We start from the raw sequence: 144179 nt of genomic DNA, 5'->3' as shown, positions 1-144179 counted from the left end.
TTGTGGGTTCCACTCAATGAGTTTGGGGTGAATAATTGGCATTGCTTCGTTGATCAGGCTAAGTTCATAAGATGTTTCAGTTATGGTAAATACGGAGGAACCAAGGTCATCGTCAGTACTATCCTCTTTGTAACCAGGCTCGGGAGGTGACCTATTTGAAGTGTCCTCATTAACTGGGTCCCAAAAGGCCTTAATAAATGCATCTCCTTTGGCTTTCTTAACCTCAAAAGTGTCCCCATCAGATGATTGTGAAAATTAAGAATCCCACTCGTATTCATGTGAATCTATCTCAGAATCACTCTGTAGAACTCTGTCACTATGTGTTATAGGGATTTTTTTTGATGTGAAAGGTTTGTCGATAGCTGCTGTAATAGTTTTTATCGAATAGGGTTGTTGATGTTGCTTGAGTGTCTGAGGTAGACAAGAGTCCTATCCTAGGACTGGAAGTTTGGCGGGCAATATAACTCCTTTTCTTACTTGCAGTAAATTGAGGAGATCTTTGTAACTTGAAAAATTAAATTTGGGAGTTTGATTGGCAATAGATATTGTCCTCCTTCTAGAAGGGGTGATATTTGAAGTGGTCTTCTTATTTTTGCCTGGAATCCTGAGCTTAGAAAAGCTACCTGAACCAGGGTTGAATCCAAGTCTAGATGTATTCCGAGGTTGTAAAAATGGTTGCAACGGCTCTTGTACACCTTTCTTGTGGAATCCCAATTCACTATGGCCATCATAGCCCATATTTTGCATTAGGGTAAAACCTTTACCATACCTTTCTATCAGGATCTTGACCTGTTGTCTAGTTGTGTCAGAAGGCTCTTTGTAGATCCACTCTACCAAATCTTCATCAAGAGTTTTTTTGTTCCTGGGATGAAGCCATCAAGTGTAGCAGTATGGGATGCAATAAGTGGTTTGAGTGATTGTTGTGGTTTTCCATAAGTCCTAGGTGAGAGGGGTAGTTGGCCAACATAGAAAAGAAGACTAATATTATACTCTCCTAGGCCTTCATCTTGTACTTTCATTTCCAACTTTTCTTGTTTGGGTGTAGGGATCGGTGGATTGGTGAGGTTTGTTGGGTGAATGTAAGATGATGAGGCAGTGGATTCTCTATTGCTAGGAACTGTGATATCAGTTTGATGCCTTATATGGTTGCAAAAAGTGAATGGGTTAGCATCACCAAGGATAGTCATCTCTACTCCATTATATGGGAACTTGATGTGTTGATGGTAAGTAGAGGGTATTGCTTGCATGGCATGAATACATGGTCTACCTAATAGTAGATTGTATGGAAGAGGAAGATCTAGGACTTGACAAACCACATTCTTCACCATGGGTCCTACCCTAACTGGTAGAGTGACACACCCTTTAGAGGATCGTTCTGCATCATCATAGGCCTTGATGGTGATCCTCTTTCTGGCATCTACTACATCTTCTGCATATCCCAAGGCAGTGATCAACTGCAACATGCAAATGTTAAGGCCAGCTCCATTGTCAATCAAGACTCGCTTGATTCTGTGTTTATGTATGAATCCCTCAATGTGGAGAGGGGCGTTATGCATGTTGGCATTGTGTTGTCATTGATGTCAACCGGTATGGGATGACTATCGACATGAGAGATGCATGTGCCACACTGTCAAGAAGGAGTACAGGTTGAGATATATTGGATATCACCTTGTGGTGCAGAACACCGGTAAGGTAAGGAAGATGACCTCGGGAGTCACCGATACAAAAGGTTGTACCTGACTTGTGATGATAAGTTGGGAAAGTAAGCGGTACCGATATAGTACATCACTGGTAAGGAAAGGATGTCAACTAGTGAGTGATGTGTTGACATGAAGAAGTCAGATCAACTAAGTGAATGGTTGTTAACCTGTGTACAAGAAGGATGGGTAAAGTTTTTGAGTGGTTGTTTGTGATGAAGATGCAGAATGTTACCTGAATCACATCAACACTGCAGGAGAAGAATGAACAAGTCACCGGTATGCTGTGAGGTTACAAAATAGCAGGACTTCCACCGGATGAAGATGCAGTCATCATGAGAAGCAATGACTGATAGTGAATGTGTCCACACCGGATCACATGTGCCTGTTTGAAGATATGCTGCATAAACAGGGAAGCCACATGAGTACATTGCAGGATGCAAAAGATAAAGTGTCGCTCTATTGGTAAGTGGAGCTTATCTCCGATTATGCATTGTGTGCATCATAGTTTTGGTGAGATAAGGAAGGAGAGGTAAAGGAAAGTACTTAAAGGCTCACACCGGATCCACCGATGAAACAAAAGGAATGCCTCAAGTACATAAAGTCAGGGCTATGCACTGGATCAACTAAGAAGGCATATTGAGATGTTGATACAGATGAAGAGTGATGATTTTGTCAGCATGAAAAACTAGTTGAGACATGGTCTGAGCTGATTAGGAAGAAGGCATGGTTGAGAAGATGCAGTTAGAGTAGAAAGTGGCCTAACTGAAGATGGTGTCTAGTAAAGGTTGATGACTGAGTGTCATCAAGAAGGTTTATCAGTATGTAAGTCCACTGGTAATTTGAGCAAGGTGCAGATGCAGATGTCTTCTCACCTTGTGGAAATGAGCATGCTCAAGAGAGACATGTCTGACGACCGATCAAGGTGTTCCACAGACAGTTCAGCAGAGAGCAAACATGATGAGTTAATCGGTAGAGTGTGAGATACCGGCAAGGTTTGTATACTAGCAGAGAAGAGTAACTAGTAGAAGTGTTTGGTCGGTGATCTTATCTGGACCAACATGAAGAGCCAAGTTGGAAGGTGGTCGACATGGATGCCACTTGGAGTCAAGGTGGCGAACCCGCATTTGGATAAGGATAGAATGTACACCGATGGGGTGGTTGTTGGGTTGGTCGACATTAATGGAAGGTCCCACAAATCATGAGACATGTTGCAGAAGTATTGCAGGGGTTTGTGGCTTGAGGTCTGGAGGACAACTACAAGCCAGCTAAGAGTGATTGAGGAGATTGAGGCAGATGAAGGAAACAACAGAATCGAATCCTGGTGTTTGACCAAGAGACCAGCCGATAGGATAAAAATTAGATCGCCAGAGATGGAAGGCGTGATCTAGGAGGCACTTAAATGGAAGAGTTGTGTAGGTCGGCAGTCTGGAAGATCAAATCAGACAGGATCAGATTGGATTTGGTTTGCCTTGAGGATGGTGAAGAAACCCTAACCGCCTGAATTTTGAATTATCTTTTATTGGGAAACCGGTCTATAAATATGAAGGCAAAAGACATTTTAGTTGCTACTACTGAAGAGAAGAAATATATTATGCTATTGCGAAGTGACGAAGTGTTACTTTTGCATGTGAGAGCAAATCATTCAAGTGCTCAGAGAGTATCTGAGATAAGAGGGAGAGTGAAGAGCAGAACCAGTAGTTGTTATACTAGTAGAGCAAAAGTGAAGAGTGTCAAAGAGAAGGTAGACAGTGTACCGATAGGGCTTACCGGCAGAGAAGCAGTAGGTATGAGCAGCAAGAGAAGTAAGTCGGTGTTGTAGAGAAGGTATCTCATCGACATAGTAGGGTATATAAAATGGTTGCAAGATTCACTTGTAACAAGATAACTACTTTTATATTTGAAGTTTACTTTAAGAACACTGAGTTGTAGCTCGGTGCAGGGGTTGGTGCTCCTTGGGTAGGTGCCCTAAAACTAGGGGTTGGTGCTCCTTTGGGTTGTAGCCCATAAAGTCAGGGGTTGGTGCTCCTTGGGTTGGTGCCCTAAACCTTGTAACAATTTTCATTGTGAGTCTGGATTGGAGTAGTAGACTCCAGCAGCATTGCTCACCAAGGTTTTTCCTATATTGCATTTTCCTCGTACATGCTAGTGTTATGTGATGCCTCTTGTGTGTGATTGCATATGTGTTGGTCTCCCCACTAACTGGTAAGTCTGCATTGAGTTAGAACCACAAACTGGTATGTTCACATAGGATAGCTAAAGGAAAAAGTTTGAGAAGCACTGATTAACCCCCTCCCCCTCTCAATGGTGCATTGTGTCTAACAATTGGTATCAGAGCTTAGGTTCCTAGCTAGATGAGCCTTCTCCAACTTGGGTAGATTTCAGCCTAAGGACACAATGGTTTGTTTTGTGTCAATCCCTGCTCCAATGTTTGATTGTTCAAACTATGCTATTTGGAGTTGCAGAATGGATATCTTCTTGTCCTCCCTAGGTTATGATGTCTGGATGGCAGTTGTTAATGATCTCCCTAGGTATGTCAGTCCTCCCTTCGGATCTAAAGATGAAAGAAGATGCATATGTAATAAAGAAGCCATGATGGCCATAGTCAGTGGGCTCACTGGTGATGTTCCCTCACAGGTGGATAGATGTAAATCGGAAAAGAGACTATGGGATAAACTGAAGAAACCATATGGAAATGAACCCTGCACCACTGATTCAACTTGTGAGAGTAAGAAGAACTTTACAGCAGATACGTGTGCAGATGACAAAGGCAGTTCAGTTTGTTACAGTTGCAGTGTTGATAAGGAGACTCATATTTTCATGGCCCATGAGACAGACATTGAGAATCACACATCAAAAAGGGATAATGTAGATAGATCCCACTGGTATGATGTGTTTGACAGTAACATTGAAAATGATGAAGAAGAAGAAGAAGATGCAGAAGTAGATCTTGAGTGTGAACTGGTAAGTGCTCTAGAAGAGCTTCAAAATGTTAGAAATGATTTTAAAAACTACAAAAGATCAGTTCATGAGGATTACAGCCAGTTGAGAACCTGCCTTGAAGTATTAAACCAAAAGGTTGGCTTATTGACCACTCAACTAGAAGAGACAAAAATATTGACTGATGATTTGAAATCAGCCTTGGACTCCAAGGGAAGTGAAATGGAGAATCTGAGAAATCAATACAAGTATTTTAAGAATGCTGCAGTTGTTGAGAAAAATCGGTTGATCAGGTGTCTTGAAGAATCTGAGGAATGTATCTCAGAATTAAAGACTCAACAAAAGGATAAAGAGCATCAACAGGTAATAGTGGAAATGGACTTCCTCATGAAAGAACTTGAGAAATGTCAAGATGAGCTCAAGATGAGGATGAAGAATGATGTTGCATGGAGAAACAATGCATTTCTGAAAGGAAAAAGAAAGATGAGGGAAGACAGTGTTACTGGTAGCATGAATAGGGGAAGACCTCCTACCGGTAGAAGATAAAGAAATGTTGTTGCCACCAAGTCAAGACAAACATGGCAAAAGAAGAGATCAGATGGAAGATTTGAAGAGAATGGACAACCCTAGATCCAGTCCCGGAGAAGCAAAAATGTAGATGCCAAACCGGTAAAAACACCTCATGTTTGGCAGAATAGATTTGCAAGTAATAAGCCTCCTCTCTCCTGTTATTGTTTTGGATGCAAAGGTTATGGCCATAGGGCAGGGGAATGTAGAAAGAGATTTAGGAAGGATAATGTAGGATCTCTTAGAAATCAAGCATATGATAAAAATGTATCCAGGAGTAGATACATGTATGTCCCCTCTACCGGTTATGCAAATTTTGTCTATCATAACTGCAATGTTTTTGGCCATAGAGAGTTTGAGTGCAGGAAGAGGAACTTGCAGCCACATGAAGGCCAGTACAACTGCTATGCTCTGTAGAAAGGTGAAAATAGAACATATGGAAGACAAAGACCTACATGGAACCTAAGGATAAAAGTCCCTGCAGAAGAAAGAGGCCCACCAGTTCCGGTTGCTAGTCACAACAACATGACCAGGAGAAGATGGTCAAACCAGTACGTCAAGAGATTCCCCAATCATGAAGTTGGGATGGATGTTGTGTACTACTATAGCACTACTTCTAGATGTGATGGAGAATTGAGAAATGGAAAGACCCATCAGCAGAAGAAGGAAAGACCTGCTCCCAAGCCTGAAAATGGGAAGAAGGATGAGACCAAGCGGGCATGGAGGAAGAAGACCATGGACCAGCACTGTGCACCCATTGCACAAGTAATGTCTCCTAAGGCCTAAAGGAGATGCAGGACCTTAGGGGGAGTAGTACATTGAACTTATCATTCACCCCCTCAGTGTTGGAGGCAACATGGAAGGACGTGTTGTTGTCGGTATGAAAAATGAAAATGAAAAGATAAGTGTGTGTAGAGGCTTCCTTGACTAAACACCTACAGATGAATGTTGGATCACTACTGATGTGTCTGTGCATGACAAGTTAACAATTGGAATTAGATACGTGGTGACACAAGATGTCAGGAGTCACAGGAAGGTGCTCCGGTAGTGATAATGGACCAGTTGAAGAAAACTGATATGTGCAGATTGTTACCGGTATGACTGCTAACAGGTACTTGCAGGTTATGTAAGACAATGAGGTTGGAGATCATTGCAATACCCCCAGTAGCATGGAGTGAATTTATGTCTCAGGTGATGTTTATGAAGACCTGAACAACATGAGTGGGCCCGGTTACTAATCATACAGGCTTGCATATCTTATGGCAAAAATGATGTCATTGTATGGAATTGTGTGAATTCAGGATCATGTCATAAGTTATGGTGGATACAATGGAACTGAAGAATCATCAGATGATCATATATGCACAGCTCAATCGGTATATGGTGAAGATTGTAGTCCCCATATTGGACCTGACTGGTGATGAGAGCCTAACATGTGTAACTCGGGGGGGAGTTCAAGTGCTCATGATGCAGAGTCGGCATGCTTGAACTGATAAGGATGCTGACTGCCTAAACTATAGATGATGAAAATTGCAGTAGGAATACCCAGGAGAATTTCATTATATGGGGTATCTACTTATCCTCTGGTTGGTTGTATTGGTAGTACAATCACATTTGATTCCTAAAGAAATTTGAATCAAACAGGAGGTGATGCAGGTTGACCAGCAGGTGAGTAGTGTTCACTGACACATCCCTCTACAAATTCAGTGTTTTAACAAATGGTATAGATTTTACATGCTCAATTGGTGTCAGTTGATCATTGAATCCTCCATCTCAAGTGTTGTGACTTGAGAAAATGTAACAGAATGTAACAATTAGTATCAAAGGAAGAGGAACAACCGGTAAAGAAAGAGGGGAAGAAAGATTTCTGTCAGCAACCAGTAAATACAAGGAGGAATGATCTCCTGACAGTGCCCTTTGTCATTGTTGTCAAAGGGGGAGAAGAATGACTGTAGTATACTGCAAGTGTGAGAATCCATGGATCACAGTAAGGGGGAGAAGGATTATGTAGTATGTCGGATACTACAAGAGTTGACATCAATGCCAAAGGGGGGGATTGTTGCCATTGTGTTGTTATTGATGTCAAATGGTATGGGATGACTATCGGCATGAGAGATGCATGTGCCACACTGTCAAGAAGGAGTACAGGTTGAGATATCTTGGATATCACCTTGTGCTGCGGAACACCGGTAAGGTAAGGAAGATGATCTCGGGAGTCACCGGTACACAAGGTTGTACCTGACTTGTGATGATAGGTTGGGAAAGTGATAGGTATCGGTAGAGTACATCACTGGTAAGGAAAGGATTTCAACTGGTGCAAAGTGTTTGAGTGGTTGTTTGTGATGAAGAGGCAGAATGTTACCTGAATCACATCAACACTAGAGGAGAAGAATGAATAGGTCACTGGTATGCTGTGAGGTTGCAGAACAGCAAGACTTCCACCGGATGAAGATGCAGTCATCATGAGAAGCAATGACTGGCAGTGAATGTGTCCACACCGGATCACATGTGCATGTTTGAAGATATGCTGCATAAACAGGGAAGCCACATGAGTACATTGCAGGATGCAAAAGATAAGGTGTCGCTCCACCAGTAAGTGGAGCTTATCTCCTATTATGCATTGTGTGCATCATAGTTTTGGTGAGATAAGGAAGGAGAGGTAAAGGCAAGTACTTAAAGGCTCACACCGGATCCACGGATGAAACAAAAGGAATGCCTCAAGTGCATAAAGTCAGGGCTATGCATTGGATCGACTGAGAAGGCATATTGAGATGTCAGTATAGATGAAGGGTGATGAGTTTGTCAGCATGACAAACCAGTTGACACATGGTTCGAGGTGATTAGGAGAAGGCATGGCTGAGAAGATGCAGTTAGAGTAGAAAGTGGCCTGACTGAAGATGGTGTATGGTGAAGGTTGATGAAAGAGTGTCATCAAGACGGTTTATCGGTATGTAAGTCCATTGGTAATATGAGCAAGGTGCAGATGCAGATGTCTTCCCACCTTGTGGAAATGAGCATGCTCAAGAGAGACATGTCTGACAAATAGTCAAGGTTTTCCACGGACAGTTCAGCAAAGAGTAGACATGATGAGTTAATCGGTAGAGTGTGAGATACCGACAGGGTTTGTATATCGGCAGAGAAGAGTACCCGATGTAAGTGTTTGGTCGGTGATCCTATCTGGACAACATGAAAAGCCAAGCTGACAAATGTTCGACATGGATGCCACTTGGAGTCAAGGTGACGAATCCGCACTTGGATAAGGATGGAATGCACACCGATGGGGTAGTTGTTGGGTTGGTCGACATTAATGGAAGGTCCCACAAATCACGGGACATGTTGCAGAAGTATTGCAGGGGTTTGTGGCTCAAGGTCTGGAGGACAACTATGAGCTAGCTAAGAGCGATTGAGGAGATCAAGGCAGATGAAGGAAACAACAGAATCAAATCCTGGTGTTTGACCAAGAGACCAACTGATAGGATAAAAAGCAGATCGCCAAAGATGGAAGGCGTGATCTAGGAGGCGCGTAAATGGCAGAGTTGTGTAGGCTGGCAGTCTGGAAAATCAGATCAGAAAGGATCTGATTGGATTTGGTTTGCCTCGAGGATGGTAAGAAACCCTAACTGCCTGAATTTTGAATTGTCTTTTGGTGGGAAACCAGTCTATAAATATGAAGGCAAAAGACATTGTTAGTTGTTGCTACTGAAGAGAATAAATATATTGTGCTATTGCGAAGTGACGAAGTGTCACTTCTGCATGTGAGAGAAAATCATCCAAGTTCTCAAAGAGTATCTGAGACAAGAGGGAAAGTGAAGAGTAGAACTGATAGTGGTTATACCGGCAGATAAAAAGCAAAGAGTGCCGAAGAGAAGGTAGACAGTGTACCATTAGGGCTTATCGGCAAAGAAGCAGCAAGTGTGAGAAGTAAGAGAAGTAAGTCGGTGTTGCAGAGAAGGTATCTCACCGATTGAGTTAGGTATATGAAATGGTTGCAAGATTCACTTGTAACAAGATAACTACTTTTATATTTGAATTTTACTTTAAGAACACTGAGTTGTAGCTCGGTGTAGTGGTTGGTGCTCCTTGGGTAGGTGCCCTAAAATCAGGGGTTGGTGCTCCTTTGGGTTGTAGCCCATAAAATCAGGGGTTGGTGCTCCTTGGTTTGGTGCCCTAAACTTTGTAACAATTTTCATTGTGAGGCTGGATCGGAGCAGTAGACTCTAGCAACATTGCTCACCGAGGTTTTTCCTATATTGGGTTTTCCTCGTACATGCTATTGTCATGTGATGCCTCTTGTGTGTGATTGCATCTGTGTTGGTCTCCCCACTAACTGGTAAGTCTGCATTGAGTTAGAATCCCAAACTAGTGTGCTCACATAGGATAGATAAAGGGAAAAGTTTGAGAACCACTGATTCACCCCCTCCCCCTCTCAGTGGTGCATTGTGTCTAACAATGTGGTTGTTGAAAGGATGCATCATCATTTTCCGCAAAAGTGAGACATGTTGATGATTTGAGATTCCCAACCATGGCTTGAAATTGATCTGTATTGAGGTCGAGTGGAACTGACGCTTCTTGGAGAGCTTGATCTAAGATGGTTTTATATTAGGGGGATATACGCAAAAGCTCTAGTATGGAGATAAGTGTTGGTGTCTTATCTAATTGGTCCATAAGGTTATAACATTTGGGCACATATGCCTCTTTTTATGGTGCACCTGGTAAGACAAGCTTGCTACGACGGGTAACAACATTGCATGTGGGATCCTTGCCTTGGATGGTAAGGGTAGCAACTTGTTCATTGGCATCATAAAGATTATTGACAATATAGGTATAGGCTGCGTGTGTATAATCTATCATTTTATCTTGATTCTTACCTTGATGGGAGGGATCTCCTTTCTCATATAATGGGAGTGGATTTTTCAACATAGTATGATCGATATTGGAAGTTTTTGCATTGTGACCATCCACTTCTATGTCACATCGATCAATGAGGTCTTGAACGGTATCCTTTAATCAGTGACAGTTGTTTGTTTTGTGCCCTCTTCCTTTATGAAATTCACAATAATCATTATCTCTCCACCATGAAGGTTTGACTTGTGGTTCATAGTGTGATGTTTTAGGTAATGTGATAAGATCAGAAGAGATGAGCTGGCGTAAAATCTTTTCCAGAGATTCCCCCAAGGGTGTGTAGGTGCAATTGGATTTGTAAGTTGGGTATTTGTTTTTAGGTTCCTCTTGCTGTGTGTTTGAAGGTTGATTTCCTGGATTGGTTTTAGGATTACCTTGATTGGTAGTGGGGTTGTTGCGATTATTTGCAACCCCTGTAATTTTGACTATGCGTTGAGCGATTTTGATAGTTTGTGTGTCTACAACACCATCGATAACAATGTTTTTGTTTTTAGCCTGAAACTTTGGTTTGTCACTATTGTAGGCTAGTCTTGGACCCTCCTTGTTGTCATTGTATATTTTGACAAGTCCCTTTTTGATAAGGGATTTCTCTATTTTAAGTCCTTGAGCTATGATGTCTTTGAAATTGTCAAAACATTTTATGTCTAAGTAAAATTCCATTTCCTCATTTAAGTTTGAAATAAAAATTTCAACTAATTGCTCTTCGGGAATGGGAAAGGAATGTCTACTAGAAAGGTGTCTCCATCTTTGTAAGAATTTTGAGAATAACTCACCATTATTTAGTTTGGTATTACATAGATCAGCCATGGAGACATCTCGTTCTATGTTATGTGCATGATGGGTGATAAATTTTTGAAAGAGGTCCTCAAAGGTCTTGATCCCACTAGGTAGGCGTGAGAACCATTGCAAGGACGAGCCTCCCAAAATTTGAGGAAAGAGGCGCATTAAATGTGTCCTCGTATGCAACCTCTAAGCAAGCGGAGAAAAATTCTCGCACATGATCTCTAGGGTCTCCCTTTCCCTTGTATTTATCAAAATTTGGAGTTTCGAAGGTGCGTGGGAAAGGAGGCATGTATATGTTTCTATCAAACAGATATGGGCAGATATCTTTGAGATTATATTGCTTGTGTGTCTTTCCTGAATGCACTTTTTGGGAGAGATCATGTATCTGTTGTCTTAACATATCCATTTCTGTAAGAGGAGGGGGTATGTTGTCGTGTTGGTAGTTATCATCATAGTTACGTATATTCCTTGCCTCCCTTTCACCACGATTTGGTTCTTGTTGATGTCTATGTTGAGCTTGTTCTAGTATATCTTGAAGTTGTGATACGTCAAAGTCAGTGGGAAGTTTGGCTCCTTCTTGAGAAAGTTTGAAAAAATGGGCATCAGCACTTCCTTTTGAGAATTTCTTCAAAAAGTCTATTAAATCTGGGATTGCTAAGTGCGTCTTCTATTTGTGCTTGTGTAGGGGTCTTTGGGTCTCCTCTTCTGGAAAAGGAGTTAATGTTCACTCCTTCTTCTTCCCATATTTCATCTTGATTTTGTTGACAACTCTGAGACCTAGTCCGATCCATGTTTGAAGTACGTCTTTGTGGGTGAAAAAAGTGTGTGGTTGAGAATGAGATGAATGGAAAAGTGTATGTATGATCCTTTCTTATAATTCCAAGATTTTTAAGATGATGATAATGAGCTGAAGTGTTTGTGGATGTTTGATCTCCTACACTAAAGGTTGGGTATCAACAAAGTCCTCTTTAGAATTGCTTGTTTTGATGTCTTAATATTTGTGAGATGAGGTGTAGCAAGGTTTGTGTTGTTACAAACGTAAGCTACCTAGTAATGAGAGGATGCACTCATGGACTAGTTTTAACCTATCTATATGTTTAGTAATGCCCCTTTTAGGATGTTTGATCCTAGATGTAGAGACACACTAGAAAGTAATTTTGTTGGTATGATAAGCAATATCTGAAAGGACTAAGGACAAGACCTCTTTGTGTTGAGAGTTGAGTGATTTTTTTATGTGTTTTGGAATGAGTGTGAACTTTGGAATTTTCTACTAAGGGACTGTGAATTTGTTTGGAAATGATTTTGAAGTGAGAAAGATGAAAGAAAATGTAGAAGGATTATGTGAATTTAGGAATCTCTAGTAAGTGATTGCGGGTTGCGAAATGTACGATGGAGGAAAGCGCTGACCATGTTTGTGATGATATGATAGAGCCCTTCTTTGAAATAAAGCTTGTGATGCAAGTGGTTCTAATTCAAAGTTGTCGGTAAAACCGTGACTAAAATCGGGATATCGATGGATGAAAGTGTGATGTTTTAACAACTACTTATGGTTTTTTGTATAAGAAACTTATCCTTTTGGGGGTTTTCTTTTCACTTTGCTTCTTTTTGGTTTTTCTATAAATTGACTTTTTGACGTATTTTAGAGATTTCCAAACACGAAGCATGGGTATCTTTTTGCAAAAAAGGTGTGAACTTGTTTTGTTGAGATTGTTGTTGGAGTGTAACTTGTTTCAATGGTTTGAATCTTTTGACAAGAAAATGTGTCAAGCACACAAGCACATATTCTTGACCTTTTCAATAATGGCACAAAAGGTGTGGGTCTAAATCAACCCAATCATGAACTTTTTGACCCTCATAAATGTATGTATGTTCATAGGCCTAAAGTTGGCCCAAATTTTCATTGGTATGAAAGAAGACAAAGACAACTCAAACACTTTTTATCCCTAAGGTAATGGCCAGTATTTTCAGCCCACAACTTGATATTTCTTCGACTTTGGTACTACATACCTTATGTATCCCACCATAGTAGGTAAGGATGTGATATACTAAGTCTTGCATGAGCATAACATATAGGTGATCCCTATGATGGGGGAGTCAACACTTTCATCAAGCTACAAGTAGCCTTTCAAAAAGCTTTGTTTCTACTCAAGGAAATATGTATGGTGAGTATCTTGGGAGCAAAACCATCTATGCTCTTGCACTGAACTTTTCACAAATATCCTCAATCAATAGAACCTGTGGGCTTCTAAAATAAGAGGTGTCTAGAAATATTCAATGTCTTTGGACATAAGTTCATTTTACAGTGACTCACATAAGAGCCTTGTAGCTCACGATGGGGCCCATATGTCCTTTCGACAAGTAACACTGTAGGAACAGCTACAACTTTGTTATCACATGATTTCTATAGAGGCTCAAAGGATTTAAGGCGCAAGGTCATCCCAAGAGTGATGTGTCTCTTGGCAGGCCTCTCATAAAAATAAAAAAATTTAGAGTGTTACTAACACTTTTCTTTTGCACCTAGGACCACGAGAGCCAAGGGAGAGGACAGTGTGTGTTAGAACTGGGACCACTCTACAAATTTGCACAAGCATGCCAAACACAAAAGACACTTGTTCTTTTAAACTCTTTTATTTCAATGTGATCTATTTTCTATTTGGAGATGTTGCTCCAACAGATATGGTGTTCTTTTTAACCAAGATAAAAATTGTTTTGACGCTTGACAAACTTTTGGAAAGCAAAAACCTGGTCAACAAAAATAAAATTGTGTAGACTTTGTAGCAAAAAAGGTAGATGTGGGGTTCTTTTTATGCACCAAACTGAAAATGAAGTGGATTTTAAGTGCACCAAAAGATAATGAAGTTTATTTTAATCCTTTTGCTTGAAAACAAGAAAGATTAAGTTTGTTTTAAGCACCAAAGTGAAAGTGAAATTTATTTTAGCTGCACCAAAAGATCATGAGGTTCATTTTAATCCCTTTGTTTAAAAAACAAGAAAGATTAAGTTTGCTTTAAGCACCAAAGTAAAAGTGAAATTTATTTTAGTTGCACCAAAAAACTATGAGGTTTACTTTAATCCTTTTGTTTGAAAAACATGAAAGATTAATTTTAAACTCAGACTAAAAAGTGTTTCTAATTTAACTCCTCCAAACTTGCAAAAAATTGTTAGACCTGCAAAAAAAACCACTCAAAAGGTTAGGCAAGATGGTGGGCTTGACAAGCCTAAAATTTCATTTTTTTTACAAATATCAGTTTTCTGCCTGATACAAAAGCACTAATAGAACTCAAAAGCGCTATAACTAACAATATAAGCGCCATATCACACTAAATGTGCTATAACAGAGAACATAAGCGCTAATATACTCAAAAGTACTATAATAAACACTGAAAGCGCTAATATAAAACAAAAGCGCTACAACTCAGAGAAACCAGAGGCGTTAATTTGGGACGAAAGCGCTACTACGCGCAACGAAAGCACTAAAACACTATCCTATGCATGAAAATCCTGCAATTTCAAAAAAGTTTAGAAACAAAAATTAGAAGCTTGCATGTTCGATTCACGTCGTGTTCACCAAATGATGCCATGAAAATGGGATTAGTGGAAAATAAAGAAATCATGTTAGTAAACTTTCAACCATAAACATAACATGAAAATGAATCCATTTCAAAAGCATATCAAGAAAGATTAGTAACAAAGCAAATAGGAAAATAAAGAACTAGACAACTCTAATACTTCCCCCCTATGCTGGATGATGTTGGCTCTTCCTTGTTCCTCTCCTCTCCAAATCCCAAATGAATGTAGCTCTCAGCTTTTAGCACTATCCATGGATGCCATATGAAGATTCAAGATGGTTGTAAATGAAAACAAATGCTTATGCAAGTGTAAAAGGTTTGCTATCAAAAAGCTCCTAATTAATGTCTATGTCAATTTCACTATAATAACAATGCTCTAATGCTCTCTTCTTCTTCTTTTTTTTCTTGGGGAATGAGGTCCTTTTATAGGGAAAAATGTTGATTGAATGGCTAAGATTGAATGGGCTTGTGAAGGGTCAATATTGATGGGTTTAAGATCCATGTGATGGTTTTAAACCCAATCCCATGATGACAAGTGTCACTATGAGAGGCCTTGAGAGGAGAGGGAAGAATAATTTAATGCCTGAGGAGACATGAGGGTTACCCAAGGAGGGTTTGGTTAGGCTTGAGTTAGTGGATAAAGCTTTTATCCAATGGATAATGTTTTTATCCAATGAATAAACTCATGTGCAAGAGTTAATGGAGATAACCATGGTCAAAGCAATGAATGCTTGAAGAGACCCATGAGTTAAATGAGGGTTGAGTTAGAGAGAAAATCTCTAACCATGTGGGGAGGTTGAGTTAACCATTAATGGTTATGTAAGAGCCATAAAGGCTTTGAAAGACTTTGGGGGTTAACTTGTTGAAAAATTAAAGCCTTTAATGCATTTCAAAGACTTTGAGGCATTTTTGAGAAGTGACCTTTGTTTAGGAATGTGCAAATGATTAGAGAGGGGGATTAGGCTAATTAGAAGGAGTTAGAAGAGTCTATAAGGGGTTTAGAAGAGTCTAGAAGGGGTTAGAAGAGAAAATGGGTGAGGATAAAAGGGGATTTTAATTAAAATAAAATTCATTTATTTCAACTAAAATTGTGCAACTTGCATTTGTAGGAGAATGCAAGTGGGAGAGTTTTTAGAGATTTAAATAAATATTTATTTATTTAAATGTGAGAGAGATTAATTAAATAAATATGCTTTATTCATTTAATTAATTATTAGAACATGGTTAAATGAATTGAATTAAATAAATTGAATAATTTATTTAATTAATAGGAGAAGAGGTTTAAGATGAATTAATTAAATATTAATTTAACTAATTGTTGATCGATGGTTAAATAATCAAATAAATACTAAGTATTCATTTAATTAAGTGGACATATTTGGGTGTCTACAGTAGTGTTGAAAACATTTGGCATGGAGGATTGTAAACCGGTTGGTACTCCGATGGTGACAGGTTGTAAATTGTCTAAACTGGATGATTCCCCCTCTATTGATGAAAAAAAATACAGGTCCATGATTGGTAAGTTGCATTATGTTGTTCACAATAGGCCTGATATTACACATGTTGTTGGTTTGGTTGCTAGATTTCAGAAGGATCCCAAGGAGACTCACTTGGTAGCGGTGAAAAGGATATTTTGGTACTTGAAAGGCACAATAGATTATGGCCTATGGTATCCTTATAAAAATGATTTTTCTTTGGAAGTGTTTACTGATGCAGATTGGGCAAGCAATGTTGATGACCGGAAAAGCACTACTGGTGGAGCTTTTCTTCTTGGAGGTAGATTGGTTGTTTGGACAAGTAAGAAGCAAAGTTATGTTTCACAGTCAACAACAGAAGCAAAGTATGTTGTGGCATCAATGAATTGCATGCAGGCAATTTGGATGAGACATGTGTTAGAAGGTTTTAAACTTGATATGTCTGAACCAATAACTATTTATTGTGCCAATACAAGTGCATTAATTAATCTTTAAAAAAATCTTGTATTACATGCAACGACAAAGCACATAGAATTGAAATATCACTTTCTAAGGGAGAGAGTACAAGAAAGACAAGTCAGAATGGAGTATGTGACAAGCAAAGAGCACCTAGCAGACATTTTCACAAAACCATTGCCAAAGACTACCTTTGAGTACCTCAGAGGTAAATTAGGGTTCAGACCCCTACATAAGAAAAACTAGGATGTAGGAGATGCATCAATCCAGTATGTTTATGGAAAACTTTTCACTATGGATTGATGAAATGATGGCTACTTCGCAGGGGGAGCAGCTTAGATGAGATTTACAGAGATGTTGAAGATAGCAGCAGGAGATTTGATGACTAGTGATGCATACGCACCTTTGGCATTGTTGTCAAAGGGGGAGAAGAAATATATTATGAAAAAATGTGTAACAAAAAGGGGGAGAAGAAAAGAAGATTTAGTTCCAGGTGGAGAAGAGAAGAATCAACAGAAGAGTGAAGTGCAGCAGAGAAGTGTGAACAACTGAGCTGCATGATTTTAGTTTAATTTGTTGGTGTTGGTGTTGCCATCAATGCTAAAGGGGGAGAATGTTGGCATGATTGGCATAACTAATGCGGATGAAGAATGATGACTGAACTGGTAAAGGACTGTTTGTGATGACATTGTGATGAAGAGATTGAGATTGCATGATTGGATGACTTCGATCAGTTATTTGTGTTGTCATTGATGACAACTGATGTTTACTATGTTGTATTTTGTCATCTTAGTCTTTTTGGTCTACCGAAAAGAACTTACTGGTAAAGAAACAAGAAACTGGGAATTAGGACTTTAATCGGTAAACGAGGAAATGTTTTGATTAGATCTGGTGATTGGTGATGATTTAAGTGTTGCGGTTAGGAATGTGAGTTTGTATCATTGTAATATGTATCTGACTGAAACCACATCATGTTATGGTTATTGAAAATCATGTTTATGATTTCTGTTGTATTTTTGCTAGGGTTTAAGAAGGGTTTAAGGACCAGTAAAGAATTCTCTTAACCGGTAATGATTTTTGGTTTGCTAGTGATCTACATCAAGTTCAAATGTTGAAGGTGACGTGACACAAACCACATGAAGTGTTTGAATGATGTTTTGGTGGGTTTGAAGAGCGAATTTCTTGGGAATATGCGAAGTGCTTAGCGGAGTGTTCTAAGGGTTTGACTTTGTATTAGATCGAGATGCGATGATCATTCAACGGTTGTAATTGATTTGTAATTAATTGTAATGATCAATGATGATCTGTAATGAGTTGTAAAGATCTGTGATGATCTATATTGTAAGTATTAGGGTTTTGTAACCGACTAAGTTGAAAAGGTTATTTAGGTCGGTACAGTTGATGTTTGTTGTGTCGGTGGTTTTGAGAAGAGTGTGAAGTCGAACCTGAGTATGAGATCTGCCAGAGTGTAGCAAATTTGGAGCAAAATTGGATTTGATCGAGCAAGCAATTAAGTGCTATACCCAGATCATTCACTGTTGTTATCCTAATAGTTACAACAACAAAATCCCTTAACCGGGTAGGTCCTAACATGACTTTCATTGTAAATCCCTTAATTGGGTAGCTCAACTTATGAGTGTTAAACCCTCTTGCGAGGTTGATCCTAACAAGTGAAAGATCCTAATAGGGCTCATCATCTAAATACCTTAACCGGGTGACTCCTAATAGGGTATGCTCCTAACAGGGCATCTTTGTAAGCTTCTAACCGAGCTAGGCTCCTAACAGGGTGCATTCTGAAAGAGTGCACAATTTTTGTGGGTACCAATTCCCATCGTGGTTTTTCCCTATTTGGGTTTCCACGTGAAAAACATAGTGTTCATATGGTGAATGTTTTTATGTGTCGTTATGTTTTACTTTCAGTTTATGCATGTTGATGAATACTTAATGAGTAGTTCTGATAAACCGGTTTAATAGTTGGTTATCAGTGATTATCGGTAATGGTAAAGAGTTTCTTACTAGTTTATGATTAATTTGGTGAAGTTTTATTCATCCCCCCCAGTATTAACCAGATCCTCTAAGAATAACATAGGATACATGGGGTAGATGCCCCACATTCGATCACATATGACCATGCTTACAACATTGATCGAGCAATGGAGGAGCGAGATGACGACATCCCACCTACTGACAGGAGAGATCACGATGATGGTAGGGGACATGAATCGGATCTATAGACTGTCGATACAAGGAGCTCAGGGCATTGCCAGGAGAGTTGATCAGGTAGAGGTTGTGAGACTATTGGTAGGCGCAGATGTTCCTCTACACCATGGATAGTTATCATTGGAGTAGGCACTAGCGCAGGCACCACCTACTAGGCGGATTTATTTCTTTGTATGCACCTTGGTTAGCAGATATATATATTACCCAATCATAGAGGTAGATCAATTGTAATTGGAATGATCTCGATCGTGATAGAGGTGGTTGACGACAGACTGCCTATGGCGTGGGGTACCTTGGTACTGGCAGAGCTGTATAGAGAGCTCCATGACATAGTCTACCATCCTGGTTGCAACTTTGGATTTGTGACGCTATTACAAGTATGGGCATGGGAACACATTGATGTCACATGGCTAGTTGACCGACAGGATAGGGATCCAACACAGCCCACAATATTTAGTTGGGGTGGAGGTCTTATATATGAGGTCACATATGACATTGATCACTAGAGAGTGACCTTTGACAGGTTGACAACAGAGGAGATCACCTGGAGACCATATATGGTGATCGCAACATGGCTTGAGGATTTGAAGCACATCCTGTATATGACCACCACGAGATATATCATTGGCCGATGGGAGTATGTGATTGAGATGTATCAGTTAGACAGGGTGCATAGATAGTTTGGTCGGGTACAGGGAGTACTCGAGGCACCACACAAATTCTGATGGGTGACTCGTGAGAGGGTAGCAGAGTTCAGACCCTCACTACAAGACAGGGCAAGCATCATTGATGGGTTGACCCGGTTAGCTCTAGCACAGTGGGATCCATGAGGTGGACCTGCAGACACAAGGGTGACAACAACTTATGAGGCTTGGTGGGCAGAAGTCAGACCTCAACCAGTTGGTAGGGAAAAATTGGCACCTCTTAGTGTCAGGAGGGTACAGATCTGAGCTAGAGGAGGAAGGTTTGGACAGTATAAACCAACCCGACTATCAACATAGAGGGTGGCAGAGGTAGTTACTCAGATGAGGTCTTGATCTGCGATAGGGAGACAGGGATAGAGGAGAGGGGAGGGAGGAGAGGATAGAGAGGAGGTCGAAGATGGTGCAGAGGGAGGGGATGGAGGAGAGGCCATAGAGCTAGACCCACTAGTACAGGGGTCTACTCTAAGACAAGAGGAGACACAGAGCCGAGGTAGGACAACATTAAGGTTGATACCCACCAAGAGGGCCAGGAGAGAGGAGAGGGATCAGCAATGCCTCCAAATCTAGCAACACAGATCCAATCTCTTAAGGAGGTAGTGGCCAAAGCAAAGCGCAGGTTACAAGAGGTCACTGCAGAGAGAGATAGCCTATGCAGGGAGAGAGATGCAGTAGAGGCGCCAGGGCACAACTGCAGGCAAAGAGGGACAGGCTCCTATAGGAGAGGGATGCAGCACTAGCATCCAAGGATGTCGTGGAGCATGCATGATGAAGGATAGAGGAGACAGTGACCAGATACCAACGTGAAAGGGATGAGGCTAGGAGTAAGGAAGGGAGCAACAGAGGAGGATCAAAGATATTGTTTGGGATGCTAGAGAAATAGATGGTATAAATAGAGGCCTTATCTCATCAGAAAGGGTGGTACAGGGCTCAGTATGAGCATGCAGTACCAGCAGACTAGAGGGAGTAGTACGTTGCACCTTTGAGGGCCAGTGCAACTAGTTCCTCATGCAGTGGAGGGTTTAGTGGGGGGACACGGATAGGGAGATCCAGACGCAATACAGGTGTATCAAGTAGGAGGACCCACATAGAGGGTAGCACAGGGTCAACATCGGGGTCGACAAAGGTATCCTAGGGACAGGATCCAGCCCAGTCGTCCTAGAACATTTTGAGAGGCTCGATGCAAATGAGGCAGAGATTTATTCTTTTTTATGTACCATATACCAAACAGAGATGTATATTAGATTCATTATATTCATTGTTGGCACCCCATGCAGTTTTATGAGCATGTGAGGTGATCATCATTCATTTGTATATTATATGTACTATATTCTTTGATCAAATACATCAGATGATGTACATATGTAGATAGTTGCACATTTATTTTTGACATACCTTTGAGACCTTGATGATATATGATACACACTCTATTTGGATCCGTATATATGGTACTTTCATGTGATTTATGATGTATGGATGATTTATGACTTATGGATGCATGATATGAGCCTAACATGTTTGTGATGCAGGATGTGATGATTGATATATGTATGATTTATGCCATGTATGATAATATACGATGTGATGTGATATGCTATATGTGATGTATGACTTGATATGTTATGCGGGATGTGATTGTGTATGCAAACATGACTTCAAATTATGATATGTGTGTTGGCTTGATGATGATTGTAATTGATGACTTCATGTATTGTCATTGATGGCACATGTATACAGACACATATATTCACATTGTCTTAGTCATCTTAGTTAAGACAAACCGATATTACTCCTAAGTCTTTGTATTGCAAAACCGGTATTATATGTATAGAGAAGTCCAATCGGTTTTGAGGGTGTCTAACCAGTATATATAGACAACCGGTATATGCAGGAATGGCATGACACTAACTCAGAGATACTGTGGAGATCATCAAAGAGGTAATTGGAGGACAATCGATCTATGTGTTAGAAGAGGTTAACTCTTAACCAGTATCGGTGTTCCAACTGGTTTCACTAATTGTGTGATGAGTTATCACCGGTCCTGATGAGTTATTCCTAACCAACAGATTTGGCGGCAATTTGTGATGTGTTATGTTAGATTGTCCAGATACACTGTACCTAGGAAATTATGATGTGATTCCTGAGCTGACATGAAATCTAATGTCTATATAATGACATTATGATGAACTATTTTCATGATGCGAGATAGAAGTGTTAAGTTGTTGTGATTTATTGAAGGTGTTGCAGAGTATGTCAGTGATGCAGTTTTGAGTGAGTAGAAGAGGATCTATTCGAGCAAGATGTGCTACTTCTGGATCACACCACCTATTGTCTTCTAATCACTACAACAATCAAATCCCCTAATCGTGTAAGCTCTAACAAGCTTCATTGTACAAATCCTCTAACCGAGTGATCGATTAGTTTGGGTTTGAAATCCTCTATCGAGGTTACTCCTAACAGGGTACTACCTTTAACAAGGTATAGCTCCTAACAGGGCTTTGCGATCTTTAATAGGATTTGTTCCTAACAGAGCACTTTGTAGACCTTAACTGGTTAGCTACCTATTACTGCAGATAGTTAACTTGTGAGTCCCATCTCAACGTGGTTTTTCCCAGTTGGGTTTTCCACGTATAAACACTTGTGTTATGGTGGATGTTTTACTTATTGTGGATGATTTAATATCTTTTTGGATTGCATGCATAGTATTAAGTAAACTGGTTAACTGTCTTTACCGGTCTGTGTTTAAAGTGGTATTGTTTTTGTTGTCACCGATTCAACCCCCCCCCCCTCCTCAGCACTTTATAAGTCTATCAATTGGTATCAGAGCCAAACTTACTTAAGGCTTAATCGCTTGGAAGGAAACCCTAAAGCCACCATGGGGGATATGAGTTATTTAGAAATGGCTAGAGTGCTTGATGCAACCAAGGAAGAGCTTGAAACCCTAAGGGTTAGATTTAAAGCTTCACAAGTTTAAAAGAGAGAGATGACTGAGCAACTATTGGAGATATCTGATAATAGTTCTTCAAATGAGGCTAACATTGATGCATTGGTTGAAGAAGTTGAAAAACTGAACGGTGAAAAGCTAAATCTAAGGAGAGAGCTTGAAGCCCTAACAATTTGTATGAGCCAAGAGCTTGAAGCAAGAAGGGCAGTTGAAGACCTAATCAAAGAAAGAGATCATGAGATTGCTAAGATCAAACAAGAGAATGCAACTTTGCATGAACATTGGCATGAGGAGAAGGAAGAGAATGAAGCTTTGCAACTAGACCTTGAAATGGCAACACCTCTAAGAGAGACTCTGACAAAACACAATGAAGATCTTATCAGAGAGTTCACTGAGGCTAATGGAAAGCTAGAAAAGTTCAATAAGAGTTCTTATATGCTGGATGAGCAGATCCAATCTCAAAGGATGAAAGGTGACACATCTAGACTTGGTTTCAATTCATCTGAGAAAGGAGAATCTTCTTGTACCAAGAGCAACTTGCACAAAGATAAAACTGCTCCTAAGGCTAACAAGCCTATTGGTAAGAAAGCTTTCAAAACTATTTTCTTTATCTGTCACAAATCTGGACATACTGCTAATATGTGTAGAAGCAGACCTAATGAGAACAAAGGCTATAATGCAAATGCTAGGTATGTAAGATGTGAAGGTCATTGTTTTACATGCAACATGTATGGACATAGATCAATTGAATATAGATATCAATCAAACAATCTGGTACCTCACATGAATCCAAGACCTAATGGTGACTGGAGAAGAACCTATGACAACCAAGGAAGCATGAACAAGCAGAAACCTTACGTCAACCGATTTAGTCCATTTAAAATGGAAAAGGTAACAAATGTGATTTGCACCTTTTGCAATAATTATGGTCATGTGGCTATGAACTGTAGAAGGAGAATTGGAAGAGGTAATGCAGGACCTTGGAGATCATCTAGGATGGCTTGCTATCATTGTCACAAACTGGCACACAAGGAAAATTTTTGTAGAACCAGGAAGAACAAACCGGTTAACCACTCTGAAGATCAGAAAGGTAAGAAGAAGGTCGATGTTGAGGAAACTAGAGAGGAGATGAATAGAATCTAGAAGAAGAAGAGTGAGGACAAGCCTACAAAAGAATCTAACCCTTCACCTAGTGTGGAGAATCCTGCATCGGTGAATTAAGCCTTTCAACAGGCCTAAGGGGAGCATAGTGGTAAATCGACTTCCGGACCCCTTGAAGAATGCGTGGTAAAAGAGTTTTGCATTTTGAGTTGTTTTGTGAGAATTCTTGATATCATTGTCTATCAGTTTTCAAAAAGATTATCAACCGGTCATATACCTATCGGTATAAGAGAGTTTTGTTAAGCGGTATATTAGGGTTTGTTACCCTATCAGTTGAGAAATTAATGCAATGGGTAAGTTTATAAAAGTGAGTTTTACTATATTATTTTTACCCTAATTGCATTTGAAGAAGAGTTATTGAGCACTTGCAAAGCAAAAAAAAAGAATTGCTAGCTGATTGTGAACGGATTTGTGTTGCAGATCGAAAGATTGAATCGGATTCAAAGATTAGTAAAGGAGAAATGGGTGTACATTCGAGAGATCAACTGGAAAACTTGCCAGCGCGAAGGAATTAAGGTATTATTTTGTTAATCTCTCTCAAATCAAGTTTATCCAAAATGGCATCATCATCTAAGCAAGTATAGAGACTTATGATTACTGTTGAACCTATTGAGTCTATGGAATCAGACAAAATAGTATCATACAATGCATTGTCTCAAGTTCCTGATGGTGTTATGATCAAAGATGATTTATCCAGTTATATTGACTGTAAAATTGAGGATTTAGGATCACTATCAATTTATTCTCAACTAAAATCCTTGTGTGATAAAAGCGGAAAAATCAAACCTGAGTTCATTAGGGTTTATGAAAAGGGTTTTCATAATGTGGCATATTTCCTTGAATATTTTGAAGAAGAGCATGTTAGGATAATTCTTAGTCATGTGCATGGAGAGAATATGTATCTTGACAGGTCGCATACAATCACGAAGGAAGCAATTCATGCAGTGACTGGTTTTTGACAAACCGGTGAAGTTCCAAAGTTGAGGAAAATTTCAAAAGAGACTGTGATTGCACTAACTCAGACCACCTCTGATGGTCATGCATTTTCCGTCAACAACATTAAAGACCTAACAGTTATACTTGCAAGTATGGTCATTGGTTATAGGATATTTTATTCCAATGGGATGAACAATGTGTCATCTGTTGTTGTACATGCAGCTTACAAGATAATTGCTGAAAATGCAGATTATGACTTATGCGAGACTATAAGGAGCCAATTGATGTTGAACCTACAATCAATTAAGAAAGACAATAATCAAAATTTCAAATCTGGTCAACTGTTGATTGGTCTATTCTTCTATTTTTCAGGATTTCCTATCGGGAATTGGTGACATTTAATGGTCGAAGGACATACCGGTAACAACTCAAATCAAGAACAACATTAAGGTTGTAAAGAACACATTTCTTGTTGCTATGAATAGATATTTTAATGAGTTCCAAAAGAATATCAACATGAGGTTAAGGCTACCTGAAGATGTGGTGAAACACTTTGCAAAAGACATTTGTTTCATAGTCACCACAAACTTTTGTCTTATGGAGGCCGTAGAACCCAGGGAAGATGAGATGGAAGAAATGAGTTATGAAGTCAACTATGACTTATTAATCGGATATGCCAACAACCTTTTGGCATCTCCCAAGGATAAGAAGAAGAAAATATTGGGAACTTACCCAGAAATAAATGCACCTACTGAACCCAGTAGTGCCAAAGAGAAGAAGAAGAAAGTTGAGCAAGCACCTTCAGTGACCACCGGTACAAGGGTGACAAGAAGTGTTCAAGTTAAATAGGAATCAACACCCAAAGTATATGCTAAGAAGCAGACTGCAATGAAGAAGAGAGGTAGGCAACTTATTCTTCAAGCAGAATCTAAGGATACCGACACTGAAAAGGAACCAAAGAAGATGAAAGCAACTGGTAAGAAAGCTAAACCAGTAGGAGACACTCCAAAGCAAAGTATTCCTATTAATGCTTTATCTTACAAGCCTATGACTGATTTTGAGAGAACAGTAAAAACATTAGGGAGGAATAGGTTTGATAATGTGAAAGAGTGTTTTGATTCATTTGATGATGATCAGAAGCAACAAATTGTTCAAGAGGTAATCAACCACTTGTGTCAATACAATCGGTTACCTCAGGATATTGAAAATGATATTTCTGATTCTTTGTATTCTATTCTTGTAAATAAGTGGAAAATGGTTGTAGAACAAGATCAAGAAATTATTCATAGAATTTTCATTCAATGTTTTCCTGAGTTACCTAGAGATGAATTATTAGCATTGCTTGATAATTTCAAAGGACAATTTCATTCTAAGGCAAGAAGATTGAAGCTATTGAGTGGAAAGGTTCAATCTGTTGAAGTTGAAACTCATCAGATAGCTAGAAATATTCAAAGGATGCATGAGCAAATGAATTCTCATAATGATTACCAAACAAAGACTGGAGATCAACCGGAGCTAGATGAAGAAGAGATTGTTACATCGGATATTGTCTATCCTATTAAGCATATGGATGACACTACTTCTCTACTGGTTATCTTTGTAGATGATACTGATGAAATCCAGGACACTGTTGATACAACTGGTAATATCATTGAACTAGTTATGGAACCTTTACAGCAACCGAACATTACTGTTACACAGGAAGCAGCTAAAGCACCAATCATTGAACCTAGTGTGGATATTCAACTGCCACCAGAAAAAGAACACCAAGTGGAAAATCAACTACCACCGGTTACAATAAATTCATAGGAGAAACAAACAAAGGCATAAATAGAGAAAGAGAAACTTGAGAAAGAGGTTGAAGTGAAGGAAACTGAACAGAAAAAGGATGAAGAGAAAGAGAAAATAGAGGAGAAGATAGCAGAGATAGCAGATGAAAAGGAAAAAGCAAAGGTAAAGAAACAAATTGATGATGAGGATGACTCAATAGGAATCAAAGGGACTATACAATGATGCAATCTAGAGCTCAAAAGAAAAGATTGAAAGAGTAGAGGAAAGAAGCAGAAACAATTCAAATGGCTATTGAGATTCTATCAAGTCTCCTACTAGAGACTGACACTGGGAATTTGTCAACTCCTATCGGCAAGCTTGGTCAATTGGTTGCTGATGCTTTTGATCAACTGAAGTCCCTTGAAGAAGCTGCTCAGACTTTAGCTGAGAAGAATTACATAAGGAAAATAGGAGAGAAAATAATGAAAGATATTGATACAAGGAACATTGCTTTATCTCTGAATAAAGCTCTTTTGAAGACTGCTATTGAAATTGGAGGAAGGATACTGGCCTATACATCTAACATTTCATTTTTCTATCCCGATTTGAAGAAGAAGCGAGAAGAGATAGAACAAGAACTGGAGAGGATATGTACTACCTACATACCTTTATAGGATTCAGCCTTAGCATTTGGAAAATCAGTTGATGACTTGCAACATTTGTTAGATATTTATGATTGTGAACAGGATAAGAGACTCTGATCCTTGAAAGAACTAATGAACCAGTTGAGACCTAAAGTGGACATCTGACAACGGGCATACAAGGATGCAGAAGCAGTTTTGGCGACTCCAGAACCATCGAGATCACTGAAACGTTATTGGAAACATGGGATAATGATTTTACTCAGACAAAGATCATTTTCAGTGACATTTTCTTGAAAGTTGCAATGAACACTCCTTGAAAAAAATCCTATATTTTTGTATATGTAGTTTTTGATGCAAATTTTGATATAATATATATGTATTTTACTTTTCAATTTGGTATTGTTCTCAAAGGGGGAGTAGAAATATGTATGTGTTGTAAAAAAATTGTATGTACTGTTAAGGGGGAGTAGAAATGTGTTTGTACAATTTTTGTAAGCACACTTAGTTGTAAAGTTGTAAAATTTTCTAAGTGTTGCCAACAATGCCAAAGGGGGAGATTGTTGGCTTGATGATGATTGTAATTGATGACTTCATGTGTTATCATTGATGGCACATGTATACACACACATATGTTCACATTGTCTTAGTCATCTTAGTTAAGAGAAACCAATATTCCTCAGTCTTTGTATTGCAAAACCGGTATTATATGCATAGAGAAGTCCAACCAGTTTTGAGGGTGTCTAATTGGTATATGTAGACAACTGATATATGCAGGAATGGCATGACACCAGCTTGGAGATACGGTGGAGATCATCAAAGAGGCAATTGGAGGACAATCGGTCTATGTATTGGAAGAGGTTAACTCTTAACCAGTATCGGTGTTCCAACTGTTTTCACTAATCGTGTGATGTGTTATCACCGGTTGTGATGAGTTATCCCTAACAGACAAATTTGGCGGCAATCTGTGATGTGTTATGTTAGATTGTCCAGATACACTGCACCTAGGAAATTGTGATGTGATTCCTGAGCCGACATGAAATCTAATGCCTATATAATGACATTGTGATGAACTATTGTGCTACTTCTAGATCACACCACTTGTTGTCTTCTAATCACTACAATAGTCAAATCCCTTAATCGGGTAAACTCTAACATGCTTCAATGTACAAATCCTCTAACCAGGTGATCCATTAGTTTGGGTTTGAAATCCTCTATCCCTATCGAGGTTACTCCTAACAGGGTATAGCTCCTAACAGGGCTTTGGGATCTTTAACAAGATTCGCTCCTAGCATAGCACTTTGTAGACCTTAACCGGTTAGCTACCGATTATTGCAAATAGTTAACTTTTGAGTCCCATCTCACCGTGGTTTTTCCTAGTTGGGTTTTGCACGTATAAACACTTGTGTTATGGTGGATGTTTTACTTATTGTGGATGCTTTAATATTTTTTTGGATTGCATGTATAGTATTAAGTAAACTGGTTAATTGTCTTTATCGGTCTGTGTTTAAAGTGGTATTGTTATGTGCTAACCCATATGTGATGCAGGATGAGATGGATAATGCTACAAGAGGACTAGGCAAAGATGGCTAGAAGAAGAGTCAGGGCAGGGGACACATGTGGACATTCTAGAGAGGACAGGCGAAAGAAGTGACAAAGGGACGAATGAAATGTAATGGAGATGAAGATCATGGAGCACGAGCATCCATTTGAAACATGATGCCATGTAGTGAGCACTTATTTTGATTTAGTGGCGTCTATGAGTCACCAAGGTATAAAGAACCAGGGTGGAATTTCACATCCAATGCATGGAATGACACATAAACAGACACGCAGGTCGAGCCAACATCACACAGGGTTAAAGAGAATCTGCAGGAACTGATGCTAGAACAACCACAAGAAGAAGACACTCCCCATTGTAACTTGAGATAACAGAGACCTCATGAGGGTACAACAAGGGACATGTCAAAAAGACACGCCAGATAGAAACAAAAAGCAACAAGATCACATCCCGAGCCTTGTCACTCCTAATGCACCATGATATAAAAGATCGTGATGACCAAGAGGAAACGAGACCCAAGGAGTTTTGAAAGATAAACAAAGATCTAAAAGAATCCAAAACCAACACAGGTGTCACATATGTCTTTTGTCAAAAGGACGGTGAATTGATTATGAGTGATGATGTTGTCTGACTAGAGGAAGGATACATCCTACGCAGACGAATGGTAGATTATTGCTAGGGTGAGAACAATATATCTCGAAGCAAAAACCAGATGATGAAGTGGACGATGCAAGGACTGACAAAAGGACCTAGGAATCACATGAGGATTAGAATACTAAAAGATATGTTGAAGGACCAGCTGAAAGGATACGATCTTGACAGGCAGAACACATACAAACCTATGTACACAACAAACACCTATACAAGGCAACCTATGGCACAACGAACTCTATGCTCAAAGAACCAAGCACGAGAGAGTATTCACAAGGAATACGTTCAAGCAAAGTGAAATTTGAATGGAGGTGAGAGAATGAGGGTACCATGGGATACTGCATTGAAAAGAGATGAATGCGATGGAAATGTAGACAGGGGTGGGTAACAACGGATACCGTGCCATGGAAAGGTGGATGCACGAATTGAAGGATAATGGAATTTCCCTTTACATATGACGCATGTTGCCAGGTTTTCACCAGATGTACATGTCTAAGGCGCCACAAGAAGTGGTTTTCACTAGAGGACAAATTTATTTTTATTTACTATTTATTATTATTATTATTATTTATTTTTAATTTTTTTTAATTTTTTTTAATTTTGGAACACGAGGTACACTACCACAGACTAGGCATAGAATCTTTTCAGGTGCAGGATATTGAGGGGATCATTGAGAGGTTCCCCTTCTAGAGTGGATAACTGATATGCCCTTGAACCATATTTCGTTGTGACCATAAATGGACCGATCCAATTAGCTTCAAACTTTCCTTTCTTTTCTCAATCTTGCTAATTTCTGGGATTTTCTCTGAGGACTAAATCTCCTACTTCAAACTCACGAGGGTAGAGCCTCTTCTGATATTGCCTCTTAAGGCAGATCTGATACACTTATAGATGATCATAGGCTTTCTGACGCTATTCGTCAAGATGATCTAGTTGGATCAACCTTGTCACTCTGTAGTCTTCATAAAAAAAAACTCTTTCAAGGATATGCGTAATGATGGCAATTCAACCTCGATTGGTAAAACTGCTTATGCACCATATACAAGGGAATAGGGAGTAGCTCCAGTAGGAGTTCAAATGAGCCCATAAGGAAGGATTAAGATGCAGGTGTCAGTCACGACCAATTTCATTGACAACTTTCTTAAGGATACGAAGTGCAGTGTTTTATTAGTTGCCTCGACTTGATCGTTCCCTTGGGGGGTAATACGGTGTTGACCAATGATGTTGGATATGGAATGTGGAGCACAAATCACACATATGTTGTTTTTTAAATGGAGTTACATTTTTTGTGATGATGGTAAGGGTACTCCATAATGGCAAATGATGTGGTATAGGATAAACTTGGATGCTTGGGCACCAGTAGTGAGGGTGAGAGGAATGGATTCCACCCACTTGGTGAAATACTCGATAGAAGAAATGATAAACTTGTGTCCATCTGAGGAAGGAGGATGTATCTTACCAACAAGGTCGAGGTCCCATGTAGAAAATGGCCATGGTGTTGTGATGGGTTGCAAATCTTGAGCTAGAACATGGATCAGATATTCGTGCCACTGACAAGGCACACATTTCTTCACAAAATCAGAACAATCGTGTTCCATGGTGGGCCAGGAATATCCCACTCTTAAGATCTATTTGGCAAGAACATATCCGCTCGTGTGAGAGCCACAAGTACCAGCATGCACTTCATTCATCACAAGATCAGCTTTGTTTGAATCTAAACATCTAGAAAGGATGCCATGATAGCCCCGATGATATAGATTGTCTCCTATGAGGGTGAATCGGGCACAACGATGAATAAGATTTAGACGGTCATTGCAAGAAATGTTTTGGGGAAGGGTACCATCTTTAAGATAAGCATGGATACCATGGTACCAAGGTGATTACGAGCTAACATTGTTACACACCATTTTCGTATGTGATGTCTCAAAAGTTGGTTGCAGGAGTTGTTCAACTAAAAATTCATACCTAGGACTATCTGAACCAATATCTAGGAGGGATCCAATGGTGGCCATTGCATCTGCTGATTTATTCTAAGCTCGAGGAATTTGATCAAATATGACACTTTGGAAATTCTGCTTGAGGTCATCAACCATAATTTTGTAAGGCATGAGCTTGTCATATTTAGTTTGGTATTTGTCATTGATTTGATGAATGACAAGCTGTGAATCTCCATAAACCAAGAGATCTATTATGTTCCACTAAATGGTTGTCTTCAAACCAATGATTAACCCTTCATACTTAGCTATATTTTGGTGCATGGGAAAGCCAATTTAAATGATTTGGGTATAAGGTCACCTTGAGGGGTGACAAATAGGAATCCTACCCCCGCTCCTTTTTGTGTATGAGAACCATCAAAATAAAGTTTCCATGGGGATAGTTGAGCAACTGAACATACATACTCATCAGGAAACTTCGTGACTAACAGATTAACATCAAGCAATGATGTCTCTAGTAACTGATTAGCAATAATTTGCCCTTTGATGGCCTTTTTATCGATATACTGGATGTCAAACTCATTGAGCAACATAACCTGCTTGTCCATGCGTCCTGTTAGAGTATTTTTGGAAAGCGAGTATTTGACAGGGTTGATTTTACAAATGAGCTTCGTTGTATGATTGAGCATGTAGTGTCGCAGTTTTTTAGAACAAAAGATGGCAGCTAAGCATGCTTTTTCCATTAGAGAGTAATTAAGCTTGTAGCCGACTAGAGTCTGATTGATGTAATATACCACTCTTTCCTTACCTTGATCATCATGCTAGGAAAGGAGTGCCCCAACAGCCATTGAAGTAACTAAAATGTATAATAGCAGTGGACGACCCGATATGGGTTGCATTAACACTGGGGGATGAGCCAAATATTCTTTAATCTTGTCAAATGCTTGTTGACACTTAGCATCCCATCTGAATTCGACACCCTTTCTAAGCAAATGTGTGAAAGGTTGACACTTATCTGCTAGTTGTGCAATGAATCTCCAAACAGACTATACTTTTCCTTGTAGACTACACAAATTACTCAATATCCTTGGGGGAGGCATCTCCATGATTGCTTTGACCTTTTTCGAATTGACCTCAATACCTTGTTTGGAAACTATAAAGCGTAGGAGTTTCCTTGATGTAACCCCAAAGACACACTTTTGGGGATTAAGTCGCAATTTATATTTGGCTAGACGCTCAAAAACCAACTCTAGAATAGCTGGATGTTCTACTCTTGTCTTTGACTTTACCACGATGTCATCTATGTAATCTTTTATCATTTTGTGCATGAGGTCATGAAATATTACCGTCATGGTGTGCTGGTATGTGGCGCCTGCATTCTTGAGACCAAAGGGCATGACCTAAAAATAGAATGTTCCCCATGGTGTGGTAAAATTTGTTTTATCCTAATCTTCTTTGGCTATTTGAATCTTATTATAACCTTAAAATCCATCCATGAGGGATAGTATTTCATGTCCTGTTGTAAGATAAAAAAGGATTTCAATGTTGGAAAGTGGAAAATCATCTTTGCATACTCTGATTGACCCAAATGGCTTGGACACCGATACCATATTGGAGACCCATTCAGAATAATCAATCAGGTGAATGAATTTTACTTCTAGGAGCTTCTCCAATTCTGCCTTGACCAACAATGTAATTCTGGGATGCATTTTTTGTAGGTTATGTTTAACTAGTTTGGCATTGGGATCAATGGAGAGATGATGCACTACTAATTCTGGATCCAAGCCAGACATGTCTGTATAAGACCATTCAAAGTTAATGGGTCATTTATGGAGAATGTTGGAGAACATTTTGAGTTCATCCGAAGATAGAGAAGCAACCACATGAGTGATGTGTGGATTTTCTATCGTGCCCAAATTTATCTCATTGGTCTGATCTATGAGAACGAGTGACCTTTCAAGAACATAATCATTGGCGAGGGGAAGAAGAGAATCCTCATCTTCTGGCGCATCAAGGAGGTTTTCACCAGAAGATACACCCTTTATTTTTACTATTTTTGAGTCAAGAGGCACCTCACAAAGGTTTTTACCATAGGACTTGATTTTTTATTTCTTTTTCACTTTTGCGATTAAGGATTCCTTCTTCCCCAAAGTAACCTTGAGGATCTATCTTGTAGACTGTATTCTGCTTAGGATGATGATATGGTGCAGCCTCAGTTGCCCCCAAAAATTGTAAGAGTGTTGTATCATCTTTTAATGTGTCTAGGTGTGCAACAGTTTGACCCCAATCAATGAGTTCAGGATGGAAAAGGGGAAGGTCAATGAGAAGGACAGATGTGTCAAATAGGTTAGATGTGCCAAAGGTTGAGGAACTATCTATATCATCGTACACTTGTTTGACAACCTCCCCAGGTATGTCATCGATATCGACCAAAATATTTTCATTGCTTCCGGTAGTGCCAACCGCACTTGAGGCTTCACGAGAGGGACGTCCAAAACCACACCCTTGGTGATTCATATTAGGGGTGGGATCAACGGGTCTTCTGATGCCTTGTTCTTCTTGGCCTAAACCACCACCTTGGTAGTTCCATTTTTGTGTAGCCCACTTGTGAGCAACATGATATTTTTCCTTAAGTTGCCTAAGGCAAGTGTCATTATCTACAAGGGCATCCTTGTAGAGCCATTGATTGATGTCACCTTCTATGACCTCATGGTTAAGCTCTCCTTGAGCTTGGAATGTGGTAGAGCCACACTGTCAAACCATAGGTTCTTTCCTTTTATTTTCACTACTAGGTTTTCCATGAGTGTGAGGATCTAGAGGCAAAGCACCTAGTGTGGATATGACTTGAAGGTCATATTCGCCACAACCAACATCTTTGATCTTGAGTTGGGAAAAGGAAGAAGAGGGAATTTTTTTCTTTTGCAACGACTAATATGGTATCAGGGTCAACATATGAGGATGATGGAGTAGCAGATGTGGTTCCACTATTGATTCCTGGGCAATGGTTGGAATATGGAGATGAAGCCTCAAGTGTGCGACAATACTCAAAGAGTTGAGCATCACCACACATAGTGATCTCGCATCCTTGAAATGGAAATTTGAGGCAGTAGTGATATGTGAAAGGGATGGCTTGCATGGCATGAATCCATGGGCGACTGAGGGGGATGTTAAATGACAACTCAAGGTCTATGACATGGCACAATGTGCTTTATGTTACCGGGCCTACCTAGATTGGGAGATTGATCATCTCTACTAAAATTCTCTCAGCATTATCATAAGCCTTGATGGTGATGGATTGATTATGCATATCTGCGACAGTGTACCCCACTTGCATAACAAATTTCAATGTGCAAAGGTTTAGGACAAAACCATTATCAATCAGAACTCGCTTCACTTTATGTAGTTTCACGATAGCTTCGATGTTTAAGGGGCGGATATGATCAAGCTATGGGACCATAGCATCAAACTATGTGAAACTAAGGTGATACGTGGATGAAAAATGGGCTACCATATCTTGGATCTGTGTGGGATCAATGTTACTAGGAACACAAGCTTCTTGTAATGTACGCATGAGAATCTCTTGATGGATAGGCGAGTTTTTTAGCAAATCCAGGATGGAAATCTGTGCAGGATTTTTCCCTAAATACTCGACTTCCTTAACATGAATCATGTAGACATGATCATCGACTTCAGAAATGCATCCTATGGTAGGACCATAATCAAATGACATATTGTTATAGTTGATATTATTGGTCGTACAACTCTTATTCATGTTAGACGTACTTGCTTTCCCCTGATGCTTAGGAAGAGCATCCTTGTACATGCCTAGATTGGCATTGGGTGACTTTCCCGTGGTAAGGTCAACAACAATTTTACCCTCCATGAGGTCCTAAACCAGGTGTTTTAATTTCATGCATTTGTTCGTATTGTGACCGTTGATACGATGGTAAGCACAATACTCATCTGCCTTGTACCAATTAGGTTTAGGCTTGGATTCATCAAATGGTTGTGTTTGAGGATATACAATCATATTACGTTGCTCCATACATTTAAAGATGACGTGTAACGGTTCAACCATGGGTGTGGACTGGTGTTGAGGACCATTGCCACTTGTTTGGCATGGAGGAGCCTAAGATATTGTGATCGTATTAGTCATATTTGATGTTTGCGCTATTGGAGGATTGACGTATGCCTACGGCGATGGGTTATTGTACACTGGTGAGGGTGGTGGCTTTGTGGCCACGATCATTTGCATTGTCTTGGAATCAGTGACCCCATCGCTAACATCATTTGTGTTCTTGTTCCAATAATGCTATATATCATTACCATGCTTTTTGGGATACTCTTTATAGAGCTTGATAATTCCCTCGTCAATTAGAGCTTGCTCAACAGATGGTCCTTTGGACACGATATCCTTAAATGTACTTGCGCAATTTAGGCGAATATGATATGCAAGCTCTGGGTGGAGATTGCTAATGAAAATTGAGACCAATTGAGTGTCTGACAGGGTACATGGGAGATGATGGGCAAGTTCTCTCCATCTTTGGACATAATTGAGCAATCTTTTGCCACCTTTCTTCTTATCCTGACATAGGTCGAGCATAGAGACGTCATTCTGTATGTTATAATGATATTGGGCTATGAAACGCTCAGATAAGTCGACAAAAGTTGTGATGACACCGAATGGCAATTTGGAGAACCATTCCAATGCAAAACCGATGAGACTCTTGGGGAGAAAATGTGGAGATAATTGTCACACCACGATACCTCTTGACAAGCCATAAAAAAATCTTTAACATGATGATGCGGATCTCCTTTCCCTTTATATTTTTCAAATTTTGGCATTTCAAAGTGTTTTGGGAAAGGTGCAGCTGTGATAGACTTGTTAAACAAGTAAGGACAAAGTTCTTCAAATTTGAAGACTCGTTCAAAGCTACTCTCTTGTAATGTTTTAAGAATGGATTTCATTTCTTCCCACTCAGTATTGACTGGGAAGGAACTAGGAGATGCTGTAGCTAATTGATATCGTGGTACTTGATATGACATTTGTTGAGAATGCAGATAACCCTGTTGATACGGTGGGTTCTGATAATTTGGTATATTCTGATATCCAAGAATTTGTTGTTGACCAAATGATTGTTGGAATTGGGGTATATGCGAGTAAGTCATTGAGTTTTGTTGTGGGGCGTTGAGTGGTTGTTGATATTGTAGATTCTAAAATTGTTGAATATGTGGTACACTACCTTGTGGATAACTACCCCTTGTGTAATTAGGATACACATTAGATTGGATGTTACTTGCTGGGGGATTTTGACCTGTGCCATTATGTACTTGATGAACATTTGTGACTACGTATGATGTAGGTGGCACTTGCAAGTAACTGAATCATGATTGTGACACAATAGGTTGGGATGCCACTTGGGGTTGATATTGGGGAGCACTGACAACTTGTGGTGTTGATTGAACAAGTGGGGGCACAAAAGGAAATGGCATTTATTGGACTGGTGGGGATATCGATGATAACAACATTGTTGAAGAACACAAATGGACACTGAGAGGGGGGGTAAATCAGTGTATTTCAAAACTTTAAGTTTAGTGTGCAGATTTTAAGGATGTAATGCAAATATAAACACACACACACACACAAGAGAACATCACATAACACCAAATGTACGAGGAAAACCCAATGTGGGAAAAACCTTGGTGAGAATAGTTGTTGGAGTCTATTGCTCCAATCCAACCTTACAATAAATAACAGTTTACAATGTTTAGGGAACCAACCCAAGGAGCACCAACCCCTGATTTTATGAGCACCTACCCCTGGTCTGAGCACCCACTCAAAGATTTACAATGATTGTTCAAGTTTACAATGCAATGTTAAAGCCTTGTTACAAACGAGTTTTGTAACACTTACAAATTTCTCATATCATGAGAATGAATTTCTCTGCCTGCTAAAGTTTTTCTCTGTTTCTCCTCCTTCCTATGTCTGGCTATCTCCTTCTCTTTGCTAGATCATTACTCTCTATTATGCTTTGTTCTTTCTCTGTGTTGACACTTTCTACTTCTATAAATTTGCTCTGTTTTCTCTTGGCAGCTACACACTCCAACTCTCTCTCTCAACAACAACACTCTCTATTCTTCACCACAACAACACACCTCTCTTCAGCACACTATATATTCTCTCTGCACACACCACCAGTCAACTTGTTGAGATATCATTATTTTCCACCAACCAATGTCGAATCATATTTATAGCTATTGCTGGATTAGATCGACTCTGTAAACATCAGATTTTTCTTCTACTACAATCTTGAATATTTTATTCAAGTTGGTTGTCTTGGAAGTTTGCAACTCAAGAGATTTTATTCTCTGTCGTAAATAAGATCTCAGATCAGCTGCCTGAATTAAACGCATCATGTCTATCTTTAGATCATTCTCTATAGTTGGATTACTAAGTTTAGTATTCTTCCTCTGCCCAAAATGATATGCAATCCTTCATCGAGCCACACAACCTGCCTACAACTCAATCACCATTAATGTGTCTTTCACCCTCTCCTAAAAGTTCAACAACTACCACATTAGAATCCTTCGTCACCGACTTCTGCGTATCAGATATCTTCTTCGACCAGCAAAGGAGCCATATGTCTCCATTTCCTTTGACCATATCATTCAATCAAGGTCGGTTGGCCACCATGTAGATCATTTTGCCTATCAGCATGCAGACACCTTCTTATAGTGTCCAAGTCACTTGGTCAATCCTGGTCAATCGTCTACGTGGACCTTTGAGTCTATCGGCTTGCAGACATAGCCGCAAAGTCGGTCACAATCTTCAATTTTGTCGACAAAATACCCTTTCATCTTTCTGACAAGTGTCCTCTCATTTGCTCCGTACATGCCATGTCATCGGGTCAAACTTGGTCAACGCCCATGTGGACTATCGGGCTGCTCAAATCCATTGAACTTCATACTGTGGCTAACCTTCGTGTTATGTATGTTCTACTCATGCGGGATAAGCTTCTGTCATTCTCAATAAGCCTTCCTCTTTCCTTGTTATCCCACACCACATTAGCATAATCTCTTAACCTACACGGGATAAGATTTCTCCCTTTTTAACATTTTCTTATCCCGCGACCTTTTTCTTATCACCACGGGGACGTGCGGGATAAGGAAACCTTTCTTTTTCCTTTATACTCTTATCCCACAATAATTTTCTTATTGTTGTGAACCCTCGTGGGATAAGGATTTCCTTATTATCCTTCACTTTACTTTTGTTATCCCACGCGAACCTTGTGCAGTCTCTTACTTCGTGCAAGATAAGGTTTTCTTCATGGTATGCATTCATTTGTTAGCCCGCACAACACTTTGTGTGCCTCTTAACCCATGTGGGATAAGGTTTTCCTCTTTTGTCATTGCTTTTCCTAATCCCATGAGTCTCTTCTCATCCCTACTTTGTCACACAGGATAAGAAGACCCTTCAATGCCTACTTCACTTTTCCTTATCCCGCGGGCTTCTTCACATCCCATCTTGTTCACGCGGCATAAGCAGGCCCTTCACTTCCTTTTTTTTTCTTATCTCGTGAGACCACTGACATCATCCTCATCTCGTGTGGGATAAGCATCTTCAAGCAATCTCCCTTTGATTTCAAGTATCCCGTGAAACCAATCTCTCTTCAAGTTTGCACGACGTGGGATAACGAGGTGTCTTATTTGCCCTTGTTAATTGTTATCCCGCATGACATTTTGTGAGCATCTTATCATGTGCGAGATAAGGGAATCTGCAATCTTCCCTTTAGTTTCTTATCCCGCATGACTTTTGTTGGTCACTTTTGACATTGCGGGATAAGAGGGAACATCTCTTTGCTTTGACCTCCTTTGACTATCTCGTCCCGGACAATCATCATTGATCACTTTTGACAATGTGGGATAAGAGGGACCACTTTGTTCAACAAGTCACATTTTGACAACGTGGGATAAGATATAACACTGTTCTCTCCACTTAAGTGTTGTCCTATAGGGTATTTAACACTCATCCAACATACCGCAAGATAAGAAGAAACATCATGTGCACCTCACAAGTGTTATCCCACGAGGTCAAAACTCTCTCTTAGGAACCTTGAGGGATAAGAGGATAGCCTGATTGATCTGTCAAACATGTTATCCCGTAGGGTCTCTTCCTTGCATTTGAGCACACCACGGAACGCTCAGATGCACATGAACCAAACAACTACTGCCACGTGGAAATCATGACATACCAACCATAACACGTGACTTGGTGACTCTTGCCAACATGACCGACGTGTGAAGACGATGAATCTGGTCGAAACCCCTGCAACATAACATGACGTGCGACTGCTGCCTGCATCACTGCAACCTTCCTTGACATCCTTATGCGCGACTGTTTTTTGCATCACTGCAACCTCCCTTGACATCCTTTTGACATCAATGACAATAATGCCAACAATTGTGTAGGTCATTCCCCCAACTATAGCTTGCATGTTAGATGATGGTGGATAACTGGGCATTCTGGTAGTCCAAGTTTGTGCTTGTATAGAAAACATGTTGACAGGTCGAGATATTATATTAGTGAAAGGTGTGACTTGCATCACATTGGATGTCACGGGCATCTGGATTGTCAGTGGTAGTAAGGTGGGGCGTTGTGTGGATAACACATTAACAGGCACATTAACCACCTCCTAAAGATGAGGGACCTTCCCACTTGTCATAAAATGGCTGATAATGTCGCATGAGGGCATCCATAGGTACTTTCCTAAATAATGTGGACATGTCAATTTGTGAGGATGTTAGCATGGGTAATTGGGTTTGTTGTTGAGTTAATTATTGTTGACTTGCAGTTACAGATGCATCAAGTGATGCGATAGTCATGCCACTGCCAACCATGTTGGCAAAAATGAGATTTTTGAGAGCTTCAATGATTTCATCAACCATTTGGGCATTATCCAAGTTAGCTAAGAATTGGTCAACCAGGTTGATTTGAGCATCTGTGTCATCTAGTTGATTGACCATGATGTCATCAGAGATGATAGGAGGAAAAGTATTGTAAGTACTAGGAACATTTCCGATCATGATGGCATTAACACCGAATTCAAGGTTTTATTGTGGATCTAAAAACCCTAATCCTAACTGAGATGATTGTTTCATAGCCTATCTAGATCTGGAGCAAGTAGTGACATGCATGAACTATACAAGACAAGAAGATTTCCAATGACAAGAGCGAGAAACTGGATTAACCGGTTGATTTGATTGGGAGGAGAAGGAATGACAACCTAGAAAATGACCGAATATTGTCTGATGAGGATCAAATGCAACACTGGGACAATTTAGGAGGATACACCAAAATAAAAGACCTAGTAAGGTAAAGCACTATGGATCAAACCTCTGGCTCGAGGTGATAAGATCACAACGAATTATGAGATGACAACCTTGGGACATGATATAGTCCAAGGAAAGATGATAACTATCACGAAAAGGATGCAGACTATCTAATCAAGACCAAGACCGATGAAAACCCCAAGGGGATGGAAATACCTAGATCAATGAATGGAAGATGAATGAGACATAATAGTGATATGATGCAAGATCAGCTCAAACAAGACAACTAACAACTCACCAACATAAGTCAACCAACAAAAAGAATCAAACGTACCAACAGGAGGACTATCCTGATAATTGAACAATCCTATGATAAGCCAGGTAGATTTCCAGCAGCGTGACAACACTTGGGAAACCAAACTCACTGCAACAAGTATGGAATGCTAAAAGGTCTAACAAAATATGACGTGATGTTGACAAAATTTTGGTAGTGTGACAACACTCGAAAACTAAAATGTTAGTAGGACTAGTAAACAATGTTGGAGATCTAAGAGTTATAATGTGATGCAGACAAAATTTCAATAGTGTGACAACACTCGAGAGACCAAATTATCAATAGCCAAAGTTGAAGATCTAAGAGTTCTAACATGATGCGACAAAGTTTCGACAATGTGACAACACTCGAGAGACCAAAATATCAATAGCCAAAGCTGAAGATCTAAGAGTTCTTAACGTGATGCAGACAAAATTTCGGTAGCGTGACAACACTCGAGAGACCAAAATATCAATAGCCAAAGGCACCCAACACAAAAGATCAAGAAATGCAATGAGGTGCAACACAATTTTGACAACGTATCTAAACTAAAAGAACAAACTCGCCATAGGACAAAGTGAACCCACCATACTTGACCACGAACTCGCTATAACAAACTAGAATATTAACTTGATTAAAGACTTGGACAACATAACCGTAGTAAAAAACAAACCCATTGAAATAGGCAAAAAACCCGTTATAGTAGACAACGAACCCGCCATAATAAATGACAAACTTGCTAAAAATTGGACTGCAAAGATGGGACCAAAACTGATAGTGCAAACCCACCACAATAGAGAGAAAATTCACGAATCTGAGATGCAAACCTGCGATACTGTAGAATGACAGTGACTGCGCTAAGTATGTCGCTCCTAGCTCAAATTTGGCAGCATTCCTGCTATAATAGACTACAAACCCGCTATACTAGACTGCAAACCCGCTAGACTGACGTTTTGACAAAAGACTTTTGACACCAAACACAAAAAGCATGTACAAATGACTCAAAATGTAATAAACAGTCAAGTATTTCCTAAGATAGTCAAATGATAGTATCTATTGAATCTCCTAGCTCAGAACACCACATTCAACCGGATAGATAGAAGCTTAGTAGCACTGGATCCACCTTCGACACACAACTCTCACGCATACCAAGCTTTGAATTCCAAGGGTAATGACCTTTTAAGGAATCTCTATCTCAAGTTGAGGAGTACATGAGGGGTGTCTTCGACATGCACTTATCACAATGCTTGAGTCAACAAATAGAAGGATTTGGGCTGCCAAAACAATTTCGTTCGTAGTGGGAGAACTTTTGGGGTATTCAAGTGGTTATACATGCGGTGGCTAGCTCATTTAAGAGATATCCCAGCTCATAGAAGATAGGTTTTTATGCATCTGTCACACAAGCACTAGGGGATTTTGACTTTCGTCAAGATCACAAAGGTATTTGCATGGTGATACTGAGGGAAACCATCGGTATAACACTATGTCACCAGTTTATTTATAGCTTTCGCTAAAAGCACGACTATTTATATAACGAACTGAAAGAAAGTACCTCTTGGGTCATTCTCCCCTCACCCGACCTTAAAGGCTACTCAAGGGGACATACCCTCTCACCTATAAAAGAAAATCGAGCATCGCTAACACTTTTCTCTTGAACCTAGGACCACGAGAGCCAAGGGAGAGGATAGTGTGTGTTAGTAGTAGGACAACTCTACACATGCAGAAACAAGTCGATCACAAAAGATATGGGGTTCATTTCCTTTACGAAATTGAAGTGTGCCTAATTAACATAAGACAACATTTCCTTTCCTTTATGAAATTGAAGTGTGCCTAATTAACCATAAGACACACATATGCAAATATAAAAACAATAAAGGAAAGCAATTTTGTTTCAATGAAACCCATCTTTGGTGATCGTGCAAAGAAAGTGTTAATTGTTTACAAATTTTGGGGTCTTCTACCTGCTTGATTGGCTGCACAAATGTTAGCGAAATCACATCAAAATGCAAAATGTTAGCAAGTTAATCCAAATTAGATTAAATAACATTATGGAAATTGACAGTAGATTTTTCAGACCACAAACCCACTAATACACTGTACAAACCCACTAGAACATGATTATAAAATACGAACCAACCATTTTAAACATCAAATCCGCTACTTCAGACATCGAACCCGCTATTTTATGACTATTGAAATGTAGATTTTAAAATGCTCTATGCTATGACAACAAACCTGCTACTTCACAATACAAACCCGCTAGACTAGAAATATACAAAATTTTGACAATAAGAAACAAAACAACTAAAAAACTCTGCAAATGTATCGGTTCATTCCCGCCATTTTAAAAATCAATCTTGCCATTTTAGGCAACAATCCTGCTATACTAGTTGAAAATTTTCAAAAATCATTTACAACAATCCCGAAAGTAAATTATGGGAATTTCACCTTTCGTGCTATGTGATAAAAGGCGAACCCGCTATTTTTGGGAGCAAACTTGCCATTTCTTAAAATGTCAAGATTGATGAAAAAGAACCCCACCAAGGCGAAAATCCACGTGTATTCCCATGTTTTTGCCTATAAGTACTCAACATCTATGAAAAAGACACTCAAACAACAAAAACGTAGAAATGACCCGTGAAGTGGGTCCCACTGGGTGTGCCAAAATATGTGCGATGAAAAATGTGCATGAAATGCAAAGGGATTAAAAGCTAGCTAATTAATCAAAATACACAAAATATCATACACCTCAAGATTAGAATGATAAAATAGAAACATAACTAAAATAACAATGCAACGCAAACCATAATGACCACTTTGATTTGATTATTCCTTGATTTTATGTATGCTCGATGACGTCTTCAGATGCTTGATATTGCTCCATGATTATAGTTGCAAATGATAATGGATGACGATGAGATGGGAGTGAGTAGTGATTTCTATAGAGTAATGGTGCAATTGGATGAAGGTGGATTAAATGCATAGGAAAAGGGGGGGTTAAATAGGAGATTGAGAGGAGAGGAAGAGGATGGGAGAAGGCAACACCTGTCCTCAAGGAGGACAAGTGGCACTCCAAAGAGAGCCATGTGGGAGAAGCACTTGTCCTCAAGCTCAATGGGAAGAGACAAGTGTCCCAAGGGCCATGTCTTGGGAAGAGATGACATGTGTCCTCAAGGACACGTGTCTTTTTGGGGAATAACCACCCAAATAGGATACGAGGAATGTGCACACATGGAGGTTAGGAGGGAGGGTTGGTTTGGAAGGATAGGGTTGGTTAGGAACCCAAGGGTAAGGATAGGGGGTAGGTTAGATGGGGGTTAGGCTAGGTTGGGTTAGGTGGTTAAGAGTTAGGAGCCATGTGCCCTAGATAGGAATATTTGAATTTTAATTAATTCAAATAAGGGGATGGAAAAAGGGGGGAATTAATGAATTGAATTAATTAATTTATGGGAATAAGAGGCGATTAATTAATTAAGAATTAATTGATGGGAGAGGATAAAAGGCTAATGAATTAAATAAAATAAAGTAAATTTATTTTATTTAATAGAAGAAGGGCTAAAGGGGACTTAATTAATTAAATGGTCTTAGATTATCCATTAATTAATCAAATAAGGCCATAGCATAATTAATATAATTAATTGACTAGAAGGGGAAGAATGCTAATCATTTAATTTAAAAGCATTTAGGATAATAAAATTTAATTAATTAGATTAATCAAATTTTAGGTGTCTACAGTTCCTAGAGAGGACGCTTAGGGTCTAAACCTGTCATGGAACCACATGAAGAGTTTATTTTTAACTGCAAGTGATAACCATAATAATTGATTAGTGGGTTTGGGTAAATAGGAATTCACTTAATCAAGATAATGAATAGTTTTGGGCCCCAACGCTTAGTCCTAGGGAGGATGTTTTAGGATAAGCTTGGGAAGACTGTTGGAGTGGTAAGCCAAACTCCCTTGATTGCTCATAGGTTGAGATGGCTCCACATGTCTATCAAGGTGTGGTGTGGCCCCTTCTTTGTGAAGATAGCGTGTGATGACACTCTTCCCTTATCCATTATCCTTATGCCTTCGTTGTTGATTATGCCTCTGGGATTTTATTGATTTATGATTAGCCTTGTGATGTGTTTTGAATCATTGTTCTTGGTTGTTACCTTGTGGTTGTCATGTTGAATCCCTTGGTTGTTACCTTGTGGTTGTCATGTTGAATCCCTTGGTTGTTAGGTGTCAGCCTAGGTCTTGAGTGTGAGTTGGAACCCCATGCCATCTCCTAGCATGGGGAGTGGTTCCTATTTGGTTCCACATGATCAGGTTTTGATGCCTTCTTCCATTGAGATGCTCATCATTGGATGGTAGCGTGTGTGGCTATGGATTCTATGATTTTTCATAATGCGAATGGTTGTGTAGCTAATTTCTATGTATTGAAATAGTATAATGTTCCATGATGACATTGTAAACGTAAAAGAGACTATGTACTTATACCATGTATTCTTATGTAATGGGACATGATGATGTAGTAGTTGTGATTATGATCTTGTAATGGAATAAGATGTTGTATTCATTGTATGGTTCATGATGTAAGAGTGTTCATTAGGTAGAAAGAGACTGCGATCTATATTGGAATCATGTATATTGTATCATAAGAAAGATGTAATTGTAAAGATGATTATGTAGCTTGTACCTTGTGAACACATGCATAAGAACTTGTAGTAGGTTGAGCTCACGATGAGGTGTGAGGAATTATGTTTGTTATAGCTAGATATTCATTATGCATGTAATTCTGGATTGGAAAGGAAAGTAAATGAATGAGTATTGTTATTAGATTATCCTATGTGCATCTATGATTGTGGTGAAAGTGTTAAATGAATATGTTGGTATTAGGAAGTGTGTTCATGATGGTTATCTTTATAATGTGGATATGAATGAGTAGTTTGTAGGTTATATGGTTGCTCTTAATGGAAATGAACTAGATGTGCTTTAGGTAATATTGATGTGAAAATAAGATGATAAATGGTTTAAAGGGATTAGGAACATTTGATTGGTGCTTTTAAATGAACTTAAGTAGTTAATGGGAATATGTTAGGTTATGCATTGATAGTTAATGATTCTCATGAGAAAGATAGTGATTAATTCGAAAATAAATGTTAATAGTATCATGGTATAAGGATGTGTTTATGTGTAATGTTAGTTAAGTAAGTGGTGACGTTAAGATACCCTAGGGAAATAATGAATGAATATATGTTTATGATTAGGATGTTAATTCCGCTTGCGTTAAATGTTGTAATTAGCTGTGGTTATGTTCATGATGTTTTATGCATTCTTGTGAAGTTAATCTATGATTTGAAGTTATGATGGTTCTATGTTGCATTAGTAAATGATTTAAAAATAAATATATATCTCTATTTGCTGGTTAGATTAGCTATTTTCTCTAGGGTATTTTGGCGGGCATTACATCTAATATTAGGTCTTCCTTACCTATATACGAAGACCTTAGCATAGGGTTTTGGTATCATTTTTGGATGGTATTATAGGAATTGGAGTTTCTAGTGTTGGGTTCATTATTGCCATGTTATTATAGTTTTGACATATAGGTTATGACATTCCCAGAGTTTCTTGCATTGTATTGCAAGCACTGATTGAAATAATATATTGAGATAAGCGAATGGTGGTCGATGTTTTTATCTAAAAGGGTTTTACCATGTATATATTATGTTATGTGCTCTTCTTTGTATTGTCTATCTTGTTCAATATTATGTTTTAATTTTCATTAAAGCATTCTTTGATTTTAGATTGAAAAAATTCAATCCTTGTTATTTCTACTAAATAACACAAACATAGTAAAATCAACACTTTCATCGTTCCTCTTCTTTCTAATACTTATTTGATTATCACTTTCCAAATTTAGTATCATTTGAGCATCTTAATTATCACTACAATCTTACAAAGGGATCCACAACTTTCTAAATCATTATTGCCTTCATTGCCTCTACACACTTTGAAACTCTATTTGCATGCTAGGTCTTTTGAATTAAATTTTGCATCACAATCCAAATTCCAATTATCACATTCCTACCTTAAATTCAACATCATCTCTTATTTAGGACAATTCTTACATTCATCACATGTTGTCTAACACTATTTCTATCAAGTCACTGACTTGATATCCTAGGGGCTTGTCACAAGGAGAATGCCCCTCACTAGCAAGCTCCTTAAAGATGTTTATCCACAACTCATTTTTATTATAAATTCAAACATCTAGACACATCTCTAACTACACATACACTAGTTGCAAATTGACATATCATTCGTGTATCGAAGTTCAAATCTATGATCCTAAATCAAATCTATAATTCACACATATCACTTACATAATTACAAAAATGACCCAAAATAACAAATAATAATCTTAAAATAGTAAAATATTTTTTGAACTGATCTTAATTTAAACAAATTACAATAGCCATCAATCAATTAGGTTGTCCTTATTAGGTTCATTATTCACTACTAGGTGTTGGTCCCCATACCACCTTTATATTGATTATTAATATGTTGAATAAAATTACGAATATCAAGACATCTTACAACATATGACATCATGAAGGAATATTCTTTCTGCTGGCTTCAAGACAACAAAATTGGACATCTATTAGCTAATGAGAATATCGAGAGTGCCTAGGGACATGCATAATAATAATTAGTATAATATAATGGATTTAGTGTAAATTTGTATTATTGTGTCTTTTAGTTACAGTCTGAGATCCTTTAATGTTAATGAAATCTTAGAATGATAAGAGCACCTCCGATAATTTGTTAGCAATTTTTTATCTTTTTTAAGAGATCAAAAACATGACATCTAAATATTTAAATTATTATTAATCATAGATTCAAATGTTTAGATAATTTAAATTGTTAAGAAAGGTGTCTATAAAAGAATAAGGTCAAAGTTAAATGTTTATCTAATGCACATTTTTGAATGAAAATTTCTTTCTTTAATTGTTTTTTTTGAATGAAAATGACACAATAGACAACAATAATGATTTGATTTGATTCGATTCTTTTTTACTGCAACCAAAAAATAACAATATTTATTTATCCTAAGCGTGCCCATAAACCTATCCATCATGATAGAAAACTATTATACAAAGTTTAAAACCCACGTATAGGATGCTTACTATACTTAAGATATTTTTGACATCAAACATATTAAATTCATTCTTCTAAAGTTCTGACCTAACAATTATTGTCGTATTGAATGTTTTACATTTCAAAAACTATTATTATTAACATTTTTATGAACCGAGAGGAATATTTGTCACCTGTCCTCATGTTTATAGGGAATCATTCACTGTAAAGTTGACATTATTCCATGAATCCTAGTCCCTAGCCCATGTAATTTAAAATTGACATTGAATGGACAACATGACCATGGGAGTAGTTTCTCACATATACTAATTCCTTAATGCTTTAAAAAGATGTCACAAGCACAGGTACACATCTTGACACATAATTGGTTAACATAAAAGCTTGAAAGTGAAAAGGCCAAAAACTTTGATGTACACATCTTGACACATAATTGGTTAACATAAAAGCTTGAAGGTGAAAAGGCCAAAAACTTTGATATCAGTGGGCCTTCACAAGAAGATACATCATTCTCACTGATTAATCCAATACAATGCTCTTTACTTTGCCAAATTGTTGACCAATCCACACTAACCAATGTCTAATTTATGTTATCTAGAAAAGCAAACATAAGCAAATATGTCTCATGTTTGCTCTTTTCCACTTCCCCATGTTGTCTTGTCTTTGAGATAAGCCTAAAAGACAACAAATCATTTTCCAAAGTCCACACATAAGGAAATCAAACGTAAGCCATTTGCTCTAGTCTTGGAAGTTAACACACACTGGGAACTCTCCTACCTATCATGCATGCACCCCCAAAAAGAGCAATTCTTTTCTTACTAAATGCCTTGGGGAGATTCCAAAGAGTGTTATAAGTCACTTTCATGGAGAGAACAATAAGAATAGAATCAATAAATAATCATCATATTGAGGCATGTGTTAGGACAATGTCCTTTACCCATTTTATTTGGGTTTGTTTTCACTTTAAAAAATATAATATTTGGTTCTTTGATATTTATAATTTAAATGAATAATTTATTAGATTGAAGGAATGGACTTAGATTGAAGGAATGGATGTCATTATTTTGGATAATGTGGAGTTAGGTTGGTAAATGGATAATGAATATAATATTGAAATGAAAGGAATTAGGTATTTAGTTTGAAGATACAAATTTATATTGTTTTAGATACTTTGTTGTTTCAATCTATGTGCAAATTGAGAAAAATAGATGATGTGATTTTGAACATGACAAGTTTGAATACAATTGTCATGTAAGTTTGTTTGATATATTATATGAAGATTTTCAAATAAGATTTAATTTTTGATAGTGGATGGATTGTAAGGATTACTAGTATTTATGAACACTTTTGAGAATTTGTCGAGTTGTTAAGGTCAAGTTTTTTTAGGTCAAATGTCTGGATGGGTCAACATTATAGCTTTGTGTAGATATTTGAAGACAACATCCGTAAACGTGCATGTGGTTTATTTGTGGATGATGTTTATTCTAGCTCTTTGTCCCTTGGAAATTTGAAATGTTATTTAACCATTTTTTCTTGAAAAATCATGTGAATTAATTACACAAGTGAATGTCTTTATGTACAAAAACATAGTAATAATTTGTAAAAATGTGTGCTAAGTTGGCTCTAATAATTAACGTGAAAGGACAGGAGTTTTGTAAAGGATTTTAAATTTTACATTTTAGGTTCAATCTGAGTGGTGTGGAAGTGATGCAGGAGCATCCTAGAGTGTAAGAGCAATCTTGCATCACCCAAAAATATTTTATTTTACTTGTTTATTTGTTTGAAAGTTTTCATTCATACTAAATAGTAATCAAAGATTTTGTCGCAGTTCATCGTATTTATTTATTTCACCTCATAATAGAAAATATATATTGATCCTAGATCTCGCAATAACATATGAATCTTAGGAGATTTCAATTATAAAAATTGATGTGTTATTTTTGTATTCTTTACCAAGCATAATAAAATAATAGATTGACATTTAGTTTCATTGTTTTAGGTTTGCACTAACTTCTCAAAGCTCGTGATAATTAAGAAACTCATTATAGATACATTAAACCTAGGAGACCTTGTGGCATGGATTGCACCAAGAACTATTAACCCATCATCATTTCATTAATACTAGATGATTGCTCTACATGTTTCATAAGGCATTGCACTTTGCTCCATCTTATGGCCAACTAAGATCACTAGTATGACTAGAAGATGATATACAAACACTTTTGAATATAATTAGAGAGTAGCAAATGATGTAGGAACACAGTGGTGTGTAGTTTGTGATAAGTTTGTATTGTAATATTTTTCAGATTTTATAATTTATTATAACCAAATGGTTGAAGCCTATCATTTGGAAGCCCATCACGATAAGTTGTAATTTTATTGTGATCATAATAAATGGAGGAAATAATGTTTTATTTTCCCATTGAATCATTGTGAGTTTATTTATTTGGTTGCACAGATGGATATTCCTTTATTGGATCCTCTGATTTTGACCACTTTCAGATGATTAAAAGTATGGGGTCAACATGTTAAGAAGTAATGCCAAAGTCTCAGGGATTAACCTTATACTTACTTGCAACAAAGGGGGTAATTTTTTAAGATCGTTGCCTTTTCTTTTATTATTTTTAGATGTTGGAGATGTCAAATATATTTTATATACTATAGGCTCATATTAAGACCAGGTTATGATTCCATCTTTTCAAATATAAACAAAGTGACATTTAGACTAGGCTATGATTCCATCACTAAGCTAGGGTGTTTTTATTACCTCAGCAGTGTAGGATTTGCAAAATAAGCGAGATGCTCTTGGTTTTCTACCCAATAAGCACTCATAATGGGAGGTTTCAAAGAGTGTTGATCCCCCTCCACCATGTCTTAATGTTGTTACTCGTACTTAAAATTTGTTATTTGTACTCTAGATCTTTGAATCGTTATATTGAATATATTCGACATCTTAATCTTACATATCGACATACCATCTTTCTATTTTAAACCTTTTAAATACACTTATTTTTTTTTATTGGTAATCGCTTTTTGACTGGAACTTTGAACCAATGGGGCCACAATGGGGGAGCCAATCCCTGAGTACATCATATCTGATTTCTAAGCATTAACATCTCTTTGTCCTCATTCTATGCTCTTTTCTTTTTCCTTTTCGACACCCTCTTTGTCCTTTTATATCCTCCTCTACCTTCTTTGACCTCCTTTCTATCCTCCACTCTACGTCCTCTCTACTCCTTCCCCACATTCTCTCATCCTTATATCTCCTTCCTCCTCCTTACCTCCTCATTATCTCTATCCTCTCTACTCCTTCTCCCCTTCTCTCCTCGTTATCTCTTCTTCCTCCTTATCTCTCCTTACCTCCTCCTTATCTCTCTCCTCTCTTATGATTATCTTTCCTCCACCCACCTCTTCTCCTCCTCCTCTCCGTCTCTATTCCTGCTTCCTGCCTCCTTTTGACACCCCTTCCTCTCCTTCCATCTATCACCTGCCTATATCTCCTTTGCCTTCCTTCTTCTTCAAATCCACACCTTTGTTGTGGGTCACCTCCCTCCAAACATCTTCTTCTCTTTTCGTGCATCGTGTCACGATTACTTCCATCGTGGCATCTTGTATGGCATCATTGTTCTACCTCACCATCCAACCTTTGCCTCCTTCCTTTGTCTCCTATCAACATACTTCTCTCCTCCTGTCACCGTCAAGTCTTCTTACTTCCATCCTTCTGTCAGCTGCCAAAGATCTCTGTCAAACATCGATGTGGGTGAGAGTCAAACATGGACGCAACATTGATGCTATGCTTGTAACTATTGTTGCACTACAAGGTCAACCCCTTAAAATTTTATAGATAATATAATATATTAGATTTAAAAAAAACTTATTTAAATAAAATAAAGTAATATATTTAAAATTGAGTAACCTATTTGAAGAAGAAAAGATAATAAGAATACCAGATTTCTTGATCAAGGTACAAAGAAGAAGATCCAAGATAGAAAAGAAAAAAGAGATTTAAATGTAATATTTTGAACGATGCATGCTTTTCTTTTGATGACTATCCGTGGATCTCATAAACTGATTGACCTCTAGACATAATTAAAAACATACATACATTCATTCATCCCAAATCCATTTTAATGAAAAAAGATTTCCCTAACAATTATGAGAAAATTCTTTGCAAGCAGGCATGCTAAATTTAGCGTGCCACTATAATACAAAATGCCACGTTAAAAAACGCCTAACATAGAATTTGGTGGTGTTATAAATAATATGAATGTTTTATTTGTGAAGTACGTCATTAACATTCCCTTGTTACCTGTGAATGGAGTCAGAGCATATTATCTTAGCCAAGGTCGAATCTCAAGTCAATTGGTTGGTTGTTTTTATGTGCATGTAAATGCTGGGGATTCCATCCTTGTTTTTTGGATTTATTTTCCTCCTCTGCGGTGGAATGGCGAGAGGAGTGGGAGAAAGAAAGAAACCTGGCATTTGGGCAAGCAAGGATTCCTTTTTTTCCTTCACATTTCTTGTATTTTCCACCGCAACAACATTCACTCTCATTATTGCCATCCCAAATATGGACTTCAAACCTTCCATTTTTAGCTAGAATCTCCGTTTCTCTTGTTGTTCTGTAATTCTTCATTTCTTTCCATATCTTTTTTTCAACAATGATATTGATTCACTCGTTGGGAAAGGAAAAGACGAGAAAATTGTAGGATAATGGCGACAGTACAGAATTTGCAGCATTCTAGTATGAGCACCGCAAGCAGTTTTCATTCCGACGGTCACAATCCCGGCGGTCTGGGCGAAACGAGAGGTTTTATGGAAAAGGGCGGTATTAATTCGGAAAGCGGTATTACCAACCAATTTCCTGCAGGGTTGCGAGTTTTAGTGGTTGACGATGATCCAACTTGCCTAAAAATTATTGACAAAATGCTCCGCAGGTGTCTCTATGAAGGTACCTTACACAAAATAACAATCTGTTTCAGAAACTTTCTTTGTTTTGTTTTTTTAAATGGTATATTAAAATCTTTATCTTTAAGTCTTCAAATATGCTTTTCGATTCATATTGTTTTCTACCCAATTTCTTACGAAACCTGTTTTTATTAAAAAATCAAGAAAAAACTTCGATTCATCTTATGTTCTGCTCAATTTCTCTATCGAAACTTGTTTTTATTAAAATGTTCAAAGAACACGCCTAGATTCAATTTCTGTCCCGAAACTCGTTTTTATAAATTAGCTCTTGCATGGCAACCTGGAAACTAGGAAGTTGGTTCAGTATTGCAGATTTAGCTTTGAAAAATAAAAAATTAGCATTTTACATGGATTTATTTTGAAGCTGCAAGTTCTAGCAATAAAAGGGCAAAACCAGGAGTGGTTTTTTCAGATATTATAAACGATTCAACTAAATGATGCTCCGTACATTTCACCTGGTCACACTTCCAACTTAACATAAATAGGACTCTTAGATCACTTATTTCTTTTAGCTTCGTAAATCTTTGCTAAGGTTAGATGCAATACATGATAAGCTTTAATCGCATTGTGAGGTCCTAAATTGTAATTAAATTATTAACGTATGTAAAATTTTTCTGGCCAATATGTTACGCCCAAAAGCTAGGGTGAATGGAAATTAGTTTAAAAGCGTGTCGTAATAGTTTCGGTTTTCAGTACAAATGCCAGGGGTTTGATCTTTGGTCTAGTAGTTAATAAAATTGCTTGTTTGAATCTATTTTGTATCCTGATTGAAGGTATCAGTGCATGTGTATATGTAATAAGATTAGTACTTCCAAGTTGTCATATTTGATCCATCATTAGTAGTGAAAAAGGTTTCGGAGTACATGGGTCAAGTCGGTTTAAATGCTCACACTCCCCGGAATTATCAAGTTCTGTGGGATTGATTCACTACCTTGGTTCAATGAAATTCAGGTCGAGCTATGGCTCCACCAGCATGCTTACTGAAGCAAGAACCTATCTATTCTGTATGTAATATGGCCGATTCCATTAATCCCCAGCTGGTGCCAATGCTTCAACTAATGACTATCTCTGAGTTGGACAATCAATAGATTTAATGAGCAGGATAAGAGGGCTTGATTAGTACAGTACTAAGCAATAGGTTGGTTTCTTTTATATACTCGCTACAGCATTAACTCTGAATCAGGGACATAGAAAAATAAGTTAATCTGTGTTTTTTGCACCCAGAGAATTGCATTTATCTGTCCAGGTGGGCCATGGTCTAGTGGTAAGGCAGGAATAATTTCCATGATGCTACCTGAGCTGATTAGGCATTTGACCACAAGGACTAGGCCAGGTGCAAATCGTGCGTGAATTTTTTCTTAGAATAAAGGTTTCCCGAGTTTGACAGTGGGATATGCATGCATTATTGTTTCTTGTTTGCCTGACAATAAAAGAAGCAGCAAAGTTTGCATTGGGCCAAACTGTAGCATATATCATGAGCACAAGAATCAGGGCCTACCATTAATTTATGCAAAATAGTGGTTACAAGGGTTGCCTCTTTCTTTGCTACTTCCTTATTCATACAGCATGATCGTTGCTTAAATGGATTGCTAAGCTGCTAAGAAAATGGATTATACTTAAAACAACAATGAAATCTTTATAATTTCTGTTGAAGCATTTGGGAAAGCTGCTACACATTTTATGAGTTATTTTCCTCTTTCAGATCCATCAAATTGAATCTTGTCAATGAAAGTATGGAGGACTTTTGTGGTGCTAATGTAGCCTAGCAGGGTTTTATGTTTGTAAGTTCCTTGCATTTCAGTTGCCAAATCTGCTGGTACCAGCTAGAAACAAGGCATATTTTGTTATAGGTCACAAACATTGGAGTAGAAGGAAAATCAACAACCTATACAGCTTAATTCCAGATTTTAAACTATGTTCTTAAATTTTAGAGTATGAATTTTAGAGTTTATACTTCATTCTCCTGTTTTCTAATTGTAAAATAAAGACTTGGCTATTAGTAAGCATTTTTATGTACCAAAATCTTGCCAATCTGGAAACAAGTTTCAGGATGCAAGTCTTGAATCTTTTTGGTCTACCAACCTTCTACAGTTTTAATATTGCCTCTTTTGTGGCACTAAGATGCCTTAGTGGTGCCATTTCTGCAATCTCCCTTTTTTGATTGCCAACACGAAATGGGTGTTGACCAGGCCCATTGTCGGTAGTTAAGTTTGGCAGTTTGAGTGGGCACAGTCAACTAGCGTCTCAGTATCTATAAATAAGGATGGTGCTGCAATTATACCCACCTTTTTAACTGTCTGCTCCTTCAGTTACGTGCAGTTTAATTAGTTGTATGTTCCTTAAGTTACATGCTGTTTAATTAGGAATTTGCAGTTGGTTATCTCCCAAATTCTAGGGAAATGATTGATTATTAACAAACAATAAACATAGGATTAATTCACATGATTGGTGGATCGCCCAGGCTGAGGGTATTGTAAAGCAGGACTGGGGAAAATAGATGGGCATCTCTTTTGTGAAATAAAAAATGACTCTTTTACATTAGTTTTCAGCTACAGAGTTTCGTAGTGCCTGGGATGAAATTCCAAAGGTACAGTCAGCAGTCTGGTGATGAAACCCTCCAGCAGCCACCAGCATTTTGGACATACAGCAACAGCAGTAAATCAGGATGCAGGAAGAAAATTACAGGTGCTGTTTACAAGATATCAGGGAAAATAAACCTACGCCAGCAGCCATTATCATCAGGAGGACAGCAGGGTTGAATCTGGGTACATAGGCTTCAGTCAGCATCCTTGTTCCATTCTGGAATTCATTTGTATGCTAAAAATGTGCAGTGAGTTATATTCAATGATGCTACTATTGACTGTCATAAGTTGTCAAAAATAATAAATGAGTCATCTGTAATAATGTAATTAGATTTTTTCTGCATCATTTTCTGTATGTTTTAGTTGGAATATATCGGTGGTATCAGAGCTGTGATTCTGCCAGCCTGTAGAAAACCATAAAAATAAAAATCAGAAATCAACACAGAAAAAAACAAAACCAGATACACCCAAACTTTCACCAAATCTATCGCATGTCAGAAAGTGGCAGGGAAATGAGGTATTAGCACAGAGAACAGAGAAAACAAAAGATGTTAAGTGGGGATAAAAAGGATGAATTTTTTGAGGTGATGAGATCTTTGAAGGACATTACTGTGGCTCTAATAGATTGCCAGCAACAGCTCATTGAGCTGCTCATTCAGTGCTAGTGTGGTAAGGAGTGTTGTTTGTAATTAGGGATGGCGGATTCCAATTGCCTTGGGCAACATTGGAATCCGCCTAAGGGGGCCAGCCCCTTCTCCAACGTGTAGGGCTTGGCCCTATACCTCTCGGCTTCTCCTAAAAGGTCTCCACGCTACACTCAAACCCAACACGCCATCTTGATAGGGCCAACCCTATCCATTTCGGATTAAATAAATTAATTAAATTAAAAGGTTCAATCTACAAGGCAGGCCGACATGTTAGAGGTATTGCTCCTCATATTAATAAGCACATACCTCTCATAACAATTCAATCATTTTTTAGTTTTCAAAGGCATGCGAAATATATACATTGAGGTAGCGATTGCTTCTATCATCTTCATGTTCAGCAAAATACACATAGAAGGCAACAGATCATCATTAGGAGATAGCGCACTCCATTGAAGGCTCAACAAACCTCATAGAAGAATTGCGAACCAGTTGAAGGTGCTGCGAACCCTTGTTCATACACAGCAAATCAGTTTGGAAGGACTGCAAATCATGATCTCTGTCAGTGAGCTAATCTTGTAGACTGCTATGCCATCATTCTTGTGACAGCAACATCTATACTCCAGATAAGTGTGTAATCATCATATGAATCTAAACCATAATCAGATCTGAGGATCTTTTCTGGCTGGGTTTTTCCTCCTAGGAGGTTTTCCCAGGGTAACTGTGTCTTGTCTTTATTTCATTCTCTTTCTTTACTATGCTTAAATCTGAAAACTATAAATCTCTAATCTAATTAATCTAATCAGTAAACAAATTCTGATTTTCTGAGTTTTAGTTAATCTGAAAGTGTTAAAATCAACAAGGAGACCTATCAGGCTACTACACCTCTGGGGAATGGTACACAAAGAGCGTCTTCTGCAGAAATAAAATATAACATTCCAACAAATTCAGTCATAGGTGTAGGTCAACCTAGGGTCACATTCTTGCATAAAAAAGTCCCGATGCAAGATAAAGACATTGACAATGAGCATGAAGAAGATTCGGATGCCCTTCATGCAGAATATGGGGCAAAGAGTGCAAAATTCAGGGAAGATATTTCTTTCATGAATTTTTGTACCCTAAAGTCAAAAACCAGAATATGAAATGCCAGTAAAACCCCTTTGAGTAGGCCTCATAAAGACTTGCAAAACAGATTGGGAAATCTTACTATCCCTTTGTCTCATGGATCTCAAATCCATAAATTGAACACATACTTTTCATTGAGTCCGATGTACAAGGAGGCGGCAATGAAATTCACAATCCTTCACCTGGAAGGAATTGCATGTGGATGGTGGTAACATGACCTAGTTACACAAGGGCATAGCCATATCTTTACCTATGAAGAGTTTTGTGTAATGTCCCTTCCAACTTAAGTTGGCTTCTAGCACCCACATTAAATCAAGATGTTTTTTAACACCACATATGTATATATTTATTTAATAATTAATTAATATAAAATATATTAATTTAAAATTAACTTTCAAATTTGAATTTTGGTGCCAGCTTTGGGCCCATGAGACCTAAAATATGAACAAGTATTTGTACTGGTTATCTTGTCATTTTGGGCACTGCCATAATCATTTGTTATTTGTTATTGCATGCTGGTATTTCCAACTGACCTGTAGAGAGGACAAAACCCTTCATTTGCAGACCTGCAGTAAGGCTTGAAATCAACAATTAGGTTAGGACTCTAAGTGGCTCATACATCTGAAGGAGTGGGCAATTATCCAGGGAATAAGGTTGCTGTCATTGACAAAGTTGCAATTGCAAAAGACCACCTTAGATTTGGGCGGGCGAACTTACAATTAATCCATAGTAGACTATCTCAAAGGCGAGTAAGCTTCAGACCTATTGTTCATAGCCAAGGTTGTGGATATCCAAGGAATTAGATTGCTGTCATTGTAATTACCATCACAATTGTGGCAGAGTGAAGGAACCAGCTAAGGCAAGTTTGAACGGTGAAGAACCCAGATCTAGGTCACCAAAAGAGTGAACAGGTCTCCCCAATCTGGTATTAGGCAGTGTTGATTAAGACTTTCCCACACATTTTTCAGAGATCGTGGGCTACTGAGAGGATCAGGTTTTTAACATGCATCACTAGAGGATTAACAATCAGCTAACTGCAGGATTAGAGGGTTTTTTGCCTCAAATCTGACGGCGAACACTAACAGAAAGGTATTTACAAAAATTTGAAGGCGCCAACTCTCTGCCTAAACTTCCAGTCGATTCATAGACATCCATGACAAATAGATCACATAACAAGAGTTTTTCAGAGGCTGCTAGTCAACCAGGTCACTACTGGTCCATATCTAGATATCTATAATCTCCTCACAAGCAACAAATTTCCTTCTCGCCTTATGCCAGGTTCATAAATGCTGTATTGTCCTAGATTTGAATTAATCAATATCTGTAATTTCTATCAGTTGTATAATTTTATGATTGAAATTCCAATTTGGTGAACTATGTAAATTGTAGTGAAGAGAAAATCGTTTGGTTATGTCACTGCAGTTTATAATGTGATGATATAACCTGCTAATGTCCATTTAAGACTAGTTAGGTAAAAGTATGAAAATCCTATGGCACCACATTGAGCTAAGCGACCACTGTGCCTAAAGCTTGGACTATTAATGAATGGCGCCCATTGGTGTTAAGGGTGAGGTTTTCCTCCCACCAAAGCACCACAGTAGGTGAACCCCATGTGGACACATGGCTGCTGACCCCACCATTTGGTTTGGATACGCCCCTCTAGAATGACAAAGGTTTAGCCAGGGGCATCATAGGCCCGCCACGCTTTGTAGGACTCGATCTTGAGATCTCAGCTCTGATACCAAGCTAAGTGACCACTATGCCAAAAATCAGGATTGTTAGTGAATGGCATCCATCAACATTAAGGGTGAGGTTTTTGTCACACGAAAGCGCCACCACAGCTGAACTGTCTTGTGGACATTTGGCTTCTGGCCTCACGATTTGGTTCAAGTACACACCCACCGACACAATGGAGAAACATTTGTCGAGGTTTAGTTAGGGGCATCACATTTTGCAGGAGGTTGATAGATAGATTTTAGAGGCAAGAGACTGAGGAGTATTCTAAAGAGCTTGAAAAATTATGCCACTATGACTCAATGGAGACTTATGTGGCGGATTTTAAAACAAGCAATAATGGTTGTTGAAATATTGGATAAGCACCTAGTATTTCCTTTCATGAAAGGGCTGAAAGAACCCCTTTGAGGGCTAGTTAAGGCTGTAGAAGCTAACTTGTTGCAAGCTGCCATAAAAAGCTGTCTAAATTTGGAGTCAACCACATTATTAAACCTTTCTAAGTGCCAATCTTAAGAGGAGTATTACAGCAGCAACAACCACCAAGCAACAAGAAGCTCAATGTAAACCTTTCTTGCAAAAACTAGAGGTTGCACTCTCTCAATTCAATTAATTTGGAGGGATAGGGCATACTTTTAAATATTGGCAAACAAGAGATATGGCATACAATGAATGATGAAGGAAACAACTATGCTTTAATTGTAAAAAACTTGGAATTTGACACATAGATGCTTGGGAGGAGGATATGTTCATTTGATTGAGGTGTTTTTAGATGACAAGGGGAGAGCCTTAATCATGTGCAAAGGCACTGGGGTGGAGGATGAGGCCCCACCAACAAGTATAGTAACTAAAGGTATCACTTGAAGAGTGATTGTGGCCAGCTACTATTGCTTCTTTGTTAGGTGCATCGAGGTACCATTCTTTTTGAGTTAACAAAAGGATTGGAGAAAATCACACAATGAGACTCATTGATGGAGTAACCCATAATTTCATTGATCAGAGTGTGATAGCATGTTTTAGATTGAAAGTTGAAGAGTTCGCAAGTTTAAAGTAGTAGTGATGGTTACTTATTGGCTTGCAAGCATGTGATTTGATAGTTACAAGTAGTGTGAATGGGCACAACATAATGCATGCCTTATATCTCATTCCGCTTGGAGGAGCTCATATGGTATTGGGTGTCTAGTGGTTATAGTAATTTTGTGAGTTCACACAAAACTACCAAGTGATGACACTTAGCTTTGTGGAGCAAGTATGAAAGGTCATCAAGGGGGGTGATAGATGCTTGAATACAATAGGTATAATTAATTGAATAGAGCAGCTTTTGAGATGGGATCAAGTCAGTTGGATGGCAACTATCTCCGCCATTAAGGGGTTACCTCTAGGTAACAAGGACTAAGGGGTGGATGAACATCCTCCAAATATTTGAGTTTTGTTGGATACATATGCTTCCATGTTTAAGGATACGCTTCTAGGACTTCCACTAGATAGGGGATTCTAACATACTATTTAGCAAAGTACAATGGTGAGCATATTATTATTTTTTAATGTATTTGTAGAATTTAGCTGGGCAGGAGTATTAAATGTTGTAGTTGTTTTTCTATCTTTATATGTCTATTTGCTCGTTAACTTTTTTTTACAGCTCTATTTGGTGGGTGGGATTATAGTACAATTATGGTACACCTATAATACAATTATAGAAATATATGTACTTAGTAATGTCATCCTATAGGTTCATAGTAAAATGTTTTGTCAATACCCGTTTTGGTGTCTTTAGGGGTTAGGTTAGGCCGAGGAAATAGACTTTCAAACTTGGACCTAACTGTCATCATCGTCTTCTTTTGGAAGTAATAACATAAATTAAGAGTTTGTGGGGTTCTCCACGGTCATATTTGTTTTGTCTATCCATATGTTGTCAAGTTAGTTTTGTCAAGTGTGGTCTAACAAGTTTTTGCTAACTTCTACACTGTAGGAGTGCATGGATAGCTTGTATAATGGTGATCTATTTGCTTTGTGCTCCTGGATCCTTAATTAAGCTAGATGTTTTAAAGGTTCCAGCTGTTTAAGTGCAAGGTTCCTTTCTGCGGTATTATGCGGCGTGTTTTTAGTTTGTTTTTTGTATCACCAAAGCTCTTTAGAACCCGTATACTTTTTGGGATGTTAACTCCTATTTCTCCTACATCCATGCACTAAGTGCCTTATTTGTCTTAGGCAATTTAGAAAGTGAATATATTAATCTTGATCTGTCTTCTTTTCTTTTCCTCTTGAGCAATATCTTCTACATATGAATTATCTTCATCATCTCCTAGGGGAATTTGGATAACCTTGCTAATATGGATTTTAGTAGGGAATCAACCAAAGACAAAACAACAACAAAATCCTACTGCAAACCATTGCAAAGAGGTTGCAGAGCTCCTAGCTAAAGAGACACCCTCTAGATAGTAGTGAAATGTTAGGGACACATCCCATCAACTAGATATTTTTATAACAATGTAACAAAAGTAACCTAAACATTTCACTACTATATTTTTAATGGTGATACAGCAAGATACAATGTAACAAAAGTACCAACAGAGGAATACTAGAATATATATAGAAGAAGTAATCTTGGGAGCAATAGTAAAAGGGATAAATCTTGTAGCATATGTACATAATATCTGCCATTTGGAGTTATATTTGACGTGCATTATGATATATGGAAAATTGGTTTTTTGTTTATGTTTCATTTTGTTCACTAGTCTACTTACAGTTTGTGTTAACTTCTTATATCTCTTGTACTATTTGGTTTGTGATATAAATACAACACAGAGAAATTATTGAGGGTTCAATACTCCAGTTTGTGTTCCCCCATTTTCTTGCTGATGACATAAAATAATCTTAGCACAATAGTAATTTGGATGTAATGCAAAGGCAAGAAGATGTAGTAGGGTGGTCATTGTGTTCCATCTAAACTCAATAATTGTGTGCACTTGTTTGAAGAAAGTTTCTTTATGGTCTCGCTTTTTCATATTTATGATGGTTTTTTTTCTATCAATCATTGAGTCGATGCCATCGTTTATCTCTCCCAGGCAAGTCTTGTTCATGCTAGTATAATGAATCATAGTCAAAATGAGCTTGGGGAAACTAAGGAGATACTCTACAAGATCCCACCAAGAGACATCTAGGATTGTTTGTTTAATATTTGTTGTCCTTTTAGTGTTGCTCTTCCTCCATATGGACTAGGGTTGGTTAATGACCACGTTGGAAAGTGTCTCCCGAATATTTACAATTCGATTCAAGATGATTGTATTAGAGGCAAAATGGGTCTCAACAACCTATACAAAAATGAAAAAGAAAATATTTTAAAACAGATTTTCAAGAAGAATTAGAAAAAACAATCAAATTATGACTCGATTAACTAAGTTTAAAAAAACAAATTTTCAAGTAAAGTGAAACTAAATTAGAGCTATCAGATTTCCACAATCCATATTAACATTCAATAAAAATTGGCTTACACAATCGAATCCAGAAGCAATTATTGAATGAAACTAAATTATTAAATTTTATACTATTTCAATTTCCTCCAATAGCCCTAACTTTAAAAATGATCTAAATGTCTTGCAGCATGTGGTGGTTGGTGACAAACATTTGGATCTCCTTAGCCTCTACATACAACTCTTCCATCCAATCAATTTTATTTCCAATCATTTGCAACATAAGATTGAGAGAGTGGACCACATAAGGTGTCCAAAAGTTGTTTGAATAGTGTTCCTCAACCAACAACCCAATAGCTCTATAAATCTTTGCATACTCTATTATGACTTGAACAATGTTACGAGGTCCCACTTCCTCAAAAGATAACAATGATAATATTAGCAATAAATTGGCCATCTTTCACTTGCCCTCATAATCCACAACTTTCAAAAACATTGCCCCTTTAGGGGACATTCCTATAACATTGATCAAAGGCTGATTTTTAGCATTTTTACACCCATCAGAAACAAACAATATCCCTATTTTGGTCCAATAATCCTTCATGGATTTCAATGGATCTTGGACAAGTTTGACTACTTTGTCCAATAAGGTGCCAAACTTTATCAAAACATGAGCACTTGTACCCCTTTGGTGTCTCTTCTTACCATTTCTTTTCAATATGGACAGTGAACAACATTGAAAGCCAACACATTTGCATAAATAAATCTTGCTATGTGTTGATCGACATTGTCTCAATTCTTATTTCTGAAATGTAGTGTCCAAAGGTTCCTTTGGTATTTTATTTGTTGTGGGTCCTTCACTTTTAAAAGTGGCAGAAAATGGATGGCTTTCTATGACAACTTTGGTATTGGATGGGGATTTAAGGGGCTCCATTCCCTTTGATCTTCTTTTTGTGTAAGGATGACTTGCTTTATGGCCTACTAGTCCATTTGCTTTCTCTTGCTCCATAACATATGCTACCATAGGTACACCATTCTTTCCAAGGCAAGCTTTCATGCCTAGTCCAAGTATTCCACACAAATGTGGTTTCACCCAACTATAGGAACTTTCATATCTAATATCACACACCTAGCAAATCCAAATATTCCTCCCACCACTTGGTACTGGTTGTATCATATCAACATACTCACATAGAGGTGAACACAGATTTGTTTTGGATTTAGGTTGGCCTGTGGAGTTAGAACTAGTTCCCATTGTAATTCCCATGGCAAGAAATTTAATAACCAACACATTCAAAGCAAATAAAATTTTTAAAACAAAAAATAGATTTATAAAACCAAAGTCTTTCAATATTTTAAGCATAGTGATACATTTATAATAAATTGAAAGAAAAACAAAGCAAAGAGTTTGTTTCATGTTTGTAAAACAAAAATGGAGGGGAAAAAAATAAAAAAAGCGTAACTCCTTGCAAAATATTCTTCTATGATCTTGGTAGCTAATGGACACTTGCAAAACATTTAGAAATGGCATTGCAACCATTGTCGTCCTTCACAAATCAATTTTCAACTTGATTGTTAAATGACAACCAAAAATAAAAGTTGAACCTTTTGGAATGGTTTTTTTATTTTGCAACAGAAATGAGCTGAAATAAACTTGTTTTGGTGTTTGAAATGCTTTAGAAGTGACTTTTAGGGTTTGAAATCCATTTTGGTTGCTCAAGTCACTTTCAAAATCAAAGCAAGGAAAAAAGAACCCATACAGGAATTGACAGATTTGTCTTGGATTCAGCGAGGTCCCCTTATTCTCCTTGTACAAATCCAACTCCCTTTTGCTATGTCACCCATATTTGCAACCAGATTGCACTAGATCACGGATCCGGTTTAAACCAAACCCAGATCCATATAGTCCACAAGCAGATATGGTAACATAGTTTCAAACTATTAGCATCATCCTCTTTTACAGTCTTGTCTTCTTCTGATGTCTAAATTTAATTTTCTCTTGATGTTCAAGGTTTCTTTAGGCATCTCTTTGTCCTTGCGCAATCTATATTTTCTGGTCCAACTTTGCCCTTGGCTCTATCTGTATCTCTTCAAATAGCTTTCACACCATTTGTTTCTTCAACCTTGGTCATGACTTGTATGGCTTCATGTACCTTCACATTCTCAAATATTTAAGGGTTCTAGACTTTGCAGTTTTTGTCTCTTGATTCTTTTGCTATCCTTTTTATTCTTTTTCCAAAGATCTTTGTTCTCAAGATAAATTCTATAATTTGCAATAATTTTATTTCATATCCATTAGCTTCTTTATTTCCATTTTGAAAGATTCCTCATTTTTTGTCTTTTGAGGTGGTGGGATAAAGTGTTTTACCATGAACAATATATGCACAAAGGCCATTGTTTTGCTAGGTGGGTCTTTACTATTTTGATTTTGATGTGACCACTTTTGGCATGTACATTGATTTTTTTAACTAATTACCTTTTTTGATGTTGGCTAAGTAGTATTAAAGAGATTTAATTTCTGATTCAGATATCCTTCCTCAATTTTCTCTTTCTAGTTTTTTGTATTGATGTTTACTTTCTTTTATCAAGAGGCACTCATAGGTTTGGTTGAAGATATTGTTCATTCCAATTGAGTTTTCTTTCTTTCTTCAAGGCAATATCTCTTTGTGGGTCTCTCTTTAGATGAATTAATTTTGTGATCTTATATGTTTCTTGCTTGTCTTGTTATTATTGATTACTCTAAGGATTCTTCTTGTTCTTTGTACTATGGCATTGTTGACGTGTTTTTTATGACTACGTCGAGCACAGAATAAAGTTGCCTAACAGTCACTTCACTCTCTCTTGATCAAAGTACGATTGCATGCTAAGATTGCAAGAAGTTCAAACAATCGACTCCAAGGTTCCTTCAATGCGTGGACGTGACTCAGTTGGCTGATGTGATTGCTGGTAATCCAAGGGGCCCTTACGTGTGCATCGTTCTTTCACTTCTTTGCTGTGGCTGGAACTCCATCAGCGGATATGGCAATTTTGCGATGCTATTGCTTCGAATGGACTAAAATGAACTGAAAGAAAAGGGAAAGGGTTCAAAAGGATCTAAATCTACTTCCTAAGGGCAGTGAATCCAGTGATAACAATGAATAGTGCTTTGGTGGACAAACTCCAAATAAACCAAGCTTTGCTTCGCCAAGATCAACTACAACTCCGCAAGAACTGGTGCAATCTTCTGGGGATGCTAGTGGATTTTCAGATCGGGAAAGTACATTTTAATACCCAAAAACGGCGCAATCCAAACGACCATCCACAATCGAACTTAGCACAAATTTGGGGGTTCAGGCTAACTTTACACTGCAACTTACAATTAGCAAGATGCAAAAAGCATGAACCATGGAAATTCATCAAACACCATTACATTCTCCATTGGAATCAAAGCACTAAACTAATTCTAATCTAAGTGAGGAAGGTGAAACCATGCAAGCTTTAAAAAAATAACTTAAGTGGACACCATCAAAGAACAATGTTTCACTGTTATTATCTCAAAGCTTATCGCAACAATTTCATACAAAGCTCCCTCCCCTTTACAAATGAGGGGGTCACCCCTTTATATAGGCCTCGGGCCATGATTACACGAAAACCCTAATTAGGGTTTTCCCTAAAAGATTCTCCACACATGATGCAACAAGGTGGGAATCTCCAATTAATAACCCATCATGCCCATATACAATTAATTCAAAAGTACCCAAAATAGCATCCATTGCGCATTAAATGCACCACCTCCTTCAAACTCACCCAACATGCGTTGAATATTCATCCATGCAAAAATCACCCCATTATGTCATAAATGATCCACCATTTCCACATGCGGCAGCTGCATGCAAAAGGAATCTACCATAAATTCAACATGCAATGACCGGGTCGCCATTTGGTCAAATATTCCGGTAATGAATGCGCCACTCTACTGCCACGTGTTCAATAGATCCTCGCCATGCAAGTGGACCCCGCCGTCGTATATCCGCTCCTGCACATCTGGAATTGTTGGAGAGGGAAAATTCGATTCAGGAAGAATTTTCTTGAAGTCTCCTCAACTTTCCTTGCTTGAAGAAGGTTTTTTTATCAATTCTGCACATTTCCTATTTTTTAGGAAAATTTCCAAATCAGGGCTCCATGGTCCAGGAGAGAGAAAATTCTCCTACGAATCCAAATCTGTAAAACTTTTGAAATTTGGATGTGATTTGATGCTCGAGAATGGATTTTTCAAATTTTTCCCTGGAGGGGAAATTTCTTGTTCAGTTCATCCTTGATTCCTTCCTTGCCTTAGAAATTTTGTGTTCAATTCATCCTTGGGTGTATTTCTTCCTTGCCTGGAATTTTTTCCTGAAGGTAAGAATTTCCAATACTTAGCCAAATTTTCATCTTTCCTGGAATTCTGTCCTGAAGGAAGGAATTTCCAACACAGCCAAATTTTCGCATTTCCAAGAATTCCGTCGTGAAGGAAGGAATTTCCAACACTTAGCCAAATTTTCACCTTTTTCAGGAACTCTATCATGAAGAAAGGTAAGCCAAATTTTCACCTTTTTCAGGAACTCTATCATGAAGAAAGGAATTTCCAACACTTAGTCAATTTTTCACCTTTCCTGGAATTATGTCCTGAAGGAAGGAATTTCCATTACTTTGTGAATTGTCCATGTCTCCTTTTCAACATCCCTATTTTTAGGGATCCTCCTAAAATTTAGGAGCCAGGTTCATTGGATGAAGAATTTCACCCTGATTCTGAATCTATAAAATTTTCCACATTTGGTCGAGATTTGGTGTCTAAAAATAGGATAATCGAAAATTCGCTTGAGGGGAATTTTGCTTTTTATTCCTCCTTGACTCCTTGGATTCCGTGCCTTAAGGCAAAATTTCAATTTTTAGCTTGGGTGAAATTTTCACCATGCCAAGGATTCATGGATTTCCCTCTTGTGAATGCCTTCTTGAATTCAGTGCCCCAGCCCAGACCTGGGCGCATTTTGGAGATGTCCATGGAGAGGTGGAATTTTCCACTTGTGAATGCATTTCTCATTTTGGCGCCCCAACCCTGACCTGGGTGCATTTTGGAGATGTCCATGGAGAGGTGGAATTTTCCACTTGTGAATGCATTTCTCATTTTGGCGCCCCAACCCTGACCTGGGCGCATTTTGGAGATGTCCATGGAGAGGTGGAATTTTCCACTTGTGAATGCATTTCTCATTTTGGCGCCCCAGCCTTGACCTGGGCGCATTTTGGCCATGTCCATGGACACATGGAATTTTCCATCATTTCAGGCTCTTCGTCAGGATATATATATGAAATATAACATCTTTTTCCTTTCTTATACTTTAAGTTATATTTCATATATATTGTCAGGATGTTTGAGAGTGGTTTCAGGTCCATAGGAATCATAATGCAAATTCTGGATTTTGGAAGATCTTCCAAATTTCCAGACTTAGTTAGATTTCAAGCCATTTTCGGATCAGGATGACATTGGTGATTGATGTGAATTTCTGGACTTGGATGATTTTGCATGCTTTCCTCTTCTGGAATAGGAGTTCCAAACTTAACCATTTTTTTTGACCCAAATTGTCTGCCTTCTGACTCTTCCGGATTTAGAAATGGTCTTCAGGAACGTTCAGTCTTCAGAGATATTCAGCTTTCAGTGTTTTCCTGTGAAGAACCTGCCAAAAATAGATTTTTCCAAATAGTAAGTGTTTCAAAATGTCAAGGTTTGGGCAAAATAGGTCAGAAAAGCACTTACTAAAAATAGAAACTTACTAAAAATAGAACTTACTAAAAATAGTAAGTTTGATTTTTGGCAAAATTAGACCAATCCGGGACTCAGTAAAATCCCTAAAAATAGAAAGTTGCTCCGTTTTGGCTCAAATTTTACTGGGAGGTTCCTTGAAGGGTCCTAATTTCAGTTGTATGTTCAGTTTTTCCAAAACCCTAACAGAAACCCCCTAAAATCTAGGACAAAAGGCAAAAACCTTAAAATTCACAAAACGAGTCCTAGACTTAGTCGAATTCGCTCAAAGAAAAAGCAGATTTAATCAATATGACCCCCAAACACTTGCAAAGCAGAGAGATTGACGAAACTGCTGCGAAAAGACCACAAAAACGCAAGCCAAAAGACCGAGAGGGCCTAAAAAGAAGGGGGTCCCCATTTGCAATGGGGCGATGTGTGAAAATGTCACAACATGCATCTCTTTTCAAATCTATTCATTGATTTAACTCTCAATTGTTATTTTACTTTTTCTAGATTAGGTGCGTTAGTCCAATTGTTTTTTTCCATTACAATTAATTGGATTTTACTTTGGGGTTATATGCTTCTTTGACATGCTTGAGTTTTGTTGTAGCCTACAAATGATAGTGGCTAACTATATCTATAAAGAGATACAAGTATTAATGTTTATAGCCATGTGTAAGAGAACTTGCGGAGTGGATTAGGCTTTTGCTCCACATTCAAAGTATTCTCTTTATGACTAAAGAGAATTCTCACTGCAATAGTAAGAATTCCTTTTTGACTTTTTGTATCTTGTTGATTCTTGCTCACAATAGCATTTTTTTGTTTTTAGCTTGTTGCTAAAACCTTTGGAGGATTAGAGTAATGTGCATTGTCCAATTTGTTGCATCATCTCTGGGCTAACAGCACATGGAGATTGCATCTTGATGCAGGGAAGTTCTCAAGGCAAAGTCCCGACGTTTAGGCCACATAAGCAGTAGTGGGTTCTGCAAGTATTTCATGTATTTGTAATTTAGGAGTAACACTGAAAATGGGTGATAGAGATTTCTTATTGCCAACAACAAAATGGCTAAGGACCTTGCGTAGAACTTTACCTAATGTGTTTAACCCTTGATTGTTTATTATTTGTTGATCTTTGGCTGCAATTTCTTTATTTCATAACTTTGCACTGAAAGGTCTTAATTAGTAGCAAGGCCCACACACTATTGTGGGATTTTTTTCCAAAGTTAGAAAGAATGCTATTTTCCCCGTGGAATTAAAAAGGAGATAAAAGTTATTGTTATTTGGCCCTTTGGTTAAAAGGTAGAGAAAAATAAAAGTCATATGTAATAAACAGAATTGGAAGAAATAAACAGAATGTAGTAAGTACATGAACACCAGTAACAGGAATCATTTACAGAATAGTTCACAGAACATTTAAGGTAGAAAGATATAGCTTTATTTCCTCATGTAATGAACAATACAACAACAATAACAATAATAACTTCTTCTCAGTACCATCTCCAGTACGTATACCCTCAGCGGTTGGTTAAGATGCCAACCGCCAGACAACTACCTATCCCTACGGGAACCAACGGTTCATTACATTGCCATATAACAAAACATAACAACTATAATCTATTTAAGTGTAGCATAATTGCCGTCTACATCAGCCCCTTAGAAAAGAAGTCGTCTTCCAGACGACAAAACAAAAACGGAGCTGGTCAACTATAAACTATTGAGAAGAGGGAAGATGAGAGGACATCCCTGGAGTGGCTGAAGAAGTCAATGCAGGGGTGCTCTGATATACAGAAAGCTGCTCACGAAGGTGTTGCACCTGGTCAGCTCGAATCCGAAGGTCTCTCTCTGCAACTTGCTGACGTTCTCGAGCCACCTTCACTAGTTGAACTACCTCCATAAGATCCTTCTGAGTGGTCTCTAGTTCTCCAGTCAAAGCTGCCATGTGACCCTCAGCCTCACGCAACTGTGTATCCCTCTCTGTCATGACTACCTTCTGCTGTTCCAATTCGGCTTCGAGGGCCATTCTCCTTTCCCACTCACTCGTGGTGAGACGCGCTTGGTGAATCAATTTCTCCATGGTGGCCAATCTACCAGCCTCTGACTCATTCATCGAGTGGTTTTCTTTTTGCAACTGATAGAAATTAGCCTAGAATGAGCTCTCCATTCTCCGTAGGGTTCCCATTACCCTACCCGATCCTTCCCCCATCTACGGCTGGTGCCACAACTCTACCATCTGGTGTCTCAATGTCTGGCCAGTCTGTAGCTCTAAAGTGTCGTTGGAATGCCTCCCCACAACCACTCCTCATGAATGCTAGGAGTGAGTTTGCTTCTGTTGGTACTATGCCGATATCTACTTGCTTTGCCAGTTCAACCACTTCCCGAGTAACAGTAGCAATGCCCTCCATCTCCATAAGGTACCTTTAAATGGTACCAAGGGTGTCCTTCGGGGTCAGGTTTGGAAACCCGAACATGTCCCTTTTGTGGTGGCTGTCCATTGGATGCCTCGGCTCGTGCTTCTATACCCTTTCCTGGTGCATTTTCCTCACCTCCATGGTGTATGCTCTCTTCTTCACTGATTATCACATCAGGATGTGTTGCTTTTCCTGTCGATTACCTTGCTCTGGTGTTCTCTGGGGCTCCTTCTCACCTAGTGTCAGACTGGATGATGGCGGGGGCGTATACGTACTTGTGTGAAAGCGGCTAAGAAAGCTATCAGTTCTGGCATTTGCTTTTCTTGCAATATCCCCTTCGACCGTAGTACCCCTCGCGGTAGGACCCTTCATCACCCCTTTGGCAGGTATCACGATTTGGGCAGCTGGTGTAGGGGTGCCGCTGATGGGCTGCACCAAGATAGCAACGGGTCTCACCTCACCCAACGGTGTAGTGATTTGGACTTGGCTAGCGGGCACCCTTACTTGGTTACTTGGCACCAATTGTGCCACAGGTGATAGCCGAGAGGGTGCAAATGTTACCCTTGTTGTGAGCTTCTCAACGGCTGGTGAACTTGGCGGTACACCCCCTTCGGCGACAGTTTCCTCCATGGCCGAGTGTTCCTCCAATCCTCTAGACCTGTCTGCATCGTCCTCTCGGTCACTTGTTTGCTGAACCATCCTGAAGTTGTCATCTCCACCAAAGATGAAAAATTCTTAATCGGCAATAAATCTTTTGGCCAAATTTTAAAAAAAAATCGAGAATCGGCGGCAAATTTATTGAACATTTGAAAATATATAATTTCTTAAAATATTCTAAAAAAAACACACACATACACTAAATTTATAGAACACAATAACATATTATTGGTTTCCATCATATATAAATCATAGTTTGAGTCAAATACATACCATATACCGAAAAACAAGTTCAAGTTCTAAATAAATTTGAGTCAAATACATATCGTAGAGTCTAGACCACAAAACAAATACAATCTCTGAAGTTTGAATACATATTAAGTTCAAGCTTTCGTATCAATGAAAACTAGAAATCATAGATTGCGTCTACAACTAAAGCTCAAAAAACTCTATTGCCGCTAAGTGGGTGTTGAAGTAGATGGTGCTGCTGCTGCAATATCCTCAACAGGTGAGGCAACTACCTCTTCTGGATCAGCAAACTCATCTCCTACCTCCTCACGTTCTGCCACTTTTGTTGCCCATTCAACGACGTCCCTCTCCAACTCAGCTAAGTGATCATCAGTAAAAAATGGGTCCATATCAACATCACTAGTAGCACCATCAGGTTCAACAATCCAATTCGTTGAATATGGATCAATCTCATCTAGGTCAAGTGCATCATATGAATTGTTCCCTTGTATCCTCTTTTCATGCAATCGAAGGTTGTACCACATATATACAAGGTCATTCAAGCGCTTTTGAGTCAACCTATTGCGCTTTTTTTTGTGAATGGCCTCAAAGACACTCCAATTGCGCTCACAACCAAAAGCACCACAAGGCTAAGATAATATGCAGATTGCAAGCCTTTGAAGATTAGGTGTTGTGGTACCATAATCTTCCCACGACAGATCTGAAAGGATACAAATTGGCATTTATAACTTGGGAAAGATTTTTATAGACTTAAAGATTGAAATAAATGGTAAAATAAATTTAAGAGCACATTATTTTTTTACTTGGCAGCAGGGTGTCTCTTTTACGAGGCCCATCTTCCTTCTTGTAACTCTGCGACTCATCTCGAATGAGGTCTTGATATTATCATCAACAACTTACCTCTGAATACATGTGTCGAGGTCAATTTGAACCTCTGCATCTGCTTTGAAAGTACGGGAGAAAAAGAACTTGGGGTTCAAATAGTAGGCAGCAGCATGGATATGTTGGTGGAGTTGTCGGTTCCACCTTTGATCAATTATGCGCCATATGGGTTCATATTTGGTCCTGTCTGACAACTAGACATGAAAGATTTAACAAAAATCAGCAAAGTGTAAATATTAGAAAATTAAAAAATAAATCATCAATCGAAGTTTGAAAACTTACATTGATGATCTCCTCAATGACTTTGGCAAATCTATCATTAAAAATGGCCTTCACGACCTTCTCTGCTTCAGGCTTCCTAGAATAAGGACTCTCCAACCATCTTTCACTCACAAACATTTGCTTCAGGTTGGGCAATGCACATAATATGCTTTGTAAGTTGAGGAAATTAGTGGCAAAACGTGTGACTCCTGAACGCACAAGATCCTTACCATCAATGTGTTGTCTCATAAGCTCTAGGATCCATGTGTGGTTGTAGATGTATTTTGTGATTTCCCTTCCATCTTCAACCACATTCTTCACCCAACTTAGTTTCCCTATGTCCTCAAGGAGCAAATCAAGGCAATGAGCAGCAAAAGGGTTCCAAAATAATGTCGGATGCCTAGCCTATAGAATTTTACCAGCTGCCACATATGCAGCTGCATTACCAGTCACAACCTAAACAACATTTTGCACTCGCACTTCCTTCATCACCTCATCCAACATGTTGCACAAAGTTTCTACATTCTTTACTTCATTTGAGGCATCAATTGATTTTAAAAATACCACCTGTCCCCCTGAAGCAACTAGAAAGTTGATGAGTGTCCTATTCCTGCCATCCATCCACCCATCAGATAGAATGGTGCAGCCATTCCTTTCCCAAATCCTCCTTTGTTGTTCCACTAGCTAATGTGTATTTTGGACCTCATTCTGCAACAATGGTCCACTCAACTCATAACGACTTGGGGACTTGAACCCCTTACCTAAGATGGTCAATGCACTGACCAATTGCTTCCAATATGGACTATCAACAAGACTAAACGGAATATTGTTGTAATACCAAAATCTAGCCAATGCCACCTTTGTCTGCTGATGCACTTTCTTATTCCATGAAGTACCTAACAATCCAGGTTGTGCAATAGGAGTGTTACGAGGAATGAAAAAACCAAACATATTGCTGCCCACTCCAATATTTTCCGACCCTGTAGAACTAAGATCTCTCATTGGGGATGCCATTGCCTCAGCTGTCCTCTTTTTTTCAGCCTTCTTTTGCTCATATTCTGAAAGCCTTGCTTTTGCCTCCCTCTGAACCTCTTCAAGACAATTATCACATATCATAATATTCTGACCAGTGATCCGTGCAAGGTGATATTTGAGTTTGTGTATGCCACCGGTCATAGTTTTCATGCAATGGTTACAAATAACCTCTCCTGCCACTGCACCTAGTGTGCTATGTTTCCATACAGGATCCCTCTTTCTACCACCACCTCTAGATGAAGAAGCCATTGTCTTTTATAAATATTCAAAAGAAACCTAGCAAAAGAGACCAAACATGGATTCAATAAATATAAATTGAAGATGAACACAAACTAGAATTTGAACACAAAATGGTCATAGCCAAAGCACTGAATCAAAAAAGGTAATGATAAATTGATAATAATGCAAGTTTCGTAGCTGGAGAGATGTGTTGTTATATAGCTTCTGATTGAGAAGAAAACAGGGCATATATATGAGTTGTAAGATAATTTTAATGCTCGGTTCCATTCATTGCTATGTATCAGAAGGAGATGTGCCTTAATTTACTTAAGGATCAAGAGGATAACTATACGGAATCTGTAGATAATGACTCAAGGGGTAAATTAAGAATGTACAATGTAATGCATATTGAATGCAGGTAGGCTGTATATAGGAAATGTAGATAGATATTAATCAGCAAATGCTTTATAAAACTAATTCCTGTTGTTGTAAATTTGTAATCTCTTGAACACGTAAGGAAGAGCAGAGAGACGCAGGTTTGGGGAGTTACCTAGTTTTTATGTTCTAGATGCCGCATTTGTCAGTTATTAGATACGCAACTTATTTTTGTTTGTTATTTTACAGGATTTTGGAGAATCTGAGGATTCATTGTCTGTCAGGTTTCTGTTTTCATGTCAATCTGAATCAAACAGATACTGGTTGATTTTTTAAAGTTATTATACTTGTATTTTTACAATAAAAAGGACTTCATTGATTAAGTTTTATATATGCATACATACGAATTGTCTATTACAATCTTTTATGGTACAAGGGCACTGTATTTAACATATTGGACAAAAATACATGGGCATTGTATCCAAAATAATTCAACAAATAGACAATAAAAAGGACTTCATTGATTAAGTTTTATATATGCATACATACGAATTGTCTATTACAATCTCTTATGGTACAAGGGCACTGTATTTAACATATTGGACAAAAATACATCGGCATTGTATCCAAAATAATTCAACAAATAGATATTTGTAGAAATCTAAAATTTCAATTTCTCATCATCGCAGATTTCTGCAGATAATCTTTTTGTTGATTGTCATGGACTCACCATATGATGCAACTTTTGACAAAAAATTTGACACAAAGACCCTTTTTTTCTGTAGGAGGTTAAATATTGGATTCAAGAAAAAGGGTTACAAGAATCAGTCTTGTGAAGGACTAAAAACAGGAAGACTACCAATTTATCCAGAGGTTACAACATTATCATTTAAGGGAGATAAAGATTTTAACTTCTTTAGATCATCCTCAAAACCCACACTTATTACCACCTAGAAAATATTTGCTGGCATATTAGACACTCTATTACTGTATTACAAACTTGGAACTAGTTGAATGTCGTTGGGCGTCAGTCGTCGAGGAAGCCGTCGCGCGTTTGGTCAAACCCAGACGAAATTGCGCCTTTTATTTTTGCGCGACCTTTTAACACTATTTTTACTTTTTGCCGAAATTGGATTTAGGGTTGCGATGTTTTTGTTTTTTTTGTTGCATTTTTTAAACGCGATTTTTAACATTTTAGTTGCGATTTTTACCATCTGAAAATTGCAAATTTTCTAGAAAAATCGCGCATGATTTAAACGATGATTAAATCATCTGCAATATTGATGTGCGATTAATTGTGATTTAGGCGATTTTTTGATGTTTTTTTCATCTATGATCTCCACTAACACTCTCCGTGTCGTCTGAGTCTTCTTCCTCTTCCTTCGAAGTGTCTTTCACTTCCGCCTCCACCTTCCCACTCAAGCCATTGTCTTGCCTTCATCTCTTCCTGAAGGGTGGCTAGATGTGGACATCTGTGAGTGTCCAAGTGCGTCCAATAGAACATGGGCGACTTTGCTTTAAGGGTGAAATCTCCCTCTGTCGTTTGGATCAACTTGCAACTAGAGAGCCTCAAGAAACAATGCAATGGCGTGATGGCACATATAAAATGTTCTGTGTTGGAGGGTAAAAAAAACATGTATCCGTTTTGCAAGTAGGTGCGCCTAGTTATATACCCTCCCATTTTTGATGTCGTTCATGAGGGAGATCATCTGGACTGCAATGTCGGAGGCCCGTCTAGCTCTCGTGAGTCTACTTTTCACCAAGTCCATTAGACATCGCCATTCGTAATTAGCGATGAAGGTCTTCTTCACCCCCCTGTTACTACTGCTAGTCCATAATCTTCCCACTGCTGTGGAGTCAAATCACTCTTGCATACCAATTTCAGAAGAAATTCTTGTCTCCCTAGTCATCTTCTTTGTTTCCTTCACCACCTTGTCGCCTTTGTTGGGAATGTCGAACACCTATTGGAATGTTAAGGGCCTCAAAGATACTGTAATAGTGCATCCCTAGAACTCGATGACAGATTGGCGGGCATGGCGGTCGTACCCTACTACCGGGGTTTTTAGAATTGGCTCAAATTCTTGAATATTGAAAACTGGCATTTGAATGGCTTTGGCCACTTCGTCTTTGTAGAGAGAATCCTTCAGGGGATGGTTGTCTAGAGTTGTATCTCACCAGTTACAGCATTCCACACTAGTGACGCTCTCAAAGGTGAGGTTCTCGATGGTGATTCCCTCATCAGATTGCACTCGTGACCTAACTTTCGTGCCACTGCTACTGGCTCCATTCGTCATGGTTTAGCTTGCTTGTAAGGAATGACCTTTGTCTTTTTCACTGGCTTTATCTATATAACTGTCATAACAGTCATGCCTGTTTTTGCTAGGGTGGTTGTTCTTGATTCTTGCCATCTGTCTTGTAAACTGCCACGTGGATGAAAATGGTTTCAACTGGTTGAGAGTTCTTCTACACCCCTGGCCGTGGGTCTCTGTGTACCTTTGGCTGAGTTAACACCTTCCTTTGTGGTACTCCCTTATGGCGTATGACTCCCTTCTTTGATGTTTTGATTGATCGTACAATAGTCTCTTTCCCTGTGAACTTCCAGTTTGCACATCATAGGGCGTATGGTGGACTCCTCTTCGTACAAATACCCTCTTACTTCGTCGTACGATGGACTCCTCCCCGTACGAAACTGTAGACTCCTTCGACTCCTCCCCATACAGATTTTTAGACTCCTTTGTGTGGCCGTACGAGATTTCCTCCTTCTGTGTAGCCTTCCGAAATTTTTCCCTTCTCCTGTGTGTGATCGTACGGGAATTTTCCCTCCTGTGTGTGGCTGTACGAAATAATTTGGTTCTGTTTCTAGCTATCACCTCGATCCCCTCCTACCATTTGTACGACTTCTAGTTTCTTGGATCCTATCCACATGTGCTCTAAGTATATTTGTATGGATTGTTTCCAGGGTGCAAAATTTTCCTTCCATTGTATGGATGAAGCTTCGTATGGATATCTCTTTGTTCGTGGTTGCCTTTGCCTTTCCTATGTGGTCATACAATGTAATTTTGCCTTCTCTCGGCCCTTGGTGGTGGATTTCGTACAAGGTGGGAGTGTCCTTCGTACGGGTTTTTGTTGCCTTCACCGTGCCTTGTATTTTGTATGTTGTACGGATCATCTCCTATCTGCAACTACCGTAGGGTAGTGAGTTCGTACGCTGCTCCCCTTTCGTACCAAGTCCGTTTTGATGCCTTTCTTCAATTTTCCTAACTGCCTGAATGACTTTGACGACTTTGAATGGCAGGGTGAACAAACTTATAACAACCTTTTGCTTCTAGGGTTAGGGTTGTGCACATCAAATTTACTATTTTTTTAATAAAATGCTTTTCTTTTTACCATCACTTCCTGCCCGTACATGAGTTGGAAGGCTGTGTGGCCTGTTGTCACCTTGTAGGTTCTACGGTAGGCCCATAGTATGGCTAGAAGCTGCTCCTCCCAATCTTCTCGCTCCACTCCACAAGACTTATAGATAATTGACACCAACACCTTGTCGGTAGATTCAACTTGACCATTCACTCGGGGGTAGTATGGACTTGACAAATTATGAAATATCTTGAACTTGGTCATCATAGTCTTGATGACTTGGTTCACGAAGTGTACCTCGTGGTTGCTGGTAATTTGGATTGGGATGCGGAATCTTGTGACAATTTGCTCATACAAGAACCTTGTCGTACTAATGGTGGTCTTGTCTGGGAGGACCCTTGCCTCCGCCCACTTCGTGAGGTACTCAGTGGCCACTATGATATGCCGACACCTATGCATGCTGCTCATCTTCAGGGGTCCGACAAAATCAAGGCCCCACCTCTCAAACAGCTCCTGTGGCTGAGACGGAAACAGAGGCATGGAATCCCTCCTTAGTGGCTTGCCCGCTCTTTGACATGTGTCACACCCCACGACCCATTCCCAAGAGTCCGTGTGTAGGGTTGGCCACCATAGCCCCATCAGGAGAACCTTCCATGTGGTGGCGTCGGGTCCCATGTGGCATTTGGCTAGCCGTTCGTGTGCTTCCTTGAGTATGCTTGGAATCTCCTCTTGCATTACATATCTTTGTAGGACTTGGTTGGGTCCCATTTTATACAGTAGGCCATTAACCAACTGGAATGTTTTACTTTTGAGTGCCAGCTTCTGTCGCTCACTCGACAACATATCCCTCGGGAACGTTGAGGTAGATAGATATTCACTAATGCTTTCGTACCATGGGGGCAACGTTGCTATCTGGAACAAGTGAGTGTCTGGGAAGTCTTTATTTAATCCCTCCGGAGGTTCTCCAAACTTGATTCTAGAGAGTTGGTTTGCAATAATATGACTCCTCCCAGGTTGTACGATGATAGTGAAGGTGAACTCCTTCAAGAGGAGTAGCCACTTGCTCACCCTACCCTGGATGATTGGCTTATTGACAAGGTACATGAGTGCTTGATGGTCCACATAGAATGTGCACAATGTTGCCAGGAGGTAGTGTCGAAACTTTTGCACGAAGTACACCATGCTGAGTGCCTTCCTCTCCGTTGTATTGTAGTTTCGTTTGGCCTTGGAGAGTAACTAACTAGCAAAGAAAATGGGATGGTCTAGCCCTTGTATGCCTACTTGTGCCAATGTAGCACCGATGGCAAAGTTGGAAGTGCTACATGTACATGTAACTCCTTGTCCCAGTTGAGGTATGCGAGAATCGGTGCACTCACCAATCGGGACTTGAGCTCTCTGAAAGCCTCTTGATGAATGGTTCACCTTTCCTTGTCAGTTCGTCAAGTGGATAGGAAATTTGAGCAAATCCTTTGATGAACTGCCAGTAGTAGCCTACATGCCCGAGAAAGGACTTCACTCCCGTCACATCCGCTGGACTCTCCATGAAAACAATCACCCCTACCTTGTGGGGGTCCATCTTCAATCCCTCTTTGCAGACTATGTGGCCCAACAGCTTGCCCTTTGGCACCATAAATCAACATTTCTTTGGGTTGAGAGCCAGTCGGGCTCGTCAACACCTTTCCATGCACTCTTTTAGCGCCTTTAGATGGGTTCCCAATTCACTGTAAATGGACTAGTTGTCTAAGAAAGCTTTGAAATTACCCATCAACATCTTATCAAAGATATGTAATATTATCTGCTGGAAGGTGGCCGGAGTGTTGCATAGGCTGAAGGGCATCTGGTTGTAGGCATACACTCCATCTTCCACTATGAAGGTGGTCTTCAGCTTGTCCTCTTCGACAATGCTGATGTGATTATATCTCAAGAACCCGTCCGTGAATGAATATATTTTGTGGCCTACCACCTCCTCTAGGATGCTACTAGTGAATGGGATTGGGAAAGGATCTTTTATTGTCATCGCATTTAGGCACCGAAAGTCTACACAAATTCGGATTTGGTTTGCCTCTAGGGAAATGATAATAGGTGAAACCCATTCACTTGTTTCCACCTTGAAGATAATGCCCGCTTTGAGCATCTTTTCAATCTCCTCATTCACTTTGACCGCATAGTTTTTGTTCATCCTATACGGCCTCTTTCGTACAAGTTGGACACTAGGTATAAGAGGTATTCTATGTATGCACAACTTCGGACGTATACCCTCTAGGTCTTTGTATGTCCACGCAAAGATGCCTTTGTACTCTAAAAATATTTTGAATGTTGCAGCTTTTAGTACGGGATTCCAGTCATCCCCTACAAGGATCACCTTCGGGTTGTGTCATCTTCCAGATTCACTTTCTTTATATTTGGTTCCTCATAATTAATAGCCTCGTCCCTCTCGAACTGATGAGCGGGTGTTCTTCCCTTCCTCTACCCTTCGCTCTCGATGGAGTGTGTTCTTCCAATTATGATTAGCCTTGGCCGCAACTGGCCAACCCCTTCCAAGGAGGGCGTCATATGCCTTCTTTTCAAGTGGGATGACCATGAAGTCTAGGAGGAAGGATTGAGTGCCAATAATGACCTTTTGTGCCATGAGTGTGCCAAGATGTTTGATGTCGTGCTAGTCGGCACCAACCAGTTGGAAGGTTGGCAACCAGAGTGTTTGCTTGCCAAGGCCCTTCCAGGTTTCTTCCAACAATACATTCACTCCAGAGCCCCCGTCGACAATGGTGTTTGTCAACCTCCGTCCCATGATTTCCATTTCCACCATTGCTAGTTTCCTTCCAATCCCTACTATGAGTAGCATGGGATTAGTAGCCAGGTTGCCGGTTGATTTTGCCGTTGGTTTATTTTGTGCCTAGCTGACTGGTTCAACCTCAACTACATTGCTGAGGGCTGCTTTCAATTGTGGCATTGTTTGTAGAAGGTCTGCCACTCGTATGAGTATGGTGGCTTGCAACATCTCTGCCGCATTATGTTTTTTTTGGACTCCGCTCGTAGTGGAGTGCTGTCGGTTTCATGTGAGACTTTTATTTCTTCCGCCATCGCTCGTTCAACATCCGCCTTTGCCTCTCGGAGCCTCTCCTCCATATGCGGGTCAGGATACAATGCTTTCTTTGTTTGGAGCCTAGTGATTGCTAGTACGTCCTCGCCTGACTCTTTGATACCCAACATGTTGACTTCTTTTTGCTTCGGGCATTCCGCATCCTCGTGATTTCCCGGTCCACACCACTAATACAACAAACTCCCATTATTGTTACCGTTCTGGCATTCACAAGTGAAGTGATCCCACTTGTTGCACTTCTGGCACTGGATCATGGGTCTCTCATTTGCATCGTACTGAATTTTGTTTCTTGGCGTGTTGTTAGAATGATTGTTCCCTCGCCGATTGTTACGGTACCCTCCTGGTGAGGCATTCGAGTTTGTTGGTGGTTTGGGTGGTGTGGTTGGCAGGGTAGCCTGTTCCCCTTGGGCGTAGAGCACTTGTGTGCTCCTTGTTTTCAAGTTGTACGGGCATTCCTTGGTGGAATGGCCCAATTTTTAACGGATGTCACATAATGATTTCTTCAGGCAAGTGCCCTTGGTATGAGCTTCTACCTTGCAGTCGATACACCATACTTCCATGCTCTCCTTGGTACTCTCCCTCCCTACTGTCAACTCCATCATCCGCAACATATCCCTTCGTAGGGCTTGTATGGTCTTTGACTCTTTGTCACTACTTCCATCCGTACTGTCATCGTCACTCGCCCTTTTCTTCCCTTTGGATGTTTTTCTCTCTCTCTCTCAATGTCCATTGCTCAGTTATAGGCTTCATCGTATGATGGTAGAGGGACCACTTTCATTTTTCTTTTGAGGGACGGAACAAGTCCCTCCACGAACCACCTTTTCTTCAAGCCATCAGCCGGATGGTGTTCCATTTTGTTCAACAATTCTTTCAGCCTACGATTGTAAGCCTGAACACTTTCACTTTTTCCTTGCTTGGTATTGTAGATTTCAGCCACAATCTCGTTGTCATCCCTCAGAAGTTTGACTTCCTCCTCGAACGCCTTCTTTAGATTAGTCCATCCTGCCTTGTGCTGGGCGTCGAGGTCTTTGTACTAGTCAATGGCAATCCCCTAAAGGGTGGCAAGGAACGTCTTCAGGTAGTAGTCCTCGTCATCTTGGCCATTCGCCTCCCATATCGTTATACATGTTTTACGATGTCATATAGGGTCCTTTGATTCATTGCGTGTGAACCTTGGAAGTTTTTGCCTCTCTGGGTTAATCTGATTTTGGAACATTGTCCTTGCTTGGAAGGTACTGTGTGTTTGACCAAATTGGACCGTCCTGCTCTTCACGTTTTGATGCTTGTCTTGCACTCTCAGCCACGCGCAAGCCCTCTATGCATCCACCTTTTGCGTCTTCTGCACCTTGGTCACCTTCGTTTTTGTAGTCTCGTTTTCTCGGAGTCTTCGGCTTAGACCCTTCTATGCTCGATTGCTTCAGCAAGGACAAATTCCTGATTCAGTATAGGTTTGTTTCAAAAATATCGGTAACCTTGGCTTCAAGGTTTCGTACTTCCTCTTCGTCACGTCGAAGTGTTCAAACGTGCTGTTCTCAGACTCGTTTCCGGACTCTTCACTTGACGTCGAGTGTGCGGCCTGGTTGGCAAGATCTTCCTCTGCTATGTGTGGAAGTGGTAGGTTTTTGGCAACCTATACCAACATGTTCCACGTACAAGGTTTTTGCCTCTGCCAACTATGGCTTCGACTCACTCTCCGACACTTGATTTTCCTTTTCGGACTCTTCGAGCATTCAACAATTTCCCGTAACCGTTGTTACTCGTATCCCTCTCCTCCTCCTTCCTTCGGTTCCGTTCTTCGTATCGTTGCAGTATCTGCTGCCGACGACATTCACGGTTGCTTTCCTCCCTTAGGTCTTGTAGTTCAATGAGTTTTCGCACCAACAACCTCGGAAGACTTCCGAGAAGTTCGAAGACAACAGTGTTGGCCGTGAGTTCGCCACACATCGTGCCTTCAAGGACAACTCTCTCCCGAGCTTCCCTCTGCATGTATTGGGTGACCGAAACCTCCCATAGGTCTACCAAGTCTGCTGTCAATTGATCCTCCTGTACTTTCGCCTACATCTCTTCCTCGTGTATCACTTTCAGTTATTATCAATTGTCGTTCGAATGGTCAGCCCATTATACGTACCTACCGCCATATTGATCTCTGAATTCGTATTGGCAACAGTGCCAAAATGTTTACTCCCTACAGTGTGAGTTCTTTAATTGCCTGCAATAAACAGAATGTAGTAAGTACATGAACACTAGTAACAGGTATCATTCACAGAATAGTTCATAGAACATTTAAGGCAGAAAGATATAGCTTTATTTCCTGATGTAATGGACAATACAACAACAACAACAATAATAATCTGTTCCCGGTACCATCTCCAGTACATATACCCTTGGTAGTTGGTTAAGATGCCAACTGCCAGACAACTACCTATCCCTACAGGAACCAACGGTTCATTACATTGCCATATAACAAAACATAACAACTACAATTTATTTAAGTGCGGCATAATTGCCGTCTACATAATCCTGAAGTTTTAAAATATCATATTTTGTGGAGCAATCAAATTAATGAAATTCATTATGATATGGGTTTATATACATGTGATGGCGGTGAACAGCACTCACAGTTTTAACAAACGATAACAAATATCCCGAATTGTTCTAATAAACATACACACATTTATCAACAAACTCTAACAAATGAAACAAACAATCCTATGGTAGAAATGATGGAATATCCAACATAAAAGGGATAAAATATAAATTATGTATTTTTTATGTAATTACATTTGGAAAAGGTTTTAGAAACAACCAATTATTAGGAAAGATTAGTCCCAAGAAATAAACAAGGGTATAATTTATTAAATTCATTGAGATTTGAAAGGGTAGGGTGGTTTGAAAACAACTCTTTGAAATATTATATAAATCATTTATGAGAGTCTCGGAAGGAATGAAGATCAGTCAAGGAAGAAGGTGGTTTAGTAGGCTATTGGCATTAGAGAAGGGGCATATAGGGAGCTTCCAACTTAGGTTACAAGGTACACTTGCTAGGGTTTGATATTTGAGCATTTTCTCTATTGAGCATGTTTTACATGTTGTGTTCTAAATAAAACTATTCCTCTTAGAGCGTGCCATAGCTAAGAGGGCCAAAACTACTGAGATCTTTTTGCAGTGTGAGTAGCCATTCTAGAGAGTTGTCTCAAAAATGTATTTGCACCTTAGTAAATGGATATTTATATTGTCCACATGAGAATTATTGATTTGTCATTGGTTCTGAATAAATTAATATCAATTCTATTTTTTTTCATATTAATCATATATTTATGGTTGGGAAATCCAGAAATTCTTAATTTGTTAAAAGTACCTTAAACTATATAAAATAACTAAGGAAATTAAGCCAATCACACATACATTTTGATAACAATTATCAGCCATGAGGACTTTGACGGTGTGGTGCATGTCATTCTTTTGGGGATTCAAATGGAAAGAGTGGGGGATTTTCATAGAAAGGTAGTGGGGAGCATCAGGTTTAGCATGCTAGCTCATATCTAATGGCTTGTGATGGATAAAGCAAATATGAAATATCTTAATTGTTCTCAAGTGTGATAGAGCATGCTAGTTGATTTTTGAACATGAAGCTTTCTAACGATGATTTAGAGGCATTTGTGATGAACCTTAGTGCTCTATACTGACCATATGCAAGTTTCAGGGGATCAAATAAAGTCGGATTTCACGCTCTCTTTCATTTGTTGTGATGACTCTTTCTTGTCACCAACACAGGCTTTGTGCCTTAGCTTCTCTAACTACCGAGTCTTGTGCTTGAATATGACCCATATCTATCTTTCTAAGCATGAGCTTCAAGAGCCTTGTACATTTTTTAACTTCTCAATTTCTTTGTTTTTAAGCTCTTTGTATGTGTTCAGAAATTTCTGGCTTTTCATTTTGTGTAATCATTCAACACATTACCTATTATCCTATTTCTGAAATTTGTTTATGGATAAACTATCTCTTACATTTTCATGATCATGCTCTAAATTAGTTTTTGTAGACTAATATTCAGTTTGTTAGAAAGCTCTGTGAGTAATTAAAGTAGAGATCTATTTTTTGCATTTCCCCACTTTTCCCTTCGTCAAATTAGGCTGAAGCTAAAATAGATAAGAAAGTAGCCTTGTAATCTTGGAGATTGTCTTATAGATTCTCTATATTTGTACAATTTTTTAAATGCTTGGTGCTTTGAACGGCACAGGTTGTTGAAAGATAATCTAGGCATCAAGGAATACAGCTAAATGTTATAAGGGACCTAGACATGACTGCAATGGTTCTATTCCAACTTCAATCTACCTGATTAGGCTCCTCGAGGCTGTCCTAACAAAAGTTGATTGGGTTTCTAGGCTAACTAATAAATACAAGAGGGGATGAGCTAAATCAATTTACTTGTGGAACATTGACATATTTATGTTCCCGTTTCAAGGATGAGAGGCTTTGTTTCCTTGTAAGATAGGTGCAAATATGTGTGGTTAAATGTTGAGAATTGTGTAGGAACAATGGATAACTTTCCCTAAATAAGAATATTTGCAATTATTATAATCAAGAAAGAGAATGAAAGGGGTTTCCACAATCCATAATATCAAAATATAGCTGTTTCTGGATTCAATTGTGTTCAAGATTTTTGTATCAACGTTTCAGATCGCACTCCGTGATCTATCATCAGGATGAAGAGAGCCAAAGGAATCATCCCGATGATGGATCATGGAGTGTGATCCAAAATGTTGATGCAAGAATCTTGAACACAATTGAATCCAGAAACAGCTATATCTTGAGAATGAAAGGATTTAGGCTAAAATTTGACTTTTAAGTCTTTAACACAATTTTAACATTTCCTATATATCTAACCAATAATACCTTAATATATAGTGCAACTATCTATATGGAGAATGTAATCTCACCTTTTTATAAGTTTTGTGATTTTCTGTCTTTTTAATATTTTTCTGATTTTTCTAGAACACACCACTGCAACAGCAACTAAAACTTGTCATACAAATGCTGATTGCAACTACCAAGTTGGAAACTTCGCAAAAAAAATTAATTAGCTTCAAATCACACTAACATCTGATTAGAATTCAATATGACAGCAGCAACAATATTGATTTTATTTAATTGCAAGATGGAAATATTGATGACAATGCTGATAAACTTGGAAAATGAATTTTCAGAATCTTTCCTAAATCTACTCTTAAGTGAACAACGATGGATGTTGTGCAATATGATTACTGATAAAGCACTCCAAATGATTTTCTAATGGTTTCAAAGCCAGGTAAAGTACTATTAATGTCTGATACAACCTTTTGTTAATTGGGACTGCACCTTATATGACTGATGCAACCTTCTAGAATGCTGGAAGAGCACCTTATATGACTGGTATAACCTTCTGATGACTGGTACAACATCTTATATGACTGATGTTAACCTTACAAAATGCTGGAACAGCACCTTATATGAATGATGTAATGCTGAGAATGATTGTTGGTGGCTGGAAATAATGTAAACTAGTAGCTGTATAACTGTTTTAAGGGCTGGAATTGACTGATTTTACTCCTTTAAAGGTAATGCTTGGCTAGGGTTGACTGGAAATGTCATTAACTATGTTCCACCAAGTTTCCAGGACGTGGGGATGGGGGGATGCATTTCGGGGACGGATTTTCTTGAGGCTATTTTTGGTAGGGGATGGAAAAGGAGACAACTATATAAAAATATATATACATATAGAATCATTGACTATATATCAGATTTGAATATAGGATCTTTTAAATCTTATTAATGCAATTTCCACTTCTTATATCAATATAAGGATTCCTTTGTATATCAATTAATTTAACATGAACTGCCGTACAATGATCAATTAAAATTGATATTAATTTATTGCAATTTTAGATGAAAATAGAATCAATTAATATATTAAATTTCCAACAGCAAATGGCCTGCAATATTCTGGGAGGCAGTCGATGTTGTTTCTGCACTGTAATTATTCTGTACGTCCACAATACAATTGTCTCCCTCCTTATATAAGGAGAGAGACATGCCTTTGTAGAGGCATGCCTCTACGTGGATCGTGTCCACGTAGAGACATGTCTCTCGGCCGTGTAAGAACATGCCGATACGTAATGTAATGCAGTTGATAATTATTGGTAACCAATTTGCATTTGTTACATTGTTAATATGATTTGCTAAACGCATATAATCTGATCGATAGTAAATATCGATAAGCATATGATTAAATGTTTTGATATAATCAAATTAATTATGTGTATATTTAATAATGTATAGTTATACATTATTAAATATATACATATGATTAATTCATAATCATATTTCAAGATTAATATTTAAGCAAGAATCTTATTAAATACATAATGCAAATAATGGATTAATACTTGTAGAGGATAGATATCAAATGCTTAAGGCCGATAGGCCAATTAAGCATTTGATTTCATCGATTAGAATTATCTGACCGAAGCTACAAAACATTAACACTCCCTCTTAGCTAGGGAGGATTAATTCTATCCAGAACATAGTAGATCCAATAATATCACCTCACCGTGATATCTGAGAGATATGGCATGTACACAAATATCAAGTCACATGATATTTGCCAGGATTCTCATAAATATATATATATATATATATATATATATATATATATATATATATCCATAGACTATGATATGTGCACTGGCATCACGTCACATGATACCTATCATAGGGATATAAATCATGGCATATCCATGAATATTGCGTCACATAATATCCACCATGATTATCTCAACTATTATGGTTATCCATTGATATCTCTCATGATACCCACCATAATATATACAGAGATGCTAACTATCATGATATGTTCATAGATATCAAGTCTCATGATATCCAACATGATAGTGATGTTAAATATTGCAAAGTCGTCACTTTACAATATCAACCATATACAAGTGTTCATTTTGAAAAATCGTCATTTTTCTAAAATGTTCACAGGGCTCAAGCAGTCATGGAGTCTCACACATAACAAAGAGTTTACACATTAAACACCTTTTAGTACAACATTTTTTAAATAATTTAGATTTTATTCTCAAATTAACTTATATTTCCAACCATACCAAGTATATCCCGGAAGTGCTCAACCTTTGTCTTGGATAGAGGTTTGGTGAGAATGTTTGCAGTCTGTTCGTTTGTACTAACATACTTCAGCTGAATCACATTCCTTTCAACCATGTCTCTAACATAGTGATAAGGAATCTCAATGTATTTAGACCTGTCGTGAAACACTGGATTTACTGAAAGGTTTATACAACTTTGGTTGTCGCAATGGATGATAGTAGGATTCAAAGGTTGTCCAAACCAAAGAAGCAAAAGTCGGCATTGAGTCGCAATTAATCGTGAATAATCGCGAATCAGCAGAAATGTCGATTTTTTCCCCAAAGTCGGACCAAAAAATCGTTGACTATCAGTCAACGACTTTGGCCGATTAATTGCGGGTAGAACTCTGCAAAATCGTGTTTAAAAATTGCGAAATATCTGCTTGGCTAAAAAAATGACATAAACCCTAAAAATCACCTATGAAAATAGACCGATTCTGGGTATAGTTTGCATGGAATCAGTTAGGGTTCAAAATTTTTGTCCTTAATTTTTTGCTGGACGTTTTGACCTCTGCAAAATCTTAATGACTTTCTATATCGCTGAAAATTGAAACCTTAAATATTTTTGTTTGCATTTTGAATAAGAGCCTCACCTTGTCTCGCTGTTTCACCTGGGAATTATAAATAAAAAATCGGAAATAACATTTCTGCAACTGATAAAGCTTGAGAAATATGAGAATAAGCTTTCCGTCGTTTCCTTATTTTTGGTAACTTTATATTATTGAGAACTTTAAATTAAAATCTGAACTCTAAATTAAAAACTATGACATCTAATTTGGGGGATTATAAATTTTATATAGGTATTTATAAAAAAAATTATAAGCGACAGTCCTTACATTCATTTATATTATTGTTTACTATATGTTTAATATATAATTAAAAATAATTTAATAATTAACATTATAAAATAATTTGTAAATTAAAATTATTATACATTATATTAGTGTCATTTATTAAAATATATAGAATAATTATATAATTTAATAAAATCGTAAATTAGAATAAATATAATTTAAAAATTATAAATTAAAAATTCGTATCTTTATAGACCATTAATAAATGTAAATATAATAATATTTATTTTTAATTTGTAATATATATTATTTAATTTTTAATATATAATTAATATATATAAAATAATTTATAAATTAAAATTATTATATATTATATTAGTGTGTAATTTATTAAACTATATAGAATAATTATATAATTTAATAAAATTGTAAATTAGAAATATAAATAATTTAAAAATTATAAATGAAAACTTCGCATCTTTATAGACCATTAATAAATGTAAATATAATAATATTTATTTTTAATTTATAATGTATATTATTTAATTTTTAATATATAATTAATATATATAAAATAATTTTAAATTAAAATTATTATATATTATATTAGTGTGTCATTTATTAAACTATAGAGAATAATTATATAATTTAATAAAATTGTAAATTAGAAATATAAATAATTTAAAAATTAAAAATTAAAAATTTATATCTTTATAGACCATTAATAAATGTAAATATAATAATATTTATTTTAAATTTATAATGTATATTATATCATATTTAATATATATTTAATTTATACTATATTTAATTTTAAAAATATATTTATTTTTTATACTATTCCGATTTTTTGCCGATTATTTCCTGTTTTTTTCAAAAAATCTTATACTTTTGTTTTGCCGATTAATTCCCCAAACGATTAATGCTTCTTTGGTCCAAACAACCCCACAAGGAGTTTCCTTAGCCATATTGATTCCCTTGCTCCCATGGAAGTTGCAATGTACTCGAGTTCTGTAGAACTCTGTGTTACTGAGGATTGTTTCCTACTAATCCAGGAAATCATAGCTGATCCTAGTTTAAAACAGCACCCTAATGTGCTCTTCCTGTCTACCACACTTCCAGCCCAATCTAAATCAGTGCAACCATGAAGATCTAGATCAACATTAGTATATGTAAGACCATACCCAATAGTACCACATAGGTATCTCAAAATATGCTTCACTGCAACCATATGTATCTCCTTTGGTTCACACATAAATTGACTAATTGCATTAACTGAATAACAAATGTCAGGCCTGGTGTTAATCAAATACATTAGGGACCCAATAATTTGCCTGTATAAGGTAGGATATGCAAATTCTGATTCTGCTGCTGCTTCCTTTAATTTGTGCAAGTTTGTTTCCATAGGAGTAGACATAGGTTTACATTCCATCATTCCAAATCTTTTCAGAATGTCAATAGTGTATTTTCCTTGATTTAGGATGATGCTATCTGCTTGTTGCCAAACTTCTAAACCAAGGAAATAATGTAAAAGACCCAAGTCCATGTCAAACTCTGAAGCAAGGTCTTGCTTACATTTGGCAATTAGGTGATCTTCTCCTGTAATTAATAAGTCATCAACATATAAAATGAGAATCAACATTTCACCATTTATTACCTTGAAGTACAAATTCGGATCTGCATCATTCTTGAAGAAGTTTAAGCCCATAAGATATTTATCTATTCTTTCATACCAGGCTCGAGGGGCCTGTTTGAGCCCATATAAGGCTTTCTTCAACTTGCATACATATGCATCATTTCCATGTATGACAAACCCTTCAGGCTGCTCTAAGTATACTTCTTCTTCTATCATCCCATTCAGAAAAGTTGTCTTCACATCCATCTAATGAATCTTCCATCCTTTAGATGCAGCAATGGCAATGACAACTCTAACAGAAGTATATCTGGCAACTGGGGCAAAAGTCTCTTCATAGTCAATCCCTTCCTTCTGAGAGAAACCTCTGGCTACAAATCATGCTTTGTATTTCTCAATGCTGCCATTTGCCACATGTTTGATTTTGAAAAGCCATTTTGAGGATACTACTGATTTGTCTTTAGGTCGGGGCACAATGTCCCAAACATCATTCTCAATGATGGACTAATACTCTTCTGTCATAGCATCCTTCTATACTTGATTTTCAATGGTCTCCTTGACACTGGAAGGCTCTGATTTGATGATCTCACTCATCAAGGCAACATAGTTGGAAAACCTGTGAGGTCTTTTGCTTTCCCTGAAGGTCCCTTGTGGTGCTGCATAGTCTTTAGCTTCATGAATCATTTTTCTTGCCCAAAGTAGCCTTTTTCGATTCATATGAGTACCTTTGGTTTCATTTGCAGGATCCATGAGTTCATTTTGTCCTTCATTTTCTATTACTTCTTGAGTCTCCCTCTGAATCTGAGGAGCAAGATCCTCTTCCATGTTTAGAGGAGATTCTAGGTCTTCTAACTCTTGAGTACTTTTAGATTTTTTGAAAGCAATATCTTCCTCAAATATAACATCTCTACTTAATTCAATTTGTCTTTGTCCAGGTATATAGATTCTATAGGCTTTAGATATTTCACTATAACCTACAAATATGCTCTTTTTGCTTGAGGGTTCTAATTTGGATCTTTTCTCTTTATGTAAATGAATATAGACCGGACATCCAAAGATTCTTAGGTGACTTATGTCAGGTTTAACTCTAGTGAAGGTTTCTTCAGGGGTTTTGTCATCTAGGAGAGAGTGAGGACTTCTATTTTGTACATTACATCAGTACTAGAGGCTTCAGCCCAAAAAGAAGTTTTTAAGTTTTGATCATACATCATAGCTCTAGCAGCTTCTACAATAGTTCTATTCTTCCTCTCTGCCACTTCATTCTGTTGAGGATTATAAGGAACTGTATACTCCCTCTTAATCCCATGTAATGTCCCCTATTTAGTTACACTTTAATTTAACCTAAATTTGCCCAAATCTAAAAGATAGGTAATTAAGTTTTATGGACATACCTTTGTATACTGGTTTCTTGCAGCAAAGATTAGAGAACACATTAAATAATACTTGTAAAACTGAAACATATACCAATGAAATTGTATTAAATGATATCAATTCTGCTATATTAGTTACTGTTTAGAATTACAATTTGTTGGGTATAATCAGTTTATCATATAAAGTTAGATTGAAAGTCAGTTACCAAATCAATGTCCTTAGCCCATTAGGGTAGGCTAGTTGGATAGGGTGTCCAAGAAACCATTCCTCCTAGGCCCAAGGGAAGATACCATACCCCCCTTGGCTCCATATGGCAGGTGTTAGGCATCCATCATGGAGTGGCGTACCCAGCGAGGTGTTCTATCGCCGTTCCCCCTCATCACAACCACCTTCTCTCTTAAGCCCAAGAGCAGATGCTTCATCCCTCTTGGCGTACTTAAAAGAGAGTCCCTCTTTACAATGAACCATTTATTATATTTATTCAATCCATCACATTATGATAATCAATTTCATCTGACATAATTATCATTTTATATTACATTTCAACAGTGCTGTTTATTGGATTATCATCAAAGTTTCCTGTTAGTGTTACTTTGTATCAACATAAACCACTTATTGTCATTATTTCATTATAATCAGTTTGTTGTTCCTTATATTATAAGAATTTACAGTATTACCATATTACCATAATTCACGTAACCTGAATCTGATTGTATTATGTATTCCTGAGATTAGGTGCAGATATATATTTATATGTTATGCCTGGCAATACTGTTATTTTAATGCTGTTTGAATAAATAGATAAAATTTACCTTCTTAACTTAATATGATATTAACTGTCACTGAATTGATTAAGAACATCTTAATTTATATTCATTGATGCACAGATCTGAATTTAAATATGTATATCATACTGGCTCATATATACTCTAATGCTAACTCAGAAAATTCATGCTTATACGTACCTGACACTGAACTTACCCATCTTTATCCCTGCTGGCAGACTGACTTTCTTGTTCCCCTCGTATATTCCCCTTATTCCCATTTGCACAGGGGGTATTTATCCTACCTCCCCATGTGGTGAAGAGCCACGATGGTCTCCTAATAGGCAGCATCCCCCTTTTTGAAGAGTTGCTGTACCTCTATTTCTGACGGCTCTTTTCAAGAAGAGCATCGCTTCATATAAAACCCGATTTGGAACTATTCACACCACCCTTTAAAGAACGGTTATCGGGCCTTGGTAAATATAGGGGTTAATTGGTTAACAGAAATAATATAAGTTTTAATACAAAGCACCATTATAATATAATGTGTTTTGTTAATATAATAAAATCATTCAATAAAAAATGTAAATTGATAATATAATATTATTTATTGTTAATATAATAACATCATTCAATATAAGATGTAAATTGATAATATATAATATTATTTTAATGTTAATGTGATATAATATAATTTTGATATGTTTTTAACATATTATTTTATATGGCAAAAACTATATTAATTATTTCTACTATAAATGTGGGGACATGACATCCCAACATTTATACAAAAGTTTTCAAAGTTATCTGAAATATATTCTCCCCCATTATCTGTTCTTAGTATTTTAATTCTCTTACCAGATATATTTTCTAGTAGAGCCTTGAATTCCTTAAATCTCATAAGGATTTCTTCCGACTCTTTACATTTTAAAAAATATATCCATGTCTTCCTAGAGAAATCATCTACAAAGATAACATAATACAAAAATCCTCCTAAAGAGGTTACAGAAATGGGTCCACATAAATCAGAATGAATAATTTCTAATACATTTTTAGATTTGCTATCACTGGTGTGAAACGTACCTTTTGTGTTTTTCCCTAGAGCACATCCTTTGCATGTTTCTTCATGATTTTGCTTTAGTTTAGGTAGACCTATCACCATTTTTTCAATTGAAGGGAGAGCTCAGAAATGAAGATGTCCTAACCTCCTGTGCCAAATTTCACTTGTGCTTGTTGACTCGTGCATTAAAGCTCGAGAGGAGGAAATACAAAGTTTGTAGAGGCACCCATGTCTTACTCCAATAGTATAGGCCTTCTTGATGGTTGAGTTCGTTGGCCATGCCAAGACCTTTCCTTCCATAAAGGTGATTCTATATCCTTTGTCTTCAAGTGCTGAAATGGAGACTAAATTTCTCTTTATCCTTGGGACATATCATATATCTGTGAGTTGAAGGGAGATGCTTGAATTTAGGTTTATAGTACAGGTCCCAATTCCTTTTACAGGATAGCTTGAATCATCCCCAATAGTTACTTCCTCATCAAAATTTTCTATTAGGCTATCAAGGTGTTCTTTGAATCCTGTAATGTGACGTGATGCTCCACTATTAATTACCCAGGTATTAGGGTTAGTTGATACTTGACTTGAAAGAGCTGAGTAGAACACAAGTTTCTCTGAATCATTCTCTATCCTTGACTTACTAACTTTTGCAACAATGGCTTGAGGTCTTGGTCTGTCCGGACACTTTATGGCAGAGTGCCCATATTGGTCACATCTGAAGCATTGTACTTTGGTCATATCCCTCTTCCTCTTGGATGAGTATTTTCCTCTTGAATCTTTGTCCTTTTCTTCCTTTTGACGTTCTTTTTCTTTCCCTTTTTGTGTGAAGAGGAGTTCAGCACATGAATGTCTTCATTGATAGGGCTTTGACCATCCCCCCTTGCAATTAGCATGGATTCTTCTTGATTGCAATCTGTTTTTAATCAATCAAATTTTGGAAGTTTTGAGCGAGCACTAATTCCTTGTATGAATCCTTCCCATGAAGCAGGTAATACATTTAATGCTAACATAGTTAGCTCCTTGCTATCTATAAGGTGACCAATGGTGGAGAGTTGGTCCTTTAATTCTGTGATCCTCATGAAATACGATGTAATGGATTCTCCTTTGTTCATCTTCATATGGTGAAGTTTCTGTTTTAGTGATAGAGCCTTGCTAGTATTGTTTATTTCATACACGCTTTCTAATGTTGAGGAGATTTTGAATGCTGTATCTAACTTGGAGATTATAGGTACTATGTGATCCTTGACTGCGTCTACTAACAGCTTCATGGTCTTATTGTTGTTCTTTATCCATTGTCTCTTCTCATCTTCTTCATCCGGTATAGTTGTTTCCTTTTCTACAAAGGCTTCTAACTCTTGCTCTCTTAATGTGATCATAATTCTGAATTTCCACAAGACAAAGTTAGAGGCGCCTTCAAGACGATCCTCGAATCTAACACCGTTGGCCATTAGGAGAAGAGTATGTGTTTTGAATAAATTCAAATGATAAATTTCTGACTGCCTTTAGACTCAAATCTGATTGGATCTTCCTTAGACTAGCTCTAATACCATGTTAATGTTTATATCAGATTTGAATATAGGATCTTTTAAATCTTATTAATGCAATTTCCACTTCTTATATCAATATAAGGATTCCTTTGTATATCAATTAATTTAACATGAACTGCTGTACAATGATCAATTAAAACTGATATTAATCTTGTTGCAATTTTACATGAAAATAGAATCAATTAATATATTAAATTTCCAACAGCAAATGGCCTGCAATATTCTGGGAGGCAGTCGATATTCTTTCTGCATTGTAATTATTCTGTACGTCCACAATACGATTGTCTCCCTCCTTATTCTGTACATCCACAATATCGATAAGCATATGATTAAATGTTATTTGATATAATCAAATTAATTATATGTGTATATTTAATAATGTATAGTTATACATTATTAAATATATACATATGATTAATTCATAATCATATTTCAAGATCAATATTTAAGCAAGAATCTTATTAAATACATAATGCAAATAATGGACTAATACTTGTAGAGGATAGATATCAAATGCTTAAGGCCGATAGGCCAATTAAGCATTTGATTTCATTGATTAGAATTATTTGACCGAAGCTACAAAACATTAATAATTTAACTATTAGATACTTCCAGCAACACATACACAAATTGTAGAGAATTTCTTTTGATCTACATAACTCACTGCTTTCTTGAAGACAACCACTGCTTTCAAATCCTCTTATGTTCTTCCTTTTTAATTGTTGGCTGTTCTGTGTATCAAGGTGATATGGTTTGCCTAGTATTTTTTTTACCTGATATATATAAGGGGGATGGTTTTTAATTAGCTGTTGTCATTTTTCATGAATCTAATATTTAGTTATTGAGATAAGTTTCTTTGTTATTTGCTTTTTTACACTAAACCAACTGCTACAATCAACACTAAAAGTGCCTTATTTGCAAAAAGAAATAGTAATTTTCAAATTACGATAGTCAATGGAAAATTTGTCCATTTGAGACAACCTCATAAAGCTGTTCCAAGTTTGAAAATTTGATCTTACCTTTGTTCTCAGAATGTAAGCAACATTTTCCTTATTAACCAAACTGACTTCATGATTTTCATTTTTTATACTTTTTGTGGCCTGTACTTAATGATTGGTGGGCTATTCTCTGCAGTTACGACATGTTCTCGGGCAACTGTTGCATTATCAATGCTCCGAGAGAGGAAGGGTAGCTTTGACCTGGTCATTAGTGATGTATATATGCCTGACATGGATGGCTTCAAACTCCTTGAACATGTTGGATTGGAGATGGATCTTCCTGTCATCAGTAAAAATTTGATGCCAAAATTTTTCATTTATAGATCAAAATTTATATTAGCACTATCGTGTTAAGTATTAATGTATTTGAATCTTCGTCATCTTAGTTTTTTCTTTGTGGTGTCTGGTTTGTAGTGATGTCAGCAGATGGAAAAACAAGTGTAGTGATGAAAGGAATCAAACATGGTGCATGTGACTACCTACTAAAGCCTGTACGCATTGAGGAGCTCAAAAATATATGGCAACATATAGTCAGGAAGAAGAAAAATGGGATAAAGGAATTGGAGAACTCTGGAAGTGTTGAGAACAGTGAAAAGCTTAAAAAGGGTTCAGATGATGCTGAGTATGCATCCTCAGTGAATGAAGGTACAGAGTGTAATTCAAAAACATCTAAAAGAAGGAAGGAACCCAGGGAGGAGGAGGATGATTTTGATCAGGACAATGATGATCCTACATCCCTGAAAAAACCGAGGGTAGTCTGGTCTGTGGAGCTCCATCAACAATTTGTTAGTGCTGTAAATCAGCTTGGAATTGACAGTAAGAAAGCTAATCTTAAATATTTGATTCACACTCTCTACAATCATTTGAACAGAAAAAGATCTCACAGCTATTAGTGACTTGTTTTAGTTTTACAGAATTCTTTTTTCCGTGTTATTGTTTATTCTAATCATTTGCTGAATTCTTGGATGAAAGCATCTATATAGAATTTTTTTATGCATATGCAAAAACATTTTATCGTTGCTTGATGATATATTGGTACTAACGGATGAACTTTCTTTAAAGTTCTAACATATTTGGAGGAATGTACAATGTTTAGAACTTTAGCAGATGGTTTTATTGAGAACACAATAATTGTAATGGATGCAGAGGCTGTTCCAAAGAGGATTCTTGAGATGATGAATGTTCAGGGACTTACAAGGGAGAATGTTGCAAGCCACCTTCAGGTAACAGTTTTAGATGGATTTTATGGTTTTCCCCATATTGATTTAATCCAGTGTATTTAACCTGCCTTCTCCCATAGATGTGATGCACTTTAGGATGGAGGTCCAAATTAAGGGATGTCCAAACCCATAGCCCTAATAATCAACTACACTCACAATGGAAAATATCATTAACACATATCAATCAACACCCTACACCGGCACTATGATGCTCAGAAATGATTTTTTTACCGATCAACAAAAAATTGCATGAAGTCACTAGGTAGTATGTTCAGGCCTGGAAGCAATCACAATACAATGAGGCCTTTAAACCTTACAATAATCTCAAAACTCAGGGCTTGAAGCCTGACAACATTCTCAGATTCTCTGACTATGTACGAGCTTCCACGTGAACCTTCTTCAATTCATGCACTTGCTTGAACTGAAGATCTTCAATGAGCAGTGCCCTTTTGGTTTCACTCTACTGGAATTTAAAGATGATTGTTTAATATTTTCATTACACCCTCCCGATGAAGAGGGATGACCTTGTCTGTACAAATTACAACTCATAGCTACCTTTTCATAATTTTGATGCTAATTAGGTCCCACTCTTGGTTGGTACCATACTATATTTTTCCATAAGGGCTAATGGTGGCCCCCATTGTCCAAAACATGTAATTCTGTTCTTTTGACGATGCTTTCCAGTTGGCCAAACCTTCAGTTGCTAAGGAGAGATTAGAAGGCTCCAAAACAAATAATCCAATTTTTGAAATCTTGCTCCATTCTAGAATATCGAGTATGAACTTGAGAATTCACTTTGATGACTCATGATCTTCGGGTGAATATTTCAATCTCTGGTGATATTGCATAGGTTCAGACTGTGCTTTGGTCTCTGTAGTTCGGGTAGAAACAAAGACTCAACAAAAAGTCTGTGTCACTGCGGGATCTTAATTAGACTTGATATACTGTTAGAACTGCAAAACTTAAAAACTAGAACTTCGAATTCTGAAAAACATACAGAAAATCCTCCAAAAATAGAAACTATATTTTTGGATGATGCAAGATTGTTTGATCCCTGAGATGCCTATGCATTGGACACCCTAGGTAAATCATTTGTCAACTTAATGCTCACAAATAAGAGCTGAGTTGTAGAAACACTATTTTGATTAGTGATCCTTATCCAATGTACCTTTAACGCTTGTACAGGTTCTATGGAAGAAGGTTACAGTCCTGTCTTTGCCTCCTCTAGCTTCTTCTCCAAGGCTCAGAGCTAGGGCACGTTCCAACCTTTGCCAAATTTTGGGCACCTCTTCCACTGCTCATGTGGATCTCTACATACTGTAATGCAACCACCTCCTCCAAGTGCTTCTCCATCACTTCCTCTCATGACATAATTCCTTCAATCTTTATGTAATCATTTTTCTCCAGTGCTTCATTGTTACTTGTCTTGAGGCAATTTGTAGGATAAATCCCAATAAATCTTCTACTGGTGCCTCCTTATTGTTGATGTGTATTTTGTACACGACCAAACACAGAATAAAATACCTAAAGGTACCTTATCCTCTCTTGAATAAAGCTCCCGAATGCTGAAGATATCGCAGAAGGATCAATCGGAGAAGCTTCAAGGTTCTTGTTATGTAGGATCTCTACTCGTGGATAAGCTCTTTGTGGTATGATGTGATTTTGTTGGAATCACATGGGGACTTACACTCGATGACCTGAATGTCTGATTTGCTGGAATCACAAGATTTCACTGGCCTATATTTTGAAAAAAAAAGAAAAAGGATGAGGGCAAGGAAAGGATCTAATTCTGACACTAAGAATGTAGGAGCAATGAATAACCTTTGGTGAAATTCTAACTAAGTCTTGTTTTGACATCCCAACACCATCTCCACAAGGTTAGTGCGATCTTCGGAGGAAAGCTTTATGATGTTCAGATCATCGCTATAAGCATAGACACCATCAGGTTGATGCATATCAGTGAAGAAGCGACCATTGAAGTTAGACTTAAGCTGAATGATTCCAGTTGACCACACAAGGCAAGTCTGCAATCAACAAACTGCTAGTAGTATGGATATACAAATTTCACCATCAATCAAACACATTTCTTCCACTCATCTAATAACATGAAATCAAATCTGAGAAGTATAAAGACCATGCAAATTGTTGAATCGACCCATAGATTTCACCATTTCTTCAATGAAGTTTTACAAGTCTTTTACAACATCTTGGCAACAATCTTTGCCTTCTCTTGCTATTCTACTCTAATTGCTATTCTATCAACTGACTATTCACTATTAGCTAACTATTCACCTACTATCAACTATTGACTAACTATTAGCCTTTACAAATGAGGAGCCAGGGCTTATATAGTGCCCTCAATACAATTTGATGGCTCAGATCAACTTGAGATCAATGGCCGAGATTTTACAATGAAAACCCTAATTAGGGTTTGTTACAACAAACTCAATTTTGGCCAATGAAATAATTGGATTATTTGGACACATGTCTTCTCTGGAATATTCGACCAATGGATAGCCGGGGTAGGTACATTGAAGTTTGTGTCATCTTTGATGAGTTAGGTACATTGAACCTGGACATGCTGAGGTGGATCAACCCAACATGGAGGAGTGATGACTAGGACGCCACCTTACCTGACACTCGAAACTTGGCTGATGTTCAATTTGATGATGTTGCAAAGCTAGCTTTAATTAACTCTTCTAAAACTATCTGCTTCTTCAACGAACCCTTGCTTTATCTTCCTTTGTCTTTGATGTGCAGGATGGATGATGTACCTTGGACTGGAAGATGTCATCCTTGATGATGCTAGACTGAAAAAGGTCGTCCCTGTTGATGCTGGACTGGAGAAGGTCGTCCTTGATGATTCTGGACTGGAGAAGGTCGTCCTTGTTATGGTCTTCTTTCCTCTGCAAAACAAACCCAAAAGATGATTAAGGACACATAATAAATTCATTTCGACATAGCATTTTATACCTTAAATCATCAACAAGAAGACATCAAAATGAAGTTTGCTCAAGATTCTTTCCAGGGACAGGGTTCATAAGAATTTCGCCCTGGACCCTCTGGAAGGTTCAGGAGCGAAATTTGCATTCTTGGCTCATTTAGACCTCTTTTCAACATTACCTCACAACCAACTCTTCGCCTTGATCTTTATCATGAGCAATCTGAGTGAAATTGGGAATTTCGCTCTGGACCCTTTGGAAGGGTCAGGAGCGAAATTCACCTTTTAGGTCACAACTCTTCATTTTCTTCACTTCAATTCATCTTGTAGGGCAAAGTAACATCAATTTAACCTCAACTTCGCCTTAGGACTCCAAGTCTTGACTTGACACAAGGAGGAAATAGGTAGATGAAGAATTTCGCTCTGGACCCTTTGGAAGGGTCAGGAGCAAAATTCACCTTTTAGCTCAAAATTCACACTTTTGAAGGTCAAACATCTTTCCAAGGCATTCCAAATAGCTTCTCTCACCCTAGTCTAGGCCTGACTTAGCACAAAATTTGGAGGATAAGATGGTTTTTAGGATTTTCGCTCAGGACCCTTTGGAAGGGTCAGGAGCGAAAATCACTTTTTAGGACAAATTCTACCATTCAACTCACCTCCAAGGTCAAGGAAACTTTGCTCCATCCTTCCCTAAGCCATAAAAACCAAAAGCTTGACTTGATTTGCAAGGAAGATAAGTGATTTTAGGAATTTTGCTCCTGACCCTTTGGAAGGGTCAGGAGTGAAATTCACCATTTGGCTCAATTCCTTCACATTTGATAATCATTGATAAGTCAAAGTTATTTCTAAGGACCTCTTCCATCAAAACTCACCTTAGTCAGCACTAGGCTTGGCACAGAATTGGGAAAAAAGGTGGTTTTTGAGAAAATTCGCTTTGGACCCTTTGGAAGGGTCAGGAGCGAATTTCTTGTGTTGAGCTCATTTCTTCATATTTGATGACTCTTGACAATTCAAGGACATGCCTAAGGACACCTCTAATCTTGACCCACACTAGACTTGGCATAAATTTGAGGGAAAAGATAGGTTTTGCACAATTTCGCCTTGGACCCTTTGGAAGGGTCAGGAGCGAATTTCATGATTTGCTTGTTTATCCTCATTCAATTCCATTCTTTTCACTTTGTTTACTTGGACTCTTATCCTTGGATCCCTCTCCCATGCTTGCAACATTTCACTTGACCTCAAAGTGACTAGAAAAGAGAATTTCGCTAGAAATCATGGCCAGGGACAGGACCTATAATGAATTTCGCCCTGGACCCTCTGGAAGGGTCAGGAGCGAAATTCTTCCTCTAGCCCAAAATCATCATTTTTTGAGACAAAATCCATTCAAGGGCAATCTTAAGGGTTTCTATCATCCTTGTCTAGGCCTGACTTGGCACAAATGTGAAAGGAATAGGTGGATTTAGGATTTTCGCTCTGGACCCTTTGGAAGGGTTAGGAGCGAAAATCTCATTCTTGACTTGATCCTTCATCTTTTCACCTCCAATCTTCTCTAGAAGGTAACTAAACATCATTCTCATGCAAGGAACAAAGTCTTAAGCCCAAGCAAGGTCAAAAAGGTAGGCTTGTAAGGAATTTCGCTCTGGACCCTTTGGAAGGGTCAGGAGCGAAATTCACCTTCTTGGCTAGAATCCTTCATTTTTTCAAGGCTTTCAAACATTTCCAAAGTCCAAACATGTCCACACTTCCCTTCAAGATGCCTTGCAACTCAAAATTTGGTCAAACTAGGGAGGAGATGATCTTTAGGAGGATTTTCGCTCTGGACCCTTTGGAAGGGTCAGGAGCGAAATTCACCATTTGGGCTTGATTGTTCATTTTTTAAACTTCAATTTTCTCTTGGAGGCAAATATAGATCGTTTTCCATCAAAGGAGCAAGGTTTCAAGCCAAAACAAGGGAGCAAAAAAGGTTTATGATGAATTTCGCTCTGGACCCTTTGGAAGGGTCAGGAGCGAAATATCTTCATCTTTCAAAGTGTCCAACTCCCTCCCAAGACAAGAACATACCAATTTATCCTACATCACGCCAACACCTAGCCAAAACAAAGAAGGAAATAAGAGCTACAAGGATTTTTGCTCTGGACCCTTTGGAAGGGTCAGGAGCGAAAATCATGATTTGACCTTGATTCTTGCTTTTTTCAACTCTAATTTTCTTTGGGAGGCAAACATAGACTACTCTCCTTTCATCTCTCCATCTTGGTCTTGACTTCAGCAAAGGGGAAAATGAGTGTTTTCAAGAATTTCGCTCTGGACCCTTTGGAAGGGTCAGGAGCGAAATTTCTATTCTAGGCTCAATTCATCTTCAAACTGACTTGACTTTATCTTAGACTCGATCCTAGATCCATTTCCTTCCATATCCTTGCAAACTTGCTCGACCACTCTTTGACTTAGGTGAGATCTTGAGTCTTTGGTGAATTTTCGCTTTGGACCCTTTGGAAGGGTCAGGAGCGAATTTTGACATTTTAGCCTCTTCGTCAAGATTATTTTATGGAATATAACATTTAAGTATAACTTTAAGTTATATTCCATATATACTTCCAGGATGTTTGAGAGTGGTTTCGGACCTCCAAGAGTTATATTGCAAAATCTAGTTTTTGGAGGATTCTTCAGTTTTTTAGACTTAATCAAATTTCAGGATCAGGACATTCCAGACTTAGCCAAATTTCAGGACATTTAAAGATCAGGATGACATTCCAGACTTTATCACTCACCAACTTGACCTAGCACGGACCTTCAAGAATGATACTCACTCACCAAGCAAGACACAATTAGTAACAAGAGCAAAACCAGGCCCTAAGGAAGACTCTTAAAGAAACCCTAATTCTGGGGCCCTGTGGACTCACCCTGGCTCAAGCAAAGCCTGCAATCCAACGATCCCCTCGACAGCACTCATCCTGCAAAGGCAAAACCCTAAAAGACCTAGAAAACAAACCCTAGAAAGCAAAAAGCAGGGGTCCCCATTTGCAATGGGCCGATGTGTGAATACGTCACAACACTTACTCCGCTGCCCTTGTTCATCTTCAACTTTCTGCTTCGTGGACCCTACTTTGTCATCTTCAACCAGCTCAGGTCCCACGCCTGTAACTTTTTTCACAATCTGTGAAGGAACTATGGATTCCTTTTTAACATTTCCCTTCCTTTATACTTCTTATAACACTAATCACTAACATCCAACATCCTCACATTCTTCCTTTTTATACTCCTCTTCAATTTCCCTTCCTTTATACTCCTTATAACACTAATCTTTAAGCACTTCTGTAACTGTTCCTTCCCATGTGATTTCTCAGAATAATCTCTATTACTGCCTTTGCTCCCATAGCAACATACTCTGTAGCACAATTCCATTACATGCTTATCAAGGGATCCTCATCCACTATCCTTTTCACCTATGGGACTTCTCTGATCACTTGAACATATTGGACTTCAACTTGCACATCCTTAATATGACAAGTGATGGCTGCAAGTCCAACCACCCCTCTTTGGCCTTTACTTCTTCCTTGTTCAATCTTTTGGTGGACTTGCACATCCTTAATATGACAAGCGATGGCTGCAAGTCCAACCAACCCTCTTTGGCCTTTACTTCTTCCTTGTTCAATCTTTTGGTGGGTCTCAATCCACCATGCACCATTCATCTCCACTTGTAACTTCGTCTCTTGCGTTCTCTCTTTTCTGCAACTATGTGCAGTCGTTCAATCTTTTGGTGGGTCTCAATCCAACATGCACCATTCATGTCCACTTGTAACTTAGTCTCTTCCGTTCTCTCTTTTCTGCAACTATGTGCAGTCCTTTTTAACCACTTTCCAGTCTTATTACACCCATTGGCACTGTTGTAAATTGAAGCCATGCCTTCCCACTCGGATCTTCAGGTTCACTATTTTCTTCTCTAATTTCTTCTCTCCTCCTTCAAGTAGTTGCTTCTGTTTCTACTACTTTGCTCCTCACACTTGGTACCATCCCAAAATATCCTTCTAGTGTACCCATCTGTACAGCATTCTCCTCCACCATACTCTTCTTGCCTTCTAAAGGACATGTTGATCTTCCTTCAACTACATTGGTTTCCCCCTCCAAGGATCACTTCAGTCATGTGTAGTCCTTTTTAACTGCTTTCCAGTCTTATTACACCCATTGACACTGTTGTAAATTGAATCCATGCCTTCCCACTTGGATCTTCAGGTTCACTATTTTCTTCCCTAATTTCTTCTCTCCCCCTTCAACTAGTTGCTTCTGTTTCTACTACTTTGCTCCTCACACTTGGTGCCATTCCAAAGTATTCTTCTAGTGTACCCGTCTGTGCAGCATTCTCCTCCACCATACTCTTCATGCCTTCTTAAGGACATGTTGATCTTCCTTCAACTACATTGGTTTCCCCCTCCAAGGATCACTTCAGTCATGGGCTGTTTCCATTGTTTTTCTTCCTGAGCCAACATGGCCCCAATTTAACTCACCTCCAAGTGTTTTTGCACTGCCTCACCATTTTTCATAGGTTGTCCAAACATTTTTGCTTCTGTCTGCTCCTCCAAACAAAACCAAGTCACTTGCTCGTTAATATTGTGCACAATGCCTCTCATGGCACTATTGCTTTCAAATGCATAATTCTACACCCTTTTCCATTCCTCTTCATGTCCTTCTGAGGACAAATCTCTGTTATCTCTTCTAGATCAACCACTTGCACTGACTTATCATCCTTTATGAGGATTCCTTCTTCATTGAAGGGTTGTACACAACCCTCCTTTCTCACAGCTGAAGTTAATGGGGCCTCAGTCCTCCCTTTTCAATGAAAAGATATCCTCTCCAACTTCTGTTGTTGAGTTTTGAACATTGTTTCTACTCTCTCATCTTGCACTATCACCAGTGCATCCAACTTCCACTTTCTTTTTTTTGATTCACTATCTATCTTCTTCCTTGGCCTGAACTCTATCAATTAGTAGTACCTCAAATCCTCCCTTAATCATTCCGCTATCCTTTAACACATCACCTAACTCCTATAAAATGAATTCTCCCTTAACCATTTTTCTCAAGTTTTTTTTCTGTCACTAATGTTCCGTTAATGGAAGCATCTTGAAGACGATACTTCTCCAACACCTCTCCTCCTTCAGCCATCTCTAGGCCTATCTCCATTTCTTCATCCCCGTCTATGAGGACTCTTCCTATAGTTGCCCAGAATCTATCACATTAACTTCATTTCCCTAAACAATCACTTGTTGCCCATAGGGAAATTCATCTTCAGCGTTTGATAGTGGTTGTCTTACTGTGCATCTATTAGAATAGTCTGCACTCTGCAGTACCGCTCTTTGCAACCCTTTCCATAACATCACTTGCCTCACCCTTCATGATGTCTCCATTCTCTTGGTCCTCACTAATCATTCATGGAATCTTTATCTAGGTTTGGTTTACGATTCTCATCAAGTGCCCTCGCCACAATCTTCCTTGCTATCTGCTCAGCCTTATTTTCTTCCTCAGGGATCTTTGTGTGGGATATCTAATCTCGATATCAGTCCTCTCAGCATATTCTCAACCTCTTCCATTTGTGTGTTTAGGATTCTCTTCCAATTCACATTGGCAACTCCAACTTTGCCCCTACCAGCTAGCCTTCTAGTTGGCATATTGACCAGGTCACACCAGAGTAGCTGAATACACCCATGCCCCTCCCCGGGCTTGCATTCCACCATATCCAATACAAGTATGGCTCGGATACACGTTGAAAACTGTAATTCACATGTGCCCAAAAAACACTAATTTTCCAGCCATGCCGGATACTGTGTGATTTGAGTTTTTAAAAGTTTGACATGAACCTTTCTAAATTTAAAAACTTTGTTCATGCAATTTTTATTTTATTTTTCTCTGTTTTTTGTGAAATTTTATTTTTTATGCTTAGATTATTATTGTTTATCTAGTTCTTTATATGTAAATTTTCAATTTTTAATATATTTAGATATTTTCTTGTTTAATTAATATTTAATTTTCACTTTATTTTATCTTAATTTACATTTGAATGACATTATTGTATAATTTAATTCTAGGTCTTGGTTTGTATATTGTAAATTGTTAAATCAACTTATAGTTTATATGTAGCAATTATGTGTCTGTTGCTTTTAAGTAATGAAAATATGCTCTAATAACTTAAATTTTTTTCTTAAATATGTTAATAATTCAATTTCTGAAACTAAATTTTATTAGTATGCAATAAGCAGGTACAATGCAATAAATAGAATTGAATGCACTGAATGAAGCTTGATATGTTTTTAATGCAATGTGAGTAAATCTGCTATCAGTCTGAGTTTGCTATATTTAATAGTCTGGAATTCTGGCTTCTTTTTTTATTCTTGAAAATGTTTTATATATATGAAGTTTGAATATCGAAATAAATTGCCACGAGATTTGTCTCTTCTGTTGATATGTGCTTCCTTTTATTTTTATTTTGAAATAGTCATTTCTTTCAGATTTATCAGTTAGGAGAACATGCTTCTTTGCTTTAACAATGTTGCGTACTGCAAAGAGCGACATCTTTTGAACAGTAGGAAGTGTCTTGTTTTGTTGAACCTGTGTAGAGCACCTGAAATTCCAAAACAATTATGCATGAATCCAAAGGTCAGCACACATTTCCCATTCTGTAGAAATTAATGGAAAGAAAGCACATTCCACCATCTAATATTCAATGGGTTTGTTATTCTTACTGCTTGAGGTATTGCTTAAATAACTCATTTAGTGTTTGTTTATTAATAATGCTGTAAGTATTCTCCACTCAAGTGCCCTTATTAAATATGATTGGTTAGCAGTCAAATGTGAAGATTTGAAGCTGTTTAAGATTGCACCCATTTGAGGAGTTTGGTAAATTGATTCCGTTTGGTGTTAAGCTGCCAGCTGGCTGCTCTTCACTGTAGCATGTTAGTTACAAACTAAGCTTTGTGATGAATATATTTTTGGATCATGAAAGATTGAACCTTTTTTTTATGTTGCGAATACAGATAGAGGCATATCAAGTTTGGAAATCACTGTTATATTTTGTTCATATCATACTGTTAACATGTATTTTTATAAACCCTGCTCTTTACATGTGAATCAAAAAGGGCATTTGTGTTTTGGAGCATAACTGGAACTCTAAAATTAATTAATATATTATACCACCTTTACCATTTCTGCTCTCTGTTTTTGTTCAAGTTCGAAGTTGAACTGCATAACAGACATGAAGTGTGATTTTGTGAATGAAATTTGAAGAATCTTCTACTCCTAAAGAAAGGTTAATGTAGCGTATCCTCTTAAAAATGGTACATTATATGTCAAGGCAACACTCTTGAGCAGAGAAGATAAACATATGATTTTATTTTTCTTTTGTATCCTCTGCAGCTTCGCAAAGGAGATAATATAGCTGAAGGCAATATCTCATTGTTTGACTGCATTCTTTAAGTTTGCTACAGAGTTTCTTTTAGGAGCTGACTTAAGTTAGGATAGATTTAATTAATTGCATGTTTGAAGAATGGTTGTGAGTCATTACGTTCTCAGACAGCATTCAAAGACCTTGCCTGAGCTAAAGAAGCCATGCCAATCATTAATAATTTAATTGCTTGGAATGGAGCTGCTCTTCCACATAAAGGTGAAAAAGAGGTTCCAGAAGGGTCTAAAATTACTTGCAGGATTTGACTTCATGATAAAGCAAGATCTGCAGTGTTGAAGAGTTGCATGGCCAGAATTTGGTCAAGTGAAATTGGAAACCCGCAAGGATCTAATGATGGAATAGCTTTCATTTTAAACTTTTGGAATTCAACCACGAAAATGAGAGGACCGAGCTGGGTGACAAAGGGGTAAAAATTACTGAAGAAACTAGTTTGAAGAATGGGTAGAAGCTTGCTGAAGGTACACATGATGTCAGGAAAACTTCAAATTAGGAAAAATTAAACCATTTCAATTCTTCACTTAAAGGATATCGGAAAGAAGTTGATAATCTTACAATGTGAGCAAAGTTTGGAGAAAATGCCTTTTTGAATATTTACTTGAAACTATATGAAGCTCTTGACCTTACTTCAAAAGTTGCTGAGTTGCAATCTGAGAATTGTCAGACGAAACATGAGTTTGAGGAGTTTATAGCTGAAGTTGCTCATGTTAAAACCTAGTAGGCCACTGTTTGGAGGTTTGAAGAGCATAATGGCCAATTGGAACAACAAATGAAAGATAATGTGAAAGAAATTGTTGATATCAAGCAACGAACTTTATGTGAATAGAACTAGAAAACTCTTCAGGTGTTGAGAGAAAGAAGATGCTACTAGAAGAGTAGTTGTGAGTAATCAAGGAAAGTGTTTTGTAAATGTAGACATTACATGAACTCCCAAGTACCCCAAGGATCACCTGCGATCAAAAACACTATCACAAGATAAAAGCAATTGATTTGCAATGAAAACTGAGAATTCATTAGATGCAAAATGATAAATATTGATATTATTATGATATACAATGAGAAACCCTTGTTATAAAGAAAAGGTTGAAACCTTAGGATTAAATAGATCATGACATGTGTCTTAATCCTATGACTTGAGACAAAAAACACATGATCCAAGTAAACTTAAGTATAGTAGTGTGAATTGGAACTAATAAGAACTAATTAGGTGATTTATCTTTTTACAATCACATCCCATCTTAAGTGCAACTTAGGGAGTATGATGAAATGCAAAGATGCAGTAATGATAAATGATGAATATGTCTTGACTACAAGGCTTAATGAGGTAAACCATGTACAAACAAATAAATCTCTCATAACCAGGGAAAACCTCATGGGAAAAAATTCTTCGAAAGAGAAAAAATAATATAATCATTTACATGTGATGGAATAGAGGACTCAACATGACCCCCCAAGTACTCACAAATGCACAATGTATATCACCCCCATAAAAGAGAAAAGATGAGACTATGAATTTTCCCACAAAGAAGTAGCTCATGTGCTAACGATGAGAGCCTAAAGACCGATAATGATCCACTACTTGCAAACAACTTATCTCCCCTAGAGAAGAAACAGATCCACTAGTGATTGTAGAAGCCATTCCCATAATCTAGATGATTAGGGAATTCAAATCCAAATGTATGCCTGAGAATGCAACTCTAGTGTCCTCATGTTGGATAAAGAGGTCTCCTCCAAACCAGAAATTGAATGCCCAATCAAATAAATGAAACTAGGAGAGAAATATTTAAATTTCCTGTTAAAATATTGAATATGTGATGACATCATTGGTATGAAACAGGCAACGCAAATTCTATAATGTTTCCTCAAGATGTGCAATGTGAGATTTCACAAACAAATATAATGTGTTTGATGAAGAGGACTCCCAATGAGATGGATTTGGAAGATTGAAATGTTCTTACTAAATTGAAGTAGCAATAGATGATGGTGGAGTAGCTATTGCAATGCATTTCATCTTATTACATTGTATCCACCAAGATGGCTAAGTGTGGACTCCAGATGTATTTGCAAATGCTAGGTTAGAGTAATTTAACAAACTGATGCCATTTGCAATGAAAAGCTATTGCAATTGGTGAAAGTTCATAAAGAATTTTAAATATTCAAGTTTCCTCACTATTCTGATTACAACCAGCAAAAGTAAATGCAAAATAGAAGAGCTGAAATGAAGCCTACCCTGAAAATAAATCTTTTGTAGGAGTCAAGATGTTCAAGTTATCTACCATAACTCAAATATGTGACAAATTGAACAAAAAGTACTTGTAGTTGAATATGGAATCACATGAGTGGCTGAGAAGAGCTGCTTAATTCCTTTCCAATGCCACAAGAATCATGAAAATCAAAAGCTTCGACAAGAGGTTATGATTAATGCTATCAGATTTCCACAGCTGTAACATGCTAAAAATTTAAAAGAAACATTTATTCAAAAATGTAACTAACTGAAGCGAATGTAACCGTTGCAAAAATAGCCATTAGCTTAATCATTACAAGTAACATAAAAGTAAGAGAATTTTTTTTTTTTTGATAACAAGGTTAATGATAACTGGAAGTAATTACATTGAAATAAAATCGAACATATATGTAAGATTAAGAAATAAACAATATTGCATTAAATGAAAGAGAGAGGGGGTTTAGAGAGTACTTTTCAACTGATGCTAACATTCTGAACTTCATAACTTTGTCATGATACTGGTGACAAGGGAAAGTATCATTAGGGCGCTTTTCCGCCCAACCACGGACTATCTAGTCCCTCGTGCCATATCCAACTGGATTGGCCCGACCCTTTGCCGGGAGGTAATGGAAAAAGAGAACTCAATGCCATCTAAGACTTGGTGTTAGGACCTACACGCATTAGTCGGTCATACACTAAGGGTAACTCCCTTTTAGTATGACGCTTCTGACTAGAGGTGTATCTGGTACTAAAGATCAGACGAATCCATGCATTACGCAGCACCACCTTGGCCAAGGTTTTACATTGCAAGCATGAATTAATGCGCTGTCAATGATCTTACCCTTCTCGGCAATAAGTCTAGGTTCAAGGGAGTTCAACTGAACTTTTAAGGGGACTAAGACCCAACTTGTGTTTAGTGTTCATTTGTAAAAGTTTTAGTACTCTAAAATGTTATCATTAATATCTTTCTCATTTAAGACTGCAATGATTTATGATGTTTCAACTGAATCCCTGGCTTGGGAAAATAGGGGGCATAAGAGCCGCCAGTTGTACATCCAACTCTTAAGTATGGATTATATCACCATGCCTGACATGTATTTGCTGTCCTGGCATCTTGAGAGTAACCTCTGAATAGTGATGCTAACTGCATCAAAGTACAATGGTGCTCTTCTACCCACTGCCTTCCTAGGCTAGGGTAAAGGTTAATTTCTTAAACTAGAGGGTAATCGCAATCAGATAATTTTATCTTAGAGCTGTCTTGGCTTTTCAGTATAAGAAAGTTCTGAATAACTTGAATAAGAGGTCAAATTCTTCATTAAGTTGTCTTGGGTATGAACACCCTTCAATTGAATGGTATAAGTCTGCACCACTATACTGAAATATGTTTACCAGTACTTGTTAAAGTATGCATACATGAACACACGAGTACAAATACCTTCACATACACAACAAGTATTACCAGTTATAAACCACACTAGTACATACTTGCCGGTATATGTCCAAGTACATGTACAAGTGTGCACTTGTACCCACACCTTCACATGTATGCTAAGTATTTTCGGGTGCCTAAGATTTAGAGATTAATATACTTTAATCAAACTTAACAACCACACTTATTCAAGGGTTTCTAAAATAAATTTACTCAAATTCCAAGATGACTGCTGTTACAGTCAAAGATTCACAACAGTGAGTATATTTCTACTTCCGGGAATAGATATAAAAGCTGATTCAGAAGTTGTATTATGAATTCCAGATAATTGGAGATTATCCACAAATTTTATGAAGGAAATGGGGATTCAGCTGTTCAAGAAGGAGTTCACAGCAGAATTTAGGACATAAATTCCTTTTTATTTTGCAAATATTCTAAACCCTTTTTCCCAAAATCAGTAGTACAGGTTCTGAACTCTTTTTCTCACTTTCTAAATCAGATTTTTAAGAGATAGAATGATATTTCTCAGTTGTACAGGAATTTATACATACATATTTGTATATATATATATATAATATATACAAATCTGTACATATACATACCTGCTGCATCTTTTCATGGAAGAGAAAAAGAAAAATACAGTCAAACTTAATAAACCCTTCTTCTACAATTAAGAGTAGACTGGAAGAATTAAAATTAGCCTCCTATTTGAGTTTGCATATAACCAACGATGAACAGCAACAGCAAGAACCATTATACATTTCCTACTCTTTCTTACCCAACAGCAAGAAAATCACATAATAACTTTAATATGGTTTTCCAATATACATTTTCTTTAACAACTCATAATATTCGAACCAAAGAAGCAGCGAATGGAGAATAACCCTACATGCAAGGTGGAATCATGAATACATGACCTGGAATGATGAAAAAAAAAACGTCTGCAGGTCAATTTCAGCACTCCTCCTTTTGCCAAACCTCTATTCCAGGAAAAACGTAGAGCTGTAATGGTGAATTACCAACAGAAAATGAAGTAATAGGAGGCCGGAAGACAGAGAAAAATGCCGAGTAAAACCCTTCTATCTCCGTCAAAGTAGAATGAAGAAGAACAATAATGCCTCGTTTTCCCTTCCACATTGGTTGAAGTATCCTGAAAAACATTTTCCTCAAGGATTCGCCCTAATACCAGGCGGATTTGCTAAACCACCAAGAGTCACGCCAAAATCGTGCTCCATTATCACGCATTCAGCATTGTTTTTTTGGCTTCCTGAAGAAGCTTCCTCTTCATCATGCCGTGAAAATATCTTCTCCATCGATATAGTAAGGAAGTTTTTTATTTTAAACTTTAAGTTTAATTTCCCTCAATTGTCTGATAAAGCATATTTCAAAGTGTAAATATCCTCGACTCCCTTATGCTTCAATTTTATATATATAAGTCATGCGATAATAGTTGGTAGATATGCATTCTTTCTTTTATTTATTTTTTTAAAAAGATAAATGTCCTTTATTGGTCAATATAATATTATTGCCAAGGAGTATTAGAATTCACTAGATTATGCCAAGAAAGAGGGTGAAATGTTTCATTAACTTGCTATGTGCCACTTGATGCATTTGTGGCTAGATATTAATTTATTTATCAAAATAGACCTTGACTATGCAAAAATGATTAAGGTGACATAAATATATACATTCATATATATTTATATATATATACGACTTATACATCTTATGTATACCTGACTGCGGAAGCACGTATACGGCTGTGTATACGTACTCTCATACCCAAGTATTCACATAAGAATATATATATATATATATATATATATATATATATACATAAGTTTACCTGACTCAGGTTAGGGTTTTTCAGACGGCGTTGAGTTCTTTCCTTCCCTTACCTCCCGACCTGATGATACTTTCCTTCCCTTCGTGGAGGATGACGGTCTCCTACACACACTTGGCCAATGAAATCAATTAGATCCTAATCTTGTCCAGTTCTGACAATTCATAATTCATTGAAAGAAGTAAAACATTATATCACATTTTTAATTGTAAATTCATCAATTAATCAATCAAGTCCATCAAATCATCATTGCAAGCATAATTGTCATCATTCACATATGCATAATCATCTGAACATATTCATCAATTAAAGCATGAAAACTAGGGCACATTAAACATCTTACAAGTATATCGTAAATGCACTAGGGTTAACATGTATCAGGGCGTAAATACTGCATATAAACAACTAGGGCACAAGTGGGATGTAACAACAACCCATGCGAATATCATTTGTTATTTTTGGATTTGATTGTAATTTTTTTTATCATTGCATGTTATATTTCTTTCTTTCAAATTAAAATTTAAAGATTCAAATCACACTCTATGATCCATCATCAAGATGAAAGAGAGTTCAAAGGAGATGTCAGATCATTAGTTGCAAACCTAGGACTCAATAAAAAGAGAGGTGAAAGGGTGGGATGAGAGAGGATGGAGTAAACATGAGGAATGAGGATAAAATGAAGAAACTAATAAAAAATAAAAAATACAATACAAACTATTAGGTAATAATAAAATAATACCTATATGTCCACTAGCTACTTTTGGAGCTAAAAGGTTTATAAGCTTAGAAGCAGAAAAAGGGTGATCAATGTTGAGACATGGACCAGCTAGGACTCGAACCTAGGACCTTCCATACGCTGCTGGAGTGCTCTACCACTGAGCTATTGGCCCCTCTTGGACCAGTCCATTGTTGGTTCGGGTGTGGCTTATTTCCAACACCAACACCCCCCCTTAAGCCACACCTCTCGTGTGCTTGGGGCTCCTAGCCTGGACTTGGCTCTGATACCATGTTGAGACATTGACCAGCTAGGACTCGAACCTAGGACCTTCCATACGCTGCTGGAGTGCTCTACCACTGAGCTACTGGCCCCTCTTGGACCAGTCCATCGTCGGTCTGGGTGTGGCTTATTTCCAACACCAACAATCAGATCTCAACCAGCATTAAATTCATCAGTAGCAAATTTGGAAAAAATACTTGCACCACTAGAAAGTGCACCGATGACTAGTTTTTGGAAATCCGATACCATATGACAGGTTATGCCAAAAAGGAAAATTCAGCTCCTTTAAGGAAAAAAGAACAAGGTGGTTGTTTCCTAGTGACACAGTGGCTATTGGTTGACTATAGTCTAGTGGAGGGTGGTGGCTCCCTAGTGGCAGAAAGTTATCCTAGTGCTTTCCAAATAAACTCGATTTTCAAAAAGTTTAAACAACTATCAAGAATTTTAAAGAATAGTCGAAAAAATTAAAAAAATCTATCGTCAACTGTGATGTCAACACTATTGTTGTAGCAATCGTACACAAGGTGTTTGTTCGATTTGATCGTTTTGATCGTTTTGTAATACAAATGATCATTGGATTGAAAAAGCCTAAGGTATCAACCGTGAAGCTGCCAAATTATTTAGCGTGAAAGCTAAGTGCAGGTGCAGTAATGGCATAACGCAATGATGATACAATGTACGGATTTTGTAAACAATAGATTTCTTAGGTGAAAATTTCAAGAGGCCCCCAAAAAATAACTTCATTTTTTTAGACTCTAATTTTGGTGTTTGGATAGGTGATCTTAGAGTTTTGATGTCTTTTGGATGTAATGTTGATGTCTGCTTTGCACTAGGATGCACCATTTGAAAGGCAAAGGTCAAGTCTCTCAAAAAATGATGCAAGACAGAACTTGCCTCTTCAACTTCAACTCAAACACAAAACAAATAACAGAGTTTCTTTGTTTTTAATTAGCACATCACTGGCAACCTTGAAAAATTGAAAAATTACATTCCAATCAAATGCTTGGATAACAAATATCCAATCTGTAAGTAGATTATTTATAAGCTTGCCACTCATTGGCCTCCCTCTTTGCAATTATCTCATTCTTATGCTCTTTGTTCTTACTCATTCTCATCTGCAATTACCTTTCACAAAATCTCAACTGTTCTGCAATGCCCAGTATGATGCCTTCACTCCCTTCTCTCTGTTTTTATCTATCCTCAAATTTCTCTGTTTGAGATCACAAACTCCTTCCTTACCTCTCGCATTAGTTCTGCACTGATTTCTCTCATACACCCATCCTCCCTCTCAAATCACAGCCTCACTATGTTTAATGTCTCTTTTTGGGTTGCTGCCCCTCATACCTCTGTCCGCGCAGCTTCTTCCATATTCAATGGGGCTGATGCCTACTTACTCTGCCCTTCACTTCACATTTCCCCGACTATCTTGCTTCTTAGATTGCAGTTTTATATCTGCTAGTGTCTCTTCGATTCATATTCCCTTTACGCACTTTCCTCCCTTATGTATGCTGCGTAGTTGCTACTTCCCACACCTATGCAGCCACCAATCTTTATAACCTGCGCAGTTCTTCTTCTTAATGGGCGGAATCCTCTCATTGTCTTGTTCCCTGTTTTTGCTAATTTCCCTTGCTCTTTATTAAACTGCCAGTGATTTCGCCATTTCATTTTCCTTCTTCAAACTGCCATTGATTCACCTTCTTTCTTCGATGTCCTTGTCCTTTCAATCTGCATAACAGCCCTAATATGTTGAATGTTTTTTTCTTAAATTCTTCTTCGCCAAGATGTGAATGTGGAGTGAAGCCGAGTAATGGTGCTCTCTGAAAATGGATTTGTTTCCGAAAAGTAGAGCAAACCAGAAAACCATCACCCACGCACTTCGCAGTAGCATTTGCATCGATATCCATAAAGTTCTAACTGATGCCAGTGTGTCATTTTATGAAATATATTAAAGAAGATTTTGCAGTCAAGATTCAAAGCTTTGATCAGATATTTGCAAACAAAAATTATGAAGCTCCTCCTTACTAAGCAACTGTGCTTGTAAACTATGTCTTCGTGCCAGGTTTATGCTTCGAAATTTTGCATTTTTGTCTACCAAGGTAGTCACAACTACAACATCTATGAATTGATGGATGTCGATGCTCTGTACCAAAGCTCCCATTTCCGCACAGGTTAGGAGGATGCATAGCATAAGCGTTGGTTGTAGTTCTGTATACGCTTTGCACAATAATGAATCTGCAATTGCTGAACAACCAATGTGAAGAAGAACCTGTTATGAGCCGAAGTCAATATGGAGAAATATCGAAGCCACAAAACTGAAGAAAGTAAACTGAAAGTGTTTTTGGGCGATGCACAATCACCAATAGACCCGGATGCTCCTGCACCAAAAAATGGACAGGGTTTTTGCAGTTCTAAAGCTCTGATACCACGTTAGAGTTGATGATTGAACTTGCACAACACCCCAAGGATCACCTGCAATCAAACTACCCTGTCACAGAAAAGAAAAGCAACTGATTTGCTATGAAACTTGAGAATCCATTAGATATAACATGATAATGATTTCTATTATTATAATATACAATGGAAAACCCTTCTTATAAAGACAAGGATAAAACCCAAGATAGAATTAAACTTGAGAATCCATTAGATGTAACACGATAATGATTGCTATTATTACAATATACAATGGAAAACCCTTCTTATAAAGACAAGGATAAACCCAAGATAGAATTAAATTAGTTCATGTAATGTGTCTTAATTCTGACTTGAGATAAAAAAAGCACATGACTTAAGTAAGCTTAAGTATGCTAGTTCAGGCTGAAGTTCAAATGAACCTGACCTCCAAAGTTTTTTTGGTCAAATCCTGGAACCAAACCGTGAAACCCAAACCTGAATCAGTACCAGGACTGGTAACTTAGTATTTTGAACTTAATTACTCTGAAGGCTATTTATATAATTCATAGAAGCAATAGTCTGCAAAAAATCGCAATTATACCCGATTAATCTTGAATCCTAGAGCCAGCCGATTTATTCCCCGAAAAAACCCCGATTCACAAAAAAATCGTTGCCCAATTCTTGACCCAATTTTCAATTATTTTTTGCATTTAAATCATGTAAAAAACCCCAATAAAGGGCAAAAAAAGTGAAAAAAATCATTGTAAAAACTTGCAAAACCCTAGAAAAACTTGTGAAATTGCTGAATTGTTTAGAAATAGGGTTGATCCGAGATGGAACCAGATTCAATGTGGAATCAATGTTGAAATTTTCAGGGGGTCCATCATTCCCCACTTCACTTGTTTAAACCCACGAGCTCAACGACCCAACAAAGGCAGAAAGCCTGCAAGCTCAATGGCCCAAGAGGGGTTTGAACCTTGGTAGCTGCCACACCAATGGAGTGTTTCTACGCAACACTAAATGTCTGAAGAAATATACAATATATATAGTTATAGATATATGATTTTTAATTTATAATTGATATAGTTAAGTTTTGCTCAAACAAAGACACACAATTCATTATGTGAGCAATATGTCCAAAGTGCTGCACGAAATAAATCTGAACGAGAACAAACAAGCTTACATAGTTGTAATAAAATAGCTTCCAGCACAATCATTAAAATTTATCTCTACCTAAAATAGTAGTTGCAAGCTAGGTATTGCCAAAACCAGTGGCTTGCTAATCGTTCACTTCAGCTAAACAAATGCCTTTTGTTGAATTCTACCCCGTATAAAAGACTTTACCAATTTCCATCAGGGAATATAAAGCATTGCAACTGTGGAATATGATTTGATAAGCTTTCTCAAATACTGAACTACCCCTAGAAAACTCGTTGCCTCAATCACAATGAAAGTCTTGGATCACTTCAAAATGGCTTCCACTTTTACTAAATTCCTAACAATAGCTGGACCTCTGTCTGATAAATTTTGATCTTAGCTACTTCAGAGACTTAGCTAATCTTTGATCTCAGACTTAGACAACAATTTGGTGACTCTTCTTTTAAAAAGTTAAATGAATATTTGCCTATGTAATCAGCAATATAAATATAAACAACAAAAATCTTTTTTCTACAATTCATGGGTTAAAGTCTATTTTATTTACTCCCTATATCTCTATGCTATGGAAATGACCTTAAGTTTTTAAAAAAAGTAGTTTATGTCTATTTTTCAACAATTTTTTACGATTTTTTTAAATCCAATTTTTAATCCCTTTTTTTAAAAAATCATTTACTTCTGGTTTGCTGATTTTTTTCCCAAACATTTTTTTTTGCTATGATATAAAGCATTGCAATTGGGGAGTATGATTTGATCAGCTTTCTAAAATATTGAATTAACCCTACAAAACTGCTTACTTCAATCTCAATGAAATTTTTGGATCACTTCAAAATGGCTTCCACTTTTACTATTTGTCTGTTAACTTTTGATCTCAGTTACTTCATAGACTTAGCTAATATTTGATCTCAGTTACTTCATAGACTTAGCTGATATTTGATCTCAGACTTAGACAACTATTTGGTGTATTTGGTGACTGCCCTCTTAAAAAAGTTAACTGAATATTTGCCTATGTAATTAGCAATATGAATATAAACAACAAAAAAATATTTTCTACAATTCATGGGTTAAACTCTTTTTTTGCGATTTTTTCAAAAAATCTTATACTTTGGTTTGCCGATTTTTTCCCCAAACGATTTTTTCTACTATAATATATATATCTGTACCTGATTCGAATTCGGCAACTTAGCTTAGAAGCTAGACTGAAAAAGCTTGATAAGGCTGAAGAAGAAAATAAATATATATCAAAGCTAGGGGAAGACATATTAAAGGATCAAAGAATGTCAAGGTCAGATGACTGGGATCCACTAGGGATTGGAATTTCTGAAATTCTAGAGAATAATGAAATGAATTTTTTATATTTTGCCCATTAGTAGAGACACATAAATTTGATGGTCATATACATGTCAAACTGACCTGCAACCCTTGTGTCAAGGCTCCATGCAAACTTTAATGATCATCATTCTAATTGTTGGCACAGCATGAAAGCACATATGCTGCATAGTGTAAATTGCTACCAAAGCACACATTGTTGCAGGAGCTTATGTGCTATGGAAGTACACATCGCTGTAGAGGATCACACCCAGGAACTCACCATTGAAAAGTAGCAAGGCTATAATGGAATTTGACAAGAAGTGAAAAAGTGTCATAAATTTGTATTCAGGGTGCTTGGACTCCACATCAATCTTTTATGTTGTACAATTGACTCGAGTTGTTTTTAGTCATTCTAGGGTATTTATTTTGTTGTTGGTATATAATGTTAGATGGGAAGTAGTTATTGGGTAGCTATTCCATAACACTACATAATGTTCTAAATAGAAGACCTTGATCTTTGAAGGGGATCCTTGGTTGGAATCAACAAAGAGAAGAGTTATAGAGCTTCCAATTTTGAAGGAATAGCTACTTAATTTTCATTCCATGAAAGTGGTTTATCTAGCTATTCTTGTAGATTCTTTGGTTTGTTTCTATTGCATTATATTATATGTTGGATATGAAACAGCTACTTCGATTCTGATTCCTGCATTATTCCTCTTTTTATTGTTTTTGCCCTTCAATTTTTTGTGTTATTAAATAATTCATCTAATAGCTGATCTTTGTATGTATATACATAATCTTGTATATATTGTCATTTGTAAATTTTCCACAGGTTTTAAATGAAGGAAAACCTCTCCTGATAATAGAGAGAGTCCCACATGCTACCGCTAATTTCTGGATACCAAATTTGTGAATAATGATTATGTTCATTGTTGCTATCAAATTTGTGAGTCTTGGAGTCGACTGTTATCAAATTTTTATTTATATCAAATTACCTAGCTTATGGAACCACTTCATTTTGGAGAATCAATTGCATGTAACAGAAAGAGGAAGATGCTCTGGTTGATTGCAACGTCTTCCTGGTTTAAGGGGAAACCATGCACCTTAATGAATCATTTATGCTTTTTTGGTGGATGTTTTTACTGGCAAATGATGATATTTGTGTTGATTTGGCAAGTTGATTATTTTTTAGTTCTTTGATTTGGTGTTATCATGGACTTGATGTTCTGTTTGAATGTGTGAAATGGGGTTGTAAATTACATTGAATTTCAAGAAAGAGTTTCTTACATAATTTTTCTGTCATAGGCAGATGAAAGTTTACTTTTATGGCAAATTGATTATTTAATACTCTAATGTTGTGTGGTCAAGGGCTTGTTTTGTCTGGATGTGTGCTACTAATCATATTGAATTTTCAGATAGAATTTCTTACACAATTTTCCTGTTCAGAAATATAGACTTTATCTTAGAAGGCTGAGCGGGGTGGCACAACAGCAAAGTGGAATAAATTCTTCCTTTGGAGGAAATACAGAGATCAATTTTGGTTCCATGGGTTCTGGAAGGTTTGACCTACAAACACTAGGAGCATCAAGCCAAATATCGCCTCAAAATTTGATGGCATTACAAGCAGGACTTTTGGGAAAACTAAATGCAAAGAATGGTATGGGAATTCCTGGAGAGGCATTCTGCTTACCAGCTTCACTTCAAGGCATAGATTCTAATTCTTTGAACAGCCTAAGATTTGGCCAACCATTAATGAACAGTCAGGGTAATTTACTACAGGGTTTTTCTACTGGTTTCCAATTGAAGCAAAATAATCGGTTACACCCTCACATTCCTTCATTTGGGAATGTAGACTTACCAGAGAATGATACATCTTCAGGTCACTCATTGTTACCACGGCAGCTTGCAACAGGTACTGTGAATCCTGGAGATCTGGGTCAGGTGTGCGTGGCAGATAACAATGTAGGTCTGAATCTATACAACAATGCAATGATGATAAAATTATTACAGCAAGAACAGCTGCAGCAGCAAGAACTACGTCAACAGGTTCAGATACCTGCAGCAATGCCACATCAATCTGATGGTCAATTGCAAGGCAGACAAATTTTAAATTTTCCATCAGCTAATCTCTTAGGTCAACGGGCAGTTTCAAACCCTTTATGTGCAGTAGGAAGTCCTGATAGCATTCATGGGAATAGCCTAACTGGCCCTAACATAGAGCAATTAAATCCAACATCACTACCAGAACATGGATATCCAGCATGTACATCTAATGCATATTTTGGAATTGATCAGATGCCGGTTATTGATTACAAGAATCATAGCTTTCACGCATTGCCAGGGAACAGTATGAATCGTCTGACGAGCAATCTTGCAACGTCTGCTCCATTGTCAGTTCAGGCTGAAGTTGAAATGAGTTTACCAGGGATGAAAAACCCTTCGGGAACACCAGAATTGTTCAACACCCAAACCTTAAGAAGTTCTAGTTTAAATTTTTGTGCATCCAATGGCCTTGCTTCCACCATAAACCAAAGCAACATTCATGGTTGGCAGGTTCCAAATTTTGCTGGGAATCAAGATTTGGGTCAAATAGTGACCCCAACACAGAGTGCACGTTACAGTGAATCTTCCTCTGTATCCCAGGGCTTGAATCTTCCTGGGATACATTGTCATATGCAAGCCACAAATGTTGGATTTGCAAGGAGAGGATTGAATGTTTCCAACATACTCCCGTCAGATGCTGGGCATACAAGGGCTGCCAATGATGCAGCCTGTCAAAGTGAACAGTCAACGGCTGACAGTGGGCCAAGATTTAAGGACAGTGCATCTGATTTGACAGTAAGTTCAAAAAACTAGATTGCGTGTTCAAGTCTTAGAAGTGTACATGGTCTCCCTTTAAATTTCTGTTCGGTTGAAACAATTGATGTTCTTCTGTTGTTACTTTGTATGAACCTGAGAACATGTATTATTTTGCTAACTATGTCCTGCTACCTCCGCTTAATTAGACTGTTTGCAAATTTCTGGTGTGGCCCATAGGATTTCTTCTTGTTTCTCCTGTGGAAAAACACCTTGCTTATTTAGTTATTTTATTTTCTGGACAACAAAAACATTGTATAGTGAGGCTCTCCAGAAAATAATCAACTAGACATGTCCATCCCTGGAAATTTGGAAAAGCTAACCTTACTGAATTTGCAAATGAAATTATTTGGGAAATCACAAGCTGTGCTGTTTGTGTTTTTGGTTTGTTTCCTTTGCAATTATATATCTAATGAGAATGGGCATTAAATATTGTGTTTGCAGAAACATGAGAGGACCAAATCTGAAGAAGACGAGTTCAGTGTGGATGGTTATCAGTTAAAGGGTGTTCATGTGAAATAGATTATTCTTTGATTAGTTTTCAGTAGAAAACTTAACTTGAAGTGGCAAAAGCGACACAGTTGAGTATACAGATGTTACAAGATGTCAATAGAAATAATCTCTTTGCTCCTGTATGTCAGGGCCCTTTAATTGTTCTTTGACCACACATAGGTTTATCAATTTACTGTAGAGTTTCCTATGTTAACTGTACATCAGTTTCACATCTTCTTTGATTTTGGATCTTGTTCGGAAAACCCCTCTTCAGAAAAGTTCATGTGGAAAAGCCAGCTTAGAATTTAAGCTTCATAGTTTAGCTGTGCGGAGTTTATGTTACTCTTTACAGAAAAATTTGTTCTCCAGACTGAAGAAATAAATATTTTCAGTGTTTTAGGGACAAGAATGGACCTGTAGTTCAAGTACCAGGCTACTTTGAATCTAATGTCTGCAAGCCATAGTTACAATTTGATTATTTGATGTTTTTCCAATGTGACATGCTCCAAGAAATGGACAGGGAGCATTAGGGAGTTCTCCTTGTACATACGTTCAGCAAATATGGAAATTTTCACAGCAAAAAAGCTGAATTCTTTTCCATGAGTACCATTTAATTTTCACAGCAAAGGGTTCAATTCTTTTCCACCAGTATTATTATTATTCTTTTTGCACTATTCAATGCCAAATCATGCTTTGGACCTGCTACAGAGATGTTTCTAGGGTTGTTGACCATTGACTAGTTTCTTTCTGGGTTTGTTCACACAGATTTTATGTATTAGTCTATTTACTTACTGATATTTAAAGCAAAACTTAAGATTAAAAATAATTTCTGATGTCAATAAGGAGGACTGTGTCTTACACATGGGCTCATTTAATAGTTTATAACTGATAGCTTAAACTATTTTACAAATGAGTTACAACAAAATCATATCAAATGAGCTCATTCAATATGATTTGTATCGTAAACTATTAATAGCTCATTTAATATAGTTGGTTGAGTTTCAATATGATAGCTCAATGCTGTACCAGTTGTAAGGTTTCTTCATGATGGAGAAAAACTTATACAATTTATTACAATGACAAAATATGTTGCAAGGTAAAATTAGGTTTTGATGTAGATGATTGTTGAATTACTGTATGTAACAAGTTGACAACTTATTTTGCATGATTGTGACTCTACAATTCATTTTACACTGTTAAGATGCATAGAGTTGAATCTGCACAACGTAATTGAACTAAATCCAATGGAAATAAAATCAAGACTTCGAGTGTATGTGGTTTTGTTTGCTGTGTGAGACTTAAGTTTTCCTTGCACTATGCATGAGAACAATTTGACCAACAATGCAAGATACACAGTCAATCTCTACTTATTATAATATAGATTGACTCTGTTGGTTCTATTTCCACACTATTAAGATGCATAGAGTCAATGGGTTCAATTCTTTTCCACAAGTATTACATTGTTGGTCAGATTGTTCTCATGCATAGACTAAGCAACTCTCTCACAGCAAACACAATCACATACATTCTAGAAGTCTGTTGGTTCTATTTCCAATGGATTTAGATGACTTGCATTGTGTAAATCTGACTCTACGCATAATAAGTAAAGATTGATTCTGTTGGTTCTATTTCCACACTATTAAGATTTACAAAATGTAAGTCAGATTTACACAATGTAATTGATCTAAATCCATTGGAAATAGAATAAAAAAACTTCTATAATGTATGTGATTGTGTTTTCCGTGTGAGAGTTGCTTGGGCAATGCATGAGAACAATCTGACCAACAATGCAAGACGTGCAGATACAATCTGCATTTATTATAATTCAAATTGTTTGGGAATTTTTTATGGCCTGCTAGTTCTTTTGAACAGAAATTATTGATTTTTTCTTAATGATAATTGGAAATACTAGCGGGGTCTTCAACATTCATAATAATGATAGGTTGAACATGGCTTTGAAGCAAGATGTCTATATGCTACTATATTAGTGTAAACTAGACATTCCGTGAAAGGATAGTCATAATACGTCAGTAAACTAGTGATTGTTTTCATAATTCAATTCATCATGATGAAGGGATGTCTTGATATTTACAATTTACACAATCGTTTTGCTTTGGTAATCTTGTTTCCCCTGTTTTGAAGTTTTTATGGGTGATGCAGAACTGCACAAAATAGGCTTTAATTAGGAGAGTTAGGATGTCGTTGTATGTCCATGTTTTCTAAAAGAGATTTTGAAATTAATGGTGTGGATTACATATGGCTCATTTTAATGTCATTGCATCCCGAGTCAATCAAAATATGAGATCTGCTTAGATCACTCTATCTTCGTTGAAAAGCAATGGCTCCCTTTGCATTAAGCTGCATAAAAAGATGTGAAAGCATTTTTATAATTTAACCTTGAGTGCATCTTTTATTTGAAAAGGCAGCTTTGATGGTTTGATAAATAGGTATATATAGAACCTTGGTGTGTCTTTCTTTGGCATTAATTTCTTAATGCACTTATGCTAGGGTATGTTGTAATTAGGATGGATTTCTAGTAACTAAAATGCATTGCAACACATGTTGTAAATAGGTAAAAGCAAGCAGGCAACAAATTGCCATTGAATATTAGATACAAATAGAGATAAGTAGGAATCTTCAACTTAAAAGCATTTTTCCAACTTTCTTAGTGATAACGTATGGGCTTTATATAGTTCTTCTACTTTATATAGTAGGGGCTTGGATTCCCTATGGACAAGAAGGCCTTCTTAACTACCCCAGAAGAGCCCTATCCTGAGCATTGCCAGGGAGTTGATCTTATGTTGACACCATGTTGAGGAGGTTGGATCTTGTGGTAAGTTCATATGAGTCTTTCCTTTTGCAGATGAAGCTTAACATTTGTCACCACCATGAAAACATGTTGTGGCTAATGTTGATTGTGTTGCTGCAATTTTGTTTTTATATTTTGTGCTTACAACAACTGCTGCTGGAAGGCATTTTCCACATGGTAACAAAAAAACTTCTATTGAATTATTGATGGAAAGAATATCGTCAAGATATAGTGGATTGTAGTGAATGGGTGAAGAGTGCCATCCATTATCGCCATGAATTTTGCAGCATTATTGGTTGAAGGGAAATACATAAACAACCATTCAAACAGATCTTTCTTGATTTTGTAGGTTGTCTTCTATATGTACAAGAATATGATGGTACAAATGATTTAAGATCAATTTTGCTTAAGTGTTTTGTACCATCGCATCGATCTTGTTTAGAGCTTAAAATGGAGAGCTGGATCTAGTTTACATCCTTTTTCTACAAGTTAATGTTATATAGCTCCTTGATTTCTTACGTTTATTCAGGAAAAAATGTCAATTTAAAGAAAACATTAGGAAGAGATGATTTTGGAATCAAGTCACTAGCATGATTCATTATGACTGGTTTCAAAATTTGGAGGAGCAAACTTACCCTAGTGTAGAGGAAGAGCATCAAGACGGTTTATAACTATTTCACCACTATATCTTCTTCATCTCATTTTTTAATTTTTAATTTTTCATTATTGGTAATTTGTACTTGTTCCCATAAGGGAATATCTATTCCCTATTTGGCTCCAACTTGGCAATAAGTAAGACCAAGGCATTGGGTTGGGTCCGGTAATTAAATAATTAATAATAGTTAAACATGTTGAGACATGGACCAGCTAGGACTCGAACCTAGGACCTTCCATACGCTGTTGGAGTGCTCTACCACTGAGCTACTGGCCCCTCTTGGACCAGTCCATCGTTGGTCTAGGTGTGGCTTATTTCCAACACCAACACCCCCCCTTAAGCCACACCTCTCATGTGCTTGGGGCTCCTAGCCTGGACTTGGCTTTGATACCATGTTGAGACATGGACCAGCTAGGACTCGAACCTAGGACCTTCCATACACTGCTGGAGTGCTCTACCACTGAGCTACTGGCCCCTGTTGGACCAGTCCATCGTCGGTCCGAGTGTGGCTTATTTCCAACACCGACATGGTATCAAAGCTTCAGTCGGATAAAATTAAATGTTAAATTGGCCTTAAGGCCTTCAACATTTAATAATATATATCATTATGTTATTTATTATTATTATTGTGAAATTGATTAGATAATAATAATTTAATTAATAACATTAAAAGGGAAATGGGCTTTCTAAGCCAGCACCAAGGCATATGCAGCAATCAATAAGTCCAAGTACATACGTGTTAGTTATCATTAATGAGGGGCAGTGATTTCATTAGTTTAACAACAACAATTGTTTAGTGAAGAGATGCCTCCTTTCAGAAACAAGAAACCCTTGGTAAGAATCATAACCCTATGTGTCCCTTGAGCAATATAATAGGAAAGTCTCACACTCGATCATCTGAAAAGAACTATGTACGTGGAAGATATAAATTATCTGTGTGAATATATATATATATATATATATATTGTAATCTGCATCTATATTAGATTGAAAGCGAAAATTGTATTCTGACAATCACTTAGCAGTGAACCTAAATCAGACTGAAATTAAGTTCATTATGTTCAATATTTAAAATATAAAATTACCTAATCATATAAATCTGATCCAAACTTAACATGGTATCAGAGCCAAGTTTCTTTCTATAAAGCCTAACCGCCTGAAGGAAGATCCGATTAAGATCGGATTGATATCTCCTTGAAAGTTTGTATTTTAAAATGACGAATGGAATCAAATTCGAAGACAGACTTGAAGGTGCCTCAAACTATGATTCATGGAAACTACGAATGATGTTGGTACTAAGGAAGAATGAGTTAAAAACAATAATAGAGAATCCTTCTAAACCTGATGGAAAAGACGAACAGAGTCAGTGGGAAAAGAACAATATTAAAGCAATGGAGTTATTAGTAGATGGAGTAAAGAGTCATCTACTACCTATCATTACAAGGTTAGATTTTGCATATGACATGTTCAAAGCCTTGAAAAACATGTTTGAGATTAACAACAAGAGCAGAATCCTCACACTTAAAAATCAACTTTCTAATATTAAAATGAGTAAAGAAGAGACTATCACTTCATATTTTATGAGGATAACAGAATTAAGGAACCAACTCTCATTGATTGGTCACATTTATGATAATAAGGAGCTAACTATGATAACTCTAAATGGGCTCCCTGTCTCAAGGGAAAACTTTAGACAAGGAGTTAGTGCTCGATCCAAAGGTCCCAAATTTGATAGACTAAAAGTTGACTGCATTCAAGAAGAGTGTAACCTAATATCAAGAGGAATCAAAAAACCCGTTGATGAAGATGTTCAAGTTCTAGTCTCTAGTTTGAAAAGGAAAAAGGACAAAAAGACATATGGTAATCGATCATTCAAGAAGCCTAGAGACTCCTCTAAAGTACAATGTTTCATATGTGACGAATATGGCCGCACTGCAAGAACTTGTCCTCAAAAACTTAAACTACAAGCGTCCCTTGCTGAAGTCAGAAATTCAGATTTATGTTCAGAAAAATATGTTCTCTAGAAGAAACTCAAGATACCTTGTGATTGAGAGGGAGCTTACTAATAAAGATTGAGCACTTCTGAGGTAAAATTGTAAATATTGATTATTATTATTAATACTAATAATTATTTTATGGGCCCTATGTAAATCATAAGGAAGTGACGACTTCCAAATGATTTCCACTTGTATTTTTTGAGGTTATTGGAAGGTGACGATCTTACAATAACTCAAGATTGTGGATAGAATCGCCAACTGAGGCAATCCACACAAGAACTTGTGGATAGAATCGCCGACTGAGGCAATCCATGTGAGAGCTCATGGATAGAATCGCCGACTGAGGCAATCCACACAAGAGCTTGTGGATAGAATCGCCGATAGAGGCAATCCACTCAAGAGTTTGTGAATAGAATCGCCGACAGAGGCAATTCACATCTTGAAACTATGGTCGCAAGATAAGCATCATACGATTTATGAATATTGCTCCCAATATCTTTTATCCTCCCTAGCTAAGAGGGAGTGTTGATGATTTATAGCTTCAGTCGGATAAAATTAAATGTTAAATTGGCCTTAAGGCCTTCAACATTTAATAATATATATCATTATGTTATATATTATTATTATTGTTAAATTGATTAGAACATAATAATTTAATTAATAACATTAAAAGGGAAATGGGCTTTCTAAGCCAACACCAATGCATACGTAGCAATCAATAAGTCCAGGTACATACATGTTAGTTATCATTAATGAGGAGCGATGATTTCATTAGTTTAACAACAACAATTGTTTGGTGAAGAGATGCCTCCTTTCATAAACAAGAAACCCTTGGTAAGAATCATAACCCTATGTGTCCCTTGAGCAATATAATAGGAAAGTCTCACACTCGATCATCTGAAGGAGAATATATAACAGATTGAAATACTAAATCAGTGAAAAGAACTATGTACGTGGAAGATATAAATTATCTGTGTGAATCTCTCTCTCTCTCTCTCTCTCTCTCTCTCTCTCTCTCTCTCTTTCTATATATATATATATATATATATATACATTGTAATCTGCATCTATATCAGATTGAAAGCGAAAACTGTATTCTGACAATCACTTAGGAGTGAACCTAAATCAGACTAAAATTAAGTTCATTGTGTTCAACATTTAAAATATAAAATTACCTAATCATATAAATCTAATCCAAACTTAACAAAACAAACAATCAGTCAGAATTAATTAAATATTAGATTACTTGTAGAAATTTTAATTGGGGTACAAAGCTCATTTTTTTTTATGATAAATATGTTGTTGCAAAATGATTTGCTATAGTGTTGGAATTTTAGGGTTTTGGTCGAATGAACATCATAGAATCTGCCAATTGATTATGCACTATTGTGGTTCAAATATTATGCTTGTGGCCCTAATTTACATGCCCATGGAAGTGATTTGATAGATTTGAACTTGTAGTTAGAGGGTGAATCAATGGAAATTTAATGTTTGGAACTTGCTTGTTTTGATTTTTTGATATTGGAATCCTATTAAGTTTTTGTGGTGTTTATAACCATCTTTTGGGAATTTGTTAAATTGTGATGGTCATGTTCTTCTTCATCAAACCTTTAGAAGGATTTATTTAATGGTTACAAAACAACAATCAACGCTAGCAAGCAAAAATGTAATATACTTAGGACGACAATACAATGTTGATGTAATAAGGTTTTGTTAGATTATTTTATTTTTTCATAAATCCTAGTCCATCGTAGATGGGTATAAATGCATTAGTCTTTAAATACATGATCCTAGTCTAAGAGAGGGAAAAATGTTCCTAATGTTTAAAAAAAAGTCAAATTTAAATGTTTAGGACTCAAATTTGTGGTTGGAAATGATCTAGGTCAATTGCACACTTAAACTAGAGTGATGAAGAGCCATATGTGGAAATTAGATCTAGATCTTAGGAATGAGTGATGATGGAAACAAACTAGGATAAAATTATCTACCAACTTTTGTGCAAAATATGTCATCTTGCACACTATTCAATGCATAGAAAGACTACCTAGTTGTTATCAGTTCAAAACATAAGGGAAAAACACAAGAATGCAATTTTCACCAATACATCTTGCTCTCACTTTGACTCGCATGGGAATGAGCATGAGAATGTATGTCAAAGTAAAATCAAGCAGTCCATATGGAAAGTAAATTTGTTCCACACATGAAGGATACATATCTACTCAAAATATGTAGATATGAATGTCGATCATGTGTAATCTTTGCAATAGATGTTCCATCAAAAACCAACAAAATAAATACAACTTGCTTTGAAAGCACTATTTATAAGAATGATAAAAGTAAAAAGGTAAGGGCAAGAGATTACATATTAAAGAAATTGATAGCGCTTTCAATATGTGAAAATGTAAAAGAATTATGACCATGTGGATAAGTTGCTAGAGGACTAAAACATTCCCCGTATACATAAAATAAATCTTTGTTTGGGACTAGAAAATAGTCATAAATGCCAGCACTAGAATCATTAACATAAAACACTAGAAATAATGTATGTTCCATCCAAGTTGCATATGAAATATGCATGGAATTGGAGATATGGAAAAAATAACATCATGTGAAATAGAAGCAAATGTCAAAGATATCATATAAGACACAATAAACATATTGCATTCATTTCATAAACATCATATAAGGAACAATAAATGTGCCAGGCGCTAGGAATGAGATAAGCATGTAAGCACATAAAGTCAAGGGAATGAAATTGCACTAGTGTTGCCCTTAGTAGTAAGACAACACATGCAATAACCTATAAAGATGAATCCTGTAGGCACAATATAATTTAAAACACTTCCTAATTGGTTTGGAGTCTTCATTATTACTTCTTAATTTTATATAGATATTTTTGGATTGCCCACTCTAGATGTAACAATAAAGGTTCTTAACTAATTGGACTAATATTTATAATGTAATTCATTTTTAACATTCAGATTTTAGGGATTAGTACAAAGAACCAAGTCACCAAGTTGAAACTCTCTAAAGAATACTATTATTATAAGTTTTCTTTAGCTATCTCTAATATGTCAAACTATTCTTCATCAAGTGTTTCCAAGCTCTTATAATCTTTGTGTTCTCTAGCTTAAGAGGCATAATGGCCTCAATAATACAAAGCAAGAAATAAGTTGTGTATCTAGTAGGAGTAGACATTTGTTTGGTAAGCCCATAATGCAAGAACAAGATGTGTATGCCAATGAGTACAATGCTTATCAACAATTTCCTCAAAATTTGTTCAATGGTATTATAGTGGCCTTTGTTTGATCATAACTATGGACAATAAGAAGTAAAAAAAAAACCATTTTGATAACATATTTTACTTATTTGCTCTTAAAAGATGCATCATTATATGTCACAATAGTGTAACGTCGTAAAATACACACTATGCAATTCCACGTCATATACAAAAATTTACTTCAAGGCGATTGGGAACATTCATCACTTGTTTGTCTTCTTGTTCACATGGATTGCCTTGTTAACTTAGAACTTGTCTTCTACCAAGCAGGTTGACCAGTTGACCTATGGACTCTAGCGCACCACATAGATGTTTGTGCGCCGCACTAGCGTCCCGCAATGTCAGCCTGCAAGTGGCCATTTGAGTGTTACGCTTGTGCCCGAAAGATTTTGTAATGCCTCTTTTTGCGGCCACCGATGTCGAGATTCCTTTGAGTGTCTATATCTCATGCATTTTTGTAATTTCAAGGGATTCTTGATCATTTTGAGAACTAACTTGATTTTCCGTTATCCTTATCATACACGGATTTTCCAGCATTTGAAGACCACCATTGTTACAACTTCTTGGAGAAACCGTGGTGTCGTCTTCAAAAGTGTTGGAGGGGAGTTCATTCTCTTTCTTAGTTCATTTGCATATCTGTAATCTCTCATTTCAACTTATCTATTGTCTTAATTGTCCATTTCTTATCTTTATCATTTTATTTCCTATCGTTGCTATTATTTGGGTTGTCCGTGGAGGTGGAAACACCAAACGGGGGTATGATTGAGGCATACCTCTAAACACAACCCCCAACATTTTCCTTTCTTATTTGTTTGTAGGTTTGTGATCATGGGATGACACTCATCTTGCGGGAGGCTTCAATCATGGACTGGTTGTAAGCTTCCCTAGTCTTTTCTTATTGTATTTTGGTGTTTCACATTTCGTATCATTCGTGTGGTTTGTTGTCTTCTCGTCTATTTATTAGTCTAATCATACTTGTCACTTTCGTATGACTTTTGTGTTATGTTTGTACAGGACGGTAGTGCATCGCGCTAGTGTCCCAGTTTCGCGCACTTGTCCCCAGGATAGAGACTTAACAGAGTTGTCTGAGGGTCTTGTTCATAGCTTGGTAGTTTAGTTTTGCATTTTCATCCCCTGGCTCACCTTTAGCACCAATTTAAGTGAGGTTGTGCGAATTTAGGTTTGTCCCTTGAGGTTCATCATCTCAAGGGTGACAAATCCCATCCTCTGCATTTTGGTGAACCCGACGTGAACCAGTTGCATTATCTTTTTCTGTAGTCTTTGTTTCAAATCTTCATTTAAAATTTAAAGTAAAAAGCGAAAAAAGACACACAAATACATTCTACCTTTAAACACAATTTGATTCAACATTCTTCACCTTTAAGCATTGTAGACTTGAGACATCCTCATAGTGTGGTCGAAATGTTGTAGAACTTGTCCATGAGCTTTATGACCCAAACTGCCACAAGAGTTGTTGTAAGGAGGACTGCTAGGAAGAGTATTCCTACAAATTGTTACAATACTCCTAGGCCAGGTCCGATGTTTAACGATCCACTTCCTGATCCTAATGATTTTATGGCCTCACCCTGTTAGAACCATTTTGACAGGGGGACCTTCTCCACCTGATTCACAATCAAATTCTCAAAATAATACTTTGAGGAATTCTCCTTTGTCTTCCTCTCCTACAGTTGATCATGATTTTGTTGTCACCATTGACTTTGAATAAATTAACATGTTATAACAGAATTTGAGAGACTTGGAGGGTTTCCTAAACTAGGAGAATGTCCTCCCCTAGGCTGGAAATGTTGTAAGCACTCTAAGAGACATGTTGATCTCAAATAGAAGAGGCCTAGAGATGTTGAAGGCATTATCTATGATTGTCAAGAATCACATGCCCTTGGTAGGTACCTCTCCCCAAAGATAGCCAGTCCGACACTTGTGGTTCTCAGCTTGGTGTTGACATACCTGGTTTGATGGTACACATGGTTGATCCTGCACCCACCATCCTTAGTATCAATTCTTCTACCATTCCCCTAGGTTATAGTAGTATGGTTGGTAGTTCCACTATCACTTCTATTGCAGGACACACCACTTTTGTCAGTGTTGGTCCAAGTGCTGGTGCTATCCCTATTGGTAGTACAAGCCCTCATGTCAGTGTTAGTGGAGGTGGTGGTGCACATGGTGCTCCTACTCCTCCTCTGCCACCTGATAATCTTGTCTTGAACACCATATTGCAGAACATGGGGCAATTGCAATTGCATCTTACGAAACTTACATCCGCCTCTAGCCAGTCTTCGATGCTTGCCTATTATCGCAAGAGCCCGCTTGACATCACCATCTTTAATACCATCCTTACCTAGGGGGCTGAGTCACTGAAGTTTGATTGGTTTAATGGTGACAGAGATCCCAATGCACACATCGATTTATTCATGACCATGTGTAGGGACTACCACAATTTGGATTTTGTCTTACTCAAACTATTCCCATGTTCTCTTAAGGGGACCACGTTAGAATGGTATGGTTCATTATCCGATCACTCTATCTATACATTTGACCAACTTATGGATATGTTCCTCAAATAGTTCCAGGCTAACATCGGCAGCAGGGTCACCATCGCTGACCATTTTCATTGTAAGCAAAATTCGAATGAGAGGCTTACAGACTTTATCTCACGATACCAATCTATCTCTACCAGGATCCCCTTTGCCCTACCAGATAATGATTTGCAAAGGATGTTCAGTAGAAATCTGCAGACGATAGTGAGGGAGAAATTATCCCTTAATTGCTATCAAATCTCTGCCAATCTGTGTTCTGCACTCACTGACTACTGACATACAATGACCCAGTTCGGAGAGTCCTCTTCGAGCCCTCGTTTTTGTACTTTCGCAGGCATATCCACAGAAGGGTCTCGATAAAACAAAGTTGTGACTAATGTCGTAGCTACTCCTCTGATAGTTGTTGCATAGGAACCACAACACATTAGGGTCTTCACCAAATTGAATGACTCCTATTTGAGCATAATGCAAAGGTTATTGAAAGAAAATCTCATAAACCTTCCGGAGATTAGACCTTTGCCTAATAACATACTATACCCTCATTGGTATGATGGTTCAAAATTATACCATGTGCTTGGTCATAACACTAAGAGACGCTATCGTCTTAGACACAGTCCAAAACCACATTGACGGTGGAGCTATAAGGTCGATAATAAAAAGCATAAATCTAACAAGTCTGTTGATAAAACAAACAGTGAGTTATAGATATACAAAGATCTGTTCCCTCCGCATTCCTCAAACTTTATCTTTGCATCAAATTATGTGTTGACTGATGGCCCTTATATTAATATGGTTACCATCACTTCAATCTCACCTCTTAGCCAGAAGGTGCAAGCATCTGATATATCATTCACCCTTCTGGATGCCTCATATTGTGGGGAGCCTGGTCCTCTGTATATCCCTGTGAAACTCAATGGTCAAACTATTATAGGTGTGATGGTTGACCCCTCATGTAGAGTCGATGTCATCACAGAGGAAACCTTGTTTGTCAATGGATGGCATAGGCTGAGATATGACGAGTGTCGTGCAACTTTGAGAACGCATATCTGTGATGATGGACATGGGTACGCCATACCGGCAGATGATGTAGTTGAAGATGAATGAGGCGATCTGCTTGTCGGTGACTTGGGTAAGTGGAACAACTTCGATCCACTTTGTGAAATATTCGGTGGCGGTAATAATGAATTTATGGCCATTGGATGAAGATGGATGAATCTTACCCACAAGGTCAAGGCCCCATTTACAGAAAGGCCATGGTGTCGTGATTGGTTGCAGTTCCTGGGCCGGTGCATGTATCAGGTCGCCATGAACTTGACATTTCTTGCATTTTCTGACAAAGTAGTAGGAATCCTTTTCCATAGATGGCCAATAATATCCAGCTCGCATGAGTTTCTTGGCTAGTGACGGACCACTTGAGTGAGTCTCGCAAATTCCTTCATGTACCTCTTCCAAAGCCTTTGTTATCTCATCTTGTTCCAGACATCGAAGGAGAGTACCATCAAGACGGCATCGGTATAGGGTTTCGGCAATAATGGTATATCGAGCAGTTTGGCGAATGAAGGTTTTACGTTGGTTATTTGATTGGTTGGGAGGAAGGGTGTGATCGCGAAGATAGGTGTAGAACTCACCGTACCATGGGGATTTAGAACCGACAAGGCGACATATCATCTCGGATTCAGGGATATCATAAGCGGGGATCCAAAGCTGTTCTACCAAGAACTCGTAGCGTGTTGAATTTTGTGGAAGATCTAGGAGAGATGCGATGGTAGCCATAGCGTCAGCAGCTCGATTCTGATCTCTTGGTATCTACTCAAAAGTGATAGTAGAAAATGATGTCTTTAGATTGTCCACCATTTGCTTATATGGCATGAGTTTATCATCCTTGGTCTGATATTCATCTGTTGCTTGTCGAATGACCAGTTGGGAGTCACCATATACTTGTAGTTCTTGTAATTTCCATTATACGACTAGCCTGAGTCCTGTGATCAAGGCCTCATACTCTGCTATGTTGTTGGTGCATGGAAATGTGAGCCTGTAAGACTTCGGGATGTTGTCACCTTGAGGTGTGATAAACAGAATGCCTGCCCCCGAGCCATGTCTAGTGTACGAACCATCAAAGTATAGTTTCCATGGTTGTGTTGTTGTGATCATGAATATCTCTTCATCTGGAAAATTGGAAATGAGAGGATGCTCGTCTATGAGTGGTGCATCGGCCAACTGATCTGCAATAACCTGCCCTTTGATAGCTTTACGGTCTACATACTCGATGTCAAATTCACTTAGAATCATCACCCATTTGGCCAAGCGGCCTGTCAATGTTGCTTTACTGAGTAAATACTTGAGTGGATCAATCTTTGCAATGAGTTGTACTTTGTGTGTTAACAGATAGTGCCTTAGTTTAGTGGTTGCTAAGATTACTGCTAGGCAAGCTCGCTCAATAGGCGTGTAATTGAGTTCATAGCCCACCAGTGTGCGAGAGATGTAGTAAACAGTACACTCTTTTCCTTATGCATTATGTTGTGCCAGTAGTAAACCCAATGCTGTACTTGTTGCTGAGATATAGAGTAACAACGGTCTACTTGGATCTGGTGGGATCAACAATGGTGGATTCATGAGATAGTCTTTAAGCGTCTGAAATGCTTGCTGGCATTAGGCATCCCACTGAAAGCGGATGTTCTTGCGTAGCAAGTGTGTGAATGGGTGACACTAATCAGCCAATTGTGCAATGAATCTTCGAATGGATTGAAGTCGCCCTTGTAATGTCCTTAGCTGACTGATATTCTTTGGAGGTGGCATGTTTATGATTGCCTTAACCTTTGCTGGATCGACCTCAATGCCTTTGCTTGAGACAATGTATCCTAGAAGTTTCTCGGAGGTTACTCCAAAGACACATTTCTTTGGGTTGAGTTGAACATGATATTGTTCCAGTCTATCAAAGATTCTCTCTAATATGTCCAAATGACCTTCTCTAGTGAGTGATTTTGCTAATAAGTCATCAACATAATCTTCCATTATGGTATGCATCATATCATGAAAGATAGTAGTCATTGCTTGTTGATAGGTCGCTCTTGCATTCTTTAGACCAAAAGGCATTACATTCCAGCAGTATGTGCCCCATGGACATGTGAAGGTTGTCTTATGTTGATCTTCTTGGTGCGATTTTTATATGATTGTATCCTGAAAAGCCATCCATGAGCGAAAGCATGGCATGTCCTGCTGTCAGGTCTACTATGATGTCGATATTTGGTAGGGGGAAGTCATCCTTAGGACATGCCTTATTCAGATCTCTGAAGTCGGTACAAATGCGGATGCCCCCTTTTGGTTTGCCGACAGGCACAATGTTGGAGATCCAATCTGCATAATCAATTGGTCTAATAAAACCAACATCTAGGAGTTTCTTGAGTTCTGTTTTGACTAGTATTGCAATCTAAGGATGCATCTTGCGAAGCTTCTACTTGACAGGTTTGGCTCCTTTTTCTACGGTGAGGTGATGCATGACTAAATCAGGATCAAGCCCAGGCATGTCTGCATATGACCATGCAAAGTTGATCTGACGCTTCTGGAAGAACTCTATAAATTTAGGTTGTTCTTCTAGAGTGAGAAGAGATGCCAGATGTATGAGATGAGGATTTTCAGGAGTCCCCACATTGTATTCTTTGGTTTCCTCGATGAGAATCGTTGATCGTTCCTGTTGTACATTAGCAGGGAGAATGTCGAACCCTTCATCCTCAGGTGCCTCAGAGAGGTTTTCACCGTTGGATACGCTCTTTCTTTTTACTTTTGTCGGATCAAACAGTGCCACAGTGTGGTTTTCACTGGAAGATCCATGTTTTATTGTTATATTTTGGCAGCTGAAAGGTTTGGCATCCACCCCAAAGTATGTTGCGCTATTAAGTTCAATGGTGAATCCAGCTTTGTGATCCCCGCTTGGTAGGTTATCCCTTAATTCCAAAAAGTCAATGATGGCCTCATCGTTTTGGAAGAAGTCAAGACATGGAGGATTTGGTTGGTTCCATTCAATGAGTTCAGGGTGGATAATGGGCATTACTTCATCGATTAGGTTAAGTGTGTTAGATGTATCAGTGAGGGTCAAGACGTTATGGTGAAGGTCGTTAATGGTACTCTCCCTATCAGAATTAGGCGTAGGATAAGACATAGGGTTTGTGGAAGATGTTTCCAGTTCAGGAACCCAAGTGGTCTTTTTCTGTGCTTCTCCGTAAACAGGGATGTCTTTGCGTGGTGGAGGTGGTGATGTGTCTTCCTCATCTGAAGTGTTAAGTTGTACCGAATCAAATTCCCATTCATGTGAATCGGTCTCTGAATCACTTTCCAGCATCCGATTGCTATACCATACTGGGATGTCTTTTGAGTTAAACACTGCAGGTGTGATTGGTTGATGTACCTTTGTAGTGATCGGTGCTACAGGAAGTTTGATGGGGATAAAAGAATCTGGCATAGGAAGTATCGGCAGTGTTGACTCAGTGGCTTCCGCGGGAACTGCTGGTACCATAGATGTTGTTGCGGGTTCTGATACAGTTGTTGTTGCTAATGGTACTATGGATGTAATGGCTGTTGCGAATGGGATTACTGGTTTGATTGGTGGGATGATTGGTATTGTAGATGGTTGTATTGGGGTTGTGAGCCTCGATGGGGCAGTCTAGATGGTGCTTGAGGCTGCTTTAATGATGAAAGGTGTCCTTTTTGCAATAGGTTGACATAATGGTTTGCTGGGTTTTCCTTTGAATCTGAGTTTAGGAAAGATTTCTTTCTCAAAGCCTAGGCCTGTATTACCTTTGGGCTTTAATTATGGCAATAGAGGTTCATGTCATCCTTGTTTGCAATATCCCAAAGCACTCTGACCATCATACCCCATTCTTTGCATAATGAGGAGGCCTTTGCCATACTGCTCTGTAGGAAGTTTAACTTTCGGTATATCAGTGGTGATGGGATCTTTATAGATCCATTCTGCTAAGTCCTCATCTTGGGTTTCTTCTTCTTGACTCTTTCCAGGGATGAAAGGTGTCAAAGCACATGCTGGCGTGATCAATGGTTGTTGGAGTAACTGTTGTGGTTTACCATGTGTTCTAGGAGAAGTGGGCATTTGTCCCACACAAAAGAGTTGACTCAAGTTGTATTCCCCAGGACCTTCCTCTGTTATCTTCATCTTAAGCTTTTCTTGCTTCGGTATAGTGGTGTTTGAACTGGCAAGAGAGGCGGGACTTATATATGATGTGGAGGAAATGGTTTCTCTATTATTAGGAACAGTAATCTCTGGTTGATGGCTGATATTATGATAGTACGCAAAGGGATTTGCATCGCCCAGGATTGTGATCTCTACACCGTTATGTGGGAACTTGATACATTGATGGTAGGTAGATGGAACGGCTTGCATGGCATGTATCCAAGGTCTTCCTAACAATAGATTATATGGCAAAGGAAGGTCCAAAATCTGACAGATGATGTGCTTTACCACAGGGCCCACTTGGATTGGTAGTACCACAGCTCCTTTGGATGAACGCTCTGCATCATCATAGGCTTTGATTGTGATCTTCTTATGAGGATCCACTGATTCTACTGCATATCTCAATGTTGTGACCAACTGTAGTGTACAAATATTCAGGCCTACTTCATTATCGATCAAGACTCGCTTGATCCTATGCTGGTTAATAAAGCCTTCAATGTGTAGCGAAGCGTTATGAGGTTGTTGGAAGGAAGAGTTGTCACTTTCAGAAAAAGTGAGACAAGGTGATAACTTGAGACTTCCAACCATGGCTTGAAATTGGTCTGTATTCAGATTTGCAGGGACTGACGCCTCTTGGAGTGTTTGATCCAAGATAGTTTTATGGGATGGTGATAGGCGCAATAGTTCTAAAATGGATATAAGCGCAGGTGTTTTGTCTAATTGTTCCACAAGATTGTACTGCTTTGGGATGGAGGTGGTGCCTTGTGGAGCTGCCTTTATGGTGACCTTGCCACGACATGTAACAACATTGCAATTTGAGTTGGGATTTTTGAAGGTTATAGTTGCAACTTGTTCACCGGCATCATACAAGTGATTTACAGTATAATTATACGTAGCCTGTGTATAATCAATGGTATCAGTGCCTCTGCTGGAACTGGAAGGACCCCTTTGATCTTGTGATGGAAGTGGATTTTTGAACATCAGATGATCATTATTTGTTGTTTTTGGGTCATGCCCTTCTATTTCAATTTCTCCTCGGTCAATAAGATCCTGAATAAGATCTTTCAATCGGTGACAATTACTTGTCTTGTGTCCTCTCCCTTGGTGGAAATCGCAGTGTTCAGTATCTCGCCACCATGCGGGTTTGACCTGAGGTTCATAGTTTGATATTTTAGGGAGAGTGACCAAATTTTGAGAAATGAGTTGTCGCAATACTGTTTCAATGGGTTCCCCTAAGGGAGTGTATGTGCGTTTCTGTTTTTGTTGACGAGTTCTTGGTTCATCGTGAGATGTGATGCGACTTTGATTTCAAGGAACATTTGTGTTATTCTGAGCTGGAGGATTCTGTCCTGCAAATCGAACCACAGGTTGTGCACTTTGGATAGTGCGGGCATCCACAACCCCATCATTGACGATATTCTTGTTTTTGTTCCAGAAGCTTGGTTTATCACTATTGAAGCATGGGCGAGGACCGTCCTTTGGTTCATTATAGATTTTGATGAGTCCTTTCTTGATGAGTGCTCATTCACACTTCAAACCCTTGGTGATCATATCATTAAAAGAGTCTGTGTCTTTGACATCCAGGTGAAATTCCATTTCTTCGTTTAAGTTGGAAATGAATATTTCCACTAGTTCTCATTCAGGTAACTGAAGAGAACGTCTGCTAGACATTTGGCGCCATTGTTGCAAGAATAATGAGAATAGTTCACCTTGTTTTTGTTTGGTGTTGCACAGATCGGCCATGGTGATGTCGCGTTCAATGTTATGAGAGTAATGAGCTAGGAACTTCTGGATGAGTTCCTCAAATGTTCTAATGTCACTTGATAGTCGGGAAAACCATGATGTGGTTGTTCCTCCCAAGCTTTGGGGAAAAAGGCGCATTAGGTATGTGTCTTCATATGCCATTGCGAGACAAGCGGAATGAAATTCTCTGACATGATCGCGTGGATCCCCCTTTCCTCTATATTTTTCAAATTTGGGTGTTTCAAGTCCTTGTGGAAAGGGTGGCATATAAAGATTCCAATCAAAAGGATAAGGACAGATGTCATTGAGTGAGAATTGGTTGGTCTTGACACCACTATGAAGTTGTTGGGCGAGATTCTCGACTTGTTGCCGCAACATCTCCATTTCAGTTGGAGGAGGAGGTGGTGGGTTACCTCGAGGAATCTTATATCTGATGGGATCTCTACCTCTTTCCTCTTCATGGCGACTTTGTCTTTCTGATGCTTGTCTTAATTGGGCAAGATCAAAGTCAGAGGGGAGTTTTGCTCCTTCTTGAGCAAGCTTTAAAAGTGAGCATCCGCATTGCTCCTGAGTATTTTGTCAAAAAGTCTATTAAAGAGAGGGTTATGTTGGGCCCTTTCTATTGTTGCAAGAGTGGGAGTACTTAGGTTTTCGTCATTTGCATTTCCTCCAAGTGCTTCTTGAAATTCATTGAGATTTTCCTCTTCTTCTTCTTCCATTTCTATTTCTCGTTGCCTCGACTATGATCGGGTTTGAGCCATTTTGTTTTACAAGCTTTTCTTGAAGTTGTGTGAAAATGATGATGAGTTTTTGCTGAAATGAGAGATTGATGGTTGGTGAATTGTGTTGTATGTGGATCTCTAGCACTTTTAAGGTGGATGTAACCGAAATTCCTTCTTTGAATTGCTTGTTTGTTTGATAAGTTTTGATATGATAAGGTGTAGAGAAATATGAGATGTGTTACAGATTTAACTACCTAGTAATGAGAGGATTCACTCATGAACTAGTTTTAACCTGCGTAGATGTGTCTCTTAGGATGAGCTTATCCTAGATGTAGAAACAATCTAAAAAGTGATGTGATGTGTTTGATTCAAGCAATATCTAAAAGAGAACTTTGGGACAAGAACCTCTTAATGTTTTGAGAGTTGGAATGAATTGATGATGAAGTGATGATGGATGAATAAGATGATGGATGAAAAATGTTTTCAACTTCAATAAAAACTTTGTGTCACAAATGGGACAAACTCTACCTCTTCTCTTTCGGGTGTTGGTGGTATTTCTCGAGCTGTGTTGTATGTGATACAGACGTTTGGGAAAAAGTTGGGATTAATCTTACCTCCTTGGTTTTTGTGATAACTCAGAGCTCTATATTGCATAAAAGCTCTACGATTCAATGATTCTGAATCAAATTTGTTCGTTTTGCCTTGAAGGTAGAGGCGCATGTGATGCAGAAAGACTCTATGTGAGACAAAGATTTGTCTATTTATATAGAAGAATTTCCTCCTTTTGATCAAAGCATTTGAGCTTAATGGTCTTCTTTTCAAGTTGATATTCTGATGACGCTTCTTCTTTCGCAAGATGTGAAGAATGGTCATAAAGTTTGATTCTTTGTTGTTTGCACTTTGTTTTTGGTATTTTTGGTTGTTTTGAAAGATGTTTGGTTGGATGAATACTTTGTTTTTGGAAGTGATTTTTCTTTTGATGTTTTTTTGACAAGAAAACAAAGCAAGCACACAAGCACAAGAATGTTGCCTCAAAGGCACAGATGAGTATGGATCTAAATCAACCCAATCCTTGGACTTTTATATGACCCTTCCTTTAGATGTATTTTAAGGTGTGTTTTCAAAGCCTAAGGTCGGCTCAATTTGCACTTGGTCTTTGACTAAAACGAACACACTTCAAACACTTTTTATCCCTAAGGTCAAATGGCCAGTTGTGATAAATTTAGCCCACATCTTGATATTTCTTCGACTTTGGTACTACATACCTTATGAATCCCGTCGTGGCAGGTAAGGATGTGATATACTAAGTCTTGCACGAGCATAACAAATAGATGATCCCTATGATGGGGGAGTCACCACTTTTATCAAGCCACAAGTGACTTTTCAAAAAGCTATGTTTCTACTCAAGGAAATATGTATGGTGAGTATCTTGGGAGCAAAACCATCTATGCTCTTGCACTAAATTATATCACAAATATCCTCAATCAATAGAACGGGTGGGCTACTACTTAAAGGTGTTTAGTCATGTTCGATGTTTTTGGACATAAGTTCATTCTGTAGTGACTCACTTAAGAGCCTTGTAACCAGTGGTGGGGCCCATTTGTCCTTTCGGCCAGTTACACTGTAGGAACAGTTATACCCAAGGCTACAGCTTTCGCTCACACCTGATTTCTATAGCGGTTCGAAGGATTTACCACTCGAGGTCGTTCCCAAGAGTGATGTGTCTCTTGGCAGGCCTCTCTTAAAAAGATAAAATTTTGAGTGTTACTAACACTTTTCTCTTGCACCTAGGACCACGAGAGCCAAGGGAGAGGATAGTGTGTGTTAGAAGTAGGACCACTCGACCAACTCTTTTGCACAAGTGTGCCAAACACAAAATTCACTTGTTCCTTTTAACTTGTCATCGCAATGATTTTCTATCTATTTGGAGATGTTGCTCCAACAATCATGATGTTCTTTTTAATTTTCAAAGGCAATTGTTTGAGTAAACTAGAATTTGAAAATCCTGGTCAACTTAATGAAAAACACGTTTGCATGAAGTAAAATTGCTTTAAAAATGAGACAAGTTGATTGTGAATTTTATTTGCACCAAAAATGAAAGTGTGGATTGTGAGTTTTATCTTGATGCAAGAAATAAAATTTATCTTATTGATTTTAAGCACCAAAAGAATTTGTTCCTAACTTTGTAAAAAAAATAAAAATTGTGTTTGTTTTTGTGATTCTTTTTAACTTTGAACAAGTGTGATTCTTTTTAGAGCTCTAAATGAAAGATGTGGTTCTTTTTAAAACTCCAAATGAATGTGTAGTTGATTTTAACCCAAAAGGAAAATGAATTTATTTTATCCTAACTTGAAAGACGAAGTTAGAAATATGAACAAATTTATTTCCTAAGCTAAAATTGCTAAAAAATCCTATTGTAGGGGTTAGTTAAAACCTGCACAAAAGATAATTAGTTAGAAAAATCCGCATGTTTTGGTGGGCTTCTACAAGCCTAAAATTTTTGGTTTTCAGTTACAAGGAATTTTCTTACAACTCTCTGTTACAATAGCTCTACTCTGTGTGAAAACAAAAGTGCTATTTAACACGAAAGAGCAACAATATAGACAATAGCGCTAAAGTATCAATTTGCGAAGGTGCTAAATTGAGAACAAAAACGCAAGAGAATGACCTGTGTGTCAATTAAAACTTTCAAAAGTTAGTAATCTTCAAAATGATTGCTCTTTGATTCACGTCGAGTTCACCAAATGATGTCATGGAAATGGGGACAAGGCAACAACAAAGTTCAATGTTAATAAGTTAGTTTCAACCATAAAAACAAAACAACGAACTAAAAACCATTCCAAACATATCAAAAGAGATTTCAAAAAGCATGAAAGAAGTTTAACAAAATAAAAGAAAGGAGAAGAGCCTCCCTAAGATGCTTCCATGATGCCTTTCGATGCTTCTCCCTTGTTTCTCCCCTCTCCAAGTCCCAAATGAGTGTAGCTCTCAGCTTTTAGCACTAGCCATGGATGCCATATGGAGATTCAAGATGGTTGAATATGATAAGCAAATGCTATGCAAGTGTAGATAGTGATGCTATGAAAAAGCTCAATACTAATACCAGTATAACAACAATACTCTAATACTTCTTTTTTT

General features: G+C 37.7%; 1 protein-coding gene across 1 annotated transcript; it reads left to right on the top strand.

The window, feature by feature from the left end:
* Positions 1–51995: 51995 nt before the first annotated feature.
* LOC131040645 (two-component response regulator ARR2) lies at positions 51996–122696 on the top strand. The gene is made up of 6 exons (XM_057973600.2): positions 51996–52640; positions 95932–96084; positions 96210–96611; positions 96942–97018; positions 120197–121588; positions 122051–122696. The coding sequence occupies exons 1-6, from the start codon at positions 52403–52405 to the stop codon at positions 122126–122128; spliced, it is 2340 nt and encodes a 779-aa protein (XP_057829583.1). The 5' UTR covers positions 51996–52402; the 3' UTR covers positions 122129–122696.
* Positions 122697–144179: the final 21483 nt, after the last annotated feature.

The sequence above is a fragment of the Cryptomeria japonica genome, chromosome 1 (genome assembly GCF_030272615.1).
Source record: "Cryptomeria japonica chromosome 1, Sugi_1.0, whole genome shotgun sequence".
Lineage (NCBI taxonomy): Eukaryota > Viridiplantae > Streptophyta > Pinopsida > Cupressales > Cupressaceae > Cryptomeria > Cryptomeria japonica.
This window is presented reverse-complemented; position numbering and strand designations above follow the sequence as displayed.

Bases quoted from the DNA above. Each gene is read 5' to 3' on its own strand.
- LOC131040645 (XM_057973600.2), top strand. From the start codon at position 52,403: ATGGCGACAGTACAGAATTTGCAGCATTCTAGTATGAGCACCGCAAGC. The intron at 52,641-95,931 runs GTACCTTACACA...TATTCTCTGCAG, and splicing joins CCGCAGGTGTCTCTATGAAG to TTACGACATGTTCTCGGGCA. The intron at 121,589-122,050 runs GTAAGTTCAAAA...TTGTGTTTGCAG, and splicing joins ACAGTGCATCTGATTTGACA to AAACATGAGAGGACCAAATC.